The sequence below is a fragment of the Empidonax traillii genome, unplaced genomic scaffold (genome assembly GCF_003031625.1).
Source record: "Empidonax traillii isolate 1590-97213 ecotype Southwest subspecies unplaced genomic scaffold, ASM303162v1 scaffold91:size2966241, whole genome shotgun sequence".
NCBI classification, from domain to species: Eukaryota; Metazoa; Chordata; class Aves; order Passeriformes; family Tyrannidae; genus Empidonax; species Empidonax traillii.
This window is the reverse complement of record NW_020955284.1, coordinates 67418-200325: the sequence shown is the minus strand read 5'-3', so window position 1 is coordinate 200325 and position 132908 is coordinate 67418. Positions and strand designations below refer to the sequence as shown.

Sequence of the window (132908 nt, the reverse complement as noted above, 5' to 3'; positions counted from 1 at the left end):
AGAGTTTATTTCATATAAACTGGCTGTCAAATTCAGGGATTAGAAAAACGTTCACTTCTCCCTTCTCTCCCCTGGCACCTTATATTTGCTTCTTTTATTTCTCTTGACTCCCATGCAGCATCCACTGTAAGTTTTACCAAGAAAACACAACTGGGTTTTCCTTCCCTCATGTCGTTCCCAGGTTTCCTGGTGGTTGTCATCCTCGGGCTGCTCATGGACTCCATGGGCTCCAGCTGCCAATACACCCCGGTGGAAAAGAATATTTGACACTGGGGATTTCAGTCTGGTGGATTAATTAACTTTCCCCACTCAGGATGTTGCTTCAGCTCTCTGCACTCAGCCTGGTAAGCCCAGCTCTGGGAGCCCTTCTCAGACGCATCCTCTGAATCCAGCTGCTGGTTTCCATGGCAAATAGATGGGATCACCGGATTACAAGCTGTCCTTGTGATCTCTATCACCTGATTTACAGCTTTTCAGAGGCCACACGACTGGGTTTCTGTGTCTGTTCCCAGGATCCCACCCAAGGGGGTTTGGCGGGGGGCAGAACCACCTCACATTGCTGAAACGTGTCCTCAGTAGGAAATCCAAACAGAAATATGAGCTGTAGCACTGTTTTTTGGTCAAGGTGAGATGGCTGGAAAACCTCCTCAAAGGGCTTCCAGAAGAAACCTTGGGATGCTGCAAACCTGACGCAGCAGCCGCTCACACACCAATTCCCCCTCGGTACCAGGAAAATGTCATTTTACGCACCAGCATCGACCAGCACGTGACAGACCTCCCAAAACTATCGGCTGTGAATCAGATTTAAGAGGCTTACTCCGAGGACCTCATTCCCACCTCTCCAAGCAGCAGGCAGGGAAGGCAATTCGGCTGAGCCTCATTATCTCTCAGTTCAGGGGGAAACGCGGTTTCCGGATGTCTGTGCTCCTCACAGCCTGGGAGCGAGCTTCACCACGGAGGCTCAGCAGCAAACATTACATTTCAGTGATTCACGCGGTTTCCCTTATTGAAGGCTCATGAACTCATTCTGGAAGGCCGGGAAAAGCGCAAGACCCACCGCCGGGAGAGATGCTTTGTTCTGGCTGAAAAGAAATTCGACGACTATCGCAAAACAAAATCCCGAGTGAGCTTTTTCATTCACTCCCGCACAGTGACCCTTGCTTATCATCTTTAGATGTCTAAATATACAGATAGTACCTACAAGGCCAGGTTAAAAAGCTAATGCAGAGACCAGAGTAAAGTTCCCACATTGTGAACTGCCTTCAAGAGAAGCAAAAGCTCTGCCTCCAGAGCTCTGGAGCTATAAAGCAGGATGTTTCTCCTTTTTTTTTTGTTTTTTTATTCCCATTTCTGTAAAGTTTTGGGCTCCTTAAGTATCTGAAATAAAATTCCTGAAAAAAAAAATATCGCAGCTACATGTGTTGATTTTCAAGATCAAAATCCAGTTTTCTGCCCTCCACCACCACGACTCATACCCAAATGTATTTTTCTATTGTAATCACACTAACTCCCACGAAGACAACAGGAATTAAAACAGGCTAAGTGGTTCTTTATCTTTTCTTAAACTCATTTTGAATTTTAATCTCTGCTAAATAAGCTTTGATGGCTGAAATAATTTAAAACAATGCTTTGACTCAAATGGAAAAAAATCATGCAATTGAACATCAAAAGTATTATTCTCTTCTCTTGGTTTTGACAGGTTTTTAAGCAAGCAACACATTAGCTTACAATGAGGAGGTTCAAGAAGCCCACTCTTTTTTTTATTTCTTTTTTTTGCATACAGAACAGAAAAGGAGAAGGACAAAATCCTCTGCAGAAGTGTTTCATTTGGCACTCCATTAGCAGTCAGTCCTTCTCTTGGCTTTAATGAGCAGAGCTGATGGCTGTGGTGACACACACTGCTAAAAGTCTGTCCAAAGCTGTTCGTGTGTTTACAGTGACACCACTAATGGAGCTGGAACAGACCTGTTGGTCCTTGGGCTGCTGTGGAGGAGGCTTCCACACCTGCTAACAGGCAATAAATATTTCCCTGTCAAAAATCTGTGGTGTGGTGACTCACAGGACTAAAATTAGGTGGGTGCTGCATCTGCCTGGAGGGCAGAGGCAGTTAAAAAAGGCAACATTAACAAGTGCGATTCACAGCAAGAAAAGGGCCACTTGGGATGTATTTTGGTGGATGGCTGGAAGGTGGGAAAGTCACAAAATTGGAACCAGGTGATCTTTATGTCCCTTATAGCCCAAACAATTTTAGGATTCTGTCACGAGTAGGGGGAAGCTCTGCTGAAATGCATCAGTCAGGAAAGTCCAGGCTCCTCTCTCAGGTCTGTGTTGCTCCTGCGAGGCTGGGAAAACACTGAGCTGAAAAGCTGAAGACTGATAATCAACAGAAGCAAAATGGGAGGTGAGGGGAGGAGGAGCAGTGAGCAGGCTGTGGCCCCCCTGGAGCTGTCTCCTGGCACTGCTTCCTTCCCTGTGCCAGGAGTGGTGCAGGTTCCAAGCTGGGAACGCCTCATTAGACCTATTGGCACATTTTTGTTAGTAAAAGGCTCTGCATAATTCACTAACTGCAATCATTTGGGAGTTCAAACCGAGCCTATGGAGAAGCACTTTTGTCGGGTTTCTTAGAGGCTTCTTTCTTTTCGAAAACTGAAAGAAAAGTGCAGCCATTTAAAGATTTAAAGAGAATCCATAATCCACAGTAAATGCTGGAGAGTCTTACAAAATTAGCCCACACATTCCTTAACCTAATCTAAAAGCACAGCTCCCACCTGACAGACTTTGAAATATTTCATAACATTTGCAATATTCTCGGCTTCAGCTTTGAAGCTCTCCCCAAAGACTGGTTTTTCCCTGTCTCTGCATGGATTTATAATCACCTGCCAACATCTGTGCAGATCCTGAACTATTTGGGGAGTTTAGTGCTTTGAAGTGACAACGCATCAAAGCCACAACACAATCAATGCCGCCCCCACATCACCCCCAGTGAAATATTGATGTGCCAGGAGGTCCCATTTCCAGTTTGCTCTAATTTGTTGCACACAGAGAAAGTTTTATCTTCTCCTATGCCTGCCTAGGAGTTGGTGGGACTAAGGATATTGCAAGAGAAATAAAATGTCATTGCCCTTCTTGCTGGGTGTGATGGCTCCATGGGATCTCCTACCTGAATTTGATATAGAAAATGAGTGCTCCCTCATGTGAAACAAAGCTGGCACCATCAGGCACCATCATCTGACAGGGCTGCAATTTGGTGGATTTCAAATCAAAGAAAGGTTTTTAAGGGAAAAAAAAAAAAAAAAAAAGAAAGAAAAGAAAGTCCTTCACTTCTTCAGTCAGTTCACATTATCCTCAGGCTTCTCAGCAAGGACTTTGTGTCCGTGGGGAGAGCATTGTATTTTGTAGGAGGTTAATATGATTTAGTGGACACACACAGGTGGATTAGTGTTTGCTTTTGCAGCTGTAATATATGGCGACTTACAAAGAAGCCTGAGAGAAGAATGATGTTTCTATGCTTCGTGATGAAGGACTTAGTGTTGTTTTCACTCCTATTTGTACAAAAATAATTTAAAGTGGTGCTGGGTTTGAACAGACAAAAGTAAAAGCCAGTGTGAAGATCTAAGCACACAGTTACACACTCCCCTTGGCTCACCCTGGGTGAGGAAATGGGATAAAATTAATTCTCAAATAAAGTGCCATCATTACATTTTTTTCCTACACAGTAAGTACTGTGTAGGAAAATGTACATCTTCACAAATGTACATGACATTTCCTGCTGGATTTTTATCTCCCAATCCCTGCATTAGTTGAACTGTCAGGACTATCCTCCCCCATCGTATTTTAACTAGACTTTTTGGCTTCCCTTGTGCTAGAAGATGAGTTGTGGACATGATGCCAAACACTTTCCAGCCCCAGCAGCTGAGCTGCAGGAATAAATCTGTTTGGTGCAGATGGAAACTATCAGGATTACGGGGGCAAGCTTGTTTATGGGCTGAGTCCACCTCACAGCCTGAAATTGTCTGCTCCTGTTACACTTGGGAGAATATCCTGCAGCATCCTGGCTGGGGGATGAGGTTGGGATGCACTATTCAGAAGCTAAGGTGAGGTGGTGACGTGCTGCTTCATCACCGTGTGCCCTCCATGCTGGACAGGAGGGGCATGAGAAGTTCAGTAAGATTGATCCCAGTTATCTCTGATTCCAGTTATCACCGTGTAAAACCAGCTGCTATTAGAGCATCATCAGTGCCTGTTGCAGGGGACGCCAGCTCCTTCACTATGTGCTAATTAACAATGCAGGGCCCGTGCCAGAATTCATCTCATTTCCCAGAATGCGGAAGGCTCAGCCAAGCAGGGCCAGGCCTCTCAGTAACTCAGGCAAAGGCTATTGCAAAGCTCACCCAAGTGACCTGCTTTGGGACCAGCAGCTGCAGAGGGGCAGGATGCCCAAGGAGGAGGAGGAGGATGTGGTCTGGCAGCAGTCCAGGGGGGACACAGCTCATCCTTGCAGCAGGAGGGATGGGGCATGGCAGGGTTTTTTAGTGCCACCAGGAGCACTCCAGTGATGGATTCCCTAGACAAAACCCCCAGCTCAAGCATGGAAACCCAGAGAAGTCGCCAGCATCGGAGACTCTCAGATGTTTCTAATTGACTCTCACCTCAAGAGTCTCCTCCTCTAACCAAGAAAGTCTGAAATTTAGTAGCAGCTGCATCCAGATTATGGTCTTGCCACCTATGAGGAAAGTCCCCTCCTTGCCTTTGAGGCTGGAGGGCTCATTCCTCCTGGGGCAGCTGCCTTCAGTGTAGCCTGGCAGCCACACAACAGAACTGCTCATCTGCAGAGAGGTCCACACTGGGCACAGCCCATGAGCAGCTGTTTGCCCTGGCAGAGGAAAGGGAGCGAAAAAATTAATGGTTTCTCTTCAATTCAAACAATTGTTCTGACCAATTTTTACGAAGAATGACTATAAATAGCCAGTTCCCTTCCAAAAAGTCCATTCAAAATGACATTTTGCTTGCTAATATCGCAATCAGATGTGATAGGAGAGAAATCTCTTCTTTAAAAAAATAAAAAAAACAAACTATTTTTGTTTGAAACAATCCTGCCTTGCAAAATAGTTGAATGCTGATAGTGAAGGCATTTTCATTAACAAGTTCATCTGTTCCACCTCACTGTGCTGACAAGCCCTTATCAAATGGCATTTACAAGCATTCCCTGGTACAAGTTGTTTGTAGAATCCTCTCCCTGCGCTTTCAAAATCCTTGCAGCTGGAGATGAGGTTTCTGCAACTGTTCTGGTCTATTTGGCTGCTTTTCAAGTTCAGTTCACTACCAGTGTTTAAAATCACTCAGTGATGAGAAGAAGGGTGGGTGGGAGAAAGGAAGGAAAGGTCCGAAATAGAAATTTTGTGAAAAGTATGTCCTGAGTAAAATAAATGAAAACAAGCAAAAATGTAATCCATTGCATCTTCTGTTGGCAGTGTGCTGCTGGCCACTCAGCACATGCTGGTGGACCAGTTTGCATCCCTGCAGCTGGAGAACATCTCCCCCACTGCCCTGTCTTGTCCGGACAGGATGGCCAAGGGGCAGGAAACGGGATCTGGTTTACTGAAATAAGAGAGAACAGATATGAGATAAAGGATACAAACCCGTGGGACATAAGAACTCATTAGCCCTCCTGCTGTAGGAGATGCTGCAGAAAGAACCCCCGGAAAGCAGAGCTGGCCTAATGGGAGCAGGATGCTATAAAACATGAATCACAGCCTCCAAATGAGAGACTGGAAGGCAGGACCACACTCTTCTAATATTTTTTCCTGACAGCAAGAGGAATACTTAGGGGAAAGATTCAAGGAGCTCTTGTACTCGGAGCTCTGAGAAACACTACAGAGCTCTTCAGGGGCAACGTTAAACACAATTGCAGTCATTAAAAAAAAAAACACAATATAAGTACAGCAGTCCTCATCGGAACCGGATCTGAATGCAGAGTGTATGTGCTTGTGAACAAGGAGGACATAGATTCCAGAGGTACATTTCACAAGGCACCTTTCCCTGACCAGAGCCAGGCTCCTCATGGGCAGCTCTGTTTAAGCAGTGCTCTGTCACAGGGGAAAACTGGATGACTCAAAAATTTTGGGTCGATGCATAAAAAGCCATCAGCTCGCCCAAAGGTATGTCTTACAAAACATAAAATATTCCATTTGACCACTTCTGAAATGACACTGAACTCACCTCTGGAGCTCCCCCAACCCATACCAGGTAGGAACCAGGTATTGGAGAGACCTCTCTAGGGGTGAGGACAGTGAAGTCTCCAAGTCCATGAGATTTTCAGAAACAGCAATTTGTAGAAATGATAGATCAGTCACAGGTAGATGGAGGAGAAGATTTCTGTGATGACCTGATGCCCTCTCCCCCATTTTCCATGACTGTGACTGTATTAATATATATCTAAGCGTAAGGGAAATTCAGGTTGAAATCCTGGCCCTGTTAAGTTCAGGGAGTTTTGCAATTAATCCAAATGGCTTAATTTTGATGACATTTTGTCTGGCTCTACTCAGATTCGTCAAGTGGAGCTTCCACTTGCAGGACACCCTCTGTGTCCAACATTCCCTCCAAGGAGCACTGGGTTTGTTAGGAAGAAAAGGGCGGTGGGCTCTGATCCCATATATTGGTGTCTTCACCCTGGCAGTGCTCAGAGAGCTTGGAACCTGGATATTCTCTCTTTTGTTGGCTGTTTAGGTTTGATATCGTAGTCCTACACAGTCCCTTTTGTCTCAAATTACCTGCACTGGATGAAACAAAGGGTAGAATTGCTGCTGTCACCATCCGGGGTCTTTCCTCCACTGTAGACTCAGTGCCAGGAACAGACAAAAGACAAAGGCAGAAGAGATTATGGGAGGATAATCAGGTAGCTTTGAAAATAAATCAAAGGCTGGGACTTGGAAATGAGTGGTTTTTTTCAAGCTCAGTTGTTGAAATCCAGTAATGCACTGTTGTGCCTCAGAAATTCGTGGTAATTTAATTCCACTTACTCTTTTCCTCTCCTGAACTGCCATCTCCTCGTGTCTATTCTTCCCTTTCAGTCCACTGCTCTGTTTTCATAGCTCATCAGGACGTAACTAAGGCTCTATGGCTGAGCAAACAAAGCCTGAAGTAGGACTGATTTAAAAGTACCAAGCATCCAAAGGCTACATCAAGGCCCCACTGGCGTCCACGTACAGCAGCTAATGACAGAAACAGCACCAAGGAACTAATATTTTAAGTAGAAAGGCCTTGGTTTCCTTAAGAACATGCTCAGCTCTAGGTATCGCTGGGGTCTTCTTAAGATCTTGTTAAGTTCCTCAAGCTTCCCCTTCAGCAGCCTGTTCTTACCAAACCAAAGAGAGCCAGCGGGGTTCAAGCAGAGAGTGAGCAGCTGAAGTGGGCAGATCTATTCATGTTGAGACATGGATGAGTCATTGTCGTCCGTGGCACAGGCTCCCTTGACTGCTAAACGAAAGGCGCTCTACCCTAATTGAGAACCACCATCTTCACCAGGCCAGCCCTGAGATTCAAGATTAATTTTACCATCTTCAGCTCTGAAGCGCTCTTTTAGGCTCACACTCACACAGCCCTGCACTGACAGCCAGCCAGAGTCTGCTGGCTTTACAGGACATGAAGTGCTGCTCAGTCTGAGACATCAGCTTCTGGACCTGTCTCTTCAAATGCATCACTGTTTCTTGGGGGCAGAAAACCTCTAAGCCACGTTGTGGGGTTGCATTATGAAAGGAATCTCCACAGGAAGCTGGGAGGCCTGGCTGCATCTCAGCAGTGTTTGTTCAGGGATGCCATCGATGACGATGCTCTGGAGATGCTCCTCCAAGGAGCATGGCACCCTCTCCCCCTCTGTAGCTTCTTCGTCAGGAATGCACAACAACAACACTTACCCTTTGCTTGCTTACCCACCAGAAAATAAAATTCATTTACTGAATTCAACCCTGCCCATTTTGTTCATTAAATTGTCTTTTCTTATTTACAGCGGGGAGGCTGTTAGGATGACACTCATGGATGTGTGCAGATATTTGAAATGTACCCACTTCAAACACTGCTCAGGCGAAGAGTGGGTAGTTAGGCTCAGACACAGTATGAAAAATAATATGCCAGGCCCAAATGTCAAATATAATCACAGGTGATATTAACCTCCCCAGTGAAAGGAATACATCCCTTTGTAAAATAACCTGGCTTTAATGTTCAAGATTGCTACAACAGATTAAAAGGCAGCCCCTGATAAGTTGCCTACACTAAAAGCATCACGGAAATTGAAAACATAATGTACCTCACTTAAGTGATTCACACTATTAATATGTAGAGTTTTCTAAGCTTTGGTTTTATCAACGTTGAACAGTGGGAACAAGTGAGGGTTTGTTTCTTCTTTTTCTTTTTTTTTCTTTTTTTTTTTTTTTCTGAATAACAAAAGAAAACACATGCATTTATGTCCAGGGAAGAAAGAAACAAAATTGTTTCTGAGAAATTGAAGTTGGCACCCTGAGCAAAATCAATTCTATGCTGGGTAGGTCCAAGTGTGGGATGTAAAAGCTGGTCACCTGTAGGCTCTAAGAACTCTTTGTATGAGATAATAAAGAAAATTGTGTTAAAAAACCCAGACCAGACACACATTCATCCTCCACGCAGACAAAAAGAGCAAAGGAGATATAATAAATAATTAATAATTGTACCCTAGATTTTGATGCAATCAAGTGCTAATTCCTGTGGTAATGCCGAACAAGATGCTTACAAGAAAGGTTAAGTGGTTCCTCATTGGATGGAGATACTCACACCAACATATGCACACCATCACCCAGCCCATGTTCACCCACAGCTTCCAAACCTTCTGAGATTTAGAAATATCAGATTTTCTTTCAATTACAGCCTCTCATAACCAATTTCACTGGCAAGCCTCAGGCTGGCTATAAGAGCTAAACTGTACTGTTTAATCTGCTTGTTGACTTTCCACTTTTAGAGCTGCTAGAGCTGCACCTTCAGTCCACAAAAACATCGTGCAGCTGCTCCTGTTCCCTTAAAGGCTGTTTAATATCCAGGGCTGCTAACTCTTCAGAAATGGTACAGTGTGAGTCTGAAAATCCCTTGTCAGTGCCTCTGCAAGCTGAGGATACAGCTGCCTTAAAGCATCTTTCCAAATGGACACGGACAGTGAAGATATTACACCTCGCCCACGTTATCAGATAAGCTCTCATTTTGTTTTCACAGCACTGTGAAACACCTGGGTCCAGCCCCCTCGGGAAACCCTGAAGGACAGAAGAGGCTGAAAGTATTCTCTCAGTGCCATAATGAGAAAGAGAAAAGGCAGCACTCTGTGCCACAGTCTGGTTTCTCACTGCTTTGACAGCATTTACGGGACACCAATTGCCCCAGTGGGTTTGAATCCTGCTGTAGATCATCACTTGTGCAGCCACTGCTGTTTCAAGTCTCCCATGGGACTAGAAAAACAGGGAACTTGAAACTAAATAAGCCCAAAGTTCTGGGAAGGAAATCCCAGTAGCTGTGTTTATATATGTACGAGCTGTGGGGGCAATCATAGAACGGTTTGGGTTGGAAGGGGTTAAAAATCAATGAGGGGTTGCGTGGAGAACTTGCTGGTTTTTTACTGAAAGAAAAGAGGGTTTCAGAAATTATCTCCCTTCATGCCCCTGCAGGCTCCAACCAGCAGGTCGCTGCCTCAGTGACAGATGTGATGGGGTTAATACTGCTGCATGCAAAACTTTACTAGAGCCTTGGGGAGAGGCTGGGCCTTGCTTTGTCACAGGCTCAGATAAATATTTGGCACCTCAGAGAGTCCTTCCCATTTCTCCTGACTGCATTAATGGCTCAGCTACCACCATTTCCAAAGATATATTAGTTACCGAAATCCCTGCTACCCAGAGTCCAATATAATCACAGCAGTAACGAGGAGGTTGCAGGGATGGAGCTACAGAGCTACCCCAGCCTGTCTTCACAAATAATTTCACCCTGGGGAGACTCTTCAGTCTTATATTTTAGAGATTTAAAGATGGGAAGCAGAAGCTTTGCCCAGTATCCAACAAGTCCTCATTTTGGATGGAAAGTGTTGCCTTTTGGGTGTGTGAATTATGGAACAGAGGGAGGAGCCACGCTGTGCATCCCCAACATGCTTGAGGGGAGACAGGACCCTCTCTTTAAGTTGATTCTGAGCCAAAATAAAGGTCACACCACTTCATTTGTCTTTATTCCTCTGCTTTGCAGAAAGTTCTTGATTTACCCAGTGAATGAGAGTCCCAATGCACGAAAGAGATTTTGAGCAGCAATAGCCTGTAAAAAATCTGATGGAGCATTATAGCTCATTAATCACAAGACAGAAAAGGCTGGGGTGGGGGAAAGAGCTGAAACCTCTTTGATTCTTCTTTCTCTGAAGTGGATTGCAGAAGGTGAATCCACAGATGAGCCAGAAAAAAATCTTGTCCTTGTATTTAAGTGGATAAACATAAAGGTCTGTGGGAGGCTACTCCAAGCTGAGGAAGGTTTACCTATCTCATCTCTCTGCCTGTAAATGCATCCAGCACATTTCAAGGAGAATTTCACCAGCTCACTTTCTGCAGGAAAGGCTTTAATTGTATCAAACAACACGAGAGCTCTCAGCACCCTCTTTCCTTTCTATCTGCAGCAAAAATTGTATTTGCATTTTTTCTATGGATAGTTGTTGTCAAATTGAAATCCAGGGATGGAAAATTAAACCCTGATGAGTTCTGATGACTTTTTTTTTTTTTCTCTTGCATCTGAATTTCTGATGGTCAAAGCTATTGAGAAAAACTCACACTAACTTGAGCAGTGAAAACTGGATCCTGCAATGGCATTCTGGGAAGAGCTGCCAGTTCAGCAGCTTACCAAAAACATTATCCCACTTTTCAGCATGGAAAATGAAAAAAAAAAAAACAATTCCCATGTTCAGGCATGTTTCTGCCTGTCATTTTGGAATCCACCCACTTGTCCAGGCTTTTATACTACAGACAGAGCATGTTGAAGCTTAACCTCTAACATATGGGAATCACATGTGGGGTTTTTGACTGTGCAATATTCTTAATAACCAGACATTACAAATTCAAAATGAGCCTACATGGAGGCCTCCCCTTCTATGTTTTTATTCTCTTTAAAAGTTTCTGTCATGTCTGCCCTGGGGATGGCAGAACACAATAAAACATATTCTGTAGCTAATTCATACTACCTGTCATTGTCAGGCACTTAACAGGCAATGTCAAGACAATGTCCGTGCAGCTGGAAGTGCCTCCACTTTCTGTCTTTCTTAATCAAGAATTAGCTCATCTTTCTTCTCACAAGAGAACATGAGGTTTTTCCCTTCCCATTTCCCAGGCCATTTGTCAGCAGAGATTACTCCAGATTTATGACACAGTTTTGCCAGGGCAGCCAGGGTTAGTGGGTTATTTTTCCAAAGGAACAGCACTGGTTCATCCCTATCCTCTCTCAGTTCTCTGGAAATGTCCACCTTATTCTGGGTTTGTATTGCTGGCTCTTGAGTGACCTAATAAATGCAGCTCTCTAAAGCTGTACATACACAAAAAAAAGTGGGTCACAGGCTGCAGCAATTACAGGAAAAAATACAGGGATGACAGTTCCAACTTTCAAATTATTCACCAGAAAACAGGTCGGCTCCTGGCTCTCTCAGCAATGACTTTTCCTCAGAGCACTGACTAAACCAGCACTGTGTATTATATAAACAGGAATTAGTTGAGTTAAAGGCAAGACCACAGTAAGGTGTAAAATCCCTCTACCCAAACAACCCATTAAAGTGACTGATTTCATTTCTCACCCTAAAGGTCCTGCTGGAAAGGCCATGAATACATTCATATTTGCTCCTTCCGCTCTGAGCCAAGAAATACAGAGAGAGCTGCAAATGGAAAAGCAGCACTTCTGCAGAAAGCAAACCCAGCTTCTTCTTGGTTCAGCTCTAGCGAGAACTGGGAAATACGCTGCATAAAAACCCAAAAAGCAAAGAGCAGTTTGCACCTCCCCTGTGGTCTGCAAAAATTACAACAGACATTTTTTAGTGGGTGGTTTGTGGCTAGTTTTGCTGTTTAGTTTCCAGGAGAGGAAGGAATACTCTTGCTTGGATCATTTCCACAGCACAGTGAGGTGCAAAGAAACATGGTCAAGTAATTTGGGGACCAAATTACTTGCAGCGTTCCACATCATGGCAGTGTTTTACTCTTGGACCAAACCACTCTAAGGAACAATATTAAACCTCTGACTTTTGGCCCAGCCTTTTTTTTTTTTTTTTTTTTTTTTTGCTGGAGAGGTCTTCCTATGGCTTTCCTTCACTTTTGGCAACTTATTATGAATTCAGGGTATGTAAAACCTCAGGGAGTCAACAAATGGAACAGGGAATGTCCAACCTGCACAGGGGCAGGTTATCACAGAGGGGAAATCCTCCCCTAAGTGATGGTGTGAGTGCTGGATGGTGTTACCTGCTTCCCTCCCACCCCTGGGAAGCTGAGGGCAAACTAACTCTTCTGATATACAGAAGAGGGATTTGACCCTTCTCCGGCACCATTCCAGTGAGCTTGTTGAACATATAAAAGCAATGATGTTGCTCCTCTGAAGTCAGTGATTTTATCAGTCTTCTCACTTAAGAAACGATCGATTTTCTCATATTACCAGGCTAAAACCTGGTAATATGCAGCCTGTAATATGCAGGTCATGAACTCATCTGTCTCCACCTTCCATGTCTCTGGGCACAGTACAACTTAAATTAATGGTAATAATAATAAACTCCTTTGGAGTTTTAACGATTATTCATTACCAAGAGTACATCAGTTCTGCAGTCTCCTCTTCCCTTGGGTGCCTGACACGCTGGGCTATACTGCTTATATTTAAGAGAAGCAATCAATAAACACCATGCAGTCCTGGCTTTCTGGGATGCTAATCTCTCTGTCAGGGAGTCAGGCACGCAGTCCCCTTGGCTTCAGGTAACGTTCAGCCAAACGAAAGAACCCACCCAACAAAAAGAAAACACGTCCCCAAACTGCATCTCACGAGAAGGGTGATGTCCTGGGACAGCACATACAGGATGTTGACAAGGGGATGCTGGGGCTTTACAAAGAGGGTGAATTGGGGAATGTTCCTCACCAGCCTTCATCTTCTAACGCAGAGATAAGAAGCTGAGAAGCCATGTCCATACCCCAAATGTTTCGTTGGACCCTGGGAGCGTCAGAGTGGGTCAAGAACAGGGTTGAGAAGACACTGCTCCTCTGTACGATCCTTCCTCCACCATCAAGTGACTTGGGCAAGGATGGAAGAGAGGGCTGAGACCTCAGGAGGCAGCGGGAGGAGCTCCAGCAATTTCAGTGGGTTAGTATTCATTTGAGAGGGACTTACTGACCTGTGAACATGTGACTCATGTGCTTCCTCAAGTCCTCCCCTTCTGAGCAGAACGTCACACCTGGTTGCAGAGCTTTCTTTGGTCTGCACACCAAGGCAAGGAGAGCAGCCATCCTGCTGTCAGACGGCTCTCAGCTCTCTCTCTTCTCTCTTTTCGGCCTCTGAATATAATTCATTTAAGCTTTCATGAGGCAATTCATATCCAGATTTTATTAGAAGTGGAAGGGCCTTTTATTTCCTCGGTGTATTCATCACACAGAGAACTGATGCTCTGGTTAATTTTAGTTCTGTACTTTCTGTGTTTTAATAACGATCTCCCCAGTTCCATTCAACTCTGAAAAGATGGGGGAGATGGAGAGATATGAGGTGGAATAATTCAATCATGTACTGCAGACAGAGGAACAGTGACAAAAATGAAGTGCAATGAATATGTGACTGAAGCAGAGATATAAAAGGTTGCTTAAAGTATAAAATCTGATATATTTGCACACCTACCAGGCATGTGTGTGCACTCTTAAAAAAAACACACACAGGTATACTTTCAAGAAAAATGTAAAACAGTACAAAAAATTACTTTTATCAAAAAATATTCCAGAAATGCAAATACAATACACACATATAGTTCTGGGGCCACATCTCTGTGTGCTTTTTTTTTTCCTCTTTCACTGTCTTTTTGAAGCCAAATAGGATAAAGACTTACCAGACCAAAAAAAAAAAAAAAAAATCTAAAATCTACTAGTGACACTGTGGAGAAGTCACACAGCTTCAAGCTCCTACAGGCCAAGGCTTGTTCTTTTGGTATTTCATTGACCCCCCCCCCTCAGCTGCCTGATGGGGGATCTCAAGCCAAGACAAAGACACGAGGACAGGACACTTCCACAGTCCCCTGTTCCATTCATTCTCTGTCAGGTGATTTTTCCAACTGCATCCAGCCAGCTCAGAGCATCAGGCAGACTCAGCAGTGGCTGTCTGGGGCTCATGCAAAGGCAGCCAGGCTTTGTAAGCCTTGATTAAGACCCAAGAAGGGATTTAGTTCCATTTTAACACGATTCCTTTATCTGATACTTGTGGTTTGTGTGTCGTTGAATGGATGTGTTATGGTTTCTAGGGGATGCACCGAGTGCAGACATTGAGAGACTCAGTGGTGAGTGTTTCCTACAAGCCACATAATGGGAAAATTAAAATCTGCCTGTACTGGACATGGAATCCCCCTGGAAGAGTCAAGGAAATTAATTTGAAATAAATGGTGAAGGCTCCATCTTTCCCTGAAAGCCCGTGTTTTGCTGCCAGTGAGTAACACAGCTTCCAGCCAGCTCCTATGGAAACAAAAGATGTGTAACCAGGTGGTGGGTGGCAGTGCCCCATGGCAGTGTTTTGAGGTGCTGGGGACCAAGGGCCCTCAGAGAGCCCCAGAGCCCCGTGTGGTCCCTGCTCAGTTGCTGCACACCCTGGTTGAAAACCCTGAGGACAGAACTGCTGCTCTGGTTCCTGCTGGAGGGAGGGAGGACTGGATGTTCCACGCCTGTCCTGCATTTGCAAAAGTTGGCAAGTCCCATTTCTGCTTCCTTTTAAAATGCAGAATGTCCTTGAAGACCCTCCTGAATTTTCCCTGCCCACATACTCCTGCACCCAGAAGCTGAACAGAGAGCATTGTTTTTAACAAGATGCTGAGGATTCAGCAGAGTAATTAATCTCAACAGAGAGACCTGTACAGTTTTCTCCAGTAATTCACTTAAAGTGGGAGGTTAATGGGATTCAATAGAGCTGCCCTTCATCACTTACAGAGAAATGGGCTTTCAACACCCCCAAGTGAAGTGGTTCCGGCATAAACACTCCTCCTCCTCTATCTGCCCTGACCCCTTCATCCCTGAGGGGATGCCACATCTCAATGCTGCATGATCCCCCCTCTTGAGGCTGATTAGCCGGAGATGGAGAGTTCAGGGAGGTGGGAGCATTGGCATCCTCATGGTGACATTTGATCGCTGATGTCTGTGAGCGCTCCCAATTAGCCTGGAAACGCTGCCTCTGGCTCGCAAATACCTTAAAAATTAAGTTTAACGAAAAGCCGCCTGCGTTGCCTTTCTTCAACCCTCTCTGCCATATCAAAGCCTTTGAGAGTAGCTGAGGACAACTTTTATATCCGAGAAGGGCCCATTTGAGCATCGACTCATTAGTGCTGCGCACAGAGCCGTGGAGCATCCATCAGCCCACTTACCAGCAGCACTTGCTGAATATAAGCAAGTGTTTTAGGCTGTGAAGTCACCTCTGAGGGAGCCACCAAAGGGCCTTTCAAGCAGAAAGGTCACCCAGCTCATCTGCTTCCAAGGGAGCTGATTAGAGATGACTCGTTTTAGGAGCCGTCGAGCCCCACAGCAAGTCCGCTCTCTCGGGCTTTTTGTCCTCCCTCCTCTTGCAGTAATGATCTGCAGCTCCTCAGAGGGGGCTCAGCAGGGGAGGACAGCAGCAGCACTTGTTTTAATAAATAACATTTGTGAGCTGGCTTTCAAAGCCGCAGCTTGGTGAGGGATCTGATGAGGCGTCAGGAGGGAAGACTGAGAGAGACACACTGGCACAGGTTGCCCAGGGAAGCTGTGGCTGCCCCATGCCTGGAAGAGTTCAAGGCCAGGCTGGATGAGACTTGGAGCATCCTGGTCCAGTGGAAGGTGTCCCTGCCCATGGCAGGAGGTTGGAATGAGATGGTCTTTAAGGTTCTGCAGGATAAGGCTGTTTGTGCCTCCTCAATCTCCTCTTGGATAAGTCAACATTAGAAACATCACCTGGGGCGTTTCCCTGAGCAGTGATACCAGCCTAAGGCCTTTCCTGTGGTGGGAAGGTAACAAGCTTCTGGCAAGGCTGCTGGATTTCAGGGTATGTTTCTGCACTGAGGACGTCTGGGGGCAGTTCTGCTCAGTTTGAGTGTCTTTTCAAGGACTGGCTGCACTCTCAGCTCTACTTGATCACAACGGACCTGCTCCAGCTGCTGCTCGAGTCAAGGTCCTTACAAAGGAGAAAGCATCACCAGAATGTTTGCATAACAGAGAGTTAGGAAAAGCATTTGCACTGGGAAAACAGAAGGAATATCTTTAGTTGTTATCTACACCAATTTAACATGACTGTTAGAGACATCTGATGAAAATAGTGCCAGAAACACTGCCAAGCGTATCTCCCTCCAAAATCAAAATGCTTCATAGCATTAGCCCTACTTTAATGATTCTGTTTTTCAACTAGGAAAAAAAGGCAGAGTGGGAAGGAAAATTCTGAAAATAACACATTTCTTTTTTTTCCCCCCTTTCAAAACAGCTCCTTGTTTTTCCAATACATTTATTTTGCATTATTATTTCTCCTGTAACTGTGAAGGAATTAAATACTTGAAAACACCCAAAACATATAAATTAAACCAAATGTTTTGATTAATGCAAAACCACTGACACTTCTTTTCCTGAATAATTTAAAAATTAAGCTTAGAAAACCAATTTCTTGTCTGAGAAGCCTTTGTAAAAGAGAACGTTTGGCATTTTGCAGCAATGTGTTAAGTGGACTGGTGTCAGCATCTTTTTCTTTTAATGTTAAAATCAATTTTAACCCACCCAAACTCCAGCTCGGAGCTATTTAGGAGCAGAAAGACGTGTCTTTCTAGCTCTTCTCTATAGTCTTTCAGCAAACTCTCTGGTTGTACTTGGCATTTCTTAACTAGGATATAAATACTGTGTTTAAATTATGGTGACTGTGTCCATAGCATGTCTGATCTTTGAAGTAAAGGTGTAACTACAGTGGGCCATATTTTGTCCTTCATCCCTCACTCTTGTGTCACGAGAATGTACAGGATTTCTCCATGGAAATAATCTGGTCTTGAAAGGAAAATTAATGCAAAGTAATTTCCATGGGTGACACACAATCCATCCACAGCTGGACTACCTATTCCAGAGCAAACATTTCTCCCTAACCCATTGCAAGGTGAAACAGAGCTGACTTACTAACCCATACTTGGACCCAACAGGAGCCCTCAGCTTTTGAGCACATCATCAAAAAGCCACAGAGACAACAACATGCACCTCCAGTGAGGTTCACACACAGACTGGGTAGGAAGGAACCTGCAGAGTTGCCAGCAAGATGTGCAAAAACCCAGCCGAGCTGGGCAGAATCCCTGCTCAGTTAACGCAGGCAGAGGTTTGGCAGTGAAAGGTTTGAGCTGTGTTTAGCACACGGTTCCCTTGGATTGGCTCCTTGGGGGAAATCAGCTGAACAGCAGCAGATTGGACTCATCTTTTCCTGGGAGGGCGGCTCAGGTGCACACACGAGGATGGCAGGAGGAGACACCAAGTACCCCCCACACGCCCCGTGCCTCAGAGACATTCTGTCTTAAACTTCTGCCTCAGGGCTTTCTGCACATTTTGTATCTTCTCGGTGATCACGGTGTCGCTGAGGTGATCTCCAAACTTCTGCTTCAACAGCACCCTGATGATTTTGATGCAGCGCTCGTCCATCATGGGCTTCGCCTCCCGGAAGGTGTTGCCCCTCCGCCCCGTGATGGAGTGGCTCTGGATGTAGTCGGAGGTGAAGAGCTTGTAGAGCAGTGTCTTGCAGGCTGTGCTGATTTTCTGGTCAAACCTGATGGTTTCCTTGAGCTGTTCCTTGGTGTAGCCGTTGAAGAGCTCCACCACCTCGCACGGCTGCCGGTGGGGCTCCTCCTGGAAGGACAGGGATTCCAGCCTCTGCACCTTCTTCCTCAGAGAGAGGACATCCTGTTGGAGGTCCAACACCATCCTCTCCAGCTGCTCTATCTTCTCCACCCTGAAAAATTAAACTTGCATGTGTAAAGGCAAGAAGATACCGGGGCCTCACCGTGGATATTGCCAAGGGATGCAGCACCTCCACCCAAGCAGTGATTACACACCTCCTGCAAGAAGGGCCAGGACAACTTCTCTGACAGAGTATTAGCTCATCTGACTATGCTTGGGTAAGACAGGAGAGAAGAAGACGTGGTCTGGACTTTTCAGTAACTCCAAAATGTTCAGTTTAACTTTCAGCTCCCCTTTGTCATGCAGACATGGAGATTTTGATGCTCAGTTTTCTTGTCAATCGTAATGAAAAATATAAACCCTATCCTGCAAGTCCCAGGAGACACATATTTGTGGTATTAAACAGCAGACGTGGGAAATGACAATGCAAGAACCGTAACATGAATCTTTTTGGCACCCATTTCTTTGCAAAAAAACTGTCCCCTAGCGTCACTTTATAAGTGGATACTTGTCATTAAAGTAATGAACAATAAAACAAGGAACACACAACCATGTTCAAACATGATAGGTCTAGTTTTGATTATAATAGGCAAGAGCTTTGTGGTTTCTGCACTGTTTTAGAGCCTTCTTGCATCTCTAACTCCAAGCCCTACAATCAGAAACACCTGGCTCTGATTATAAAGAGATTCAGCAACTTTTGGTTCTTAAATTGCACCACTTTGTCACCCAGCTGTGATCTCACTGATCACTCTTGTTGTGAGGAAGAAAACACAGTTAAGAACAAGTGCCTTCTTTTGCTAATTACCTTTCCATCTCACCAGGACCAAAATTTTTTTGAACCCTCTCGAAGTCATCCATCTCGTGCAAAGTGTCAATCTTTTGCTCTTCACGGCTGGAAGAAACAAGCAAGTTAAACAGCACTGCCACAAACATCTTCATGCTCATATTCATATTCATACGTGATGAGAATTATCTGTAATTCAAAGGCTGTAATTTAAAGCAAAGCCAATTCTGTTTTCATTTGCAGCAAGAATTAAACGGATGGAGAGAGAATATCAGAAGTTCTTCCCGTGGACAACCTCCTGTGCAAGCCCCCCCACACAGATATGGGGGACCTCCCATTGACCCCCCCAAGGTATCAGGACTCCAGAGCAAAAGGGCCTCAATTGTTCTGCTGTATTTACCCACACAAACTCCTGTTACCTTTTGTGCTTTGGGTTTGAGCCTCCATTAACACCTGCTCAAAGCGAGCACCACCAGGGAATGGAAACAGAGCGGACAGACCCTGCACTGTGAAATCAGTATATATGTGTGAAACATTCAGGGTCCTCACTGCACCTTCAAGTGTTACCTGTTCAGACAGATGTGCTGCTGGCACTGGGACAAGATGCCATCTGACTTCCTCTTCATTGGCAAGGCAATGTAATCTGCAGCAGGGATAAGAGACAAGCTGAAGAATCAGCTGTTGAGAAGGTCCTAAATCCCCCTGTCTCCAGAACAGAGTATCTAAGCACTCCTGCTGGATTGCATGATGACATCTTATTCCCTTTGCACAAACAGAGTGATCCAGACATGCTTTCCAGGATTAATCAGTTGGGATTTTGTTATCAGAAAAAGGTGGTATCTCAAGGGCTTCTCCTGTTCTCATCACAAAAGAAGCCATGGGCAAGGTAAGCAGAGCCAATGTGTCTCTGGACACTGCTGTTAGTCAGCAGGTAAACAACATGCTAACATATTTTTATAAGCACATTTAAGGTCTGTAGCAGTGAGTGGGAAAGCAGGGAAATAGGTAAATCTGGAAAGGTTTGACTAATTGAGGCACAAGGTTTTTGGGAGTTTCACAAAGGCTACATTGCCTTTTAGCTTGTGGGGACAGAACTGCTATCCCAGGAGACAGAACTGATGGCTGATAGAGCAGATACTACACACTATCACAGTGGCATCTTCATTTAGACAGCCTCCCTTGAGGAGATCTCCCAGGTGAAAAGGACCACAAAATGTCATCTCTAACCTCTGTAGCCCTGAGAAAAAGCACACACAGCCCCAGAGCAAAACAGAGGTCTCCTGGCTGCTCTGCAGGTCCCCATCCCACCCTGCCGCTCAGGACCAGGCAGGAGAGCAAGAACCCAAGGTTACCTCTGGTAGCTGGACCAGCCCTCTCTTCTTCACCCTGGGAAGTCCCTGGCCCCGGCATGGCCACGGTGATGAAGGTGGATGGAGGTCTGAAGGCGCTGGCCGGGTGGGGAGGACCTGCCAGTGAGCAGGGGCTTCCTGCTGCATTGCCCAGGACATGTCTCTCCTTGACGATGGAGGAGCTGCCAACATCATGGGGCAGCCTGTCCTCTCCTGTCCTCAGCAGCTGCTTGGCAGGGTAGGCCCTGTCACTGTGGTATTTCCTGGATGCATTCCCCGGGGTCCATTTTGGGAAGGTTTTCCTGGATTTTTTGGGTGGGGACGGCACCATGCTGTGGACAGCCGGTTCTGCTTCTGAAAGGAAGGTGGATACTCAAGAAGTGCAATGGGGCATCAGTGTTGTGTTGTCTCCCACCTCCCTACCTGTGCTTTTTACCCTGATTGCAGTGACGTGAAATTTGTGATGGGACTTACAACGCGCTCAGCATCCTCCCATCCCAGAAGCCCCATGGGAGTAGAGGGGAGCAATCCCCAAAAGACCTTACTTACTTAACTTCTCCAGGAGCTGTCTGTCTTCCAGCAGCTTCTTCTCTAAAATATCCTTGTGCTCTGCAGGGAGAGAGGGTTTTTCGGCACTCCCTCTCAACGTGTTTGCTCCCGAGCAGCCCCAAATGGCAAAGCCCAGGGCAGAGGGGTGTCACTCACCACTTATGCCTTCCACCATGCCCCAGTAGAGCCCGCTGAAGCCAGGGCAGCGGGCCAGCACCTGCTCACCCACCGTGTAGAGGTGGAAGGGCTTGCGGGGCTCCTTGATGTTCTCCATGCTGATCACCCGGCTGCCATCGGGCCAGCTGATGAGGACGTAGAGCTTGGCTGACATCAGGGCTGCCCACCTGGAGCAAGGGGAGCATCAGGGGGATGTCGTGGCACAGCCTCTCCCGGGGTTGGGAGTGTCGGTAAATGATGCTCTGCCTGGGGCAGTGCAGCCTGCAGGTAAGAAAATACTTCTCCCTGCATCTTCTCTACCGGTTATTTCTCCTTTCCCATCCCTGCCCTTCTGTGCTTGCCTCATCCTAAACCCCTTGGCTGGGAGGCTGTCCTGGCTCTGACTGAGCATGTGCCTTCAGTGCTCAAGTTCAGTTTGAAGTGGAACTGCAGGGACAGCCATGACTTCTCACATGGGGTCAGGCAAGACCAGCTCTCACGTAGGACACCTCGGGCAGATGCTGGATAAGCCACTGAGCAGACACAGGCTGGTTCCTCTGCCCATGTGAACCATCACAGCTCAAATGGCCTCAGTGGTTCTACAGCAATTTGCTACAGTGCAGAGCTGTTATCTATATGATATCATGGCAGTATGGAGAAGAGACTCAAAAAGGCTTGGGAGTATTCCAGGAAATTATCCTTGCTTTGCCTGTGCAGATATTTTCCCCAGTAAATATTGCTTTGATAAGGGGAGCAGCAAATTCCCTTCATTTCACATGTGGGGAAACTAAGGCACAGACTGCAGTGACAGATATATCTAAGGTAGTCAAGTAGCAAAGCTGTAAGGAGCTGGATCCTGGGTCCTGGCCACTTCTCTCCCCAGTGAGGTACCCTCTCTCCCCCCCCCAGATCTGCAGACATAAATCACTGGAGAAAACAGAGTGCTCAGCAAAGGAACAACAGCCAGGCTGATGGTGACTTTCAAAACCTCCTGTGCCAGAGGAGCAGCTAAGGAGACAAAGGCTGCTGAGCTCAGGAAGGGTTTCTTTGCATCTTTCCACCATGCATGGAGACAAAATCAATCTAACACCACCTGCCAGAGCTCCTGAGGGCCCTGGCAGAGCATCACCCCAGTCCTGCCTGCTCTGCTCGGCAGCAGGATTTGGCAGAAGGGTTCTGGGGACAGGGGCTGAGCCTGTGTGCTGGGCACAGCGTGGAGAATGGCCACAGTGTCCACAGCTGATGGGAGGGAGCTGGGGCAGGGAGAGGAGAGGTGGAGCAGGGACAAGGTGGCAGGAAGGGCAGCTAGGAGCCAATTTATTGCAGTTTCTCGCTTCACCTCCACACCCACATTGAAGTCAAGCCTAAAGTGGTTCCCCTCACTTGGAAGGTTCAAATTCACCCTGGAGAACTTTCTCCTTCCCCCCCTCCACCACCATCAACTACAGCAAACCTCCTTGCAGCAACCATAACTCTCCCCAGATCCGCCAGCCTGCCCTGCTGGCACAGTCTCACACCTGGTTCTCTCCAACCCCCTGTTGGCAGAGGCACAGTGACATTTATTTTTATCAGGAAGCACCATATATAAATTTTCCGGGTGGTAACTGCCTGTCTCCCCATATGCCCTTCCCTGCAGCAGGAGCCTGCCCCCAGCCCTCTCCCGAACACAGGGAAGGCTACAGACCAAAAACTGGGATAAATGCATAACTCAGCCTTCTCCCTCCCAGAAACACAGCTCCACATTCCAAACAGCAAAAAATCCCAGCCCAAAAAGCTCTCTAGAGGGGTTTTGCTTTAACGTTTAAAGAAAACACACTGAGATCTTCATAGCCGCTGCTGCTCCCTCCTTCCCCACTAACCAGTTGTTCATTTACCCTAATGAATGCAACAAAACTACAACAAACACACACAGAGAAAGAAAGAGATCAAAATCCTGATAGCAACAGAGCTGCTCCTTGCCTGGTTAGCACTGCTCCAGGTGTTGAGTCTTGCAAGATGTCTCCTGTCTCTCCAGGTCTCAGCTGCCTGTTCCGGGAGAGGTGGTGACCGGACACTTCTTTGCCTTGGGTTTGTCCCTTCACCACAGTTCCTTGTCAGGTCTCCTTTGTCTGGCTTGGAAAGCTCCCACCTGCTGTCCCCACTGCAAAGAAAAAGAGAGCTTTTGCTTTCTTTTTTTCCTGGTTGTTTTATTTCAGCATTGTTGTTCCTGATATTTTTCCATATACATATATTATTATTTTTTTTTCCTTAGCTTGTTTCAGGTCTGTTTCTTACAGGGAGAGAGAGCAGAACAGAAAAGAAGAGAAAAAGCCTTGGGTTTTTTGGAGCATGAATAAACCTTGCATTTCCATGAGTTATTCATGAATAATTCATGAAAATGCATGATTAATTCAGGTTCATGAATTATTCAGGAATAATTCTCGAACATTCCTGGTTAATTCATGCTCACACAGCGAGTGAGTCAGGCTCTAGGGCTTGGTGAATTCCTTTCTCCCTGAGACAGGAGAAGAGAGGCTTAGAGAAGCTGCATTGTGCACTTGCTGTTTACTGCCTCTTAGAACAGAACATATTTTGGGCCCTTTTTTGAAAAAAGGACTTGAAGAAGAGAATTGAAATGCTGGCAGCCTCCTGCCCACGGAGGAATAACACAGCACCAAAAGAAAAAAAAAAGAGAGAGAGAGAAAGAAATTAGACTTGCTCTCTGAGGGAAACCTGGCAGCAAGTTTTACTCTCTTTCAAAGCGTATTTCTTCCCCCCGCCTTCAGATTTCTCCCTGGTTAAGACACATCTCAGCTGCTCCACTTTTTTACCTACTGTGTAACAAAAAGGACCTTCCACAGGAGTTTCTGCACCAGGAATCACAGGGACTTCCCAAGCCATGCGCCCATCTGTCCCTGCATGTGTGTGTGTAAACAGTCAGACAGCCTCTTCTCCCAGGAAACAAGCAACAGGACAAACGAAAATGGCCTCAAGCTGCACCGAGGGAGGCTTTGATTAAATATTAGGAAAAGCTCTTCATCAAAAGGGCCTGTCCCTGGCACAGGCTGCCCACAGCAGTGGTGGAGTCACCATCCCTGGAGGGATTTAAAAGACATGTAGATGTGGCACGTGGGGACATGGATGGGTCAGTGGTAGGCTTGGCAGTGCTGAGGGGAACAGCTGGGCTTGATGATCTTGGAGGGCTGTTCCAAGCTAAATGATTCTGTGGGTCTGTGCAAAGCTCCTTGGCTCAGTGTCCCAGCTGGCACGAGCACCAGGAGTGGCAGTGAGCTCAGCAGGTCAGGCCTGGTGCTCATGTTGGCACAGGCATCAAACTGGCCACGCTCAGCTTTGCTTTCTGTCCGTATTTCTCCAGACCTGTCTGCACAGGCTGCCTGCCCAGTTCACCATCCTACCCCTGCCACTGAATGAGATGGAAATACAGCTAGGGAGTGAATCCAAACAGCACTACCTGCTTTATCTTAGATAAAACCAGCATTGGAAGCTGTTGGAAGAAAGGGAGAATTCAGATGTCCAGTGACATATTAGAAAAGGACCTTGATCAGCTTCGGAGGGTAAGAAAATTTCTGTATGTCTTATGTGCGGTATTTACAGCTTAAAAATACACCTGTCAGCCCAGGTAAAACTAGATGTTAAATAGAGAGTTAGCTGAGATTAGATAACACAGAAGATTTGAATATGAAAGCAGCAGCATGTGACTTCTATGTAGTTTTGAATAATGCTGCTGAAGAATAAAAACTGCATAGGAAGAAGAAATGGAAAAGCAGTGACAAGCAGAAAAATAATAGAGACGAACAACAATGGAGATGAGTTTGAATTCTGGATTGATGCAGGACTTGGTTCAAATAAAATCTGCCTGAGAATTGGGCTGGCTGAAACAAGCATTGTTTGCTTTCCTTTGAAGAACCAACAATATCCAAAGCATAACAGATGAACAGTCCTGAGATAGAGATGGGTAATTCGACTGAAAACCGCAGGAGAGGAAGGATTGCAGGAACCACAAGAGGAAGACAAATTGTAGTCTCATCAAACAACAGAAAAGTCAAGTGCCCATGTATAAATATACAGTGTTTGTGTTGAATTATTCCAGGAAAATGCGAGTCTGAAGTGAATCCCAGGTGTTTGACTTCATGAAAATTAGCAAGTCCTGATTAGATTCCCCTCCCAGTATGTGAATATGAAATCCCTGGCCAGATGCCTCAGTTCCGGCTGTACGTAGAGTTCCTGTTTTCAGGAACCTCTCTTCTGCATTTCCTGATTCTTTGAAAACAAGTCCCCCACTGCAGCCCCGGTGCCAGCACATGTCACTCTCCAAGCTGCACTTGCTGAGATTTAGATTTCAGCCCTGACTAATGAGCAACAACAGCTCCTTTGTGATCTTACCCAGAGATAACACCACATGAACCCCGCTCAGCATCTGTTTGAGTGCTGCCTGGTCTTTATCAGAACAATCTTAATTGATGTTTGAAGGGATTTAACTAGCAAACACAGGTGGTTTTAGTCTCCCTTTTCATTTAACCTCTACAATGTTGCTCTTCCTTTGGCTGAGTTCAGCAGCCTGTAGAATTCTAGAACGGTTTGGATTAGGAAGGACCTTCAAGACCACTTCATTCCACTTCCCTGCAGAGACACCTTCCATTAGACCAGGCTGCTCCAAGTCCCACCCAACGTGGCCTCGAATACCTCCAGGGATGGGGCAGCCACACTTTCCCTGAGCAACCTATGCCAGGGCCTCACCACCCTCACAGGGAAGAATTTCTTCCCAACACCCTGTTGTCTGTCAGACTAAAGCCATTTCCCCCTCATCCTGTCACTCCAGGTCCTTGTCCAAAGTCCCTCTACAGCTCTCCTGGAGCCCGTTTAGGTACTGGAAGGGCTCTTAAGTCTCCTCAGGTTCTTCCCTTCTCCAGGTTGATTAACCCTAGCTTTTTCAGCCTGTCCATGGAGCAGAGATGTTCCAGCCCTCAGAGCATCTTCTTGGCCTCCCCTCTGGGTTCCCTCCAGCAGCTCCATATCCTTCTTATGCACTTCACTACATCAGAATGCAGCCACAGTTCAATATTTGAGCTGCATGGCTCATTCATGTTTATCAACAGGATGAAATGACCCCTCCAGTGCTGTGGCTCAGTGGCAGCGGACACGAGACCAGCTCTGCATTCCTCCCACACTGTGGGGAGAAGGGTCTGGGCATCGCCCAGAGGGATCACCATCACCAGGGCACATGGTGGACAGAGAGACTCAGGCACTCAGTGCTGCTCCTTAGTCACCAGTCCCTTCTGGGAGGGCAGGTTGGTTGATGGAGTCATTAGGATGGATCTGGGTGACAGTTCTGCAGTCAGTGGTGACAAACCTGCAACGTAAGTCACTGTCTGTACCCGAGAGCGACCACCCGGTGGCATTCTGCATTTGTAATGAAACAAGTACAAGTCCCATCTCTGCCTGAGATACTGGGAACAGTGAAATACAACCCAGGCTAATGAGGCTGGAATTAACTGCGTTTTAATTAAAGAATGTTTCTTTTCTAATAAGCTAGAAATTACCTAAATTACTCAGAAACGGGGAGTAAAGCCACAATCAGGGTCAGCAGCCAGCTAGACTGGTACATACAAGTCCTACCTACCACAGCTTGTTAAATGCTTTTCTAGATTGGAGCTTTTCCCTGTTATTCCCTGTGTGACAGAGGCCGGAAAACAATGAGAAAATGAGAGTCTAAATGCACCAGGCAGAGCTTTGCAGGGCTGCAGAGGCTGCGTGGATTCCTGCAGAGTCCACTGGCCAGCAGGGCTTTGCATTTACCTAATGTAAGCTATTATTTCTTCTCTATTATTGCCCTGAATTGATTAAGATTTTTTTTAGAGACTATGGTATTTTATTTCTCTTCAGAAACAGGTTTCCCTTTTGCAATTCCATTCCTAAACCTCTTCCTTTTCACCTAATCAGCTTCCCACTGTTTTGCAAAGCCAGGCTGTCTGTATTTATTTGACCTTTGCACTCTACAACATCTGTTTCTTTATCTGCTTGGCAGGTTGATTTCTTGGGGCTCCTTTGCAATCTTGGCAGTGAGATAGCAGAAGCACAGTTAGCAAAAAAAAAAAAAAAAAAAAAAAAAAAAAAAAAAAAAAAAAAAAAAAAAAAAAAAAAAAAAGGAGGGGTAAAAAAATCACCCCAAAAATGGCAGGAACTTTGAGGGAGGGTAATGCTATAAAACACATTTGCTTTTGAATATCCCCAAACCTTTTTCTGATGCTTTCAAGTATTTAACATTAGCCTCTTTTTAGTATTCAAGAGGACATAAAGGGGACTAGCAGGAATTAACCAAACTAAGGAGGTACCAGGAATGAAAGAATAGATCATTCTCATGAGACTGAAAAGGAAGAAACTATTTTAAATTGCAATTACAGCTGTAGGCACTTGGGAAATAGAAACTTGCTTAACCTCAGGTATATGAGCAGCTCCTGAGAAAGCGACAAGACTGACCGTATTTTTAAATGAAGCACATGCCTGACTAGTCACAAAATCAGGCCCAAAATCCAGGAAAAACCTCAAGGTTCCACACAGTAACAAACCCCACTGAAAGAGATGTACAGGTCAACATAATAAAAAAAAAAACAAAACACACACACACAAAAAAAACCCACAAACAAACAAAAAACCCCCAACCAACCAACAACAACAACAACAAAACATAAAACCCAAAAATGCATTTTTGAGGTTCAGATTTCCAGAGTGCAACAGTGAAAAAGCAGAAAAGAAAAAAACATCCCAGCACATCATCCTACAAGATGAGGAAATAACTCAGCGAGAAAAGGCTGATGCGGAAAATTCATCTCATCAGTCGCCTCTTGGTTCCACATCCCTGGGGACTAGCCACCCTTTTCCACCTCATTCCTGGATGGAAAGGTACTGCAGGGACATGAGATCCATGCTTGGGAGCACCAAATCCGAGCGCTCAGCCTCCATGGAGCCGGCCCTGCGCTGCCAGACGCTCCTGCTCATCCTCTGAGTCACTGCCCCCGTTACCTTGGCGAGCGCAGCCGCAGGTACTGCGAGGAGCCCCAGAGCCAAGAGAACATGTTGTTTCCTGCTACTCCACCAGTACAACTCCGATTCCAGATTCTCATCATGTTGCTAATTAATTAAATACAATCAGGAGCACGTTAGCAGCTGCAGAAGGGTCTGACTGGGTGGCGCACACTGCGTGAGCACCTACGAGCAGGTGCAGGGTACTGCTGCCTCCAGCCCTCTCCACAGCATCCCTATGGAACAGAGCTCCTGCCCTCAGCATTGCCCCATTGGTTCCCCCTCCCAGTTTTTGCCCTGTTTCTGGCAGAAAGCACAAAAAGCAGTTCTTTGGAAAGAATGAGATTTGGGTTGATTTTGGGCAAGAATCTGTGCCAGGTGGGACCAAAGTGCCACAAAGGACATCTCATCCCTCTCCACAATGTCTTAGGGTGCTGCACTCTGGATCAGAGCTTCTGCAGCGGCACCTGATCCCCTGCCAAATAGCATGAGACCCTCAGATTTTACCTCACATTGCCACAGCACTAATTATTTCTCACAGGGCCTTTGATGCTGCTGAATAATTCATTGAATTCCCCTCTTTGAGTGAAAGGGGACAGAAATGGGTGCAGCAAGCAAAGCCACCCTGGTGTCGCCGTGCAGGCAGTAAGCATGTGGCAGGATGGTCTCATCAAGGACACCATCCCCAGGGATGCAAAGGGAATGAAAAACACTGTCAAACAGACTTGTAGCAACATGCTGTAAAATCAGGCAGAGAAATTGTCCTCGACCAGCCTTCTCTCCAGTCCCTGCTTCGGGAGCTGGCATTAGCAAATGGGCTCGTGTGAATAGATCTGTCAAAATCCACGTGAGCGATTCCCACCCCAGTCCTGCCTACTCAAAGTGGCATCATTTTGGCACCTGACTACTTCAAAGGTGAAAGCATATTCTTTCTAATCTGCTAAATTGAAAAATTTACACCTCTCAAGAGACCACCTCGTCTCCACCTTCAACCTCCTCAGCTTTGTACACTCAGTTTCATAACACGAAAAGGTTTCTCCTTAATTTCTTCCCCAGGAAAGAAGGAATTGATCTCTCATTTGTAGCACTTTAAATTGACATGTTGACTACAAAAATCCACTGCTCATCATATCAAAGGCTGATCTAATAGTGCCAATTACTCCAGTAATGGAGATCTTCGAAGGGATGGGTGGATTAGTACAAAGGGAAGCAGGAGTGGGAGAGATGAAGTGATAGGATCAAGATGGATGGGTCCTCTCACATGCAAGGAGGCACAGGAAGAAGTGGAATCTGGGAAGACAGCGCTATTTTAAATCAGGATATCTGCTGTACATGGCAAGATAAGACATGACACGTTCCTCATCTTGTTGACAGATACAGTTCGACCCACTCGTCTCCAGCTGTGGAAGTGTGATGCAGAGTCTGGTCCTCACTAACCTGGTAAATGACAGAGCTGCTCTGAGCTCAGCCTGCAATCCTGTGGATTGACAGCGTGGACTTAGACAAGATGTAACTTGCATGTTTGCAACAAGCCCAACATCCACTGACAGCCAGTGGCAGGGAAGGCTTGTTCGTCCTTCCCACTCCCCAGGTACTGCTCTAGTAAAATGCACTCTCTAGTGTGGGCAAAGCAGTAGAGGTGGAAGGTTCTGTGCTCCCCAAAAAGCCAACAGCCCATTCATTCCACAGCCCTGCTGCTCACAACCATCAGCTCTGCACAGAGCAGGCAGCGAGCTGGTCACCACTGGCATTGCCCGTGGTTTTGAACTGGGAGCTGTGGATCAGCATCCAGCTTCAAGTATTTTCTAGTGTCAAGTGCTTCACATAGTCCCCTCTGGATTCTGGTTCCAAGTCAGTCCAGCAATAGGTTTGGAGAGCGTTGAGATCAACAGAGTCTCACTATCCCACAGTGGAGGCTTGTGGCCTCTTTCCAACCTGTAAAAACAGTTTAAAAAAAAAAATCTGCTATGGTCACAATGAAAAACCCCGTGCTAAGCTTTGTTTAGACTCTCTTACCTCATAATTCTGATTGTGAAATGCTACTTAGGAAAATCAAGACTGATCAAAAGCAGGACATTTTTGTGGATTTTTGAAAAAAGGTGGTTATTTTGAAGGTTAAAGATGGAGAGATTTTCACTGAAGTAATTTTTCTCTTACAATTTTTTCAGCATCCTGTTATTTTGAGTTTCCACTTTTATCTCCTACCAACCTTTACCTGTCCAGAGCAAACAGTTTCCCTGACAGCTTCTGTCTCTGTGTGCCATTTGCTGAGCATCACCTTCACTAAGCCCCGGGTGCTCACTAAAGAAAACTCAATTCTTTATATTCTTTGCAGAACCAGGGAAGGTCCTGCTTGCTCAGTTGGGCGCTGAGATAGTTTGCTACTCAAACCTACTCCTTATGGCACCGCTGATGTATTTTTGTCTCAAAGAAATCTGTTTATTGTCTGCTCTTAAATAAAGAGCGAGCGGCTCTGTGAGCAGCACCGCGCTGCAGGGAACACAAACAGCCTGTTACTCAAACACCATTTCTGAAGGGATTGTGTTCTGCTTTTCAGAGAAGATTAAGAGCTCAATTACAGCAGAGGAAGAGTCTTTCATTAAATCACACATAGAACATAATAAGGACAAATTATAAAGCTCTTCATAAGCAAATCTGTGTCAGACTGCTGGGTAAGGAGGCCCTTCCTGGGGAGCATCAGTTGTTTCTCCCGCCCTTCTGAAGAAGTGAGTCCCACACGCCTCATCTAGCCACATTTTTAAGGAAAGCATATAACCAGATACCTATGGGGCATCCAGCTCTTTCTTCCAGTGACTGAGATGACCAATATAAGCAACCATCCACTCATGTTTGTAATGAGTGGGATGAAGCCTTGGCTTAGTATTGGTGTGCACAGTTTAGAAGTGCAATGGTGTGTTCAGTTAACTCACAAAAAGCCCAGAAGCTCAGTGTTGTCTCAGCTGTGGAGTTTAAAGAATTTTTAGGCCTGATCCAAGGCATGGATCAGCTACCTAAAGCCAGACATCACACCAAGCTTGTTTCATTCCAACAGCCCTGCCGTGCTCTCCTATCTGCAAAGACTTCCACCCATAAACCTTCAGATAATAAATTAAAGCTCCTGTGTGCAAAGCCCAGACAAACAGGGGCAGAAATACCCACTGGCCTCTTTGGCTTTACTGGTGACTGCACACTTGTGAACCTGCAGATGAGGGATTCCATTCTATCCTCTCCCTCCCAAGCATTTCAAGGCACTTCATGGCAGAGCTCAAAGGGGACAGCAAGGAGTTACAGGGCTGTCCAGAATCCTGCACCTGGGAAAGGGTGAGTCCAAGTTTAGTCACAGATTTGTCATTGCTTGATTTCGTTCTGTTGTTACTCTGTTCTCCTGAAATATATTATGGTTAATTAAAGGTGGTTAGCTAATTGGATTGTAAGCAGGTGCTGGTGGAAAAAAAAAAACAACAAACTACTGTTCCCCTCTAAAACCCCAAACAGAGATACATTGGAATTCCCTTTGAAAAGACATCCCAAAAGCCCATCATCTGTTGATGAAAACAGTCACCTGAAAGGGGAAAAAAAAAAAAAAAAGGCAACATTTTTCAGGAAGTTTCCCAACTCAGGCAACAGCAACCCCCATCAAGCATTAGGATTGTCATTACCACCACAAAACCCTTCAAAGGCTCAAAAACCTTTCTTGGGAAGTAGTGACAGAATGCTCAAAGTTGAAAAATGATCCATGAAGGCCTAACATTTCCATCATCAAGGGCAGAATGAAGTGAGAAGGGGAGCATGACTGGGGCTCTTCAAAAGCCAGACCTCAGAGCGGAGAAGTGATTAAATCCTGATATCCCTCTGATTATCCAGAAATGGATCAAACCGTGTGAGAGAGCTCAGAAAGCAAGAGTGCTTGTAACAAAACACGTACACAGAGGGAGGAAGAGAAAATACAGCTGAATACACCCTAGTGCTCTTCTTCAGACTGACCTGATGTCATGATGCAGTGAGTCACACACATCTCCCCCCAGACATGGGTGGTAGAACTGAAAAGTCCACTGATAAGCAACAGAAATAATTAAGAGCATAAAAGAGTGATAGTAGGGATTAGGGAACTGGAGAAGAAAGAACATAAAAAGGCTAGACATCATGTAATACTGTGCATAATGAGAGTAAAATAGATGTTGCTACTCATTATATATCAAAATAATCATAGAATAATTTGGGTTGGAAGGGACCTTTAAAGGTCACCTGGAATGACATTCAAAAGAAACAGAAAAACAATATATTAAGAGAGAAACCTATATTGAGAACAACCTATGATTAGAGGCAAACCAGCAACATCTCATCTTTGATCTGAAGGTTTATCAATAACCAGTGCTGTCTGGCACAGAGGGAAACACTAAAAGAAAATCCCTGCACTCAGATTCTCCCATGCTGTGCTATCAGACATCCCCCTGCTCCTGCAGAAACACTGGATTTGGGGAAGTGATCACAATGTGGCAGCATCACGTGGGAAACACCACCTCAGTGCATCCCCCTTCTCAACAGTAAGGCAGTTTTTATTTGATCACTAAACTTCTCTGGAAAGCACTGGGTGCAGGGTAAACAGGGACAAAAAAGTGATGTCTCTGTGGAGTAGTGGGTTAAATTCTCACTAGGTCGTTAACTGCTGGTTTTATTAGGCTGCCTACAAACAAATCATAATTGCCTAGTGGCTACTGCATGGTGGAAAGCCATGTTGGTTTCTTAATGTTCTCACTTGCCAATGAAATTATTTTTAAAATGCCTTGTAAAGTTTTGCCCTTCTCAAAGAACATGTCAAGTTGATAGACCGATGTGTGAAATTAACTGCCCTATAAAAGCGAGTTTTAGTGCACTTCAATAGCACTTGAAATGTTCTTCTCTGAGAAACTGTCCCCAGAATCCAGGTGGAGCTTTCTCCACTGGAGCTCTTAGAATTTTGTGGAAGTTATAACCTTGACATTTATTTTATAGGAGCATTTTCAGCCAAAGAGTCAAATTCCTGCTCAAGCCCTGAGTTTTCTCAAATCACAGGTAAACTTGGATCTAAAGATCTATCTAGAGCCCAGGACTACTAAGCCCTCCCTAAAGAGGTCTGTTATAAATCATAGCTTGAGATGAAGGTAGATCCTTAGCTTAATTGAGTTAAATATTCCTCCTAAATCAGCATAAATTATAATTGCTCCATTATAACTCATGTCTTGTCCGCTCCTGATTTACTCTTCCTACTTGTACAAGGGCTAGTTATCCTAGCCCTAAGCACCATCCTTACTCCTACAGCAGCTGGATGGCTCCCACTATTACTACTCTGCAGACAAATGTTGGATTAAAGTTAACCTGAGAGCTTTATCCAGTTCCTGCCAGAGCTAATGGAGAGGATATTTCCGTTAATTCAATGCAGCTGTTATCTCAGAAAAAGGATCTCGCTTAAATTAAAAGTTCTGCCAGAATCAGTATTGCTTTTTTCCCCCCCAACCATTCCCTAAAAGCCCTCACTCACTTAAGAGCTTTTTATATAATTTCAAATATTCATTACATGGCCAATTATTAAAAGAACATTATTAAAATGCACCTGCAGTGCATTTAATGACCATCCCCAGCATATTTTTTTTTAGATGTTTTTTCCTTCCACGTTTTCTTCAACAATAGCTAACCAGGTGCCCTCTCTCTCCCTTTTTATCTCCTGCTTAATCCATTTACTATCATCTTCCATGGCACAGCACACGATGTTTCCACAGCACCTCCCATGCCGGAGCCTCCACCAGCCACGATTTCACGATTCGCCCAGAAAATCCAGGCCCCAGCCTTTATATTCCCACCTCATCTTCCCATCCACGGAGGAGAGTCAAGGTCAGCCACATGCAAACGAGGTATTTGAAGCTGAGGCGTGACGAGGCGATGATTGCTTGGTGAGTGCAGGAGGAGCAAAAGGTCTTGGCTCTGCCTCATTTATTAAATCGCCCTCAAATGCGCAAGGAAAATTAAGGACAGAGCAGTGACGCTCCTCTGACCAGCTTCCCCTTGTCATTGTTCCTGTCACAAAGACAAAGACAGGAAGGTTACACATAATCCTTTACTCTGACCTCTGCTGTGATGAAAATGTTGAAAAACAGAAGAAGAAAAAAAAAATACTCCTCAGTGACTTGCATCACAAGAGCTCAGGATTCCCAGCTCTCTTACAAAGGGGGAAGATTTGGCAGGCAAAGAATACGAGAAGGAGCCTCAAATTCTCCAAAATCACAGTAAAAATATTTTTTCCCACGCAAACCTTAGCAAAGCTTGAGTTGCTTCTTTCCCTCTTCCCAGCAAAGCAGAGTTGCTCTAGTTACTACAAGCAATATTTTCTTTCTCCCCCCTGCCAAGGAACAAGCTCCCCTCCCAGTGCTCATCACACCCATGCTTAAGGAGAGTGGAATAGGTTCATTTATCACTTATTACAATGATTAACTCCCCCAGAGTTAATTCCAGAATCAACACAAGCTCTTCAAAAAGGGCTGGCATCTCTTTTCTTATTTTCCCCCCATTTGGTGGAACGTTTTCATTCTGTTGTTGTTGTTTGGACCAGTATATTTATATATATCTGGCTGAGGCTGCTTAAAATAGTACTACAAGATACCAGGATGAGGGGTGGAAAACTCTGCTCTTGCATATCCAGTGTTTCTGTTGTTGGAAGCCTTAAATCAATCCCTCATCTCTGGTGGGATGAAATGAATGTTACTAATCCAATTTCCAAAGTACCACGGAACAGGCTGACGCTATTTTAAGACTAAAAAAAAAAAAACCAAGCCAATTTAACCAAACCATTTTCCATTTTCTCTGTTCCACAATTTATGACAAAAGGCAGGAGAGAAAGATTGTTTTGGAAACCGTGTTTTCAAAACCCTAAAAATAATATAAAAACTGCTCAGCCATGCTCTGGGCTGTTACAACCCCAAAAAGCACTGGCTGCCTTTGCTCACAGAGTCACAGGAGTTGTGATGGCATTTCGACACCAGGTACCAACGCAGTGACCACACCTGATGTCTGTGCATGGGAGGTTACTGTGACAGGTCCCACAGGCCAGTCATTTATTGGTCTCCCTTTGAATAATTACAGCACTTCTGTGTAGCAAAGTAAACATGAGCCTATTTTAATGGCCCTTGAAATTGGATGTGTGAAATGAGGTACACCAAACAGGATGTCAGCTGAACCTGTCATCTCCAAATGAGTCTTTGCATTCCTCCCAGGAAGATGAATTGGATTCACTCCTTTGCCAGTCAAACTGCATCAGCTGGGAATTTGATATAGAAAATGTGCTTTCTGTTCCTTGCCAAGCCAAAATTCCCACACATTTCTTGTATGTCCTTCTTAGATGAGGACCATGTTCAGCTGAGTGACAGTGAAGTAAAATGACAACCCAGGACTGTGTTTTTCAATACACCATATCCTCCATACACATGATTAATGACTCACCAGCACACAGGAGCAAGGAAGGAACCCAAATGCATCACCATACATGAAGTCACATGTGTTGGAGGTCAAAAAAAGTCTTGCAGAGATACTGGAAACCCTCCTGTGAGAGAATCTGAGCTATTTTCTGGTTCTGAGGGTGAAGATGCTCAGGATATTCCACAGATGCTCAGCAGGCAGTAGGACTGGGCCTGAATCCTGCTCTGAAAATGCCAGAGCTCAACAGAGAGCTGAGGGAATGATTTATATTGCATTGACAGGAGTCAAGGTCACGCAAGGGTCTTTCATCAGGAGCCAACAGCAGCCTGGAGGATGGGGTATACTGAATCCATACCACCAAATGCCCATCCCTCACCTTAATGCAAAGCTGCCACAGCTGCCCCCTGAGTTGCCATGTATCACTTTTTATATTTCTCCTGCTGTGTATATTTTTGAGCAGCTGTTACATGTGGCTTTTTGTGGTGATCCTGTGGGAAACAGCCATTTGCCTGCTGTGATATTCACTAATACCAACACCTCATTCCCTTTGGTTTTGTTTGGGGGTGGTTTTTTGCCTATTTGTTTGTTTGGGAGGGGGTTGTTTGAGGTTTTACAGTTTTATTTGGTTTGGGTTTTGTTTGTTTGTTTTTAATAAATGACTGGTGAAGTTTCAACTGCCAAACTCAAAAGAATGCAAACCAGGGCCGACTTACCAGAAATTATTTCTGATTGGGTTAGACCACTTGCAGGTTTTGCTTTACACCATCAGCCTGCCTGGGCTCTGTGTGCTCAACATTTCACAAAGGGAGAAGACAACAGACAATGCACTGAGCTCCCTTTCAAACAGCAAAACCTGCGTCAGCATGACAGAAAAGCAGGAAAAAAATAGAGACAATATTCATCAGTTAGAGCAGAGCAAACATCCCACCATCTGCCCCTCTGCTGTTATTAATTTTAGAGACATTTAGAGACAAACCTGGGTCTAATGGTACCACCTATCCTTTCAGTTCCTGATGTTATTTGCCACCCTCCAGCTTTGATACCAACTGATCTAACATATTGCTGTCCATGTGGAGCAGAGGGGAAAGGCATCACCAGGTTCTACATGGACAGAAATTCCCTTTGGAGACCTCCCCTGCTCTGTCACCAGACTCTGGTACAAGCTTAACATGACTTGATCCTCCTAGTTAAAGGTGTGATATTAATTGGCACAAATTTTTCCCTTGGACTTTTTAGCACAGCAAATGTCAGTGCTTGTAATCTCTGCTCTGCAGTCCCTGCTCAGGCATCAAAATATCTGAACCATCCACCCCAGCACATCTTTAATTGGCAACTACCAGTGGAGAGCTGCGGGGGGAAGAACCTACCCCCAACGACCACACAGAAAAACAAAACACTTGACATTGGTAGTTTAGGTCAGAGCTGAAACAGGAGAGAAAGTATTTTAATGCCAGTGAAAGAGGTTTTTAAATGCTGAGTTCATTCTCCAAGAAAACAAACCTAATGAAAGCTTTTAGTCTCCTCACCTGCCATGGACATGCATTGCTGAATTTGCTCCTGGGTTAAGACTGAGTTTTATTAGTCAGCTGGGACTCTAATATTGCTCCTGGTTAAGGTGCAGAGATGATATTTCAGAGCCAGACAAGCTCAGTACAACTCCTGCAACACACAGAGTTTCCAGATCTGTTGGACTTTCAAGCCATGCAAACATTTTTATCCCAGTGCAAAGATAACTACTAGGACGTCACCAATGTACCACACACTTCTCAGAGCTGTCCCTTCTGCCCAGCCCTCCCGAGTCCCTTCACAGCGGGGTTGTGAAGGGACTTCACAGCAGTGACAGGTTGTAGTGACAGGGAATTTGCAGCAGCCTGAAGTGCCCCAGAAAGCAAGCACCAGTTGCTCTCCAAAATGGGCCTTCAAGAGCTTCACTGTGTGATACCAACAGAAAAAAGAGCTGACTGCAAAATCTGGGATTTAAAAAAAAAAACAAAACAAAACAAAAAATTTATGCCAGAAATGTCAAGTAACTCTTCATCTGCAGAAAAAAAACCCAAACTCACTCTGGAATAACACAGAGGATGAGCTGAAAACAGCCCAAGTATTTTAACCCATTTGGTGTCTAGACATTTCAACTACTTTCCTGAAGGAAGGATGCATTAAAAATGCGTGGGGGCAAGGCAAAGAAAGTGAGAAGTCTTTGAACACCCCTGGCTCAGGAGACGCAGAATTCTCCATGCTGGCAGCGTTTCATCCTCACGCCAGGCTGGGAACATCTGCTCCCGGTCACCTTCGGACACAGGGCAGGGACAGACCGTGTTGTTCATCACGCTCAGTTTACCATCTGGGATAACATATTCGCATCCCACTGCCATTTACGTAGGAATTTCAGGGGACACGCAGGAGGAGCAGCCCATTCACAGCCCAAACTCCACGATGCTGCAGACTGTGGCAACCCAGACTCTGCATTTACACCTCGGCCTGTGTGCCTTATTTTTCCCCTCTGTAAAGTCTCCCCAAGTCCCTCCGTGCTCAAATTCCCAAGATAATTAAAAGCAGCGTTAGAACAGGGATGGGCAATGTGAACAATGCCAAGGCTCAGCAAAATTTCTCTTCTCAGGGCTGACCTTTCCAGCCAAGGTGGGAGGAAAAGCCAGCATGAAAGAGGTGTGAAATCAAAGCAATAATCAAATTTAGTTATAATGAGAGAAGCTGGAGAGGTTTTCAGCGCTCAGAACAAGATTAGCAGCTCCAGGCACAGGAGGAATGCGGCATTTTCCTCCCTGTAACAACTCTGCGATGCAAATTGCATTTCAAATCCTTCTCCCCAGCTCTGGGACCCATTCAGCCGCCAATGTGGTGCTGAATTTTTAAAGCAAAGTGCAGGCTGGTCAGAGAGATGGTTTGTAAACAAAAAGCACAGAGGACAGCTTGGAAGCACCAGCCAGAACAAAGACCAGCAGAGCATGGCCTTGGGGTGCAGCACAGCCACCCAACACATTCCCAAAACTCCAAGAAATTAATGTATTTGGTACTTGTTTTCCTCCCACAGGAGATACAGAAGGTGCTTTGTGGAATCCCTGCCTCCTCCAGGCTGTATCAGCACGCAGGAGAGCACAAAGATGAAGGTTACACGATTTCTGCTTCTGCTTCCAATTCCTACCTCAAATCTCTCCAAAACCTGTCACTACTGAGCCCTCCCAGAGCCCCAGATTCATTTGGTCCTTGAAGGATTTCAGTGCTGAGGAGGGAGATGAAGGAGCTTGGAGGGACCAGAGATGCAATTGCTGCCTCAGGTGCACTTCACTGCCCAAGTTAGTGCCTCTACAACCATTAAAATCAAGCCCTTTGACAGCATTAAGCCAACATCAGAACATCAAAGCCCGTAAATGGTTGGAAAAGTCATTTTTTAATATTTCTCTCCCAGTCTCCCGTTTCATGCTGCTGTTGCAAGGGCTTATCCCATCACTCAGCAGCTGCAGCAAGTCTTGGCAATCAGCTTCAGACAGATTTTTAGCGCTGAGCAAATACAAGGCAATTTTACTCAGTCCCCAGTGAAAGAGATTTCAGCTAAATCAGATAACTTCTGTGTTCTGAGGCTGGCCAGGCACTAACTGCTTCCAGATCCACAAGTCTGGATGTCAAACTGCTGTAATTACGAAGTGGAGCTGATGGTGTCACCCAAGTGCTGGCTCTGGGGTAGAAGTTGTCCATGCCCCAAGGCACAGCTCCTGCAGTGAGGGGGGACTACAGCAGGAACAGCACCAGACCTGCCAGCTCCCCTCATCTCCTGCAAGTAGTTTCTCAGCAAACTGCAAACCCTTCCTTTTCCCCCTGCAAAAGGAGCATTTCAAACATCCAGTCACCCTCAGATTCAGCCCTGCCTCTGAAGGGGATGGAGGCACAGCAGGAAGAGGAATGATTAGTAAGTCCTGAGTGGGATGGGAACAACAAGGATCCGGCTGTGTTCACTGTCCATCAGATCCAGCACATTTACAGCCCAGGGGACTGGGATGGCCCAGCAGAAGGACAGCTGCTGTCAGGACACCTCATCAGGTCGCTGGGGTCCTGGGCAGCCAAACAGGCACTATCTCATTAAAACCAGGCCAGGCATTGCTTCCTCAATCGTTGTCTCCTTCCTCTGCCACCCAATTAGCTCTTTTCTAGAGGATTTGGGAGATAACACACATAACAGAGGATTGAAAACTGAAAAGAGCTCAAAGAAGGATTTGGGTTGGAGGGGACCTTAAAGATCATCTTGTTCCAACCCACTGCCATGGGCAGGGACACCTTTCACCAGACCAGGTTGCCCTGTCCAACCTGGCCTGGAACACTTCCAGAGGTGGAAGCAACAAAAGCAGTGAAAAGCCATTTATTTACATTCCATCTACTCCAGCAGCTGACACAGTAGCAGAGATGAGGTGTGGGCAATCTTCCCATAAATATTATTCCCACCTGGATCCCCTTCTGTAACATGTCTGCTCCTTCCTCTGCCCTCCATCCACGTCTGTTGGGCTAGAAAAGATAGTGGTAGAAGGGAAGAAATGACAACAAACAGCTCAGCTATTGGTCCTACGGTACAACGAGCAGTAAATGAGTTACTTTGCTTCTCTCACACATCACTGCTGCAGGGTGATAATACCATTTATCATACCTGAATAATAAATGCCCACTGAGAAGGGAAAAGCATCCATTTATTCTTAAGCTCTGCAAGTCTCTTACTGAGAAGAAGTTGGAGGATAAAGGTTTACAGCCTCAGCAGGATGATGAGCAATGCCTCATCCTCCATCCCCCTGTGCCAGGGAAAGGTTGCTGGGCATATTGTTTAAATAAATAACATTAAGGCCATGAAGCAGGAATGAAAACTCCATAGAAAAGTTTTAACTGGGCAGACCCAAACATTAAAGGTTTTAAGAGTTTCTCCAAAATATCAGTAGGTTTAATTTCTTTAATTTTATATACAAGGTCATTCTGTCTCAAAATAATTGAGATCTATATAATTGCATTTCCAAGCACTAAATTCAGACCAGCCATGAAGACCACAAGAGGAAGGAGAAGAAAAAAAAACCCAACAGACATTTTTTAAGAAGACAGAAATTGAAGGCTGAGTTTTTCCCATTATAGAGAGTTTCATAAATTATCACCTGCCAGCTCCTTGCCTTCACTTGTGAGGCCATCACTGAATACTGGGGCTAGAAGCAGAAAAAGACTCAGATATCTGAATTAAAGGACAATGTAATGACAAGAGCTGCCTTAGAAAAGCAAGATATGATGGACAGCAGGAACAACTGAAGCCAAGAGAGACAAATCCAGGAACTATTCATGCTACAAAGATTTCTGATAAAACCCCCAGTAATCCAAAAAGCAGCATTTTGTCTGGCAGAGCTGATTGTAGCCATGTGCATGTAATTCAGTCACTGACAGCAAATGAAGATTTGCTTGGAGCTCCTTTGGTCCACTACTGCTTTCTTCTTTCCATCCAGAAAAATGTAATTACATCTACTCTTTGGGGGAAAATTACTTCTTTGAGTGGTTCATGGCAAAGAGTTTGTTCCCATATGCACTTGTAATCAGTAACCAAGAGAAATATTTTCTCAGAAGATCTCTTCAAAATTTTGGAGTTATTTTGAACATAAATAACTTGGTTATTTTGTTCCAAATGATAAGCAATTCAATTTGGCTTTAATAGAAGCATTTCTTCCTAGTCCTTCAGAGAGAGGAACAAAATGCTTTGTTGCAGGAAAATGAAAGGAGGGAGAAGTTTCTTTCCCCCTGAGCTGCACAATACCAAGAAGGCAGCAAAAAACATCCAATTTCCAATTCTTGTAGTTTAAGGGAAAACTCTGAGGATCTGAGCTGTGGGAAAGACAGAGTGGGAGAAGCAGGGGATCTGATGGGGTTTTTTATTTTGGGTGGGGACAGATTAGAGAAATACCCCAGCATCCAAAAAGCTCCACCTTAAAAGCCTTCAGTTTGGGATTTCACTTCTCCATCTGTCTGTTGACACTTGGCAGCTGCTTCACGTCATCACCCTTCTGACAGGCACAAAGTTTCTCCTGATTTCCAGCCTAAACAGAAAGCTTTTTCCATTCATTCTTCTGCCAGTACTCGGAGCTTGTACCTAATTTGCTCTTCCTCTCCCTGATGTGCATTTGTACACATAAAGGTACCACAGCCATGAGTATTTCATTGTTTAAATTATGCCATTTCTCCATATTATCTTCTTCCCAGGTGGCTGCATGGATTTGGTGCAGATTCAGCACTCAGAGCCTTGGCACCACGAAGTCCACAGTTTTCCTGATGACCTCCTAAGGCTTTGTATCAAGCCTGTGAAGGAAATACAGCAAAGAAATTCCAAACAGATGCCCTAGAAGAGGTAATAAAATGCCACATGCCTGTGTTGCTGCAGGGAAGGATCATCTTCCCTATTTAGTGCCGCTTATTAAATCATTACAAACAATTAAAGTAGCAGAGGAGAGGAAGGCAGCGTTATCATTTCCAGCTCTCCAGCCTGCCTCTGCCCCCTGGCAAGAATTTCATAAAGCACAGATCTCCCAGCAGAAGTCCCTCAGCAATAGCTTTTCTACATAAAAAACCAACCAAACAAAAAAACCCAACCAACCAACTAACCAAAAAACAAACAAACAAGGAAAAAAACCAAAACAACAACAAAGAAAACAAACAAACAAATAAAACAACAGCAAAAAAAAAACACATAGCTCACCATTTCCTGCTCAGTTCACCACATTTATCCAACTTACATTTTCTCCATCACACTGACACATCCAACAAGGCTCATGCTCCTAAAGCTGAATTTTGATTCGCACATATTCAGCCACGAGAGTTACAATGACCTCTTTGAGTAGGTCAGGCTGGTATTAATGGCAAAAGGGAGCTGTTATAAGTGATTGCAGTCCAAAAGCCACAGAGTTCAAACCAGGCCTCCTGCTTCTCTTTTTGCCTTATGACAATTGCTGGTATCATAACTCTTGCACTCCACAGTGTTTGCTGGCCTGAAGAGTGTTGGAGAAAGGTGCTGGCTCTGTATAATTGAACTCAAAAATGTGCCAGAAGACAGATTTCATGTGTTTTGTTGGGGTTTTTCTTCTACAATGAACATTGTAGAAAATATTAGAACATTTTTCTAACACATGATATTAAGGTGAAGATGAGTCATTTCACTGTCAAAACACAGGAGGGAGGGGAAAACCAGAGTGAAAAAAAAAGCAGTGAATTTATTCAGCAGCAATTTACACTCCATAACCCTCCACTGATTAGGCTTTTAGGCCAGAGGAGGTCTGCTGCTTAAGCAGAGAGGCAAAACATTAGGCTGTTGCTTAGAGATATTGGAATATATTGCACAGAGCCTACTCCCTGGCCAGCATCCCTGAAGGGCTCGGGGCTGTTTTTCCAAGGATGCATTCAGGCCCTGTTGCAATGCTGCTGTTTGTAAAGACTCAAAGCTTTTCAAAGCAGGCCAAGCAATGACAGAAAGGGTGACTTCTCAGAAGTGACAGTTTGGATGGCTTTAAAGAAGTTGACATGACAGTTCCTATCACCTGGAAGTGGCAGAAACCAAGGGCTCTCAGAAGCTGTGTAACAACCAGATTAATAGCAACTAAATAATGTACATTCCTGCATGGAATGCCGATGGATTGCAGCACTATTTACCTTACACAGCCCTCATCTGCCAAAAGCACAGCACGAGAAAGGACAGGGACCTGGGGAAGAGCAGATCTCTACCTGCTGACTCACATCCATTCCCAATCCACCCAATTTGGGCAACAAACATCCTTTTTTTTTTTTTCTATTTTACTCCCATCCTTTTAAACTAGGATTCCTCCTCATTTCTTGCTTCTTACCTCTGAAATCCAGCAACTGTGGTGAAGAATCCCCTTGCAGACACATCTGATAAAGGCAAACAGCAGGAAAACAGACCCTTTAGTCAGATCCAATGGTCATTGAGAGCTTCTGGAGTTAACAGCGTTCCAAGAGAGCTAAAAAAGAAGCAATTAGCTATACCCTGGAGTACTGCAGCACAAGGTCCCATCACATACAATGCTTTTTCCTGCACAGGCACAGGTCCCACAGTCAGATTACACATAAGCTGTGACTCACATGGGCTGAGGGAAGAAGCCTGAGATGGGGAACAACAAAAGCTTCGAGCCCCGAAGACAAACTGATCCATAGATTGATCCAGCAGATTAGCTTCCCCTACTTCCAGTTTAGGAGGATGAGGCAGCAGCATCTCTGCTTATGACAGCACAGACACAAGGGGAGCCCCACAGACCATGCAAAGGAGATGAACATCACTGAAAAATGGGACAGACCCCTTCCAGAAACCTTCCTCTCCCAAACAGCTCTGCTTTGAACAGGCTCACTTCCAGCCCTGAGAAAAAGCAGGGAAAAAATGCTGGAGAATAAAAGCATCCTGTAAAGGAAGCAGATTTTAATTTCTCTCTCTGTAACAAGGCTGTTTGAAGCCAGACCAATGTGGGGGGCGGGGGAGGAAATGAGGGTGTTGAAAGCAGTGTTCTGCCTGCACTCTAAATTCTCACAGATTCATATTAATTGCAGCAAGACTCGTACTGTGTCCTTGCTCACACGGTCACGGGTACACTGCCAGAGCTCTATTAATTACCACACCTCCGAGTGCATGGGCTCCTGCTGCGAGCCAGGCAGACTCTTGCAATGCCACTCACCCTCTATGGCTGGGTGATACTTCTGTGTGGCCCCAGGCATGCCACAGGGCTGGGAGATACTTGGTAGAAGCGCCAGGGTCTCCAAAAGCTGCTGGGGATGAGAACTGACCCATTGCTGGAGCTTCACAGCCTCCTTCCTGGCTTGCAGGGAGCAATCAGCTTCAGCCACCCACCGCCTCCTGGTGCTGCAGTTTTTATTCCCCATCACATCTGGTCTGAGTAAATTGTTAACATGGCATTTGTCTCGATTGCTCCCCTGCAGAGACAGACAGAGCAGTTATTGATATGTACTTTCCCTGACAAAAACGGGCCATTTATAAGACTCATTACTACGATTTTCCTTAAATCACCTCCAATACCACTTTGCCTTCACTGCAGCTTGTGACGGGTTGGATGTGTCACCAGCCCCTGCTATCACCATAGCAATTATTACCATTCAAAGGCACCTTCTGCCCCACAATTTACCAGTTCACTGACGGAGACATCTGCCCTACACTCATACCCCATAAAAATCAGCACCTACACCCCTAACTGGATCCCGGGGCTGTCCCACAAGGGGAGCACCATCACTTGGCTAAGCCAGCCTGGCTCAATACAGCTGGGAAGGGTTAGGAAGCAGCAGGACATGAGCCAGATTGTGGCAAAGGGAGAAGCACCCAGCATAGGGGTGATGAATGAGCTCAGGTTTCTCCTTTCCAGTTCCCCTCAATACCCACCAACTGCCCCTTTGCTGAGTGAGCACCACACCCAGGAGGAGCAGGTGCTTCCTGGGGATGCAGTGGCCAACTTCTCCACGCCTTCAAGCTTGCATCAGAGCAGCTCAAGGAGAGCCAGTCCCGAGGAAGAGGTTAGAGCACAGTGAATGTTATCCTGTAGCAAGTAACCTGACCAGGCACACGGGCTTTCCTCAGCAGAAGCCACTGCAGACTGTTTAACATAATCGGTTCTGGATATTTTTGCAGGCTCTGTTGTGACAGGATAAGAGGGGGTGGCTTTAAACAGAAGGAGGGTGGGTTTGGGTTACATACAAGACAAGTTTTTGCAATGAGGGTGATGAGGCAGTGGCAGAGGTTGCCAGTAGAGGTGGTTAGATGCCTCATCCCTGGGAACATTCAAGGTCAGGCTGGATGGGGTTCTGAGCCATGTGGTCTAGCTTTGTCCCTGCACACTGCAGGGCAGTTGGACTTTAAAGGTCCCTTTCGACCCAAACTATTCCTTGATTCTATTATTAACCTGCAGTGCTTTTGAAAAGCCTGAACACCTCATACAAATAAATCACCCTAATAACCAGCGACTGCAAGACAGTCAGACGAGAACATTTTGTTTTGGTAAACAGGGTATTGATTGTGTATCTGTGTCCTTGGGATGAACTTGACTCTTCGACAGCAGCAGGAGCCCAACAAAACAGGCTCTCCATAACTCCAGAATGGTGGGTTGTCTTTGTCTGGAGTGAGCAGCATGACAGGTTTATGAAGGCAATAAAGCACCATTGATTTAGCATTGGCAGGGATTTCCCCCTCCCTAAAACACCTTTTCTTTGCACAGTTAACTCGAGCTGCAGAGTGCGAACGTGGCTTTCAAGAGGCAAAGTCCATCTCCATGGCAGGGATTTGGCAGGAATGGAAACTTTGTCCCTGTTACACGAGCTGATAATGGAGCTGCTGACACAAGAGCAGCTCAGAAGGAAAACACTGCTCATGTCCTTCGTAACAGCATCTTCAAACCAGTGCTTGGTCTTTCAGGGTTTCATACCAACATAACATTTATAATCAAGTGGAAGGGATGCCCAGGCAGAGAAAACACAATGAATAAAACATCCTCTCAGCCTTCCCTCCAACACTCCCCATCACACTAATACACATGATGTGCCTCCTTTGTGCACAGCCACTTGCTCTGGTCAGACCCAGAGCCACACGGGACAGATTTTCTCTGTTGGTGGAAGGGAACTTCCTACATGAATTCAGATCTGTTGGCAGTCGTCCTCCTCAGAGCAAGCAAGTTTTACTGAAGAACTATGCAAGAAGCACAGCTCAGAAAGCAGGTGCCAGGAGTTTGTGTGGGGGATATAAGAAGCAAAAGCCCCTCTACCCACACCAGGCAATGAGATTAAATTAGTCTCCATCGCATCTCTGCAGGTTATTTTAATCAAGCACATCCTACCCAAGGCACGGAGAGCGTGTTCCCTACGGATAATGAGGAGTAAGGCACAAGGCAGAGGGAGTGTCACCAGCATCGCAGTCTCTGCATCCTTCCCCAGCTCTGAGCCCATCACAACAGTCCCTAAAACACGCAGCACCTGGGCTCATCACCACTGGACAGGGCAGTGTGATGCCAATTCCAAGATCAGATAGTTTGGTGAGTGAAAGGACGGCTTTTAAGCTATTCCAGAGATGTGCTGAGTGCTGGAAACCAGAAAGCCTCGATGGAAGGACTGTGGATGCAAAATACTTTCAAAACCTTTCGTCCTGGGGAATAGTTACAGAGCAGCAAACGTAACATCACATTCTCCTGAATTTCTCTGCCTTCCTGTACTTTCTTCTCTGAAAAAGACAACAGCGATTCCTGGAAACTGCCTTCTCCCTGCAGACCTATCAATACCTTGTTTCATTTACAACTACTTACAAACTGCACCAGCTTTACCAAAACAGGCAAGAAGGCGGCTCCAGGGGTGTTTCATCTGAAGAAATACCATCTATAGCATTCCTATGCATCTTTTGGGCACTATAATTTCTGTTTCATTTTCCTTAAGCCTAATGTTTGGACAAGATTTCAGCCAAGATAAAGAAAATATCTGGTACACTGGGCATAAAAAAATTTCCATCTGCTGAAAAAAGTCAGTTATACCCATGGTTCTAAGAAATTACCTCCAAGTGCAATGAAGTGTTTCACCCCCCACCCCAGTTACCGATGCACAATAATCTTGCCAGAAGAGTGTAAACATCTACAGGAGAGGAGCAAAGTCAAACACAGTTCTTGGCTACACAGCTGAGATCAAAAAGCTGACCAGTTTGGTTACATGCACACAGCCAGGCATGGCACCGACAGATCGCTGCATTTTCCCTTGCCTCATCTTGAAACGAAGGCCAGGCAATATTTAAAGGACTAAAGGAGAATCAAGAGACCCTCGATTTCCTTCTTCTTCTTTTTCTAGGGACATGAATGTAAAGTGATCTTACACCGTTGCTGGTTTTGCTCTATAGCCTGGGGTGCATTTCTGCCAAGCTTCACGGGACTCCTGCACCTCCTGATGCACATCTGAAGGATTTCACTGCATTTCCAAAGCTGCACCAGAGACCCATCTAGGGAAAAAATCAACCAAACTCCCCCAGAGCAGCTGAAACCAGCACAGATCTGGCAAGGTCTGTTTATTTGTTCATTTTGCGAGCTGTAACGTTGCTTACTCTCCTCCCACTCCCTCTGGGGCATCTTCCTTTGTTAAAACCAGCCACTGTTCCCTATTGAAGCAGTTTAATCCCTCGCTTCCCACCGTTTCACACATCCCTCATCCAGCCAGCCCTGGGTGCTGTCCGTGTCCCTCATTCCTGAAGGGAACAGCCTGGAGCATCAGCCGCTCACCAGCATCTACTTTACTTACTATTTAAATAACCCTGCAGAAAGAAAACCTATTTTTTTTTGCCCCCCCTTCCCCGGTTTGAGCGAGAAGAATTGTTAATTGCTCAGACATGCAAGGCACACACACAGAGGCATCATGTTGATACGAATGCAAAGCCCGGTAACGTCAGCATCCCAGAGACCCTCCTCCGACTCGGATTAGAGAGAAGAGGCTCACCAGCTCAAGCAGCAGGTACTGGAGGAGGCAGCGGAGCCACTCGCCAGGTAAGACACACTTCAGCCCTCCTTCCCCAGCGCTGGCGGTCCCGTCCTGCACTTGATTGCTGTGCAACAACACAATGCAAGAGGAGCGAAGCACTTCTCTTTGCAGAGCTTGGGGCCACTTGCCAAACCTTTGATCTTCATGGGGGGCCAGGGGGTGCTGCTGCTTGCTTGTTCCCAGCAGAGGAATTCTTGGAAGAAGGGGTCAGGCGATAGTGATGGATGTGGCAACTGCTACAGATGTGGCGATTCTTGCTGTGACTCGAAGGTGGATTCACTGTCAGGGTACTTCTCTCCCTCTTCCCTGATTAATCCTGAACTTCTGAGGTTTACAGGTTTACCTGTCCATCTGTGCCAAGTTTGGTGTACTGACAGTTGTTTGCACTGGGGATGGTCTTCGTAGTGAATAAGATCATAGCCCACCCTTGCTTAAAGGGTTAAGTAACCTTAAAAGGTTACTTTGATTGCAGGTTAAGCCCATTTAACCTATGGTTTTGGAAATACTCCCTGAACTGTTTTTCTTCCTCCTTCTTTTGCTAGGGGACCCTGGGACTGGGGGAGCAGCAGTGTCAGAAACTTCTTCGTTGTTTGTGAAATCTCAGTCAATGAAGAGCCTGAACTCCGACACCAAGACAGGCACTAATTAATGACTGCAACGCTTCTGCTCCTGCATGGAAAGCAAGTGCTGTGCCAGTGGAACAGCAGCCATCCCTCGAGTCCTCCAAAGGCTGTGAAGAGCCAGACAGGCACAAAGCTCCCTCTCTGCCTCCTTGTTCCTGCCAGCCCCAGAAGAACACTCACAGCAGATAGCTGAACTGGAGCCACTCGACTTTCCCAGAAGGGAAAAGGCAAAGATCACCAGAATGCTCTCAGAAAGAAGAGTTCCTTGACTTAGAGAGTTATAATTCTCTTCTTTCCTTGGTTCATGGAGCCTCATGTGCCTTTCAAACATTTTTCCTTCTCTCATCGCTTCAAAATCTAACTTCTCCAACATGGGGGGACAGGAGAGATAAGTTAGGTGGCTCGTGTTGCCTCACAACACACCTTTGAAAATAACCTGTGTCTACATGAGATAGTGGCTGCTTCTGCCAGAGGGGAAAAAAATCCACAAAATCAAACCACCAAAAAAACAACAAGAAACCCCCACCCCTTCTTTTATCTGGGCTAGCAGGGCTTTCAGTAGCATCTGAGGGTGGTCTGTGACCAACAGGCATGGGAAACAGCTCTTTTTGGGATGATCTGAACAGTACCTGCAGCAGCGCAGGCAACAGCTGCTACCTGGACAACAGCATGAGGTTCAACTTCTCCTTCCAGGAGCAGGCAGCTGATTTCTATGTTGTCCTCCCCGTGATTTACTCCGTGATCTGTGCTGTGGGGCTCACAGGCAACACTGCTGTCATCTACGTGATCCTCAAGGCCCCCAAGATGAAGACTGTGACCAACATGTTCATCCTGAACCTCGCTATAGCCGACGACTTGTTCACACTTGTCTTGCCCATTAACATTGCGGAGCACCTGCTCCGCTACTGGCCCTTCGGAGAGGTCCTCTGCAAGGTCATCCTGTCCATAGACCACTACAATATCTTCTCCAGCATTTATTTCCTGACAGTGATGAGCATAGACAGGTATCTGGTGGTACTGGCTACAGTCAGGTCCAAGAGGATGCCCCATCGCACCTACCGAGCGGCCAGGATTGTCAGCTTGTGCATCTGGATCCTGGTCACCATCATAGTCCTCCCCTTCATCATCTTCGCCAACGTCTACACCGACGACCTGGAGATAAAGAGTTGCGGTCTCAATTTCCCCAAGCCTGAGAGGTTTTGGTTCAAAGCCAGCAGGATCTATACCCTCATCCTTGGCTTTGCCATTCCTGTATCCACCATCTGCATCCTCTACACCATGATGCTCTACAGGCTAAGGAACATGCACTTGAACTCCAACGCTAGAGCCCTGGACAAAGCCAAGAAGAAGGTCACTGTTATGGTCTTCATAGTCCTGGCTGTGTTCCTCTTCTGTTGGACCCCCTTCCACTTGGCCACCGTCGTGGCTTTGACCACTGACTTGCCCCAGACCTCTGTGGTCATTGGTATATCCTACTTCATCACCAGCCTAAGCTATGCCAACTCCTGCCTGAATCCCTTCTTGTACGCTTTCCTGGACGACAGTTTTCGGAAAAGTTTCCGGAAGTTGCTGGAATGCAGAACTTCTTGAGCAGTGGCGTGGGGGGGGTCACAGATCCTTGCCCTCCCAGGGCTTTGCAGGGGCAGCTTCACAGACTGAAGGGGTGGCCAACGAATGCACAATGTCTGTTCTGTCATTTACACGTGGCATGTTTGTGTGTTTATGATGCTCATCATCCACAGTTTGTCCTGCTCCCTTGCAGCTCTTATCTCCCTTCTTTGCTCCTCCCAGCTCCTCAGAGTTGCATTTCTGTATTTTTATTTTTAATCACACACCCCGAATTATTAAGGACAGAAAACTTCCTTTCAGAGGTGCGTTACTAGCACATAGTGGTCCTTTATTGCCATCTGCTGTACAGCACTGACAGGCTGGAGAGCAGCTTTCAGAGTAATACAATGCTCACTTCTTTATTTCCATGGTATTAGGATTGGTTCATGGGGCAGAGCTAATGAGCACTTTCAATGAAATATAAATAAAAAGGACAGAGGATGAGTATTTGGAAGTAAAAAAAAAAAAAAAAAAAGAAACCATTTTCATGTCCATGTATATGTCTATATGTTATAGCTTTGTTTTTGATTCTGGGGGTTGTTCATCTTCCACCCCACCCCAAATTCCCTCTTTCCTGGACTGTTAACACAGGTTAAATTTAGACCAAAAAGAAGATTTGTGTCTCAAAAATAGAGTTAAACAACACACCATGCAAATATTATGACAACCGTGGGAATTTGTGTTAGAAATTATTTTTAACTAATTGTTCTTGTTAAGTGTCAAATATATATTTATTTAAGAATGATTCATGAAATAAACCTCATGGGGAAAAAGAGTCTGGTCCTTCTTTCACAAGAGAAAATGTACAATACTTGTGCCATACATTGCATTTTACCTACTCCAAAGTAAAATATGGTAGATTTGTAACTAAATTAAAGTGTTTGTAAGCCACAAGAAAAACTCCAGCAAACACTGCAGATAAAGTTCCTTCTTTAGCAGATAAACAGTTAAAATACTTGAACAGAACCAGGACTTGAGAAGAAGAGACTGGAGATCAGAAACACCATATTGAAAGCTTGGAGAGCTCATTCTCACACTCTTTAATCCTGCAAAGTACATAAATTACTGGTTTTAGGAAGGCAGTCTCAGCTAAAACTTTTCTCTCAAGCTTTCCCCAAATATGCAGGTAACAATCTGGGCTCTTACCTGTTGAAATTCCACCAGGAGAGCACAGGACAGGTAAAACAAAAGAGGAAGGGACTGCAGTTCTCAGTTTAAATAGGCTCCTGGGGTAATAGTAGAAGGTGTGGGAGGAGACCCCAGATGAGGCTGCTCAGGGCAATTCTGTTGGGTCAGTGCCCTCAGCACCCCAAACTGACAACCCTCGATACATCATGATGACAATTGCCTGTTTTCCCTTTTAGAAAACTAAAACAGATGTGTTGCCATCTCTGTATTAAAGGTCCTAATTTTGGAAGAACAGTGAACACATTCTCCCAGGTGAAACTTCTCCAGAAATTTTGCTTTAGCATGGTTGCCACCTGCTGGCAATGGGACTTCCTAGGTGGAAAAACCTCTCTGAGTGTAGAAAATTAACTGAGATAGTGCAGCCTCACACATAAGTTGCCTGGTTAGCTGAAAGGTCACTGTTCATTGGCCCTAGGTCTGTAGGAAAGGCAATATAATTTATTAGGTGGAAAACCTAATATATTTCTTTAGATGGAAAGGGCCTTTTGAGTGTGAGTCACCCACTTTCAGATCTGACAGTGTCATTGCTGGAGCTTTCCCCATTAAATCACAAACCATGACTGTCACAGGTTCACAGTGTGGCTCAAGCTGGGTCACCTAGAGCAAAGTTCCCAAAACCATGTCCAATTGGGTTTGAATATCTCCAAGGGTGGAGATGCCACAACTTCTTTGGGCAACCTGTTTCCATACTTCACCGCTATCACAGTAAATTTATTTCCTGTACTGAAACTGAGTTTTCCGTATTTCAGTTTGTGCCTCCTGTCTTGTCACTGGACATCACCAAGGAGAGTCTGGTTCCCTCTTCTCTCCACCCTTTATCAGGCACTTACAGGCATTGCTTATATCCCCTGGGCCTTCTCTCCTGAGGATGAACAGCATCTGCTTACAGCAGCATCCTGCCTTCATCCCTGATTTTCTCCGTGTAAAATACACGAGACACGAGTGTCGGCTCCTCTTTCCTCTTGTGGGGTGTAAGGCTCCAAGGGGAGAAGGATTTGCATGAGCCAAGGTCTCCTGCCGTGCTCAGGAGGGGCTCTGGCTCCCAGGGGAGCCCCGAGGTGTCTGGAGTGTCCAAGGATGCCCTGCATTTCAGAGCAGCGGCACTAAGCGGCACTCTCTGCTTTCAGCTCAGCATCGCTGCATCTCCCGCAGCTGCTCAGCCTCTCACAGCCCCAAATTCTGCTTCTGCGGGGGCAGCGGCAAAGTCAGGGTGCCCACGCCCGGGTAGACCCTCAGAGCACGGCTCCCGAGGCCAGGCTGCTTCGGCTCCTCCTGGGAGAGCAGAAAAAGCCTTCAAGGAGATGCTTTTCCACCCATAGCACGAGTTCCCCTCCACCTCCCGCAGGGAAACTCTGCACGCCAACTCATTCCTTTGAATTTCCTCCCTCTCCTGGGACTGGCTTGCCACACCAACCCACGTTATCTGCATCTTGGAGACTGGAAGGGGTGAAACAAATCCCATCAGCAACTCACTGAATAAATTCCATCCTAAACCAAACATCCTTACGGAGTCCGCAGGGTCACAGGAGGCTCAATTAGGGTTCTCCCATCCTAACCCCTTCCCACTGAGCCGTTCACTGGAGCAGAGAAGTCAGCTCAGCCTCAGAGCTGGGGGAAATTTCCTTCTGGGACAGTCTGGGGTGTCTTGGTGAGTGCAAAGATGAGGGGCAGCCTCGCTGGTCATTGCAGGAGCTGAAGGGTTTCCATTTACTCCAGCCCAGTGCAGCAGGTTCCTGCCTGCCTGGAATTGGCTTCCCTGTTCTGCTGCACCCATGAGCACAGACAGCCCTTTAGGACTCTCCTTCATGATCTCTGGGAGAGGAGGAATAAGTCATTTTCCACCCCAGAACTGGAATTAGGGTTCATACAGGGCTTCTATTCCAACTTCAGGCTTTAAACAGAGGCGTCTGAGATAAGGAGGAGGAGAGGGGGATCGGAAATGACTGTTGCTTTTTAAGTCTTCCTGCTGCAGCAATAATGGCTGTTCTGATCAATTGTCCTCATCCAAGCTGTGCTGCAGCTTGTTCCCCCAGGAAGCTCTAATCCCCCAGGATTTAGGCAGTCTCACACTGTCTCTCTATGACTGGTCACGATTTTGGGTGAGAAAGGAAATAACAGCCTGCTGAGAGATGAAGGCCTGCCTATCAGAAGGATCTTTAAAAAAAAAAAAAAAAAGAAAGAAAAGAAAGATTAAAAATGGATAAGCGAAAACTTGGACTACAAAAGATATGAAACAGAAAAGTCTCCAGAGGATACTGTTAAAATCAATCCAAGAAAGTTAATTTGTCCCTGTAATGCACAGCCTGACTTCTCTTTAACACTCCCCTTGTTTACTGCAAGTTGCTGGGAGGTGCTGATGAGCCACTGGTGCTCCCACCACAAACCCAATGAAATGGAGACCCTCTGGCTTTACTGCTAATTCTGGGAGAAATGAGCCTGGTTTGGTGCCTTCAAAGGGTCTCAGCACCTCAAGGCTTGACATTCTCACCTGCTGCTGAAATGTGGGTGAAACTCCCTCCACACCATCACTGCAGCTGTGGCTGTGCCTGGAACCAGTTTTGGGGAGACAGACCCTTCTTCCACAGCAGCTCTGAGGCCTCCAGAGCAGCTCCAGCCTTGTCGCCACGAAGTGACAGGATGAGACAAAATGGCCTCAAGTGGCACCAGAGAAGATTTAGAGTAGATACTAGGAAATATTTTTTCACAGGAAGGATGGCCAAGCATTGGAACAGGCTGCCCAAGGCAGTGGTGGAGTCACCATCCCTGGAAGTGTTCAAAAAATGTGAGCATGTGACACATCAGGACATAGTTTAGCATCAAACATGGTGGTGGTACTGGGTTGATGGTTGGACCCGATGACCTTTTCCAACCTTAATGATTCTGTTGCTCTGTGATATCAGACACTCTCCAAAACACACACAAAAATATGTTCCAAATAAATCTCTATTGAAAAGCCACATGCCATGTTGCCAAATTTCTCTCCCCCCTCCCCCCTTTGACTGGAAGTGAGGAAGAGGAGTTAATTTAATGGCAAAGGCCAAGAATAGTGACAGTAAATATTGCCAAGAGTTTGTTGTTGGCATTTGTGTATGGTAAGTGAAGATGCAGAGGGAAGGATCAAAGCTCTCTGAATAGCTTTTAATTACAAGCCTCAGTTGCTCTGTTTTCTCTCAGAAAAGTATTACAATTATCTAACAAAGCTCTTCGAGTGGAAATAGACACCAGCCCAAAGCTTGAAGGGCTGTTCAGTGGCTGTTTTCTCTTAATAAAAAAATAATTGATGTCTAGATAAAAACCAGGCAATCCTAGAAGTGCCTCCAGCCAAGCCTGGTGCTCCCTGGATAAACAGAGGATGGGAAGTTTTCCCCAGGAGGAGGTGAATAGTCTGGGGTGCACCGAAGCCTGGTGGTGGCTCTGCTAAAGCCCCACACCTCAGGGGTGGGCAGAGGGTGGGAGCTCTGGGTGCTGCCACCAGCATCCCATCTAGGAAGGGGTTGTTCCTGTCAGGGGGAAAATAAGCATATTTTGGGGTTAAGACCTTTGACAACACACAACTGTTCCCATCTTCAGTTTTCCTGAGAAATGTTTTCTTCCTCTGTCTTTCCCCAGGCCTTGTGTACAACTCCACCATCTCTGCTTGCTCTGATGCTTCTTCTCCTGCACAGCTCATGCCAGAGGAATAAGACACCTTGGGAGTTTCTAAGGTCCAAACCATCCACTGTACAAGACTCAATAAACCAGCTGAATAAGGAAATCAGAGGACTAAGGATTCAGTTTCATAAACTTAACCCTCAAATGAGATCAGAAGCTGGTAATTAATAAAGTCAGATTTCAATGCAGTGAAAAATCTCCCCTGAGACCCAGCCTGCTGCTGCTCAGTATTGATGGAAATCCTACAGATGTAATTACATTTTCCTTATCCATGTGATGGAGTCAGCAGGATCCTCCAAGCCATGGTCACACCCAGCTGAGCTCCTTCATCCAAGCTGGGGACACAAAGCTGACAGCCCCCTTTTCATGGTAGATTGGGCCGGTCGGAGCCAACAACTCATAGAATCATGGAATCACAGTCTGGCTTTGGTTGGAAGGGGCCTTCAAGATCATCAAGTTCCAACACCCTGCCATGGGAAGGGACACCTTCCACTAGACCAGGACACTCAGAGCCCCATCCAACCTGGTCTTGAACTCACCCCACACCATCCTGGGGGATATTCCCCAGGCAGGGGGCAGTGCTGACACACACTCACCAGAAGATGAAGCAATTTTCCAGCCAAGTATATTCAAATTAAACCCCAGTGCAGGTGCCAAAGCAAACTGGTTGGCTTTTCTTTCCCACCTCCCAGTCACCACAGGAATGCAGGGAGAAGGGTAAACACCAGCACCAGGGGTTGGGCTCATTTTCTGCCCTTTTACGCTGGGTCCCTGGAGGCAAGTGATTATCTCCAGGAATTTTAATGACATAGTGTTGGAACTAGGTGATCTTTAGGGTCCCTTTCATTCTGTGATTCTATGATTTTCTCTGTGGTTAAGCAAAGCAAGAGCAGTGCAAGGCTGAGATGAGGGAAACTCCAAAATATACGAGCAAATGGCCTGTGCACACAGAGAAGTGCTATTAATGACTAACATTGAGCAAATATTAAATAGCCAAATCACAATATGGGATTATTTTCACACAGAGCTGAAAAGCCATTAATCTTAATTTCATATTGACTAGAGAGCTTGTGTTTTTATTCCTCGTCACTGAATGAATCAGCATGAAATGACCTTTTTTTTTTTTTTTGTAGCACTTATTGCACACGGCAGACTGAAAACACACAGAGAAATTGATGTTTATAGAGTGGGCAGAACCAGCTCAGGTTTTGCCTGTGCTCCTCTCTGTGGCCAGGAGAAAGGTGACCTGATGCAGCCAAAACCAGCCTGCAGGAAGATGCTGATTTTGTCAATGGTTTCCTTGGAAAAAATCAAGTTTTCTGCTTGGTTTCTGTCGGATTCATCCTTCATCTCGATATGCTGAAAATCCTCTCTTTGGCAGGGCTGGTTCTGCAAGGCTCCAGGCTCCAGCCCATCCTGCCTGGCTTCATGCCCAAAGGGGAGGGAAGCAGTGATGCTCTCCCTGACCGCTGCAGGGAGGCAGGAGACTCCATCAGCACCAGAGCTCCATCATCTCCCAGCAATAACACAGTCTGGATTAAAAACACCTCTTGCTGCAGGAGTGGGCTGACTGCACAGGATATGAGACCTCCCACTAACAGCTGCCTGCATGGGCTCTGCAGGTGGGATTTCCCACCTGGCAACCATACACTGCAACAGGAACTAGGATTTGAGAGCAAAGCAGGAGGAAGCAGCAAGGACACGTATACGACATGTAATCCGCAAATGATCCAGCCTGTTCATTACTCAGGGAGATCCCAAGTGATGCCACATGACATGGGGAGCTGATGTTTCCTCCCAGAGGCCCTTCCAGCAGTTTAATCACAGGAAGACCAAATTCCCAAGAATCCTGCACATGGAGAGGTCAGAACTAGGTGATCTTTGAGGTCCCTCCCAACCCAAACCATTCTAGGACTGGGTGATTCTATGAATCCAAACATGAGAGATATTGTCTGGAGGGCTGAAGGTGATCCCAGCTCATTTTGGATATTACTGTGCACTTTCTACCCCAGGGGGTATTTAGGGAGTTTTGGGGCTTCTGAAGCAGAAACCTTGATTTGGAGGAGGGAAGACATCAGGTGGGGGAAGGATCTGCCCGTGTGCTCCAGCACTGCAGGCATCAATCCTTCACTGCAGACAGGCAGGATTTCTCTGCATTAAGGCAGAGAGAGCAAAGTCAGTTTACATGGTTGATTAGCATCATCGTTGCCAAGATACGAAACATGTTGCTCTATTTATTGATTATTTCATTCTGTGATGCAATCTATCCAGGCTCCAGGGTACTGAAAACAGAAACAAGTGGAGTTTGTGAGACGTGGCACCCACTCCAGTAGAAGTCCCTTTGCTTAGAAAAATCCTAAAACTCCTTTCAAAATGAGCTATGACCTTAGTACATCTGTTAGCATGTGTTTTGAGCAAAGGTGACATGGATCCCCTATCTGAATGGGCAAGAGGGCAAGTGCATGGAGCCAGCATGGGCCACTCAAAATAGGTGTGCATCAGCTCAGACATGGCAAGGAGGGGCTGCAGACCCTTTAACATCACATCCCAATCCAAATAAAAACCTTGTACCAAACACCCATTAGCATCACAGAGCACATGCTCTACTTTCTTATGGTCTATCTCTGCTCCTCATGCGACACCACAGCTCTTGGGTTATGGGGCTGATGCTGCCACTTCATAGAATCCAGAATCATGGAATGGTTTCAGTGAGAAGGAACCTTAAAAACCATTTCATTCCAGCTCCCTGCCATGGGCATGGACACCTTCCACTAGATCAGGTTCCACCCTCCCCACGTCACAGGCCATTCCCCCCACTGAGCTGGGACAGCTTTCCCTCCTACAGCCACTGCTGCAGGATTCTACCCTCCAACCCTCCCATCTCAGCATAGAAGAAGGTGGGGAAGTAAGGTCTGGTCAGCCCTGGTGAGTGCTTGGGAGGTGAGGATCAGGGACATGATTTGCCACCAGATTCTGCAAAGTCACAGCAAAGAAGCTCCGCTGCCACAGAGATTCCCACGGAAACACGGCGTGAAGCCGTGAATGCACAATCAGGGCTGAGACTCGGGAGGTGTCCGAGGGAGATTCTCCTGTTGAGGGAAGGAGAAATTTGCTTATGCATAAATATCCACAAAAATAGCTGAGGGGAAGCACAGGGAAATGAGTGGGAAAGCAAACTGGAGTTTTTTTGGCAGGGCCTGCTTTGCTGCCAGTCTGAGATTCTCTTCTGAGCACACAGCAAAGGCTGCACCCACACCAGCTGCTGCTGGAGATCCTTTTCATTTAAAATAGAGGCTCTAACTATAGAGAGCAGCCACTTGCCCTATAAAGCATTGCAAGGTGAGAGGCACACACTGTCCTATCCAGAATTGAAATCCCAAAGTACCCAGAGAGAGATCAGAGCCCAGTGACAGCTCTTTAAAGAGTTAACAAATCTTCCTCTGGGAGAAGGAAAAAAAAAAAAGGGAAAAAAAGAAGAGACATTTACAGTCCAGCTCCTCATGAAAACACCTCGGAAAAACAGACATGGCAACTGCTCAGCATCAGGGAGCATCTTCGTCAGGGCAAGTCCTGAGCTGTGGAGTTGTTATCACAAGGGGCCAACACAGCTTTGGTCTTTCTGCAGTCGGGGTTTCTCCCACCTGCAAAAGTTGTCTTCAGGCCTGAGGGCCAGGCTTTTTGGAGGGCAGAGGCATTTGGTGCAGGGCAAAGGCTTCGTGGTTCCAGTGGGCAGTGGGCACGAGGAGGGGCATTTCAACTGAAAACTCACCCAAACCAACTAACCCCTGTCTGACCTGCAGCTCAGTAAAGGGTAACTCAACACCCCCCTGGTTAAGTTTTTCCCGTGGCATAAAACCATAAATCATGGAATATCCAGAGTTGGAAGGGACCCACAAGGATCACCGAGTCCAACTCCTGACCCTGCACAGGGTAACTTCAAGAATCCCACCATGAGCCTGAGGGCACTGCCCATCCAAACTTCAGTGGAAGTGTAAATTCTGCTCCTTATTTCTACTGCTAGAAACTGCAATTCACAGGGATGGAAGTTGTTGGCTGAGGAAGAAGCAGAGGAATGTGGCATTTCTGCCCAGATTCGCTGCAAACCAAGTGGTTCCTCAGGAGAGAGCGCAGTCACTGGCTCATCCATTCCTCAGCCTTTTCCAGCACTTAACTTCAGCCAGCAGCAGCAGAGAGAACACTTAGTACATTAATAAATCCCATAATACTGAATAAAGCACTTTGGTTTATGGCTTTGCTATGAGAACTCACCCCTGGATACTTATAATTAACTGAACTAGAACAGAAATAAAGATTTCCATTTTCTTTCTCACCAATTTTTTTTTTAAGAAGAAAATCACCCCTGTTAATAAAATCCCCTCTCCTGATATTTACCTGCTTGTGTAGGAATATTGATCTCCATGTAGAAAGCGCTTCCCTGATCACCCCTCTCACTGGCTGATCCATCTTTCTTAGAGAAGGGGGCCTTGGCTTTATTTTCAGAGCAGCTCTGTAATTTATTGTTCTCCCTGATCATGCCTAACCCCAGAACTCCTTGGAAGTGTGGGGAGAGCATGTGGGAAGAGCTGCCTGTTCCAAAACTCAGGGAGTCTGTGGAGGCTGGCAGGGTCCAGGCAGCTCACACTCATCTCCAACCACCAGTTTTCCAGCATTTCCACATCCTCTGTTCCTGTGTTAACTACACACAAATTTGCCCGTGAAACAAAAGTCCCCACTGATCCCACTAAAAAGGGATCAGGCTGAAACATCCCTGACCCACACAGTGAAATCTTTCAGATCATCATTCAGTGCACAGGAGGTTTTATTTTCCTTTATTAAAGCACACAAGTAGCCACCTAGGAAATTGTCATTTACATTGCAGCAGTTGTAAAATCACACCAACACATCCATTTCCAAAGAGAATTACAGAGCCAGTGCTGCAGCCATCCCGCTGACCACGAGCCTGTAACTCCATAGGCACAGTACAATGAAGTTCTGCTTTCAGGTTTTTGTTGCTCTTCTTATAACAAACTCCACTGAGCATTGAACAGCATGTCTAAACACAGTCACTGCAAGGGCCGTGGAAATATCCAAAAGCTTAGTAAACACATATTTATTGGTACTGGATTATGCAAGATCATTGCAGCATATCATTATAACAAAATCCGTATTAAAAAAAAAAAAATCGCCAAACACAGGTATATTTTTTTCAGAGGACATAAATCTATTTAAAAACTCAACCAAGGACGACAAAGGGAGAGTGGCTGTTCCCTAGCCAGCCACTAAGGAATGCCCTCCTGCTCCCTAACAGCAAGAACAGCAGTCAGTTCCCAGCTTCAGGCCCAACCATACCCAGACCCCATCAGATAATCTGACAGCTGAGGGGCTGAGCAAACCCAAGGTCACTCACTGCCCAACGCTGTTACTGCATCCATGAACACAATATCCCATCAAACTCAGCTTTTCCAAGGGCATGGATGCAGCTTGCCAGCAGCATAGTTCTCAGGGACTTGTTCTTCCCATGCCTGGGGGCTGTGTGGGATTTCCTGGTGAGTGCTTGGGGATAAACATCCCTCGCAAAGTGCTTAAAGTGCCCAGATTTCCTCCTCCCTCCAGATTAGTCAGGGGAAGTGATAATTGCAAAGTTTGCTCTGGTATCCCTCCAGACTCCCAATCAAATGCTAATCACAGCATCAAAATCCTCTCAGCTTGAGCAGTTTACAAGGGATCTGGGTCCTATACGTGGGACACTGGAATTTCATCTATATTTTAAGCCCAACCATAAGGGAAACACCCTACACAGAAATATAACATTCGATTCTTTTATACAGCGTATATAAAGAACATGACAGCATTAAAATATTGGCAAATCAATACATTAAAAATACAGAATCTCCTAGACCAGAGCACAAGAAATATATTCACATGAAATCTGTACAGTCCGGACGACGCTGCCGGTTCTCGGGTTGAAGTTGACCTCCCATCTCCACATGGGGGTCTTTGCTTTGCTTCCCCATCAGCACCACTGGCCACCACTGCCTGGATTTCCCAGGGCTGTTGTGCTACAGGAAGAATACCAGTCTGCTGTCCCCTCCAGCACAGAGAGCACTCAGTGGTGAAATTCTTTGGGGAAGCTTTCATTATTGAATGAAATGACACGACATTTCATTCTCCACAAAGCTCTGACCCACTGGGAGAGGAAAAAAAAAGAAAAAAAAAAATCAATCCACAGTTGGCAGGAGGGGTGGTGCTCTCAGCATGGTGGATCTTATCTCAGTTAAAATAAAAAAAAAACCAACAAAACAAACAACAAACAAACAAACTCCAAGCCCCCACCTTTTGTATGGTTTGTGCCCCGCTTATCCCACGCAGAGCAGATGGGACTGTTTTAGGCTGCCCCCTCCTACCAGGAATGTCCGTGTCTTCTGGAGGAGCTGCCATTCTGACTTCTCCAAAATGGCTTTCCCCTATACATAAACACATTTATATATAGGCCACTTCATTCCTTCCCCCTCTCACTGAGGAAGATCCCCAAGGCATGCTTGGCAAGGTGAAATCCTGCCTTTTATCTGTACCTAGAGCACTACAGATATGTATTTACAGACACATTCTGTCCACTGTCACACTGGAAACACAGAGTTTTTCTTTTAAAAAACCATCAGTAGCAGCATGTAAACGAGGAATTGTGATCATTTCCTCCTCTTGGAGCTACGATCATCAGTTTTTACAGTCCTCCTCGTCCCCCTGCTCCTCTCCAAGAGGAGGGTTTTACTGCAGACCCCATCTGCAGGAGCTGGCGTTGTCCTCCAAGGCAGTTTGAATTTCCCTTTCCGCCAGCTCCCTCCTCTCCCTCCCCGCATCCTTCCCTGCACGATGACTCATCCTGGAGATGATCTCGGGTTTTGTCTGATGGCTCCTGCCCACTTTGGCTGCAGCAAAGTCTAATTTCAGAGCGACGGCACAGGAATAAAACCCGCACGCGAGTGCCCGCTGAGCCACACGAGCTGTTAACATCTCAACTCGGGGAGGCAAAAAGCAGGGGAAGAGTTCACATTCTGTCTGTCTCCCAGCAGCAAAAGTGTAAGCCCCAGGAGCGATGCCTGTTTTAAATCCTTAATTCCTGAACTCGCAGTAATGTTGCAAACCCCCAGGGTTTTGCAGGAATCAAGGGGCTGATTTTGCACATGTTCCTTAGTGCAGGATGCACTAGAATTAAAAATGCATCGAATGGGCTCACTTCTTCTGCATGCTCCTGCAGTAGCCAGTTTTCCCAACCCCCAAAATTGTTTCTCGCCTCTCAGCTTTGAGGTCCTGCTAAAGAGCTGTTATCTGAGTTAGTTCTGACGTGGGGGTGGTTGGACTCTGCTGGGCGACAGCCACCATGGGAATTTCCATGCCTAGTCAGGCCGGATTGTTAGTCCCCTCCGAGTTCTTGCAGGCATAGGCCACATCCTTGGCGATGCTGCACATCCTGTTGGACATCTGGAGCTCGGTCCTGAAGGCGGTGGGGAAGCAGAACTTCTTGAAGCACGCCTTGAAGTTCTCATCCAAGAAGGCGTAGAGCACGGGGTTCAGGCTGCTGTTGGCGTACCCCAGCGCGGTGCAGAAGCAGGAGATGGCCAGCTCGAGCTCGCTTTCCGCCTTGGCACCCAAGCACTGGACCAGCACAAAAATCTGGATGGGAGTCCAGCAAACAATGAAGACTGCCACCACCACCAGGACCATCCGGGTGATGCGCCTCAGGTTTCGGTCCTTCTCCTTGGAGCCCGAGAGGACACGGACGTTCTTGAGCCGCCTGATCATGAGACTGTAGCAAATGGTGATGATCAGCACGGGGATCATAAAGGAGAAGAGAAAGACGCAGATGCCGAACACCGGATCCCAGTAGTCCACTGGCGAAGGGAGTTTAATTAGACAGTCAATTTCTGCAAGTGAAAAAATAAATTGGAAAGGAAGATCAGCAAACACAGAGCAAGCAAAAAGGCATCTGCACACTGAGATTAGTTTAGACTAGTTAGAGAAGTGGTTGGAGTTGATGTTCTTTGAAGTCTCTCCCAACCTTAATGATTCTGTGATTCTATGTCTAATACTGGGAAGGCAGCAGCAGTGATACAGGGAAGCAAGGGCAGAAAGGAAAGAGTTAAGACAATTTTACAGCAGAGGTCTCTGTTGCTGATGAAAATGGCACTCTGAGCCCATGGGTTCTCCTGGCCACCACCCCCTCCCACCCACGAGGTGCAGTTTTACTGACCGTTGTTCTCGTTCTCGGCGGATCCCATCACCATCGCCGGGATACCGAAGACAGAAGCCAGTGCCCAGATGCAGACATTCACCACCTTGGCCTTGTGGGGAGTGCGGATGTCCAGGGCTTTGATGGGGTGGCAGATGGCGATGTAGCGGTCCACGCTCATCATCGTCAGCGTGAAGGTGCTGGTGAACATGTTGTAGTAGTCTATGGAGATGGCGATCTTGCAGAGGACGTTGCCGAAGGGCCAGAAGCCCAGGAACGTGTCTGTACCCTGGAAGGGTAAGGTCATCAGGCACAGGGTGTCAGCCAGAGCGAGGTTAAAGATGTAAATGTTGGTCGCTGTCTTCATCTTGGTGAACCTGAAATGCATTAACGAGCAGCTGTTAAAGCTCCACCTGATGATGGGTAAGACATTAAACTCTACTGAAGAGGCCGTTCTGCCACTTTGGGAAGGATATGCAGTATTTTCTTATGTAATGAGACTGACCACCCTTCACCTTTCTACCTCCCACAGTTCAACCCAGCTCCTAAAAGATCACGCATGGTATCTTCATAATCACTTCCACGGGCAGGAGAAGTTTATTCCTTCAGACTGCAAGGAATGACCATGAAAGCCTGAGCCTGTCAACTCACACAGCGTTTCTTGAAAAATTACTTCAATAAGGCTAACCTAGGATTTCACCACGTATGGCTTCATTATTATAAATACTGGTGAAAGCTTTGCCCAACAAGATGATTTGAAAGATCCAGGCTAAGCTGATTAGCCATTTTGTGAGGGCTCACAGTCAAAAGGTATGGCTAATGTGAGCTGTCAGGTCACAACAGGTGAGATGGCCAGCCCTGGCCAGCTAAAAACTGGCGAGGAAGGAGGTTTGAATCAGAAATCAAACATCACAATGGATCTTCCTCAAGAAAGAGGTAAAGTCACAAGTCAGCTCCACTTCAAAGAATTTTTGTCATTTCGATATTACTTTCATCACATGAACTGACTGCCAAAAAGAGAGATTCACCTTGCTCTAATGGCAATCATCTCCTTTTCACACTTGGGAAATGATGCAGAGCAAACTGTAATCACCTACCCATGAGACATGCAGAGTCTGCAGAAATGGAAGCTCAACAGTGACTCTGGGACTGAATCTAACATTTCAACTCCAGGATGTTCCTCTCATGGGCAAAATAGGAGCTCAAATAGGTATAATTTTAAAACTACAGCTCATCCATCATTTACTGTACTAATGGCCTTTGCAGAAATGTGGCCAAAAATGGCAGACAGGGATGTATCTGTTATTAACAGAGTGCAAGATCGTTTGAGGGTAACATTTCTACTCATAAACTGCTGCACTATTTTCACCCTATGTTAGAATATTATAGGGTCTGATTTGACCTAAAAAGCTCTTTTTGTCAATTTGATTCAGAACAGCAAACCCATAACTGCCCTTCTCAGCTTTATGCCCTCCCCTCAGGGTCTGAACTTCAGTTCTTGAGAGCTGATTTGAATGCTTGGCAGAACATTATCAGTGGCACACTCTGAACTCTGCTGAGACACACGGTGACGTGGCCAGCTTTGCAAGAATAGGAGCCAGGGGAGCCACAATCCAGGCTATAAAGTCTATTTTTTCACCTGCCTTGGAGCTTTGAGCTGGGCTCGTATTAGAAATCTGAAAGTGGCTTCAGAAAGCAAGACCAAATGTTCCATTTGACCTGCAAAGGCAAGGAGAGCTTTTGGAGGTGAGCACTGATGGTTGGAAACACTGAAGTCCTTACAAAAGCCTGTGTCAGGTTCCTCTTGCCCCAGAAATCACAGGTTCTTAGAAAGCCAGCCCAGATAAACTTACGTAACCAGAACTCGTAGAAGAGAAATGCCAGTGCCTTTCCTTTTGTGGTGGGATGAACAAGCAAAACACTTTGCAAATCCAGCTCAACCAGGCAGCTGCCAGGGCTTTAAGCTTTGGGATTCCATCAGGCTCCAGTGCCCTGAACCCCAGAGCAGCATCTCAGGGTAGGCAGCTTTTCTTTGTGTGTTTGAATTCTTGCAGTTGGCCCAAGCATGGCAAAGTACTCAGGAGGGTGAGGTGGGTCTGTAAGTGGGTTCAGTCACCTTCCCCTCTAGGTCAGCAGAGGGGAATTAAAATGAAGAAAATTAAATCACTGCTTTTTATCAGCCCCCACAAAAATAAATATTGTCAGCTCAGGTTTTAGGAAATGATTCAGTCACCTAAGACCGTGTTAGCAAAGGTCTCCTGGGAGCTGTAGCCTTCTCTGCATAGCACAGACTGGCTGGGCTGGCTCAAGCTTCCCGAAGGTCAAAGCTTGTTGCAGTCCATCCTTTCAAGAGGACTGGAGCTGGAGGCAATTCATCAACATGCCTCTAACACTGACTGCTCTTACTGACGTTATAACTCAAGGGAATAACGATTTTGAGCATTGATGAGCAACTGGACAGCAAAACAGAAAAAAATAAAGGTTGTTTGGGTTTGGTTTTCTAATTGACCAGTGGGAGAAACAAGGAGAATTCACTTATTTCCAGCCCCCTTCCAACATCCATGGGGGACAAAGCTGCCTCCCTGCACACTCCCATTTCCTCAGCACTGTGAGAAGTTTGGGGCATCTCAGCCAACCTTGAGCTCAGGGTGTGCAGATCACAAACCTTCAGCTCCCTCCCGCACCCCTCCACCCCCACCAGCCCCTCTCTTCCCAGATACTGCTCAGCAAGAACTCAAAATCCATCTGCAATTGCTCAGCTTGGCCCTGCAAAATCTGCTCTCCCTCAATGCACAGATTCCTCTCTGCTGCTTCCTTCCTCACCACCTCCTCAAGGTGATGGCAGAGCCACCTTCCCTCACTCCCTCCAGCACGGGGACATGCTGAGGTGACTGGCCCACCACTTACCTCCTTCACCCCACCTTCTAGTGGATTTTAAAGCTGATTTTGTGCTCTTGAAAGGTGGGGAAATTAATTTACACCTAATTAATTACTTCTACTCCACTTTCTCTGCACGCTGAGAGCCAACAGCCATTACCCCAACCAAACAATGTTCCCAAACACTTCCAGAATGTTCAGTACACAAAAAAAATCAATTAATCGCTTCTCTGCGGATTAACCTCTTTTTCTTTTCCTCCAGGAACTGAGAGTGTTCTTTTTCTTAATCTGCACAAAAAAATAAAACAAATTAAACTCTCGGGCTTTAGGAGGCACCTCAGTTTCCTCCCCCCATGGCACAGCTCTGCTGCAGATAAGCCTGTGGCCTCCATGGAGGACATTAGTTCCCTGCTGAGCCACTTTCTTGCACTCTGCCATGGAGGTAATTTCCTAATGGAGCATCTCCCACAGGGTGGTTCTCAGCTCTTCATCCAGCTCTACCTCTGTCACAACAGTAACTGCTTTGCAATCCTGTTCTCTCGGATGCTGAAGAGAAAAAATGGCTTGATAACACATCAGCACTTGTCTTTCCTCTCCTTTTTTGATAAGTGGACCTCAAGCAACATTACCTGGAACAAAGCTGGACTTCAGCAAGGGGAAGATGTGATCTGGGAGTGAGAATGGGTGGGACACAACTCTCTGGGCTTTAGGGCCCTGTTTGTCACAAGGATGGATTCTGCCCCTGGCTGAGACTAAGGGGAGTTGCAGATCTGTTTTACCTACCTTCCCTCTTTTTCACCCAGCCATGGCCAGGCTGCAGGACAGTGAGCCACTCTGGATGCCCCCAGGCTAAGGACCAGCTGGCTGCAGCAATCCTGCCACCCGAAATGGGGCAGCAGACACTGGGGCAGAGGCACCAGAGCAAAGCCTGCAGCCATGGGGAACCCTGAGCATTATCTCCAGGAGCTCTCTGCCTCCAGGAGTCTCTCGATTTTCATATTCATAGCTCCAGCTAATTGGGATGCAGACAGTGCTGTTCACCTTGAGCAGCTCCCTCCATCCCCACCTCTCACCCTGGCAGCAGTGAAAGTCTTTGCCCCGGTCCCTGAACATGCACCTGGGAGCAAAACAGAGCAGAAAAGGCTCAGGGAGAATTTTTACTGAGCTACTCCCACCCTGTGATGGTAGAAAACAGCTCTGGTTCTCTCACCTTTCTGCTCCCAGCCTGCTCATAGCCTACAGGTCGTGTGAAGCTGCTATTTGATCTGGCACACAGCAGATTTGTGTCCCCACAGCCCTACACCCACGCTGTGCTCTCCACATCCCTGCTGTTCTGATCACCATTTCAGAGTCCCCTGAGCCTGAAACTTTTAACCAGTTCAAGATGATATATTCTTAATGGTTTGACAGGCCCTTGAAAAATCCAAAGAGTTTGAGAAGGGACAAATTTAAATTACTTTGAACTCTGAGGGCAGACACTACGGCAAAAGCAGCCACCAACACAGCACCTAAAAGCCTATAAATTATCCAGCAGGACAGGGACTGACTAGCAGGGGTTAGTTAAGGAGTCTGCTGCCAGCCAGGGTGAGCACACACTTTGGGACAGATGATTTCCTTGCCCTTGAGTCTCACCACTGTGTCCAGGTGACAACTATGAAAAACAAGCACTGCCCTCCTCCTCTGGGTGCTCTCTGGAGAGTGTGGATGGGGACATCACATCCTCCTTCCCCTTTGCTTTCCTTCCTAAAAACAAGGGGCAAGCAGCCTTGCAGAATTCAGTCAACAGCTAAGAGGGATCTCAGCAGCCTTGTTTCCTTCGCTCTCCCCCCAAACCCTCTGCTCAGCTCCTTGTTTCACATTCATTAGAGAGAAGAACAGGAAATATATGCAGAAGAGAGCAAACAGCAGAAGGAGAAGGGAGGTGAGGCATCATCTCTGCTGGCAAGGAGCGCCACGATGAGCCAGCAGAACAAATCCACAGATGAGGCAGGTTCCCACAGCAGGCCCTTTACTGTCCAGGAAATCGTGTTCCTGATGAGAGCCCTTCTCCATCTTACCCAATTAGTGCTGCTCAGCACTGGAAGGGACTGACAGCCACACGATGACTGTCTCTAAATTAATCATTCCAAATTTTAAATCACTCCAAATATAATAGAGGTGTAGGCTGGGTTCTATAACACAGGGGAAAACCTAGAGGAGGCTTTGAATTTTCACTTTCGTGTGAAGTACTGGGAGATTTTAAAACTTTTCCCTCAGTGCTGCAGAAGACTCGTTCAAAAGGAACAAAAAATGAGCCTGATGCCTCCAATTTCCTCGAGTGCTGGTATTAGAGTCTTTTTATTTCCCAGCTCCCTCAAAAACAGGAAACAATTACTGTTTATGACATTGTACCATTCTTTTTCTGGAAGATAATGCACCATTTTCTGATGGGCTGTGTAGTATGTTGAAGCATGGAAAGAAAAAAACCCAGTTTTTATAGGATGCATCATATCTACAGGTGACAGGGGTGCAGCACAGAGGGTTTGCCAATCATTTTTCCATTAATGGAAGAGATAGATCATTAAAAGTTCCAAATCCCCATGTTGACTTATCAGCAACCAGTTTTCAACCTACTCAAAAACAGATGCTACTCAAGGCATGAAGCATCAATGCCCCAATCTGGGGAGAAAAACCTGTGTTTGAGAAGTTCATCAGCATCTTCTTTGTGTGGTCACTAATTTGGTAGCTCTGCATCAGTCCACATACACAGCAAGGGTGAGAATCTGGGATACTGAGCTCAGTTTGTCATCACACCTGCTCCTGACCTCAACATACAGAACAAGGAGAGAAGAATCCCGAGCAGAGATAACCAGAAGCTGTAGTTACTCATTTCCTTGGGTACAACTTAGTGTTGGTCTCAGCTCAGTACTGAGCTCCCAGGGGACACAGACGGGGGAAACCAGTGGGAGCAGCAGCTTCTACACGTGCCCCAGCAAAAGGAGTACCCAAATAATCAAAATGTCTGTTGGTGCTTTTCTGTACATATAGGGGTTTCTGGATAAAGGGAAATAAAGAAATGGAAAATGGCTGGGGGAGAAGTGGCACCTGTTGAGTGCACCAGGTGGCACCTGGGGGTGGCTTCAGTTTTCAATTGCTTAAACCCAGTAAAATCAGAGTACACACAAACAAGTTAAGTTCCAGGGGAAATTTGGGTGCTTAAATCCCGCTTTCTTTTCCTGAGTGCCATTTACCCAACTGGAAGGTATCAAAGTCAAAAAGACGTGGAACAGAAGGCACCATTCTGCATGCATGGCCACGGCACAGGTCCACCCTGACCAGGATGCTGGCTTGGGACACTGATGCTATTTATGATACCCAGTCACAGCCCTGGGCAGGGGCCAGCAGGATCCAGCTGCTCACAACCCACAAGACCTTTGCAGACGGGGAGATTATTGCCAAGACTTCTTCTCCTCACACACATCTAAGGTTCATGCATGGGGTAAGGACTCCCTTCCTCTGCACGCACACTGGTTGGCATTCCCATGGAGCTGCATCACTGTCAGACAAGGACTTCTAACTCCCAGAGCCTCACTACTCACCACACTTAGACACACCCACAAACTCCTCAGATGACTGCCACTACACTGAACAGGAACACGAGCTCTTCAGACATGGCATGAGGTTACTGCAAACCTGGTCTCTGCATCTGCAGGCTCCCCAGGGCTAATGGGATCCCTTCTCTCTGCCATAAGCTCCTCTGCAAAGAGAGCACAGATAGGCAGCCTGATGAACAGTCACCTCACTCTGCCCTTGTAGCAGACATTTAGATACCCTTCACCGACCTCTGATATCAGAGACTTAATTTTGCAGCATCTCCTGCAAACAAGTTGTGTTTATTCAGGGGAAAGATGCTTTGGAAGCAGTTGGGCTACTGGCAGGGGCAAGACAATCTCATCAGTGTCTGAATACCTGCTAAATATTTGCATTTTCTGTTGAAGGATTCAACCTGTCTTTTCTGTGCTGGCAGTATCCACCTGCAGCAGGAAACTGCTCCAAGACATGGATAAAATGGAAGATCCCTCCTTACCATGAAAGGTGCAGAGATCAGAAGGGGAGTGCTGGGATTTACCACAATCACAGCCCTAACAGCTGCATAAACTTATTCTGTACTTAGAAGGGGAACAAGGTTTCTGATTCCCAGAAATAAGGGTGTTTGAACCACAGCAAAACCAGACAGGGACACTTAAAATGCCAGCCAGGGAGGCTGGAGTGGTTCATGATCCATCATGCTCTGTCCCTCTGCAAAGGTCCCCCCACTCTCCTGACTTCAGCACGAGGAGTCAGAGAAGTTGCCCTCAGTTCTGCAACATCCTGTCACACCTGCAGCTTCCAAAGGGTTGGAAGAGTTACATTCCTGATTCTTCCCCAACTAAGAGCCTCCCCACACGCTCTTTGGAAAGAGCCAGCTCCCAGATGGAGCAGCACCTGCAAACACAGCTGGGGTGCCGGACACAGCACAGGAAGGAGAGGTCCCATTAAGGAGCCAGCACACTCTGGCAGCAGAATGCTCCCAGCTCATTGTCCTCTTTAGGGACATCCAGCTCCCTACAAAAAAACCCCAACCAACCAAAAAACACCCCCAAAACATTTTTTTTTTTTTGAGCCCCTCTGCTCTCTCCATTCCATTCTCTGGGTTAAACTTTAGGAGGCACCAGAGGGCAGCTGAAAACTGGCGGAAACCTTCATCGCAGCCTAGGAAGGGTTAAAAAAAACAAATAAAACCAAAACAATAAAACAAACGCTACATCATTACCACTAAAGCACATCACGAACACCAGGGAAGCACCTGCTGGCTTCACCTGAGGCAGGGAAGGTCTGCCCAGCTCCCAGCCTTGCCCGGAGCCTCCCTGCGTGTCCTACCTGACGATCACATACATGACGGAGCAGTTGCCCACCAGCCCCACAATGCACACGATGGAATAGACAACCACGATGGTGATCTTGATGCTGAGAGGCAGGAAGCTGTCCCCCGTGCTGTTGTTAAACCAGTTGCTGGGGAGAAAGCTCAGGTTGAGCATGGAGGAGTCATTCAGCAGCTTTCTCAGGTCAGGGTCTTCAAAAATATGGGCGGGGAAGAGCGGGTCCATCCTGAAGCACCAGCCTGCGCCAAGGACCTGGGGCACCAAGAGACAGTTTTAAGATCTGCTGATCAAACGGGTAGCAGGGGACTGTGGCAAAGCATGTGCACGAGAAGCGCTGGGGAAGGATGATTTATTACCAGGGAGAAGGATGATTTATTGCTGGGAAACGCAGCCCACCCCCCCCATCCCCCCGAACCTTCCCAGGAGCATTTTGATGGTCTTGCAACCCTGAGAGCCCGGCGCATCCCGGGCACACCGAGATCACGCATATCTCCACACCGCCGGCGCAGGGGACGCGCGGGCTGCACACGCCATCCTTTCCAAGGGCTGGATGCTCCCACCTGCCTCTCCCAACCCTGCGGGCCGGTGAGTCCCCCCACACGCGGCTTTGTGCCCCCAGACCTTCCACTGCCCCCCGTGTCCCCTGAGAGCCACCGCAGCCCCCCACTGGGGCTGAGGCACAACCTCCCCAGCCCCCAGTCCCGGTCCATATCCTAATAAAACGGCAGAAAAAGCCCAAAGTTGGAAATAAACCCCAGTTGGCTCCGTACCTGCGGCGGGTCCCCTCTAGCGCAGCTCCGGACCAGGCTCCGCTCCCCGCGGCCGCATCCAGCACCCCCGGGCCGGGGGATGAGGGGGGACACGGGACAAAGCCGGGGGCTCCGCAGGTGGAGGAGGGGAAGGGGCTGCTCTCGCGGGCAGGGATGCTGCCAGAGCAAGGGGCTGCACCCCGGATCCCACGTTTTTAAGGAAAAGGGAGGGATGAGAGAGAAGGAGGGAGGGAGGACGGAGGGCGGCTGGGCAGAGCCGGGCTGCTCCCACTGCGTAAGAGAAAAGCGGGAGGGGGGAAGGTGGAAAAGAAGCGCGGGGAGGGGGAAAGAAATAATAAATTACCAAACGCAGCAAAGGGAAGGCGAGCCCACACCTGCCAGACACGGGCAGCGTCCTCCCCCCGCCCCGCAGGCGCCGGGAGCTGCGGTGGCCTCCCCGTCCCACCCCCGACATGGGGAGGGGGGGCCAGCACACCACAAGCTCCCCAAACCCTTCCTCTGCCGCAGCCCTCGACCCCCAGCCTACCTGGGATGGGCTCCTAGCCGGAGACGCCGGGAAGAATCGTGGAAGGGTGCTGAGGAGACAGGGATTCGGGCAGCAGATTCCTCCCTCCTCTGCAATTGTGCAACCTGATAGCTGTGCTAGCGCAGGAGCAGCGGAATGGGGAATCTGACCTAGAAATCGGCAAAAAAAATACAAGGAGGAATGAGAATTAGGGGGAGAAAATTGCTATTATTTAGTGATCTTCTAGCAGCATTAACTAAAAGTCATTTTTTTGCAACCCAGACCATCCTGCACTTCACATCAGAGTTAGAGTAACACACATATTCCAAGAGGCTGCAGTGGTAAATTCATTACCTCAAGGTGGGGTGAGCCACAGAGACCCCACAGGTACCTGCAGTTCCCAGTCTGGCTGTGAGATATTGACCCTCATGAACTCGGTGCCCAAGAGCTGCAGAGTCCCCCCAGGTGTGCCACCCCTCAAACAGGTTGCACAGAGGGCATTTGGGGTCCACCAAATTGGATTGACTACCAAGAACTAGAGCCTCCTGGTCTGGTGCCTGTGGCCATCTCCAGCATTTCCCCAAAGAAGCCATTTCACAGCAATCTGGGGAAATCTCTCAGTGTTGGGGACATAAGCAGAGACACATAGATCAGATTCAACCTGGGGCACACTGTTACTGCCCAGGAGATGGGGAATAGGAACATGAGCTCTTGTAGCAAATGCTTTTTGTCTTCCCAAGCCTACAGCCAGCCCAACACAGAGCTCCTGGGGCCCAGCAGGCAGTCGGGGCTATCCCTTTCTGCCCCAGTTCTGTTTCAGTGAATGTTTGGGGATATTTAGCACAAAAGCTCCATCTTCTTCGCAAGGAACACAATGCCAAGGTGTGGTGTTGCATGGTAATTTTCCTGAATGCTTCCACAAGAGCAGATCACAGCTCTAATGGGGAACAAGGGAAAAAGTACGACCCAGAGATACAGCCCCCCTGTGGAACAGAGCAATCCTACTGCTTGAAAAAGTGAGGGGTTTGTCAGCCCGCTAATGAGAGTGTGAAATAAACACTAGACTAGACATTACCTTAATTGTTAATGGATTGATTTTCAAAGGCTGAAGGAAGGACAGCAGTAAATCAGTGCAAGAGCTCCCAGCTGGACAGCCCAGGAGCTGACGGGAAGAGTGTTTGCAAATTCAGCTCTGCTCCTCTCTGCTGGCTCCCACCCCATAAATGCTCTCAACCCTTCTCACACTCCCTTTTATGTTAATTCAATGCAGCAAATGCGTCAGGTTCACCTATTTGTCTTGTTGTGGTGCTCATTTTCACCTGACAGATGTGCTTTCAGAATGGCTGCTGTAAAAGGGATCAGGACTGTCACCTTGAACTACTGACAGCCAAGATGTGCCTTGTGTATGGGACAAACCCCCTTCCAAAAATTCTTCTCATCCATCCAGTATCTTCTCAGTGTTCATCCCTGCCCTTTTTGCATGGGGGAAAAAAAGCAGGATATTCCTGCTGCACCTTCAGTCCAAGTCAGCAGCGGAGAGATCTGTCCTTCCAGAACATCTCATGGTATCTTAACAACCACTCTTCTCTGAATCTCTGGGATGAGCAGAAAACAGTCATCTCAAGAGCAGGACTTGCCAGATTTCTTCCTCATCAGAAGTCTTCGCCCTGTCCTTTAGGGTCTATGCACCAAGGCTGGGAAGGAAGGCCACCAAAATTTTATTTGCATGACCCAAAAGGATTTCTCCCAGCCTATTTTTTGAAAATCCACTCTTCAGCCTGAAGGTTTCTCGGCAGACAGGATGCTACCAGAAGCCAAATAAAATAAATTAAAAAAAAAAAAAAGAACAAGCCATAAAAGGCCACCCTTCTTCCAGGCAGTGGTTGCCCAGAAAGCACACATGGAAGCAGTGGGTCACACCATGAACAGAGGCTGGGTTTACAAGAGTCCAGAGCATCAACATGCAAGTGAAAAAACACATTCACAGTACAAATTCTTTTTCTTTTTTTTTTTCTCCAGCCCACTTTCCACTGAATATCTGCAAAATAAGATTCAAACCAGGAGTATATAAAAGGGTTTTGATGCCTTTGGTAAATAATTACAGTGCCCATTAACAAGCTAAAAAGTGTCTGAAAATGAGCTTTGTGCATATTTGGAGTATATTTGCAGGTTTTCAGAGGCTTATATTATAAAGAGCCACAGCTGGGTCCCAAGCAGGCTTGTTCTCTGCTCAGTTAATGGATATATGTTGGCAGAGGAAAGAGTCTGGGCTTTCCCCACATAGAATCGTGGAATGGTTTGGGTTGGAAGGGACCTTAAAGCTCATCTTGTTGCAAACCCCTGTCATTAGCGGGGACACCTTCTACTTCCATTAGACTAGGTTGCTCCAAGCCCCATCCAACCTGGCCTTGAACACTTCCATGGATGGGGCAGCCACACATATCCATACCATTTGTACCTCCAAACTCCTGGAGCATCAGTACAGTCTCCTCAGTTGTGGATGAAAACTCCTCAGTTTCTTCGGGATAATCTAGTTCAAGTGCCAACAGTTACATCTTCTGCTGTTTCAACCAGTTTAACTTTACAGACACTGCTCCTAAATGTGGAGTATTTTTGCTGATCCTGCAGAAAGCAGCCCACAGCCACCTGCACATCTCATAATAGCAACAGCCCACACAGGGTTTGGGGGTTTTTTGCCTTTTCCTTTCAGGAGGAGAAGACGTCTGCGTGTCAGAACTGTTTTGTCACCTTTAGCACGGTTTGGCAATCTCTTTAATCAAGGCCCTCACGAGCAGGGAATTAATCTTGCAAGGTATGAAATCATTTCTCTTGCAGGAAAAAAGTGTCTGGGCTGGAGAGGAGAGGGAGAAAGGCTGGGAGGGGAAGTGGAACATGCTTGAAAGGCTGGAAAGCAAAGCTTAGAAAATGCAACTGTCACTCCTGGGGTGGTGGGCACCTGGCTAATTACTTGCCAAATGCTAATTAGCTAAATTTGTACCATAGCCACTGGTGGTGGGCGGAATTTTTTCTTAGGACATTAATGACCACAGAAATTCAGCAACCACCTGCCCCAGTCCATGGCAGAGGGGATTGGAACTAGATGATCTTTACACATCTATGGTCATCTGCTAGAACATCAGAGAATCTGGCAGGAAGAAATGAAAAGTCATAAGAAAATAAAAATGCTGTCTCTGGATCCCCAAAAGCCACTTTCCCAGAGCCACCCCTACAAGGGGACTCAATGGTACTTCTCAGAGACAGCACTGACAAGTTCTGTTCCTTGCATGATGTTATAAATCACATAGCACAAGGCAAAAAGATCCCACAAGTGGATTATCTGGCCTCTATCACCAACAGGCTCATTCAAAAAAATGAGAAATAACATCTCTTAGGAAGGGGACATTGGCTTCTTCAATATTTGCAATAATACATATTCATTGTGGCTTCTCTCTTTGGCTCCATCAGGCTCCTTTTAGAGATGGCAGAAATCTCTGCAGATGCTTTTCTGCACTGCTGAGCATTGGAACAGAAAGAAAAAGAGAATAATCCTTCCCAAGGAGCAAAGAGGGTCCTGGGAACAAACACACGCTGGGAAAAAGAATCCTGCTGACTTCAGCTTGCACTGGGATGCTCCATAAAACCCAGACCCTCTGGGGGGAGTTTGGTCAGCAGGATGTCACAGACCATGTCCCATCTCCATCAAGGTCCCTATTCCCTTTCCATGATCAACCTTCTCAGGAAAAGTAGGTTTGAGGTAAGATCTCAAGGTGCACACGGGCAGGGTGATGGTGAGGGTCCAGACCATATCAAAGGTGACTGATCCCACCACGCTTGTTGTGCCAGAGATGCGGGGTCAGTACCTGTTTTCCTCTGTACCTTGAAACCCCACCTTGCTGCTGGCTGGGGACCTCCCTGCCCATTTCCAAGACTGCAAGAAGCTGATCCATAGGAGCAGGCACATTATAAAATAAAATTATTTCCTGCAAGAAAGAGCTGATCCTCAGAGCCACCGACCTAACAAAGCTGGAGTCAATGGATTCCTCTTTCTAAAACAACAGGACAGCAGAACAAGTCTAATTCATGCCTATTGCAAGCACAAATACAAAGAAAATCTCTCCATTTCTCTTCTACCCATCTACAAGGTGCACAGTAAGAAGGATAACCAGGATTAGTGCCAGCAGCATTTTGAAGAATAATATGTGTGGTGCTGTGCCTGACCCTCACTACTTACAAATAATTACAGTTGATCCTGCTTTCACCAAAAATTCATTTAGAGCAAAATCCCTCAAACTCTAATAAGAAAAAGATAGCACACGATGCTACCCTACTTCACTGAAATTTTAATGTTTGCCATCATTATTTGCAATTTCCAGAGGACTGATCTTTTCAGGTGACTGTGGATGAGGCCATTAATCTTCACTGCAACATTAAATTATGTTTTACAGTTTTATTCCTCTTTGCATCTCAAACCCAAGCAAGTCCCTTTTCTCTTACAGGATGGAAATCCCTCCTTCCCCCCTGGTTATTCCTCCCCCTGGTCACTGGGTTTTTTTCCCATTCTGGGAATGGCCCCCCAGCATCCAAGACTCACTATTTGGGCATCCCAGATGCTGAGAGAGGAAATAGCTCTGATTTAGGGAAAGGCAACAACAGTTACAGGATTTACACTGGTACTCAGTAAGAAACAGCAGCAGATGATGAAATCAGATCCTCTGAGCTCCATCCCAGCACTTTAACCTCTTATCCCTTAGGGAGGGAAACATCTCTGTGCTCAGATGGTGATTTTCACAGAAGCCTTTCAAAGTAAAGATCTGTTTATCACCTCTGTGCTGCAGTCATTTTACATAGCCAGCAGCTCAGAGAGCAACAAAATCACTGCAAAAAAACCAGTCTGACACCAAGATATCCAGCGCCCCGTTTGCTGTTTGCTTCCCTCTGAACTTGCTTTCCCCAAAGAGGTGTTTCTCAGGATCTCACTGTTATGTGGATCAATAGCAGCTGATGCCTGATAAACCACCACAAAGCAAGCTGTTTTCACAGCTTTAACCCACCTGAACTCAGCCTCAGAAGCCTTCCCTTGCTCCATTTTCTAGCAAGAGGAAACAATGGATGTTTACTGAAAATTTCAAGTAACTGTAGAGGGAAATGTACTCCCATCAGTTTGTCAAAGGCTTGAATATCTACCTTGAAAAGACTCCAGTCTAGCAAATCTATAACTAGGAATAACCAGCAGTTAGGTAGAGGATATGTATGTAAATAATATGCAACAAGCAGCAGATATGTACTGTCTCCTCACATATGCTATTTATGTGGCTGTCACACTCACTCTGGAGATGTCACACAAGGAGCCATTCCAGCAGCACCACACATGCACTCCCAGCTCCCTATAATTTTATGTGGGATGGAGAGTCAACAGCCCTGCTGGGATAAGCTGGTTCCAGCAAATCTGTGCTGAGTCACAGAAGCCAAAAACCAGTGCCTGAAGGTTTGACAGGGTAGAAAAAAAACACTTCTAAGTGTGTGTCACAGAATGTCAGTGGCTGCATCCAGCCATGCCTGCCCCCAGGACCACAAGCACACGTGCATTGAGCATGCAGAGGTGCACTAGTGACCATGAGAGGGGCTTTCCAGCCCCCTTGGGTCCTCAGAAACATAACAGGAACACATTTGGGGCTGTCATTTCCATGGTTTCCAGCCAGGAGGCATAAAGCAGGATACAGCTGCCCTTTGGCACCTCATCCTCTCCTTCAGGCACAGGGAGATGCTCCTCCAGGCCTGACCCCAGCTCTGTCCCAGTTTCTGAAGCTCATTACTTCCCTCAAATTGCCCTCAAGACTGTTTTGCTTCATTTCTTCTGCTTTTTTTCCAGGCTTGCAGCCTTCCTCACCTTGGCTGAGCCGGTGTTGGGCTGAGTCCTGTCCGGAGCAGCGTGAGCTCAGTGCCAGAGGCAGGATCTGCCAGCCATGCTCATCACAGGAACAAGGATTGACTTCTTGCACCGTGCTTCTCCTGCAGACACTCAGACAGTGCTGCAAACTCTTCAAAATCATTTAGGAGATGGATGGAGGGGGGGAGATACCAGGAGCCTGGGGCTGAAATGCAGGAGCTGAGAGTAAAGGAGCGTCCTGGTGAGGTGAAGATCCATGCCAGAGGAGCTGCAGGTGTCAGAGATATCCAGACTGAGGGCACCATCATCTGAAAGCAACATCCCACCAGCAAGCCAGGGCAGGGGCACTGATGGCTTTCCCACCCATCCCAGCACCAGCACAACCATGCTGTCCCTTCTCCTTGATCACATCCCTGCTCACTTCACATCACAACCTCTCCCGGCACTTTTATTTGCTCTGCTCCAAATAATCCATCTCCAGTGCAAACCACACCAGATTTCCCTTGGAAACCATCTCAGATTGCTGAGAAACTCTTGACTGCATCTGCAAGTGCTACAGCTTTTGGAGACCCCGGACATGCCCAGGGATCCCATTGCTCAGATCTCAGCAGCATCAAAGGGTGATGTGACACCTGAAACTGGGAAATTTCATGTGCTTTTGGGAAACCTTACTATTAATTTGGGGAACTTTGCACTAGAAATGTCTTAGATCCAACCCAGTAACTACGGAAGGTTTTTTTAATCGTTCAGCGCACTATGTAGGACAGGAAACTTATTCCTTCCCCAGGCCTCATTTTGTCATCCAAGCACCAAACCTCCACATTTTGAAGTGATAAAGTAGTGACAGAAATGCCTTGGAGAATGCAGAAACAGTCTTAGACATCTAATTCCTTTAGGATTTCACTGAATTAATTTCTGAGGGAACTTTGGGAGACCATTGTCACATAGTTTTACTTTTTATTATTATTATATATGCTGAATGTTTCCAGTTACCATCCCTGATGTGTGACTGAAGCTTTCTAGTTCTAACATAATAAAATGCTGCAAAGGTCAGGGAAAATTCCAGGAACAATTTTTCCCCCCTGTCCTGACACCCTCTGTCTCATGATCTCTGGATGAGGCAACACGTGCTGTTCCACAGACTTGCTTTTACTAACTTTAAACTAGATATTAAAGCAGTTCAGTGCCATAACCACCATGGCTGGTTGTTAAATTTTGCCCAGGGATGCCTTTTATTGCCGCCTCATTGTGAATCTCAGGGCATGACAGTAAAATTTAAATGATTTAACCAGCTGCCTTACTACTGTCCTCTTTGCCCTTATTTTCTTCATTTAAGCCTCTATTCCAGACAAGCACCCACACATCCCATTACAAATCCCAAAGCCAGCAAAATGGGCTGGTTGGAACCTCCTGCTCAACACTTCTTGAGCTCTTCCATGGGTTTGCAAATCCCGCTGGAACCAGCAGGTGATGCTGAAGCAGAAAACATGGACTTCATTCTGCCTTCTATTAGGCTTTTATTTTCCTCCAATAAAATCCACAAGTGAGGAAAATACTGCAATCTTGGTGGGGGAATTAGAAAGCGTAGGATAGAAATGATGACATGTAACATATGGCTTTGTTCTCACTGTCTAGTCAGCTCTTTAATCCCAGGGAATACTCATGGGCTTTTTCACACCTAGGACCGACCACTGAACTCGTGGCAACTTCTCTCTAGTGGAAAGGTTAGTGGGGTCTGAGCTTTCTTTCCTTGAGCTGACCTTCCTGCAGCGCTTGCAAAGCCCCAAACCTGCAGCTCCACTGACCTCACTGTGACATTCCCAGTATGTGGCAGACACCACGTGTCCCCTTGCAGATCTGCAGGTGTTGGAGTGAACACTGTGGGAATAAGCTGTGTGGGGAGAGGAGACTCATGCTCAGCATCTTGTTAACTTCTAGTGTGCTTCCTCTGCAAAAGTGGTAAATGACCCTGTCCGAAGTGAGGAGGTGCTTTTCCTTTTCCAAGGCATCATCAGCAGGTTGTGGGAGTCACATCCTTTTCAAGTCTTCCTGAAAAAACATCTTGATAGTCTTCCCTTGAAGCTGGAACATTGCAAGAGTTAGCAGCACTACAGATGTGCCTCTCTGGGCTGTTTTCTGTGTTTAGTCCTTGAACTAATTCTGCATCTAAATGTTTTGGCTGAGATCTCTGCCTGTGAGAGAGATCACATTTATTAAATAAAAAGAAGAAGGAGAAATGGGCATGTCACCACTCAATACCAGCAGAATAGAATCCCTTTCTGTTGCCAGTGTTCCCTGAGAGATATAAATTCCCCCTCAGCCTTCTCCAGCACCACCATGGCTGGGGGGCACCAGGTGACTGCACGAGCCCCTGCTCACCTCCCATCTCCAGCCAGCCATGGAACACGGCTGGGTAGTTCCAGCCCCAGCCAGACATGCAGCCAGTACCTCATCTATTCCATTTCCACAACAGCTGATGCTCCCCAGCTGCCACCAAGGGCAGGGACAGCCCAGCCCATGCAGTGGCACCCTGCAAACATTCCCTCCTAATTGGGGCAGAACCCATCCCAATGCCCTGCTTGTCATCACCTTCTGTCACTGTCATCCCTGTGATGTGCAAAGTAGGATCACGTGGACTTTTGCCATCTGGGCTTTGTGTGCTGATGCAGCCCCAGGAGGGACAACTTGTTTCATTCCCCTGATCATTCCTTGGCTTTTCCCTTGACTGGCAGCCACAATGTGTGATTTGTGCTAATTCTGTTCAGACAAAATCTAAAAATCAAATCGGTAGTTTTACCAGAAACATTAAACTATGTAAAAGACACACTTGATAGGCAGCCTCCACTCCAGGGGATGGGGAATGCAAAAGATCTTCCTGACAGGCACTGACATGCGCAAGTGTTGCCAAACTTTGGCAGCCGAAGGGGAAACAATAATCTTCAGTATGTCGAGGGAAAAGTTTGATGCCTTCAGTCCTTCCTCACTCATCACAGGGACCAAGGCTCAGACATCCTGTTTGGATCACTGGGCCTGCTGGAAAGAGTCAAAAGGAGGTCACAAAGATGCTCTGAGGTCTGGAGCACCTCTGCTATGGAGACAGGCTGGGAGAGCTGGGGGTGTTCAGCCTGGAGAAGGGAAAGCTCCAGGGAGACCTGAGAGCCCCTTCCAGTGCCTAAAGGGGTTCCAAGAGAGCTGGAGAGGGACTCTGGACAAGGGCATGGAGTGATAAAACAAGGAAGGAATGGCTTCAGCTTGACAGAGAAAAGGACTGAATTGGATATGAGGAAGAAATTCTTCCCTGTGAGGGTGCTGAGACACTGGCAGAGGTTTTCTCTGCCCAAATCCCATACATCTCTTCTAAGGAACTTCACCATCGTACACATAAAACTGCGGTAAACTCTGGTGGTTTGGGGGACTGTAGGAGGCATTTATTTCCAGAATGGAAATGTACCAGGCTTAAAAGTTTTGCTTGATGAATATTTTTGTAAAAAAGCTTTTAGTTTCTTTTATTTGCCTTCCCCTGAGGATTTAGTTCAGTCGATGTGCAGTGATCTCCCTGAAGGCACACACAGCACGAGGATCCAAACAGAACAAACAAAGATCACAAGTTCAAAGCAAACTTTCATTCCCTTTTTAATTTCTGGCTCAATCCTAGATGAATTTCATTCAAATTTTCAGGCATTTCAGTCCACCTTGTACAATGTTTTTTCCCAGAAAGAAATGATGCTACTTACATTTTCTTGAAAGCTCCAGCTGAAGTAAGAGCCAGGCCCTGGGTAAGAGGTTGTGGATTGGTGCCAGGAGAAGGGGTTGTGTCCTTCCCAGCTCTGAGCATCTCCAGAAGGGTGCAGCTCTCTGCAGATGCCAAATGAAGCCTGTTCCTTGCTGTGGCACTTTGTGTTGGGATGAGACACAACAGTTGCAGAACCCTGCAGGAACAGAAAAAGTCTCAGGGTCATCAGGGTCTCTTCCCACCCAAACTGTGCTGTGATCCTGTGATTGCCTCAGATCCAGTTTGGGATGACCCCAGTGATGGCTCTGGCCCCATCCCGAGCTCCGCTGTCCTGGAGCCCACTTACCCCTGGAGAAGAGCAGGGCTGTTGCACTGATTTACCTGGGACTCTCCCAGGGGATTCAGACAGGGAGGGAGATGCCCAAGGTCATTTCTCCTGGGATCAGACATTACTTACAGCCCCTCTGAGGGACATCTCTGAGCTTTTCCCAGCCCAGCTGAGCAGCGGCTGCTCCTGCTCCATTTGTTGTCCATCCCCTCAAGGGCACCACGCGCTTGAAATGTGCTACATGGCTTTTTTTTTTTCCTGGTTCACTCCTGATTTTGTCTTCTGTGTGTGAAGTGAACCTTGCTCAGCTCTGAATCACAGACTCATGCTCCTTTTCCCAAGTTCCTGTCTCTCAGCAAGGCCAGTGCACACTTCTCAAGGTTGCTCTGCAAATCCTGCATTTACGTGGCTTTGGGCTGAATATTTAAATGGGCTATTTGGTGATTTCACCCTTAGATGTTAAGATGCAGCTGCATAAATACAGCTTCTAAATTTCCTTTTTTTTTTTTTTTAATGTGAAAACACTAATGTCTGAGGGCAGCTGCTCTCCCTGTGACTGACCCATTTTTTGAGAGTATAGCTGGATTTTTCTGGTCCATCTTCTTTTTGCCTCCTCCTGCAGTATTTGTTTCCTGAGAGAAAACAACAGATCAATTTTGCTTCATTATGTTCACTGCACATTTTTAGAGATTCCTCATAAAATTCACTGTATTGTTCCACCCTGTTTATCTGAAGGGTTGTAGGAACTTGAAGCATCATTAGATCCTTGACAGGAGTTATTTCTGCCTACAACTTACAATCCCTGCTTGGAGAAAAGCCTCAAATCAAAGGCAGGAGAGCTCCCCTGGAGCTTGTTAGCCGTGTGAGGCTGTGCCCTTTGTGCAGATCACATCAACAGCTCACCCAGGGCTTCTGAAACCTCCTAATGCTTTGTGGAAGAGACCCCCACTCCCACACAGGGCAGTCCTCACTTTGCTTCCCACGTTCTGCTCCCAGATCACAATTCACAGCTCACATGCAGCAACTTTTTTCAACATCAAAATCCTAGTGGAAAAAAAAAGTCATTCACCTCTTAATCTGTGTTTATTCCATGTTCTACATAAAAGCTTCCCAAACCCAGTGGGACACAAGCATGTTCAATACCACTTATGACAATAATGGCTCCTATTTGGCCCCTGATTCCTCCTGTTCTCTCATTACTCTCCCTTTAATAGCAAACTCTTCAAAGCACATCCTGCTCTTCAGTTTATGTCTGTGCAGCATCTACCACGGTGTGGTTTGGGACTGGGCTTCTGGATGATGCTGCTTTCCAACACATGCTGGGAGCTGTATCCCAACACTGCTGCACCCCTCCAATGTCAGAAGTGAGGGCAAACAGCCTGAAAGCATGATGGTTTGTAATTTTTCCAACTTGGCCAGAGAAATCCACTAAAACAAGTTTTCTTTTACTTTGTAACATGTTCTTAAGAGATAACACTCGAGCATTAAAAACATTGGTGACCCTGGACCAACATATCTCTTGTTTGTCCTCTTGGAAGAAGTGACCTTAAAAGACTTGTTCATCAATTCACCCCTTCTATCATTGGGCCACTGCCAAAACAGCTTTTAACCTGAAATCACATCTTACATGTGAAACCAGAGGGAAGATAAGGAGAACAACTTTATGTTAGCCTGTAATTGTCCTTAACTTGGGGAATTAATCAAAAACCTTGGAAGTTCACAGAAATGTCACAAGCATTTGCTTGCATAGCTGGAGGGGTCAATGCCTGCATCCCAGTCCTGGTGGCACCTGGAACAGGTCATGTCACCTTCCTCCCCTCATATCCTGCTCTCCCCATCTCTTCAGTTGGGATCTCTACAGCTTGGATCCCTCTAGGGACAGCCAAAAAAAATCCAGACAAGGTCTTTGATTGTCACCAAAGCATGTTGGCCAACAGGCACACTCTTTTGTTGCTGTTGCCACTCTTGTGTGCCATGAGCAGCTTTTTGCCATGGGACTGTGGATAACAATCACTGTTTGGTGATTGGGATGTCCCCTGGGGCCAAACCAAGAGGCCCTGTCTGTGCTCAGCCACTCTCCTGGCTGATTCTCACAGCAGTTGGGTCCTTTCAAGTAAATGTTAGAAACCAAATAGAAGCAGGAGAAGAATGGGTAGCTTGGGTCCTCTTTTGGGATGTATTTGTGTTTCTCCCTGGGTTTCACAACTTCCTGGTGGGTCATTCCACGTGCATCGTGGAGGCTGAGCCCTCGTCACTGCCAGTCCCCCAGCAAAGCTCCCACCAAGGAGTGATGGATCCCCCATCCCTTCATCTCCCTGCTCCCACCACAGCTTTGCTGTGCCCCCTTGGGTGGTTTAATCCAAATTCCATGCAAAAGGATGTCAAACACTTTGCAAAACCTCAGGAATATTAGAGCTACCTAATAACCATGACTAAGCTAATGAATTCAGACTTCATAAATCCATTAGTTTTATTCCCAGCCTTTAATTCTTCATCATTTGAATTCCCTTTCACCTATACCATTATTTTGCCCAGGATTACTGGATTTTAGTTTTCTGGGACATACTGACAGACTTTTTAAAATCCAAACTAGCTTTCCCAACTTTCCTGTTGTTGATTAAAAGCAAACATCTGCAGACCTCAATTTTCTGAGACACTCAAATACAAGTTATATGGACACTGATTTCTAAGTGTACCCCCTGACAACAGAGACATAATTTACTACACTGTTGATTAGAGATGGAATAGGAACAATTTTATCTCACATTAGAGAGATAAAGCACATCATTTTGTCTTTCTAAATGCCACAAAGAAATACTGGCCAGATATTATTGTGCTGATTGAACCATGTCATCCAGTGATGAACCCACCAGCTGGCACTATTTTTTTTCTGCTTAATGATATCTAAAGTTTTTCTTCTTATTCTTGATAGTCACGGATTTCAAGCTCTTTTAATAATTGTCCCTCATCAGCAGGCTCAGCTTCATATTTCTGGTATGTGTCATTTGTTATCCAACTTTTTTTACAAACTCCTGGGTTTTGTTTTTTTTTTTAAATATCTTCTCTTACCTGAACCTGGAAGATCCTCCAGGCAAATCCAACCATCTCTTTAAAATGAATTCCAGGCTCTTGTCCACATGACGGTCTCTACCCAAAACTTTCCAAAATCCATTCACCCTCTTGTGTTTAAATTTTGGCTTTCAGAAAATTCCAAGCACAGTTTTCCCTCACGCTGGAGAGTCAGTCCTTTGGAGGATGCCATAGGACCATATGGCCATAAACAATGATGATACTGGTGAAAATGCCCTTTGTCAGCCCATATTGGATGTAATCAGGCTCTGATCACTGGTTCCTAGGCAACCACAAAATTCCTGTCCAGCAATTGAGTCTGGAATAGGCTTTGGGTTTGTTTTGGCCAAAATATCTTGTATGTTAGAAGATTATTAGCTGTCATTATGAGAAACCCTTAGTGTTTTAATTATTGGCTGCACAGGACTGCCAGCAGAAGTCACCCTTAGTAATGACAGTGGTTTTCTTCCTGCAGGTCATCAGGTGGAGCAGCAGAACCCACTCAGCCTGTTCTAGGATGCAGCATCTCCTCAGGCAAAGGATCCCTCTTCCACCCCCCCAGGATTCTTTAGGTAATGTGTTCATCCACACTCATTCTTCTCTCCTCCAGCAGGAAGCAAAAGGTCTCACAGAGCTACAGGCAAAAGCAATCCCTGCTCCTGGAGATGGCAATTTCCCTTCCCAGACAGTGATTCCTGAATTTTTATCTTCCCAGCATTTACAATCACATTTCTGAGCAAGCAGTTACTTGTTGGAGCTGAATCTCTCCAGGTTTCTGCTCCTATCTGCTTGTCTTAAGCCACTTCTCATTTCACCCTGGACAGAAATTAAATCTGGATAAGGAAATTCTTCAAGGAAAATAACATTCTCTCTCCAAAGGATATATTATTTTTTCTTCAGTTAATTAAAAAAGTGAACTAGACTTATCCTTTTCCACACTTTCTTGAGGTCCTAATTAGTCTGGAGGCCATGGGCAACTGAAAAGCAGGAAAGAAGACTGAAAAGAGCATGAAACAACCCTCTGCAGCAAGAGATGAAAGAGTCAACACACACACAAAAAAAAAAACTCCAACCAACCTCTTGGCACATTTCAAAGGACCTGAGTGTCGGCAGCCAACCGTCAGGAGAGCAACGCTGAGATGGAGATCACAGGGGGAGTTTGTCATCTGGATCTGCTCTCAGATCCCAGCAGGGCCCCAGGAGAGTGGTGTCCTGGAATCGAATTGCTCCAGACACTGAAAAACTGCTGAGAGCCATTGTGCCAGGTCTCCTCTGTGACCTCTGTAGAGGGCACGTGGCCACCACAATGCAGGTCACCGGCAGGCAGAGTCCACAGCCACCCACAACAATCAAACACCAAACCAACCTCCCTGTCCCTCCATCCTCAAACTTCTCCAGGCTCAGTTTTAGGGCAGCCATCCATGCTGCATTCTGAGCTCCCTCCTGGCTTTTTTTTTTACACCCCTCTTCATAAAAAACTCAGCTTTTGCTGTGGTGTTCCAGGTAGGTGACAACTCCTGGAGTCATTCTCGCCAAAAGAACCAAGTGGCTTTTCTTACAAATAAATGGTTCAGCTTCAAAAGATTTTCAAAAGATTTTTCTGCAGCACCTCCGAGGTCTTCCCACCTGTTAGAGCTGTGCTTCCCCAGAGTGGTGCATCTGGAAGGAAAAAAAACAGGATGCAGTACCCTGAATTCAGCACAACGTTGCTTATCCAAGTGGAGAGCAACAATAGCACAGCAGAGATTTCATTTCCTTTCAGCACGTAAGAAATGCAGTGAGGGAAGGTGAGATTAAATAGTACAACAGACAGAAAGAGAGCAAGGCAAAGGAACATTTTCAAGTCCTTTTGCTTTGCCAGGAGGTATGAAAACCTTAGAGCAGCCTTCTCATCTGCATCTTCCTGGTTATCTTCAGTCCCTTAACAAAGGTGGCCCAAATACTCCCCATACAGACTCACTGCACACCTTCCCAGCTGGCTCCAAAAGGACCCAACCTCCCAGCTAACAGGATTTAATATGGACTGATTTGGGTTTTGCTACTCAAACCATTGACCCAGTTCCTTCATTACATTCCAGGGAAAAGGCACTGCTTATTTCTGGAGGACAATGAGCAGTATAAAGGAATCTAAGTTCCTGATACTTTTGTTCTCAGCAAAACATAACAGGTGTGTTGGTGTGGGCTTTGCAGACACAGCCCAGGGCCCTGGGGCCTCAGTTCAATGAAACACCTGGATATGTCTTGAAGTCCATCCTTATTCAGGAAAAAAAAAGTATTTATAATTATATATATTTATATATATTTGAGATTTAAGCAGGGGCTTAAGCACGTACAGTTAAACACTGACAGAAAGGGTGGGCAGCTGAGCCCACCCAGAGCTGACAAACTGTGAAGCAACTGATGCTCACAGAAGTGGAAGGAATATACAAACAAGATGCACAGAAGGAGGAGTGACATCTTGGCACTTAATTGTAATCAGAAACCCGGGTTTTGGCAGTGCCTCATGGCTTTACTTTCAGCCAATACAACAGAAAATGTTGTGCCTCCTGTGCAAGTGATTGCAAGAATTCATCGGTCTCATTTGAAGCCAAAAGACTCCTTTATCACCAAAGACTTCTCAAGATCTGAATGTGAGCCAAGGACTGCAATGAAACGTAGGACTTAATTATGTTTGACAAAAGCAAGTCAATTAAAGACTGTTTCACATCTGTGCCATTTGATTGGAGCTCCTGCTTTATCATCTCTGCTCCCTTACAGAAATTTAATATTTATGGCAAAGGAATGAGGGCAAAGCCCAGGAATGAAGAAATGTTTGCAGCTCTGTGCAGGAGACCAGGAAAATTTTAGATTGCTGAACATGAAGCAAAAACCACTTTAATACCCCAAATGGTCAGATAAAGCCTCCATCAGTAAGAAAGGAGCTTCACCTGAGCATCTGCCTTGTCTGGGACACGTGAGCACTGCCCTCAGGGTAGGGCTGGACCAGAGGATGCACAGAGCCATTGCCCAGCTTCAGGTATTTCATTTCTCTGGCATCCATTAGATTTGCTTTTAAAATTGATGGCAGAAATAACCCTTTTAGAAGGGCTCAGGTACTCTGCACTTCACTGATTTTTAAGTGCCCGGCTTCAGACTTCAGGGATCCGAGTCTGGAGTGCTTCTTTGGGAAATGATGTTCCCACAGTGAAGCTCTTCCCTTCTGTAGGGCTTGCATGCAACAAAATCCCTTGGCTGCCACCCCTCCACCCCCTTCCTAAGACCTTCTACTTTCACTTCAAGATCCTTGAACCCCATCAGCTGCTCAAAGGAACAGGAAACTGCACAATTTAATTATTTACCAGGCAGGGCTACGTGCTCCAAAACAGCCAGACCAAGTTTGAACGCCCGGGGAGGGTAGAACTCGTGTGCTTGGTGCAGCAGCACAGCACTGACAGAATTGCTACACCTTCAAACACACCTTCTAATCCCCTGTGTTCAGCATCCAGTAGAGCAAAATGGATAAAAGTTACTGGTTGCTTGTAAAAACTCAGAAGCAAAAAGTGGGAAAACAACAGTTTCCTTTATGATGATTGGTAGCAATTATTTCCCCATATACTGAAATGTAAGGTCTGAATTAAACTTGGCAGAATCCTTTTAAGTGAATTTACTGAAATGCAATGTTTACCTGTTCCTCCTTATACCATTCAGGGATTGTTTCTCTTATATACTTCCCCCTGACAGTTTAATATTTATACCTATATTAAACTACTCACTCTGCTTTCAACACATCTTCTGCCATCATTCAATCGTTGATAACTCGACTGCAACAAAATCCAGTATACTTTTTAATCCTCCAGCAATACCTGTGGTGCAAGGCTGACACTAATGGTTGAAGGTTTGGACCCAGAAATCGAGCAGAAAGTTTTATCAGGAGCTCCAGAGGAACTCAAAGACACAACATAAATATGGATCAAAAACCCCAAATCACCTTCTGGGTTTTACCTTCTGTGAGGAGATGATGAAGCAAAACTTGTAGGCTGCGTTGCTTCCAAATAACTCTCTGAGTTCAGGGCTTGGATTCCCAGCATTTTGGAGGACAAAGCGTTGAACCATGGTGGTTACACCAAAGGGGAGAAGAGCAGCCTCTTGCAAAGCCTCAGCCCACACAGGAACTGAAAGATAAGAGATTTAAATTAGATAGTAGGAAGAAATTCGTCCCTGTGAGAGTGGTGAGGCCCTGGCACAAGTTGGCCAGAGAGGCTGTGGCTGCCCCATCCCTGGAAGTGTCCAAGGCCAGGTTGGGCAGGGCCTGGAGGAACCTGGTTTAGTGGAAGGTGTCCCTGCCCATGGCAGGGGGTTGGAACATCATGAGCTTTCCCTTCCTACCTCATCCATTCTAGAATCCTAAGAACTGTCCATTAAAGTACCCTATTTTTACAATAAAACAACACACTCACAGCAAGTGTCCCAAACACTCTACCAAAATTTCAGCATTGGTAGGGTTTATAATGGGCACAGGATTTTTGAAACCATCACTTTACTGATGCTATTCTTTCATATTACAGCAGGAAAAAATGGCCTAAACTTAAGAAAAAAAATCTTTATAAATTAAGCCTAAATGAAATTAGCACTTGATTCTCCTAGATCCACCCACAAAGGCAGGAAAACAATCCATTATTCGCCTGGCTGTAATTCCGACTTCTCTGGAGCTGAGGTCACCCTCTATTAATCACAAGTGCTCTCTGTATTACACAATGGGCAAAGAGGTAAAAGCTTTGCTGCCTGGTATTTATTCTGTCTTCCTTATGAAATGGCAAATCCAAAGATAAACAGAAACCATTTACCCTCCCCTCCAGCACTAACCACAGCTGTGTCCTGAGGAGCTGGGAGGCCGCAGCAACCGGGAGCTGCTCTGGAGGGAAACGTGCTTCAGGCACTCGGGGACAGGCACTTCAGAGCTGCCTCTCACATTTCCCACTGAGTGCTTTACAGCACATCCATTCTGCTGAGTTTTTAAGCATTGTATTTATTTTCTCAGTAAACAGCTCGGCTCACAGCAGAAGAAAGGAACAAAGTGCTGGGGGGGGTTAAAATAGAAATGCCCCCGGTGCTGGAGGCACTGGGGTGACCCAGAGCATCCTCCCGGGCTGCACTGGGAGCTGGTAGATGGTGACTGATGGCCCGTTGCTGGGGTTAGCTTGTATTAATTGATTGGTTAAGAGCTTTCTTTTCCCACCCCGTTTTTTGTTCCTGATGCTCCTGGAGAAAAGGGTCCTTAAGGGACACATTGTCCCTGAGTATCCCATCTCCACTGAGGTTTTGTGCCCCAAGAGAGGGAATCACCAGCCCCCAGGGACATCTTCTGATGGAGACGGTGGAAATGGCACAGCAGGGCATGAACCACAACTGTGCATTTCCTGCAAGAAAGAACAGAATGGACCCATTTTTGCAATGCTTCTTTCTTTCCATGCAAGAAAAGCCCTGCAAAACCTTTCCAGGCCTGCAATGTGAACACTGGCACAGTCAGATTAGACATGGACCAGGGTTTTAACTGCATTCCAGATAATTCAACAGTAAAACAAGGCATTGAGAGAGATGGCACATTCATGAATATTTTATGTTTCTAAGACCACTTTAGATGTCTTACAAAACAAAAAGCCCAGTTCTCCTAAAGTGGGTGAATGTTTTGTTAGTGATGTCCAAGCTGCATCCACTCCCTTTCAACACATTCCCCCAACCCACCCCAAACCATAATCCAAGGATGGCAAAAGGCTGGGAATAGTCTCACCTGGAAATGGGGCAGGAAAGGCTTCAGAGTACCAAGTGCTGCCTCCACTCCCACAGCATCCCAAGCCTGGGAAGTTATTTCTGCTGCAGAAAGTTCCCAGTTGTCTGTCTTTCCAGCTGGGCTTCCATCAAGGGCTATTCATGGGCGAAAAGCCATCAGAATACATCAGGCCAGCCCAGCTGGAAAGCTGAACTCTTCCCTCAGTGTTGTGAGGCTCATTAATATTACGGGCTGTCCATCACCTTCCCACTCCTGTCACTTCCCCTCTCCCCACAGTCTTTGCATTGGGGAAATTTCAGCCTCGTGGAAGTGATCATCCTGCTGGAATAATTATATCTGTGTTGAGCTAATTCCTCTCCTAAAGAGCCTGGCAAGCATTAAGCAAAGGCAACTCAGCGTGCTTTGTCACCCAAGTGCATCGGGCTGGGCTCGCACTAACACAAACCAGTGCTGACAGCATCATTCTCTGTTTCACAGGTGTTTCTCTTTCCATTTGTGTTTTAAAATGCCAAATGGAGCCGGATTTTATTTGCAGGCAGGAGTGTTTCTGACACCCTGCCAGCGAGAGTGAGCCAGGCTGTACTTGGGGAGGCGCAGAGACACGAGCGAGCAGTGGCTCGTTTCCAAGCCACTGGCCCCAGGTACAAAGGCAGTTTCCTGATCCAGCCATGGGGACAGGGCCACCTCCCCAGCTAATCCCACAGAGAAGTCGGGGAAACCAGTTACACCAGGAAGGAACTGGAAGGGTGAAAATAAAGGCAGATGGGTTATTCTTCTCCTTTGTCAGGTGCATATCAGTAATAAGCAATGTCTACTTTGTTTGTGACAACAGTAAGAGAACCCTCTAGAAATTCAAGATAGTTGGTCCTTCCTTAGCTCAGAACTATTTCATACCAAGAAACATTTCAAGGAAAGAAAACTTTTTTTTTCCCTCTACTGATCTCTCTATTGTGGCGTTTTCCACCCTTTGTAATTCACAGCTTTCTCCATCCCAGAGGGGTGGAAAATTAGCTCTGCCACCTTGGCCATCCAAAAGCACTGTACAGCCAGCAGCACCACCAATTGCCCAATTTTCTTCAACAGTTAACTCCTCTGCCAGGAGGAGCAAAACAATTTGTAGCCATGTTGCCTGTGTATCTCTTTGTTTTATGAGGTTTTCTGTCCTTGCCTTACACTATCCGAAACAAAGAGGAGCTGGTTCATAACCAGCAGTGCTGTGTCCTGCAAGAAGTGCTTCAGTCCTGCAGTGACACTGGGAAAAAATATGGTGTGAAAAGGGACAGTCTATGAGAAGGACACATTCCCTCTGGGGAGAGAAGCATAGTATTGTTAAGGTTGAAAAAGTCCTCTAAGATCATCGGGAAGATTCACTCCTTCACAGCCATCTGGGAGCCCTGAGGATGAGCTGGGATCATTCACCCCACAGTAAGATATCTAGGGGGGAAAAAATTGTCCAAGTGGGCTCAGATAACCACTGGTACCAGACTCCCTCCTGCTCCCAAAGCCATCAGACACCCCCCTGGAGCCAGAAGCACTGCACCCAGAAGGCTGTCATCAACTCTCATACATTCAGCTAATGAATCCCCTCTAGAATCTGAATTAGCATCTCTCAGTAATAACAAATCACTTCTGATTTCTGATTGCTTATAAATAACCTACCAGTGACCTCAGGAGCTTTCAGACAAGATTCAGGAGTGATACAGCCCCAACAAGCTGCTGAATTCGTCTCCATCCCATGGGACTTGCTGGTCCCTGGACACCATCCAGTCAGGCTGGATCCTCAGCCACAGGAAAATCTATTCAGCCTCTTATCTTGTTGCTGGCGAGAGAGAAAACAAGACCTTTTTAATCCCCAGGAGGCTAGCAGAAATATTTATGGCACTACCTAATAATTAAACTATTTATGATTTATCCCAGCTTCCTCTTCCATACTTTTGACAGTTCTTTATAGACTGACGAGTTAAATGGATGTAACAGATCTAGTGCTCTGGTACATTTACATTGTGGCACTTCCTGGCTGGGCAGACAGCAAAGGGCACCCAGCATCATCCAAGGACTGACCTCCCACACTGCTTTCCTCCCCCTTCACAGAAAATGAGGCTTTTTGTTTAAACCTTTTAATTTCTCTCTCCTGCTGCCTTAATTTAATTCCTTTATTCTTATTTTATTCTAAAAACTGCTTTTTGAAGTCTCCACGTGTAAAAAGTTAAATTCTCTTCTGATCAGTGAGATATACAAAAATATACATATATATTTATATATATATACACACACAAAAATAATTCATCCTTTTATATTTAAAGGGACTGAGGGGCATTGCCTCAAGATGAGCTGGGGAGCAAGGAGATGACAAGGGTGTCAGAAAAATCAATTTTTAATGCTTGTATTCAGTAGTCCTGGGCACTGTACCACAATCTGTCCCCTAAAGGTATAGAATTGTTTCATCAGTGCGCATTAATGAGGCTCCACATCCTTCTGGGACCCCCAGTTTCTACACCATAACACAGGGTTGGCCTTCACTTGGGTCTTCTCTGCTTGCCCATCATCACCAATGGGGTTTTTTTTAAGTAAACCAGTGTCTGCAACTGGATTCCTTTTGTTTTATAAAAGGCAGTAAACTGAAGCACAAAACCTAGCTCTGTAATTACAGAAGCACTCAACTGTTAATCACGGCTTAATTGTTTTGTACCTTTTGTCAAGTCCTGAACTGCTCAGACTGTGATAATTCTTGTCATTAGTGTATGAACCTTTGGGGCAACATTATTCTAACATCTTAACATTTGCACTCTCTTGCTAGAGAATGGCATCAAATATGCAGAACAGCAGCCAGGGTGGAAATGAAAGGCCTTGTTGGAATCGCAAGTGTTCTAATCAGAGTTAACGACCTCCCTCCCACCGCACTGGAGGAGAACTTCAGAGCTGGGATTGGCACCTCTGCTCACACGGGTGCTTATCTGAGTAGCATCTGTGCCTCCTCTCCCCCAAAATGTTGTGTCCTCCACCCTCCAGCACCAACCCATCCACAGGAGTAGAAAAAAGGGTACCTCACACCCAGCTGCAGCACTGAGGGAGAATTACCACCCTGAAATAACAGCAATTACACTGACCTGGGGTACGTCCAGACCAAGGTATGGCACTGGATCAGCACTGAGGCAGAGCAGGTGAGCTGGTACCCGGGACATGCAGATGCCTCATGAGTTTGGAGAGCCACAGAGTCAAATGCCAAGTAGTTTCAGCTCCCCAGGAAGGCCTGTTATCTATCTGATTCCACTTGGTTTGATGTAGTGTCTTTCATAAGCTGTCGCTCAGAACAATTTACAGCCAGAGAGGAAAATAACAACTTCAGGCTTTGGTGAATCGCATCCAGCAGCCCTCTGGAAAAGCAGCAGAGCTTTTTATCCAGCTCTTGTTACATGTTTGTAATGATAGGGTAACACATCTCAGCCCGTGTGGTTGCACAGATCACTCCATCCACACAAACTCAGCAGCTGGATGAGGCACGATTTCTCCCTGTTAAAATGTGCAAGAGCTAATACCCTTGAACTAAAGCTGGCAGCAGCTTGTTTTAAATGCATGGGCTAAACAACCAGCTCTGGGCTGACTAGGGCTCTGCATCTGATTAGAAAATGTACTGGTGGTGTTCACAACGTGTTGTGAGCTCCATCCGCAGAGCTCTGGGACACAGAGAGGGCATCTGTGCACAGACAGTCAGCAGGTCCATGTTACAGAGGTTGGGAGGTGTGATGCCAGCCTGTCTCGTGTTCATCAGTGGTCCAGCATCTCCTTGCAGGGTAGGAAAGCATCCAGTAGTTAGTTATTTGGCTGCCCATCAGCATCACAAAGTTTGGGTTGGGAAGGTTCAAAGAGGAAAGACAAGCTGCCCAAGAGCCAGCAGGGAGGTGGGGAGGGGACAGCACTGCAGACTCCTTCTTCCCAGGCCACCACACTGTGCCTTCTCTCCTTTTAAGATGACAAAATGAAATATCCAGGTGAGGGTTAGCTACTCTTTTTCCCCTAGTCCAGCCACATCTTCATCCCCCTCGCCCTGCTGACCTCTGCCTCAACACCCTCCTCTGGAGCAGCTCTCCCATTTCTCACCCTTTTCCCAGGGCAAACCTGACACGAGCCCTCCACACACCATCTCACAGCTCAGCGCGTGTGTTGAGTTATTCAGGAAGCTTTAAGGTCACACTGTTCTCATCTAATTCCACTTTCTGTAGACAAGAGCCTTCTGTGAATCCACAGCTCTCCACAGGAGCCTGGTGTCCTCATAGACCTCGAGGCCTGTCAGTGACAAAGGATGTCACTGACGTCTGAAGGTGCTTTTGCAACTTCACCCACTCTTCCCGGGAATAATTTTGCACTTGGCCTGTATTTAATCTTCGTTTCTCTCAAGCAATAGGCTTTTATCAGAAAAATCTGCAGGGCATGTGTGGTCAATGGCTTCTTAATAACATTTTTAGCATTATGTTCCCAAAGGCTCATGTAACAGAAAAAAAAAATTAAACAAAATAAAAAGAGTGGAAAAAAACAGAGCAAAACAAATGGCTTGTGCATGGTCTCCTGGAATTGTTTAATAAGCCACCCAGTGAAGAGCACTGCAGGGGAGAGGCAGGAGCATCACTCTCAATTACACCCCCTCTAGTCGAATAAACCAGAGAAATCATGGTTGCTGGTAGTTGCCAAACCCTAATGCTTCTTAACTACCTGCATTTACTCTATCTGGTAATTACTGTGGTTTGAAGGCAGGACCCTCTCTCACAAAGGTCACCTGGGAAAGCAAATCCCTCCCATACCATAATTCCATTTGGCCTTTCTGTTCCTGGCGGGAGCTTTCACAAAAATAGAAGGCTGAACTCAAGCTCCTGAGATTTTACCAAAGGAAAATGTGAATATTTCACCTACTGGTGAAATTTGGAGCTCGTCCTGTGCTGAGTGAGCTCACAAACACATCAAGTGAGGACAGAGCTATGGCAGGCTATGTTCCCAGCAAATCCCAAAAAACTGAACTTGCTCAAAACTGGAGGAAGACTTCTGGGACACACGTGAATCCCACCACAGGGACTCCAACCCAGTGTCAAAACGCCCCAAACTTTGTGGCAGGAACATTGCTACAGCCACAATAGCTCACCAAGAGTGAGGCACTTTGCAGCCTGGGATATAGTAAGACCCAAGGAGTTTGTTGTCATTTTACAGGACCTGGAGGGGACATTGAAATTTTCATTGTTCTTCTGATTCATAGCACGGCTTCCATAGGGAGGCCACGTAGCAATGCACCAATAAAGTTTATTTCAGCTGATTTCTCCCCTGATTACCATAAAACTCCTGCAGGCACACACAACTGGCCACACCCCATGCGCTGGGACCACTTCTGCCTGTGTCTTGAAAGTTTTAATGTTTCAAATATTTCAAGTTTAGCATCTCTTAGCCTGGAATTGAAGAGTCTAAGGAATAATGAAGAAAAAAGTCAATTTGTTGGAAAACATCTTTAAGCTTGCCTTGGCTAGGAGTTATCTGTTATTCATACTGTACTGAGAGAACCAGGCATTGTGTTACATGGACCTTTTAGGAAAATTAAAATGCTATTGCTACTCCAACTCCACTGAAAGCCAACACCATTACTCACTAATAAGCTTAAAAGATTTCACAAATTCATTGCAATTCCCTCAGTATCTGGACATTACCCTTGTCTCAGTCACAGGTACATGCCAGAGTCACTTCATGCAACTCAGAACAGTAAAATTAATTTCCAAATTGAACGAAAGCCCAGAAAGATGTCAGGAATATCTCCCCCAGGCCAGGCTGCTGGTGCCATTCAGCAGAGGAGCCTTCTCCACGCCTGCTTCCCACTCTGCCCATTTTCCCAGCTCTTCACCTCCGTGTGCAAACAGGGACATATCACAAAAAATGGTATATTTTTGTTACAGTCTGCTCTAGCATTGCACCTCTCTCCACGTGGGGCCATCAGGATGATGTTTTGCTTTCCTCCCCAGAGCCACTGTAGATGGGAGAAGGACATAGGAGAACTGATTTTCCACAGAACATAACTTGTTTTTACAGCTACTCATGGTGTTTCATATTATAGTCACCCTGGAGAGGGAGGAAACCACTTTCTTCGGTGACAAGGAATTGGAAAAAAAGCCTCTATATTAAAGCCAGAAAATTTTGTTCTATACAGGCAGGAGCAGCAGAAATTCCCCATCACCAGCTGGGTTCAGGGAAAAGGACAGCACAGAAGAGCACAGACCCATTTTTACCAGAAACCTCCCAACTGTCCCATGGTCCAGCATGATGCCATGGGATGCAGGAGGTCCAGGAGGCTCTGCCACACTCATCCCTCCATACCATGCTGGGCAGCTCTGCCTCCCTCTGCACAGAAACCACACGTATGGATCAGGATTCATGCACAGAGCAGGACTCAGGGCAGCCTCGTGCTCACAGCCAGGAACTTGACACCTCAGCTCTCACAATTTCTCTGCTTCTGGCAATTTGCCTGCGAGGTGCAAGACGAGTTATCAGCACTCCCAGATAACCAGGCAGTTTTGCTTTCGCCACGGTAATTGCTCATAGAGATCAGAACCTTAATTGAATCTCTGCTCTCCTCCGTGCAGCTGTAAGCCAGGGGAGGGGTTGGTTGTTTTGCCTTTTTTAAATAAGAACTCCTCATGAGCTGACAGATATTAACATCTGCTGAGCATCTCTCATCACTTCTAAGACGCCTCCGGACTCAGAGCAGGACAGATCCTGCAGGATGCTCTCAACCATCCGAGCCTGGGGCTGCTAATTGCAGGACAGAGCAGAGAGCTTGCCTAATTAGTTAATTCTGTTAATTTAAAACATCTCAGCAAGGCACACGATAACATGTAATTTGACCTGCCCTCGCTGCAGTGATTCATTTTGCAGATTCATTGATTTGTTTTTCGGGACAATATGAAATAAGAGCTATTGGAGAAAAACAAGAGGCACATTCCCTTTGGAGAGGGGATTCCCTCATAGGGCAGCAGCCCAAGCTCGAGGTGAGAGGCATCCCAGGACCATCTCAGGGGTTCCTGCTAGTTCCAACAAAATACACTTGGCCACTGCCCTAAATGCTGGTGAGGTCTGAGACGTTAGAAAAACAGGCAAAACTCGAGAAAAATCACTTTTTGGTGTCTCTGTACCATTTTGTGACATCCTTATTTCCACCTCAGGTACACGGTTCTGGCATTGCTTTAAAGGGCAATTGTTTCACATTGTTGTATCCCTGCAGCATGCAGGTATCTCAGCAGGGGGAATTCCACAGGTACATCAAGCAGTAATGGGAGATATTAATGCTGGCCAGACTGGCTGGACTTCAGACAGAACTTCTACATATCACCCACAAGAGGTTTTTTCTATTGTTATCCATCTCCTCTATCTCCAGTTTTCATAAGAACAGCATGGATAAGCTCTAGTTATTTATTTACTGAAAGCAGCAATAAATAAATATATTCACTCAGCAGCAGCAGCTGAGATGCTGAAGGTTTCCAGAAGCACATCTGTTCCTGCCTGGAGCTGAGTCCCTGTTGCAGCAGCTGGAGGAGGAAGGTTGGGGAGCACACACAGAGCTGGTGTGCACAGCTGGAGTGTGGGCAAATCACCCAACTTGCTTAAGGACCTTTTAAAAAGATGAAGGATGAAACAAGCAGGAAAAGCCAAACAGAAGGCGATAATCAGTCTATCATTTATTTATCCACAAATCATGTTTCAACCATAAGTTATTTCCTCCAGAATAGGCATGGAGGTAATTGTCCACCAAACATCCCCTGATGAGACTCTTCCTTTAAGCTTCAGAGTAGAACTAACCAGCCTCATACCCTATCCATCTTCTGGGCTTTCTGCTGCCCTTAGGTAACTCAGGAAGTGACCTCCATGTAGCTTTGCTAGCTGGCACAATTGACACTTGCCCAAGAGCAAAACAACACCCATTTCATCAACCTGTCTGTCCCTCACTCAGCGACAGCACTCGATGCTTTTCAACTGCAGCGAAGTCGCAGGAAGACTAAAAAAAAATCCCACGAAGAAACCCCACGAGGCCGCTGGGAGCGCGGTGATATCATCCAGCCAAGGAGCAAATGTAAGATCCTGCACTGATAGCAGAGAAAAAACTCGGAGCCGGCAGCTATCCAAGTGACTACTTTCATCTGTCTCGCAGTAGGCTTGGAATTTAAATCAGGTATCCCAGCCCGCTCCTGCTCCGGAGCTGTAATTGCATCAAAGAGCATCTCACGCCTGCTGCATCAAACACCGAGCGTGAAAAATTGCCAGAGGAAAATTAAGGTAGAATTAGAGCTGTAAACCAACGCACACAAAAATGGCTCAGGCAAAGGCAGCGTTTCCACACTCACATTTCTCACCCCGGAGCCACATCGTACCTGCGTGGTGAGCAGTGTCTCGAGGGATGGAACGTTCCCTCGGGCCACCCAGCCCATCTCCTTCCCAGCACCAGCTTTTCACATTTATTGTAATTGTTTCCAGGTTCATCAATTCAGAAGAGCAGTAAGAACTTGGCGCAGGTGGGACTGACCGAGCCTTTCTCCCTCTTGTTTTGCCAGCTGGTTCCACACATCTGACCCTTTTTTTCCTTAACATTTCAAGTGTTTCAGATTCTGCTCAAGAAACAGCCAGTGACTTTCTTGCTGGCTGAATAGGAATGTGAGATTCAGGTTGGGCTGTTATTTATTTCTGTAGCTTTACAGAAATGTTATTTAATTCACAGGCCCATGCTAAGAAAAACCTCTCAGAGGATCAGACCTTGCTCAAATGTGTGAAAATATTCATGTTACAGGCTCTTTATCAGCCCTTGTAAAGAAAACACTTTTCTTGTGATGAATCCATCCCTGCCATATCAGCCAGAACCACTTGGTGCCATTTCACTAAAATTCCGAGTGGCTTCAGAATAAAACCCTTTCTAAAGTAAATTTCATTAATTAATTCATCTTTCAATTTGAAGGAAGAAACAACTGAAAGCTGAGAAAATAGCCACATCATCTCCTCGGGGTCCCACATGACAAACAGGATCTGATTTATCCCATTGATTTATCCCACTGGAAGCTCCCTGCCTGGGAGCACCACTAGTCCAAAACAACATTTCCACACAGCAGTCAGGGAGAAGATAAAGCATTAATGACAGTCAACAAATTCCATCATTTTAAAGTGCTTTCCCTTCCCAACTGCTGCTTCTGGCAGAGGGGAGCATTTGGGGGTGTTTCCAGCTCGTTCATAGTAAATAAAAACCTCTTCTCTCCATCTGCTGTGCTGGAGGCAGCATGGCAGGTCCCCCCTCTTTGCTGGAGAGCTGGAAACCCCTGCAACACCATCGAAGGACATGATGCAGGCTGGCTGTGGGTTATAAATATTCCTGCCCATGGATCAAACACATCTGGGGAAATCACGGCCACGTCCCCCTCAGTGGGGGCACAAATCTGCCCTTCATCCCAAAAGCGGTGCCAAAAGCAATGCCACACTCTCAGAAATGAGAATAGGCAAAAAAATAATTAGAGAAACTAAAACTAAGGCCCTTAAATAGCTCCTGGGTAGGTGCATTGCTCTCCCTCCCCTTCCCCTCCACTCCCAGCCTACGCTGCAGCAACAAAATACTCTTCCCAGACCACTTGAAAATAGAAGAGCAGAAAGCAGTTTTCCACCTTAAGTGGATAAAGGCATGATTGGAAGAGGCCAGGATGTGATCATCACGCCACACACACACAGCATTTCCCCACCACCTCTATTTCCTCTGGTGTTTTCTCTTGGTTCCAACACCAGACACCAACACTGTGTCCCTGTGCCCCCTGGGAAGCCAGGGAGAGCACAGTGATTTCCATCTCCCTGAGGGAAGACCTTGGGAATCCTGGAGAAAAGAAGCCTAAGAATAGACCTTAGAGTACCTAAAGGGGCTCCCACCTGGAGAGGGACTTTCTACAAGGGCTGTGCCACTGGCAGAAGTAGCTTTGACACTCCCAATCACATGGATCCAGCTGTACTTGCCTCTGGGCAGGCTCAAGCCTGCAGGTTGAGTTGAAGCACCACCATTTCCACAAGGCTCTTCCTTCAGAAGAGCCCATCTCTGTTTCCACACCACTCTTCTGATGCAAAGGGCACTGCTGGGCTCCACGTGGCCCTTGGCATTTGATCTGAGCAGCGTGTGGGTTGGGGCAATTAGCTGTCCCCATATGAGAGCAATTCTCATTACTAAGTGCTCTTGGAGAAGAATAATTTCAGCAAAAATTCGGATCTGAGAGGATTCAAGCACAATGTCTTTGAAGAACAAGGCAGGAGACCTTTATCCACCAAGATACACAATGTTTGTTCAGCATCCCTAGGAACCGTTGCATGGAAATTAAATGTCATTCTTTTTTATCGTTTCTTACAGAGATGCAGCAGAAATATAAGATTTTGAGGACATAGGAGTGATTAAAAACAATGAAATATGGGAGCTGAGAAGTTCAAAACACATTTTGTTCCTTGCTATCCTTCGTGCAATAAAACAAGAAGGCAGCAGAGCTTGTGCAAGGGATGGAAAGACCTTCATCTCGACAGCCCTGGGGACCACAAAGTCTTTCTGACAGTGAACAGAGAGAAGGGTTTTCCTCCCCAGACCTCTTATAAGGGGTAGCAGAGGGGCAGGACCACAAATCTTCCATGCCAGACACACAGCCCAGGGCAGCAGCCAGGAGTCCAGCAGCGGGACAAACGTGGCAATGCTGTCACAGCTGTGCTTTGCCAAGGCACTGCTCCATCACACAGTGCTTAAACCAACATTTTTTCTTTCCAGCGAGCCTGCACAGCCCCACCTGGGCCATCTACTTCCTCCTCTCCACAATCCCTCCAAAGTGTTCCAAGGAAAAGCAGCAGAGAGGCACCAAGGGTTTTCCAAGGTGTGGGAGGGCACAGGGCTGTCCCAGCCCCAGCCTGGTGCCCGTGTCCCATCACTGCCCCACCACCTGCTCACACGTACCCGTCCCATCTCCCTCCCTCCTCCACCAGCTCCCACCTGCGACGCGTTTGCGGGGGACTATTTTCTGCAATCTGTCTGCCACTCCAGAGCCATTAACATCCTCCCACAATTTGGGCTGTCATTTTCCCCTAATGATATATTTAAAGAAAATGATACCACAGGCAAAGCATTTCTCGGTGATTATAACACATGGCAAGTAACACCACCAGGCGTGACTCAGCCCGCCGTGCCTGTGTTTGTGCTCGGCGCTCCAGCTGCCGTCTGCTCCTCCCTGCAGGCACTGCCAAGAGCTGCAGGAGCCTTGTGGGGCTCCAGTCCCACATCCCAACACGATGTCCAGCACGTGGGACAGCCCACAGACAGGTGTTCCCCCCAAAACCCCACCAAGCTGGGAGTTTCCGTCCCGTGCAGGGCTTCTCCACGCTCCCACGGGTGTGACCAGACTGTATCTCTGAAGGGGTGATGAGACAAGATGGAGCTCAAGGCCAGGTGGGACAGGGGCTTGCCCTGTGTGTTTAAACTAGGGCAGGACTTATGTAGGGTTTTTTATAAATAGAACTACAACTGATGCTCTTACTGGTTAGACATGGGTTAGTGGACACAGCGATATTCAGCCACAGGCTGGACTTGATGACCTTGGAGGTCTTTTCCAAACTTAATGATTCTATTCTATGATTCTACTTTTTTTTTTTTCCCCTCCCATGCAGCACTCCTGACCCATCCAGCCACAGAGCTCCAGGGCAAACAGGCTATTTTAAAAGTCTGATCACCAAAAATAAAGAAAATTAGAGATAAATACGGCTACCCAAGCAGCTCCCAAGCACAGGGACATCCCAAAGACACTGTTAAGACCACCTGGGAGTTCATTTACTGCCATTAAGTTGATAAGCAGCTGTATAAAACCCGGAGACAGGCAGCTGTCATGCGCACATCTTGTTCCAAACCGGGTTTTCTCAATGGCAGGTCCCCTCAAGAGAGTTGGCAGCAGTTCCAGATTTGGCTTGTGCGTCTCAAATAAAACTACAGGAAGTGAGAGAAATGCTAGATCTCATTTTAACAGCAATGACTGAGCCCACCAGGGCACACAGCTCCATGTGGAAAGCCCAGCATATCCCCTGACTGACCATCCAGCTTTTTGGCTTGGTTCACCATCTCACATACCTGCAGCTCCTCTCTAGCAGCACGTTCCTTTCTCTTGCAAGTCTCTCCTGGTGCAGCTCCTGCTGAAATCAATGACACTGGGCTTGTCCAGCCAAGCTTTTTCGTTGCAATGCCACAAGCAGACTTCCAACCTCTGACTGTTTGCCTATCAATGGCTCTGAGCTGACTAATTCAGAAAGTGATCTTCATGAAAATAAGGGTGACATCCCAGTGCAAACAAATAAGTTAAACAGAGGAAATTTATTTTTCTTGGCCCGTTTTCAGTTGATCTTGTGACGTTTCAGCATTACCAGCAAGGTGGATCACTGCACCAAGGCCTCCCCAGCATCTGCTGAGCACCAAGTTATTCTGTATTTCCTCAAAATTCCAGATGACAGGCACATGTTTGGGTGAAAAACCCCCAACTTTGATTAGAAAAGAGGAAAAAAATTTCAATTTACTCCTGGAATTTCTCACTGAAAGGCATGTTTTAGCTCCTGTGCATGTGAGGAGCAGCATGAGGAGGTGACAAAGCAGGTCAGGAGCAAACCTGGCTGCCCCCAGCCTGGACTGGAGCCATCACAGGGTACAGGGAGCTGCCTCTCAGGCCTTGGGAGCTGCCAGCTGGCAATATCCCCACATGCAGTTTTCCAAATGGGAACAGTAAAAGGAGAGAGAACTTCCTTTGGACCCCAAAACCCACCACTAATTCAGGCTGCCATGTCTTCCACCACGGCTGCTCTTGGAAAAGCGTAGATGAAGACACATTCACTGTTACCCATCATCAGGGATTTTTCCCTCTGTATCTGATGCTTCCTGGCCAGAAAGGCAGCTGGGGAGATCCAGGGGGACACACAAGTGCCTGGAAGCAAATGGACATAAGCAGGGTACAAAGGCAAATGTCCCTTTGCAAATACCCCCAGCAGCGATGTGGATGGCCAGGATGGGAGGGCTGATTGTACAGAAACCAGCAGCTAAAGAGGGGGAAAGATGGGAATTAGAAACTTCCAGTTGCTTCCAGGAAGGTGAGCTTCCTGCTCAGCAGAGGTGAGGACACAGGGATGGGCTGCCATCCCTGCCTCAGGATAGATCTACTTCTAGAGACAAAAAAAAAAAAAAGAGATGGAAGTGGTTAAAATTCGATTTAGGAAATTGTACTGATGAACCCAACACACAGCGAGTCACTTGTGCCTGTTTTCCAGCACAGCTCCAAGCAGCCTTCCCCGTGATTAATTTTCCCTTCTGTTGCCTTGGCAAGTTTGGGGAGACACATTGTCAGCGAAATCTGGGAAGAGACCCCCCCGGTTTCCCGTCCAGCACAGATGGAGGAGGGCTCTGGGCTGCCCCTGTGCCCACTGCCAGCCCCGTGCCCACCAGCCACCACCTCCCCACCATCAAAGAAATGTTTCTTCTCTGTGCACGCTCCCCTGGGGCCTCCCAGCAGCAGGGAGGGCAAGGCATCGCTCAAGGCTTTCCTGCACTCCCCTTCCCACGATTCCACCAAATTCTTAATTACTGAAGGGGGTGGCAGCGAACCCTCAGTCTGTCAGCACGCTGAGTGTTTGCCCTTCTTTAGTATTAATTTCCAATAAGTAAGTAATTTAGAAATATCAAAAGTACGAGCTGTGCAATTTGGAGCAGTGTGTCACTAAATAACAAGCTCGTCACCAGGTGGATTTCAATCAGAGCGGAGCAATTTAACTTGCAAAATACAGGTTGTGGTTTTAGAAGGAAAGGAAATGTCTCCTTTTGTCTGAAACACCACGTTTGTCTCTCTCAGCGGGAGGTGCTGTTGTCAGTCACTCCCATTGCAGAAGGAACTATTATTGCTAAACACTGTCTTCTGCTATTTTGGGAAGAAAAGGCAGAATTTTCATAGGACACTGCAGTTGCACGGTAGCTCTGCTTTGTTTTGTTTAGGAATATCAGCAGAGCAGGGCTGGACTGCACACTGTGAATAGGATTTGCACCAGGCAACGGAGGCAACACTGCTCAGGATCTCCAAAAATCAGAATGTAGGGTCCCCAGGGGCTTGGAAGGGGAAGCAGTAGAAAGGGAGCTGCAGATCCCCCAAAATGGGATCAAAACACACAAATTCCATGAGGACAGCAGAGAGCTTGGGAGGGTATTTTCCTCCTTCTTTTCCATATTATTTTCAGCAACTAAAATGCCATGACAAGGAAAACGTAGAAGCAAGCATGGGGGAGCACAGCACTAAAGGGGTCAGCCCTCCCCTCCAAGCAGATCCATCTCAGGGCATCACCAGAGACACAAGCAGTGTCCCAAATGCACAGTAACACCATAACTCACTTCACACCCACCTCAACTCCATTGCAAAGTAAAATCCCAACCATAATTTAAGAATTCATCCCAAAACAAGCCTTGAGGCCTCATCTCCTGCCAGGACCAAAGCCCCACAAATATCCCCCATGGGATCCAGTGGGGGTGCTGCTGCCCCTGAGAGCAGCACAGGCAGGTTTGAAGAATGCTGATGAGGTATGAGACAGCTGATCTGCATCTCTATGGCCTTGTTGGGATTAACATAAATTACACAGACCGAGTTTACGCTGAGAAGCGTGTGCCTGCACCCATGCGTGACTCTGTAACAACCTGTCTCCCCTCGGATTCCCTCAATCAAGCTGACTGAGAGACAAAGCCAAGCTCCAAGTACTCCCAATGATCTCCAGAAACTGCTCTGAGTCCAGTTTGTTGGGGCCTAAGGAAGGCAGCCACCACAGAGATGAATGGCAGAAGTCAAGGACTCTGTTGCAGATCATCTTCAAAGCTAATAGCTGCCTTCTACCCTCGAGCCCACCGTGAATATTTTACTGCCACTTAAATCCATTCTTAGCCCTGATTTTGTTGCTGGCACAGGATTTAGGTTGCTCTGGATAATCACCAGGCAAGTGACACGTTCTGTTCTCATTTTTGTTTGCGAGGTTGACTGCAGAAGCAAAACCATGTCACTGTCATGCCTAATGCAGACAGGTTTCATACAAGTGCTTCCCCACAGAGCTCTGCCAGTGCAACTCATTTCTAATCCTTCCCATCCTCGCTGCTCCCTGGGGATGCAGGGCAGCTTTCAGAGACAGCGCGGCCAGCAGGGCAGAATTAAATCCCTGCCTCCAGGAGACCCTTCCCTGCTATGCCAGAATCGGGTGGAATAATATCTTTTGACTTTGATATCCTTGCCTTTGAGGATACCCATTACCAGAGCCATCTGCCTGCTGAATTCTCTGTTGCTGTGCAGAACGGGGGCACCTTGACCTCACCTCCAGCACCCACCTCCTGGCCTCTGAGCTCCTGCTCCAGTGCCAGAGCCACGTTTTTTACTCAAATACGCTGTTATAGATGCGAGGGAGATCAGATGGCAAGGAGGAAAAAAAAAAAAAATTCAATTCCCTTGAAGATTTAATATTAATTGAGGAAGTGAATGGGAAAGTCGGGTACACTCTGCGCAAACACTTAATATGCCAGATGGGTTGGAGTAATTGTAAGCAGTAGTTTAGTAAATGTCTTAAGAAGAAAATGAACGCAGGCACAGAGCTGCATAAGTGGCACCCAATAAATACTTCAATCAATGCGCATTAAAGACCAGAATAAAGGCTATTTACAAAATTTCAGGAGGTAAAAAAAACCACTATGATTTTAACGAGATACGAGGGCTAATTAGTAACTGGTACTTCACAAGACAGCAACAGCTGATGAAAAAAAAAGTAGAAAGCACCCATTTGAAAGCATCAGTTCTGTGCAACTGCCTTTTTTTTTTTCTTTTTACAGCATTGTTCCTGAACAGTTTTCACCAGAAAAACTGGCAGGCAGATGGTGTTTACTCACTGCAGTGGTGACAAGGAAAATGGCAAAACTGAGGCCTTACATCCATGCCCAACCTCAGCATCCTCCTGCCCAGCGAGGACAGTCAGACAGGGAGGGATATTCCCACAGCCCAGTGGGCAAACTCATCCTTTCCACTGTACAAAGCAAATGTGGACTGACATCTCTAATCTAGAGACACATTTCTTCCTCCCATGGTAGATAACCTGCTTTTTTGCAGCCTTCACTCCCCCTGAAAGTCAGAGGAAGAGATGTCATGTGTCAGAGGGCTTAAGTGGGTGCTAAGAACTGAGTGTTTCCAGACAAATGGGTTTCTTGCCGTTTCACATCATTTTCTGCATTCATCTGTGCAAACAACAGTTGTATCCTTATTAAGATTTTGAACCATATGTTGCCATGCTAAAACATTACTGCATGGCAGTGCTCCTTGCTAAAGAGGAGCCACCCATGGCACCAGGAGCTGATGCTTAGCCTGCTCTTACTAGTTATAAAAAGGTCCTGCAGGGAAAAGTAATTCCAAAAGTCTACAAGCCATCAGCATCTCTTGCCTCCGTATTTCTCCAAGCAAAAATTTGTGCATCTTCTCTTCAGGGAGTCCTGTCCTCACCATACTGAACACTGGGAAAACCTCATGCTCTGCCTCACCAAGGGTTCTCCAGTGTAACAGGAGAAGGACACCATGGTAGCACTGAAAAAAACCTCTCAGAGAAATAACAAAGGCAAAACCCCAGAAAAAAAATTCCCCTGGGAAACAAACGAGTCATCTACATTACAAGAACAAAACCTGCAAGAGCTGTCGCTTAGGCAAACCTGTTATCCAACCCCCTGAGTCACAGCAGCAGAGCCTGGAAAGCAGCACAAGTTCTGCCTTGGCAGCTCTTCCCTTCTGTCCCACTGACTTCCCAAAATCCTGGCAAAGCCCTAGGAGATTCATCCCTCCTACCCTTCTCCCCAGAAATGGGTACTGGCAGCAGGCAAGGCATGTTTTCACAGGGGTGAATCACTACCTGCATCCTTCCTACACACACCCTGATACCCAGCACATCACCCAGCTTTCCCCCAGTGATGTGACATGATGCTACAGGAGAGATGTTCCACCAGCAGTAGCAGCTGCCCACCCACATTATCCCTCTTTGAATTATACAGTTTCCAGCTGATAGATGCCTACTATTAATTATTAATTCCAGCACATAGAAAAGTTATTCAGCCAGCACCAGGATTTAAGTTGGCACCATTAGAAAGGAGTAACACGACGGAACTACAAAAACACAGGAAAGCCTGAAGAGAGGAAAACGTTCGGGCCCAGGGAATGCCCACGGGGTGTCAGCGTTTCTGGGAGTTAAGCAGGGTGGAACATAATCCTTCAAGAAAAGGTTAAAATTAACATCCTGATTAAGTTGCAGCTCACAGAAATCAGCTTATAGAAACAGGGCAAAAAGGAGGATTTGAGTACGAAGGAGCCTTAGGGAAGGTTTGAGTGTAAAGGTTACACGTCTCTAATCTTCAGCCACTTCCATGAGGGAAACTACGGCAGCATCCAGCTGAGAGCAGTCCTGGATCCCCAGACAGTTGGCTGGGTGAGTATCCTCCAAGCTGGGAAACACAGAGGGAAAAATGCTCTTGAGCAGATGGAAGCAGAGGAACATACAACATGACGTTACTCCACTTCTGTAGGCTTTGCTCTTCGGAGGCCTTTTATATTTATTTATAATGCGACGATTTTGAGTCAGGTTATACAGCAAACCTGTCCTGCATGGTGGCAGAGACACAGGACTGGTATCAGATTTTAGGACTGAAAATTCCCTAAAAGAGGGATGGTCCTGGCTTTGGTCTGTGTCCATGTGGAGCAGAGCATCTCACCTTGCCCAAGCTACGAGCAGGGCTCCGAGGGGCTGCTCCAAGTCATCACCATCATCAACCCGTGCATCACCCTGCCTCACACGTGGGGATGAGCTCAACACGGGATGATACATCAGTGCCATTAAAGTCTCAGCCCTTTGGAGTAATTGGCCTCATGAACTTTGGGAGATTTGTAGAAAACAAATATGACTTCAGCAGAATTAAATCACCTCCTTCGGTGGGACATCAATTACGGAAAATCACATCTCAGAGTCTGCAGAAATCCCTCAGCAGAGATCTCAGTGAGGGAAGATTACAAATTTAGAGCAGGGATCGTTCTGGGATGTGTAAGATGGAGGTTTGCTTTACAAATAACTTAGGATATTCTAGCAAGGAGCAATTCTTCAGTGGCATTCATGATCAGAACACAGAAGAGGGATGCTGCCCAGGAGGGAGGAGGAACTGTGGAAAACAGAAAGGAATAAAGAGAAGGAGGAATGATTTAAAACCGAGCACAGTTATCTGTGATGGAAATAATTAGCACAGTGTTATGATTGTCACAGTGAACACATCATACAGTGGGTTCCTTCCACAAAAGCACTAAAGGGCACACAGTGAAATTTAATAGAAAATTGCAGTGTGGGAAAAAAAAAAAAACAACAGCTAAACATACAGGCCAAGGAAGAATTGCCAGAGGCCCTAGATATTAAATAAGCCTGTGGAAACAGTGTGAAGGGCTCTGAGTAGTAAATCCTGGAGCAAAGCATACATGGTAAGAATGAAAAATAAGAATAACAAAGAAAAAAGCTCCTTCAGCCTGCTTCTCGAGCACAAGGACAAGCACTTACACTTGGCTTTTTTTTTTTTTTTTTTTTTGCATCATCTCAGAGCCTCTGCCACCTTTCCCCTTGTCTAGGCACCTGCACTCTGCATGCAAAGTAGGAGCAGTGCTTATGGCAGAGAGACCTGACTTGCATTTCCCACCCCAGTTTGCAGAGACAGAAGTGATGACGCAGCCAGGGAGGAGGCTCAGGGCTTGCTTCACCTTCTGCTGCATGGACACGCTCTGAAACCACTCCAGGGGTTATAGGGACATTTGCAGGTCCACAGGCAAAGCCTTGCTTGTCAGTGAGAAGTCCTGAGCCCATGGTCCCACATCCTCAGCTCTGCTGTGACACACAGGGAGAGGAACCAGTACCATACCTGGGGGATAACATAAGACATCCCCCAAGGATACATCTTACCCTTGCCAGTTGGTCTACAAAGGTGGAGGGTGCCAATAAGAAATCTGGGAGGTTAATGGGTCACTGGTGACCCCCAAAGTTGGCTTGTCCCAAACCACACATCCTCTGAGCTCCAAGTTTTCCTCTTCAGGACTAAAAGCAGCCAGAGCAGATTCATCACCTCCTCTCAGGACAGTGTAAGTGCATGTCCAGCTCCCTTTTCCTCATTTATCCTATTCTAAGCAGTCAGAATTAATTGACTCTATCCAGCAGCCTCCACTAGGGAGGTTCCCTCTTCCACTCACCTCTTTTAAGAGCAATGCAAGTTGCCATTTATTCGATGGGAAAATAACTTGGTTTAGTTTCTTCCCCTGTCATTAGTGGGCATCACATTAAAGACCCAGCAAATCACTGAAGAGAAGAAGAAACACTTGTGCTAATCAGATTTAAAGAGCTGACAGCACAGTGCATCAAACCGAGTTACAGCGGCGAGTAACGGATGGCACTCCCTGCCCGGTGGAAAACCCCAGCATCCCTATGGGTGCACAGTTTTCTCACCACCCAAATGCAAGTTCCTCTCTACAGCAGCACAAGTTCCTACCCTCGTCCGTGAGAGTTTGGGTTAAATAAGAATTAATTACAAAGTGCCAGCAGGTCATCCTTGAGTGGCAGGAGGGGACCGCAGGGCTCCATCCTGCTGAGGCCGGTGCTTGTGCCCTGAAAGCACAGCAGGGGGAAACACCTAATGAGGGTCCCCCATGGGTTCAGATTTTCCCACAGTTTTAGCACAGTGCCCTTCCCACACCCCAGGCACCTCCCTGGGGACAAGAAGTCTCTGCTCCTCACGGCTACTACTGTCCTTGTAATCAGCTGGTGAGAGAAAGCAGAGCATCACCTCTGATCTCAGTAATCCCCCATCCTCAAGCCTGCCCGGCATCCCAGCATTGCTCATCTGCCCCAGGAAGCAAACAGGTGGGTGGCAAAGGACCATGCTGGGCTGTGACAGACACCAGCAGCCTCAGTACGTTTGTAGTAGCCCTGCCAAAGACCAGAGATCAATCAAGGCACTAGCACGGCCATGTAACAGTTCTAACGAGGTGAGGGAAATGCAGATAGAAAAGCAACGCAGATTTAAGTGAGCAAGAGCTGGCTGAGCCTTTGCACAAATCCAGGGCATTTGCAAAGTCCAGCATCATCAACTTGACGAAGTGAGATCCATGAAATAAAAAAGCTCCTGCCTCCAGCCTCAGTTATTTCACACACTCCCTCAGCATCCATTTCTACCTGTTCCCTTCCTAAAGCAGCCTGTGAATCCCAATTACTTGCCCATACCACCCAGCCATCTCTCTGAGGCAGCCCTGCCTGGTGCTCCCCCGATAACATCTCTCTTTTAATGCAGCAGGGAAAGCCGTAATGAACTCCTGGCACTGGAAACTGAAGTGAAGTAAAATAGCTGCGAGAAATAAGACAGTTTTTAATTGCAAGGGTAATTTCCAAACTTAACAAGGTCTTCCAGGGTTTTCTATCACACATCACTCAGTCTTAAAGTTAAGATGCAGCACATGCAAGAGCTCAGGCAGAACCGTGGGCTTGTGAAATGAGGGAAAGCTTTTACACCTCGCTGGAGGTCAGAGTAAATAATCAAAGTGATCCCTTCCAGCTCCAAAAGCAGTGAGCTCCCCATAGCAACCAAGTTTCATGGAGCACAGAACCCCCTGAAATTAAACCAGAGCGAGGGGTTCCAAAAAGAAATGTTTTAACCTGGTGCAGTTGGACACAAACTGTTCTTCTGTGCATATCTGCAGTCTGCACGTAGGACCCCCAGTGCTGATTTACCACTTTTGGAAGATAGAGCACAGCAGACGAAGCACTAAGCCCCACACAACCTACCTGGACTCGCAGACTGCATGTAGCAAATGTTAGAAGACATAGCCAGATGCATCAGGCATCCTGAAAAATGGCAGGAACGCAGTATGGGATTTGCTTTCCAACAGAAAGGTTTCCAGGAATATAAAAAAGCATACAAGTACTCCCAGGCCAGCTACTGGGGAGGACAGTGTACAGATATTTTAGCTGATGAAGCCCCAGCCCTGCAGTATCAGAACTGCCAGACCCTGCAGCACCTTCCAGTGGCTAAAGGAGTTCCAAGAGAGTTGGAGAGGGACACTGGACAATGGTATGGAGTGACAGGACAAGGGGTTCCAGAGTCAAGCTGCCAGAGGGCAGGGCTAGGTTAGATATAAGGAAGAAATTCTTCCCTGTGAGTGGGGAGGCCCTGGCACAGATTGCCCGGAGAAGCTGTGGTTGCCCCATCCCTGAAGGTGTTCAAGGATGGATTGGACAGGACTTGGAGCAACCTGGGATAGTGGAAGGTGTCCTTGCCCAAGGCAGGGAGGGTGGAATGAGATGACCAGCCTAGGCATTTTCCCCATGGTTTTACAAACAATTTTTCCAGTTAATTCATTGCGTATCTTCCTGGTCACTTGGGGACGCAAGATTTGCCCAGCTCAGCTCAGTAATATAATTTCCTTTGTTTCCTTTATTCAGGGCCTGCAAGTACATTTTATACATTAACCTGAGACTTTCAACAGCACGATTAATTCGGCAGGCGAGGCTATTCATAGGGTCATCGTTACTGAAAGATTTGCAATGGGAGCTAATAAAATAAACAACAACATATGGGATTGCAGGGTGGATCAGCAGAATGTAATTGAGTGAACTGGAAACTGGCCAGGACAGTAAAATGAATTATTTTATTTGGATTTTTTTTTTTTTTTGATGACCAGAGGTGGTCTGGGCTTTGCATCCCACACAGCTCTGGGAATGAGCTGCGGGGATAACCCCTGTTTTGTTGTGAGAGGACTGCAAGCACAGCTGACAAGGGGGAACAGAGGGCATGGATGGATTGGATATTGGGGAGAAATTCTTCCCTGTGAGGGTGATGAGGCCCTGGCACAGGCTGCCCAGAGAAGCTGTGGCTGCCCCATCCCTGGAAGTGTTCAAGATGAGATTGGACAGGACTCTGAGCAACCTGAGATAGCAGAAGGTGTTTAGGTCACTTCCAACACAAACCATTCTGTGATTATAACTCAGCACAAGCAATGGGACCCCACTGACCACCATTCCACACATGAACTGGGGTGTCCTTGGTTAACTGCCCGCACGAAGAAAAAAAATCTCACCTGGATTCCCATCCTTGCCCAGAGGTGTATATCACCTCTGACACCCCTGCACTGGGCAGAGCACCAACTTTTTACCCCTTCCGCCTTGGAAGATCACAAGCAGAGGACTCCAACAGTTTGAACATACAGCAGGCAGTGCAGCTGGAGGCAGGTGTCAGCTGGGGTCTCTGGAAGAGCAGAGGATGGGATCTGTAACTGCTGGTTCAGGTGCTGGCACTTCCATTTTTGCTAATTCTTGCAGCCTCAGGCTCCTGTAGGACACCTCCACAGCTTCAGCACATCCCCACCATGAACTCTGACCTCAGAACTGTACCTGGGCTGGCTCCTTTTGAGCTGCTCCACTGAAGCCTCCGTTAACTGTGGAAAAAGCATCTCAGGAGCTCCTACAGCATCTCCTGGGTTTAGCACTAGGTTGATGCAAAAACCCCTCTGGTGATCAGGGCTCCCAGTCTCTTCTTCACGCCCCAAAAATATATCCTAGGAGAGCCAGTGTCAAAGCTGTTGCCTGCTCTGCCCAAAAAAGGTCCACACCAACTGTTCCCACATCTCCATCCTGACCCAAAATACTCCCCATCCTGACTCAAATATCTTCTATTCTGATCCAAAATGCTTCCTGTCCTGATCTAAAATACTCCCCACTTCTCTCAGCCCCCTTCAGAGCATCTGCAATAGTTACCTCTGGTTGTCCTACGAGGGGAGAGGGGAAAGCAAACTACACGAGCTACACGAGCCTCTCAGGAGGCCAAAATGCCCAGAAACTGCTATTTCTGTGGGAAATAAACAGCTGGAAAGAGCAGTGAGGTCATAATGAAAGGCAGAGCCAGGGAAAGCAAAGCTCTCCTTGACTTCTTCTGCCTCTAGAGAGCATTGTTGCATTTTCTTCCCAGTAAGAGACGGGAACAGAGGCATCTCCCGACACTCCAAGCAGAGGACTTGAAACGCTGCAGTGGTACATGGCAATCTTACATCAGCCCCCCCAAACATCCCTTCTGTGAGCTCTGAGGGTGAACAAAGCCTCGCAGAGGAGGGCACTGGAGCTTTGGATCCAGCTCACCTTCCATCGAGTGCTTTTTGCTGGCTCACAGCAGAACACTTCTGAGGAAGGGGCCACTGTTCTTTCTTGAAGACACAAAATGGCTCCACACCACCCCAGAGTGTGGGCAAAGAACCCAGGGGAAGCTGGCAAAAAGGCTGGCAGAGGGAGGATGAAAGCCCTGACACGCACATGCAATGCTCACCAAAGATGTCTGTGGACACAGCCCTTGCACAGGCTCATAAAAACTGCCCCTGGCAATTCTTTTCAAGACTGACAGTGAGCCCAGCACTGTTGCTCTCCCTCTGCTCATGTCCCAGCCTGTGCCCTGTCTGCAGCTTTAGGCCTCCTGTACCCTCCCTATGGGACACAACAGCCACTTCCACTTGCTATTCCCTATCCACCCATTCCTCATCCCTCCGCTACGCACTCCCTGATAAGCCAAATTCATTACCCAAAATCAATTAAAACATATTTTTGAAGGAGCATCGCTGCTGTAGCGGAGAGAAAGGTTATTATGGCTCCAATTTGCCGCGGCTGGAACAATTACCTTCTCCCACACAGTGTGAGTCAGGCTGCAGCTCCCAAGGCTCGGACTGCGGAGGTGCAGCGGGGTCTGGTGGGAGCTGAAGGGTGATCTGGTTCAGCTGATGGGCTGATAACAGGGCAGCAGAAATTGGTGAGAACGCTCTGTAATGAGCTGGATGCACCGCTCTGGCAGAGCGTTTCTTCCATCATTATCTCCACCAGGGGCAGGTCAGCTTCCCCTGCAGGGCAGGAGGAGAGGAGTGATGGCGCAGGAGCAGCACAGGGAATGGAACTGCAGAATGGAACTGGAGGCACAAAAACAAGGGGAAGGCATGTGGAGAGCAAAGTAAAAACACTGTTCTGTATTAGCTCATCTCCTGCAAAAGCATTTAGAAAACTCCATCTGCACATCCAGCATGTCTTGGGGGAGGACAAGAGTTTCAGCTTCTCCAGGTCACAGCCACCAGGACAGATTGGAGGCGAGTTGGGCTGAGCAAGGTTTTGCACTCACAGCTGGATAACTGTGCAGCTGAGGGCTGAACACAAACTGCTTGACTATGCACTCTTCCTACAGACTCTGACCCTTCCTACAGCAGAGGAAAGGAAACCTACAGCAGCTCTGCTGGACAGTGAATGTGTTAAGCTTCAAAGCTGCTCCTCAAATTGTCCCTCTGCACACTGGATGCTTTCCTGATGTGCCTCAAAGAGCAAGCCCCACCCTCACTCAGTGGTTGTAACTTCAGGGCAGTGTTTGAGGTTGGCTCTCCCCCAGCCTCTGTCCCTGCCACCTTGCAGGAGAAGAGAGCTGAGATCCTTTGGGAACAGTGTGCTGACTTGAAGAGCAGCTCCCCTGGACTTCACTAATCCAGTCAAGATGCTGAGGCCATCCTCACACCAGTTCTATTGCAGTGGGAGCAACTTCTTCCCCTGTAAGGGTTAAGCATCTTCCAAAAACCCTGTGGAGTTCCAGGAGTGGAAATTACTCGGAGCATGGCTGAGTGACCCCTCCACTGCAGTTAAATTTCAGAGAGCATCTTCCCAGCCTCTGGAGAGGAGGGACCTGCAGCGAGCAGGTAATGAAAACAAACTCCCCAGAACACTTGGATACTTGGAAAACATTCAGCTCAAATTGAGAGCCGCTGTCTCTCACGCACGGCCATCCAGCAGGACACAGAGCTCGCAGGTGTCACACAGCAGCTCCTAAGTGCCTCTCCCTGCTTTTCCCCCTGCAATCTGCTGAGCAGATTTCTTTGCCAGCTGAGATCTCAATCACTGTGCAAACCCTGACCTCGAGTGAGGAAGCCACTGTCCTCCTGCCACCGTGCGAGTGTGTCCCTCCAGATGACTGAATGTTTGCTTCAGGGGCTCTGGGCCTGGAAGAAAGGGATGCTCTGGGTTTTGGCTACTGGTTTGCCCTTTTTGGGGGGTTTTATGTGGTTTCACTCCTCCCCAGAGCCCTGCTGTCTCCCTCTACCTCACTGTTGAAGCAGAAGACCAGTTACCCTGATCCTAAAGATGGGGATCCTGACAGTACTCATATCATAGCTTCTCCTTCCACGGATGCAGCACACATTTATGAGCACTCTGCTCATTGCATCACTTCACTCTTCCCATCACAATCCAATTATAAGGTGGTAAAGGAGTAAACACTTTTTTTTCCCCCGCTTTCCCAGCTCCACATTTTTTTCCCCACTAAAAAAGCCACAGCAAGAGCTCTGACATGAGCAAAACCATCCAGCCTCACCCCAGCAGAGCTGGAAACACAAGCAAGCCCCTCCAGTTCCCTCCAGGAATGGCATCAGAGCATTCCCATGCTTTTCCATGTTGCATCAGGAGTGGGGATGCAGGACACACGGTGGTCTTGCACAAGCCAGCCTGGCTCATTCAATCCTGCAGGCATTCACTATTCCTTGTTTCTCCCTCAAAATGAAAGGCATTGCCTCGGTAGCACTGGAAAGGCTCTGGAAAACCAATAAACTTGTCAGAAGGAGACAGGCTCTGAGTCAGAGACCTCGCAGGAGGGAGGCAGGGGAACAGGGCAATGCCAACAGTAACAGGGATCCCTCAAGCCGAGGTCCGTGATGGCAGAAGGTTGAAAACCTCCAGACACAAATCGGTGGGGATTCTCCCTGCAGGAAATCACCATTTCCCAAAACCCATGCTCACAGTGGGCAATCGTGCAGGGGCATTTTACCCTGTAGAAAAGCATTAAAAAGTCACCCTTGTCTGGGGGGAGCCCCTCACTGCAGCCCGTGGGCACAGGCAGCCCCAGGGCCAGCGGTTATTGCTGCCAGCAGCTCTCCCTGGGCACTGCTGGAAACCACCACCCCGTGCCAAAACACGGGCAGAGAGAGGGAAATTCAGAGGTTGTTTTTGTGACTTTTGTTCTGTTATTTTTTTACCGTGGCTGTTCTCCAAGAATGAAACCATCAGCCGAGGGACACCACCGCGAGGTCAGGAGTTGCACTGATGTTTCAGTTTTCCCAGCAAGGCTGGGATTCACCGCGCAAGCGGGAAGGATTAGACACCTCTTTCCCAGAGGAGTCCATGGGGAGCAGAAATGTTCCCTATTTCACAGCCAGGCCAAATACACCCAGTGAAGCTGTGTCTGTGCAGAAATCAATGCACAGCCCAAGTGCTGCAGCAGAGCGTTTGGGATGCTTTATGAATAAAGGAAGCCAGAAAATCATCCTAGACCACAAATCACCTGGCCACGCACTAGAAAATGCTTCTTTTCAGCCAGAGAATGGAAGACATTTCCCTTGTTAAATTGCTGTCTGGTCAGTATTCAAAGCCCTGTGACCCCTGCGAGCAGAACAGAAGTCTGAGAGCGAAGCCTTTGTCCCGTGGCTCCTTTGGATACTGGGCTCAGCGGGACAGCCTTCCTCGGCACTCACAGGGTTTTGGCAAGAGCTCAGTTTTCACACCCACTCAAGCAAAAGTGTATTTTCTAGCAAAGGAAAGTATGTCAGGGCATTGATTTCTTGGGCAACTGCACCACAGAATAGATGGAGCTAGACTCAGTGATGCATTAGGCTGTTGGCTGCAAACCAAACATCTTGTAAAAATGCTTTAAAAACAAATTTTTTGGTTTTATTTTTTTCTGGTGCATTTGGAAAATAGCCTGACTGCTCTTAGGCCTTCCCTTCTGTTCTTGGCCACCCCCATGCCAAATAGGAGGAAGGTGTCACTCGGGCTCCCTCAGCATTAGTTCATGGGGGGGGGGGAGGGGGTGTATGATTCCGTTGAAAATTAGGCAAATAGGAGAGAAAAAACAAAACTATGTGACCCTTTGGGAAATGCTGTTCACAGCCAGTGGGAAGGGAGAAATGATCCCCCAGAGGTACAGCCTGGCTTGCCCGACATCAACACCACTGCTGGGAGAACAGCAACAACCCACCGGTGCTGAGCCGGGGGGAGCCTGAGCCTCATCCAGAATGGGTGGATGTACCAGGATGTGTCCTCCTCCTCACCACTCACCATCACCACCTGCGTGGGCTCAAGCCATGGTCTTTCACAGGCTGATGAGCAGAAGCCCTTGTCCCCCTGTGCCGAGGAGCTCAGTTCAGGATTCTGGCAGCCGAAAGCGCTGCAGAAGGCGGCAGACGGCTGCTGACACCTTTGTCCGGAAGGATTTCCGAGCTGGCTCTCAGCAGCAGCTCTATGAATATCCAAAGAGGATAACGTCAGCCCTGGCTCTGGGAAGCAGGAGGATCAATAGAGAGGCATGGCATTTAATCACCTGCCTTAATAGCTTTGCATCTGACAGAGGCACACCATGAAAAGCACATCCCTGAACACCGGCAGCCGCTACGAGCCTCCGAGCAAAGAGCCAGCTCCCCCTCTTAGGGAGGGCAGAGTCCTGCCAGCAGGCTAAGGAGAGCAGCTCACCCTTCCATAGGGACAAAAAGGGCTGAACAACACCCCACCTTTCATTTTACATGGTATTTAACTGGCAGGTGTCTGCAGTGTAGGGCTGTGCCTTGACTCCGAGGGAGAAGGAGGCTTGGCTGCGTTCCGAGCAGGAGCAGCAGGCACAGCAAATGCCTGAAGCCTCCCCAAAATTTTTCTCTCTTGTGTTCCCTGTAGCTCAGGATGTTCTGGGACTTCAGATGCCTTGATGATGAGTGTGGTGAGTTTTTCCTTCTGGCCTCCAAGCCCTCTCAGCAGGTTTGGCCAGATGGAAACACGAGAGCAAGCGTTGGCACCGCTTCTGCATCCATCCCGCTTTGGTTTGCAAATGCTGAATAACACAAAGCTGTTGGCTGGAAAGATTTGGCCGTCATGGGCTCCATCTGCAAACAGAGGCACCTGTCATGCACCCATCCACCCAAAGAAGGCAGGAAAGTCCCCCCTGCAGCCCCCACCCTCAGATCTCATGCTCAATAAAACCAATCAACTGCAGCCACCAGATTGACTTCAGTTGAGAGAAGGTTTAGATTGAATATTAGGGAAAATTTCTTCACAGAAAGGGTTGTCCATCATCAGAACAGGTTGCCCAGGACAGTGGTGGGGTCACCTCCAGGAAATTAAAAGGCATGTAGATGTGGCAGCTGGGGGACATGGGTTAGCGGTGATCTTGACTGTCCTGGGGGAATGGTTGGACTCAGAGATCTTACATGGTTTTTTCCAACCTGAACCTGTGATTCTGTGGTCTAGCAGGTCCTCAAGGATTAGCCCAGCTCTGAACTGTATCCCTGCACCACTTAGCCACCCTCTGACTTCACAGTTAGATGATGGTCCACACACCCTGCCCATGCCCATTTCCAGCTTCTGATACTCCCCAGATCCTCTCCCAAAATACCAGTCCATCCCAACACCACTGGCTTGCACACAGAGGGGAAATCACTTCACTGAAAGGGCTAAAGGAAGGTTCTCCAGCACCAGCAGGCAGCACTGCTATATATGTTTTAAAACAGCCGTAATTTCTTTAGGGAACGTTTCCAGGCATGCCTGGATAAATAATTCACAAAGAATAAGAGATGAACCCATCTGGATAAAAGGAGAAAAGGCCATTGGGATCAGGCCAGCAGTCTTTTCCTGTAATGCTACTGCCACTTGCAACATTCCTGTTCCCTCTGTGAAAGAATATAGCAATTATTTATATTGGTTTAATGGAAAGAGGTTTCATCACATGAAATAACACACAAGCAAGTCCTGAAGCAGAGAATAATGTGGTACCTCTGGATAAGCAGGGCAGGGGGAAACCCACCCACCATGGCAATAATAAAGAAATCACCAGCACAGAACCAACCCAGCTAATTTTTGCTCCATTTCCATGTCAGCACTAAGAGCATTAAAATTCTGTTACCATTTTTAGAGAGGAAAATGTATTCCAGTAATGTTTGTTGGAAATATCATTAGGATAACAGTCACCCCCACAATGTTTTATTGCAAGCAGTTACTTGCATGCTGCCATTCGCAGCGATTACTCCCCAAATTACTTCTAAACATCCAAATTGCGAAGGGAAGGAGTTAGGCTAGCACTGGGATTGATTGCTGTAGTTTCTCTTGCAAGACTAATAAGAATATATCTATCTCTTCTGCAGTATTTTGCTTGAAGTGGTTGTGGATGAAGGGGGAGTAAAGGCTTCTCTGAGGCAACAGAGCTGCCTGCAAAGACATGACCCATCACCTGTCCAGTGAATCCAAGCAAATCAAAGCAAATCAGAAGGATGACCCCCTAATCAGCTCTTAAAAACCCATTTTCCTGGTGTGGATGTACTTGGAAGCTGGGAAAAACTCCTGAAAACCAGAATCTAAGAAGACAGTTTGAGAGTACATCTCACAGCAGTGTTAGAAAACAAACACCTGGGATTAAGGCTTCTTTAATCAACATTTAGTGCAGGTTTAATAACACGTATTAAAAGCAGGCAGGCAAATGGCTTTTGGGAAGCGACAGGAAAATAAAGTAGATAAATGCACTAATTGCAGCTTATCTGACAGCTCTGTGTTCTCCACCACAGCCGAGACTCCAGATTCTAATATTTATACATTAGGCAGGATTGATTTCCTGGGATCAAGCAAGATTCAGGGTAGGGTGACAGCAGCTGATGGACGGGCACAGTGTCTCACCAAATCCGGGCAGATTGCTTAGTCCAGGTATTGCAAATTGAAAAAGAAAGTGTTTTGCAGCTGACACCATCTGTTTACAGCAGGGAAGATTTTTACAACACATTTGTGCAGGGCTGCTTTACTCTCCGAAGCAGCAACAAGTTTTATATGTATTTGTGTGCTTAGTAGGGGACAGGTGGGCTCCATCCTTTCGGGAAGCTCCCACCCAAACAACCTGGATATAGAAAAGAGGACCCTGAAAATCTCTATCTTGACCACATGCCATGAAGAAGAAAAGAGATCAAGATGGAGAAGCTCCATGGGGCTGGTGGATGCAGCCCACCCAGCTCATCCCAGGAGCTACCATTGCCCCAGGGTCTGGAGGGCACATACCCTGAGGTTTAAAACATTCAGCATCACAACTTTACTCATCCAGAGTTCCCCTTATCGAGGATCTGGAGATCACCATCTCTGGAGCTCTTTTTTTTTTTTTTTTTTTTTTATGGCTCCATCAATTCCAACACTACTGAACCAGGAGAGGGCTGACCAAAGCCTGTCTCCCTGCATGTAGCAGCCAACGTGCATTTTGGCTTTCCTGCCCAGTTTCCCACTGAGCAGATTGTCTGAAGGGGCTTGCTAAAATCCTTGCTTCCATTTAGTGTTTATGCAAAGAAACAGCCAAATCTGGGGTGGCCTCAACTGGTTTTGCAACTTGAAGGGAAGGCTTGGGGGGGTGGTGGGGGGGGAGGCTTTTCCTGAGGCAAATCCCAGGCAGATAGCATCTCCCTCGACCGCAGAAACCAGCTCCCTGTTGTTATGTGCAACCACAGCATCTGCAGCCCCTTTCTCACAGTAATCAATCACAGCAGATGTGGTGGCAGGGCCCTGGCGGGGACGAGGGTGTCAGAGTTCCTGAGCTCACGCATTTCCGCACAGGGCAGGATTTAACGAGGGGAAAAGCACCAATTGAAATAACCAGCAGCAGCCAAAGCGCTGACCCAGCAAATTCAAAGAGAAGCTTTTTTTGTTTGTTTTGGTTTTTTTTGTTTTTTTCTTGGGGGGGAAGGGGGAAGTGTGCAGAAATAATTGTTCCCAAAGCTCATCACTGACAAGTTCTTCATGGGTGCTTCCATGGACACTGATAGAAAGGAGATGGAAATGCAGGAGTGAAATGTCTTTGCTCCTCCGAGTTTTGGGCTGTGCTTGACAGCGGATTTCTTCCCCTTGAGAGCCATTGAGGAGGACACTCCCACTCTGCTCCTCACAGAGCGCAGTTGTTACAAACAGGCTCTCCCTGGTGGCTGCCAATAAACCTGAGCTACCTAAAACCAGGAGAAACCCAGGAATAAGCCAGCCTCTCCTCTCTGAGTGATTTCCCCTGCAACTTGTGCCAGCATTTCAGAAAGAAATCCTCCCAGCCAGCTCCGGAGCCAGCTTTGGAGAGAGCAGCATCCTTCTGCGCTCCTGCTTTCCTTCCTCTGCCTGGAGCACAGTTCCACCCACTCCCCCGGGAACAGCAACCAGATGCCCACAGTGGGCTGAGCACAGCGGGTATGCTGGGCACTGCCAAAAGCACTGAGCACATCAGCTCCAGCTTTTTGATATCTCCACTCTCTGAATTAACCCAGAGGCTTGCTGTGCTCCCAGCTGACGCTCTTTCTCCTCCTAAAGCCACAGGGAGACTCTTGCTGGGAGGCTGCGGAGCCTGGTGGGGCAGAGGGATGTGTCCCACGGCAGAGCTGACTGAGGTCATGTGGCAGCCTGTGCACTGGTGGGACTGACTGGAGGCCAGGCATATCCCTCAGAGCCGGCACAACCTGGTTATAGCCTCCTCACTAAACTGGAGCATGGAGCATTTCAGCCCTGCCAACTCCACTGTGCTGCCTCCACCAAACCAAGCAGAGGAGGCCAGGTTCTGCCAGGACAAGATTCAGCTCTTCCCCAGCAGAACTGCCTCTCATTTTCAGGAGCATTAATTTCACAGTGTGTGCAAAGCAACGTGAAATGTGCTTACAGTCCTGTGTCCACCCATGCCTGCAATGCCGCAGAGACAGGGATGCTCCTGATGGAGATGCCCAGCTGGACCCCAGGAGGCTCTGCTGCCCTCCCAAGGGTGGACAGTGCCACTTCAGAATGGGGATTTTTGCTGGTTTTCCTGCCAATAAACCCCCTTCTTAGTGAGCCTGCTGCCACATTGGGGCAAGTGAGGGATGGGGATGTGTCAGTGCAAGGGTGGGTCATTAGCAGGCTGTATGTTCCAGGACCGATGGGCTGCGTGTGTGCCACACATGGATCAAGGCTTCCCAGGAATGTCCCAGGTCTGCCTAAAATCCCTGCATATAACTGAGATGCGTTAGGACCCCCAAGTTCATACCTTGTGCAACAGTTTGCCCCAGGCAGAGGGTTCACTTGGTAATCCTGAAGCAGCCTGCTCTGGTGCGAAGGGGACTTCAAACCTTTGTTGCACCCGGGCCTCTCTAGCTGGTTTTCCCAGCCCACACTCGTGGTTTGCATAAAAGCAAAGCTCAGGCATTGCATGGCTTTGCAGGGGATCTGCCTTTCCCAGATCCCAGCACCCAGCCCTGCTCTGCATCCCTGCCTGGTCCCCAAAACCAGTTTCCTCCGCTCAGCCGCCTGGGCTCTCCAGCCAGGTTCCTGGTGAGAAGAGGAGAAACCCGTTCTCCCAGGCTGTGATTTTCAACCCAGAATGATTTTCATTATATCTGTCCCCAAGGCACAGAGGGGGACAGGCCACACAGGCGCTGAGCAGCCCGGAGCTTGTCGGAGTCAGAAGAAAACGAGGCAGAGCTTTGCTCACAAACTTAATTTGAACCAACCGGCGGCTGGCGGAGCAGCCAGGAGAGCCTGTCCCACAACGAGAGCCAGCATTTTCCAGGGATACCGCAGAGCTGGGATGCTAGCAGGGAGGGGAGAGCAAAGGGCTTAGTCAAAATGTTTGGGCACAATTATTTCAAGAGTGCTCCAGACTCACGAAGTCGGGCTCTGGCACACGCGCCAGGGACGTGCCCTCGCCCGCGTGTGCAGCTCAGTGCCAGGCAGGAACACAAGGAGGGCTGGAGGGGCACCAGGAGAGCCCCAGGGGTGCTTTGTGGGAAGCTTGACCCTTCCTGTGGGCAGTGCTGGTGGCGGCAGAACGTGGCATCCGACACGGGATGTTGCATTTGTTCAATGTGCATCCTCTCTGCAGTCTCCACTGCTCTCATTTTATGCCTAATTAATGGAGTTTTATTATTCTGCGTAGCACAATAGCTGCAATGAAGATGCAGTTACTCTGGGTGGAACAAAAATTGTGTTCAGGACTAGTGAGACACAGAGTGGATGGACATGGAGCATCGAGGTCTGCAGAGAAACCAGGTGAAGTAGGAGGTGGCCGGACTCACATCCAGGCAGGGTTGGGACAGGCTGGGCTCCCAGCTCTGTCAGCCAGGGCAGGGGTGGAACAGCACCCAAAGTATCCTCCCAGCCGGGTTAGACAGCCAGGAAAGGAGCTCCAAAACCCCCTCACATGGGGCTGGAAAATGAGAGCAGGTCCCCTGGCCAGAGCATCAAAATAGGTTTGATACCATCTCCAGCACAGGAGAGGGATGGAGGGTTTGGGTTTGGCAGGGCAGAGCCAAGATGCTGGATACACAGGGGAGGGGAGTGATGTCTGGGGATGTATCTGGCTGCTATCAGGACCCACATGGTAAAATGCATCTTTCTAGCATCTCTCCTCTTTCTTTAGCTCTGTTTTCCTTGTCTCTCCACTTTGGACAGGGATCCATCCTCGCCCCAGGCAGGTAAAAAACATAGACAATGCTCACTGCACATGGTGGAGACTTCATTACAGGGCAAGGGAAAGCAGAGCCTCCCACCAGCAAGCCCCTGCTTGCAACACCACCAGGACACGGCCCAAATTACCTGGTTCATTCCAGCCTCTCCCCACAGGCAGCTCCAGCACGCCAAGGAAATCCCAGGGGCTGCTGCAACTGGCTCGAAACCGCTTGCCCTGTCAGCTGTTTTGAATTTTCCTTGTGTTTGCAAAGGAAAAAAAAAAATAGATTAAATGGCCTTTTAATCCTTATTCAGCATCGCTCTGAAGGCTTTTCCAGCTAAACTAAAATGTATCACCGGTGCCTTGCTGTTCGCATTAATAACCCGAGGGGAGCTAAAGCTGGCTCAGATTGTGTGACAAATGCCCCAGAGAGCTCAGCAAGGGCGGCCAGGCACTGCGCATGGCTGGGAGCTCCCACAGCCCTCCCCTGGTTTATCTCCAGCTCACTGATTCTGCAGCCAGCTGCTGAGCCTGTGCCGTCCGCCCGGCACCACTCCTGGCCTGGGGATGCTGCCCACGCTGACCCTGGAGCTGGGGAGGGCTTTTGACAAGAGCACAGAGTGAGAGGATGAGGGGGCTGTGGTGTCAAACTGGCACAGGGCAGGGTTAGGTTAGCCTGAGCTGGGTACACAGCAAAGGGCAGAGGGTCTCAAAAGGTGCCTGGCAGCACCTGGTATCAACTGGAGGCTGCAGCTGGTGGATCAACCCCATCTGCATCATAAAGAAGGGGCATGAAATCCCACAGCAGTACAGTCCATCAATCCAACAGTGTTTCCCTTCACACCCACCACCTCGTTGCTGCCAGAAACAGGGCAGAGCATCCAGTGGGAATTTACTTCCAAGGACGGTTTGGTTTGATGTATTTGTACAAAGCCCAGCACAATCAGAGCTCAGTTTGCACCTCTCCTGACCCAGCACCATGGAAGGACCTGTGTCGTTGGCCCCTGCACCCAGAGACATGAACATCCTCCTAAACTGCAGCAGGTCAGAGGTAATCACCAAGCTCAGCTTATTCAGCATCTTTGTGCCAGTTGGCCTCTCCCCTTTTCCTCTCAGGATTTGTCAGGTTTAATTAAAATTCCTATACACTGTTAGTTCTCTCACTCAGGCTATTATCTGCAGTGTGCTCTGCTGCCTGCCTCGTCGAGCTCATCTTATTAGGAATCCACTTCTTGGCAAATGGAGCCGTATTTAGGAGGCAATATGTGGCCTGGTTTTGAGTCTGAATAGTTCTATTCACCCAAACCCTTGACAAGACAGCTGCCCCAAGGACCTGCTCTCGGTGTGCCTGCCACACATCTATTTCCAGCGAAGCAATGGTTTGCTTCAGTGCAGAAATTACAGCCAGGAAGGAGGAGGAGGTGGAGGTGAGGCCACCCTGCCTCTGCACTTCTTGCTGTCTGGGTTGCAGGTCACACTGCCCAGCACACAGCAAAGACCCATCTGTGCCCACCCTGAGCACAGCAAGAGCGTGGGTCTGTGTTTTAACCATCCTGAAACCAAAAATCACCTTCAGAGCTTCTCTCTTCCTCCCTCCCTGGGAAATCAGATCTCACGCGGAGGTGACATTTGACTCTGCCTTCTCTGCTTCTCTAGGGCTGGTCCCAAGTCCCTAGGACACCAGCCCTCTCCTGCTGCAGGCAGGGGACCAGTGCAAGCAGGAACCTCAGGCAAAGCACTTTGGGCATGAAGCAGTTTTTGGGCCCTAAGTGAAGCTCGAGGATTCACATATGCTGCAGATACGGAGGAGTGAAGCAACACAGCAGCCTTCCTCCTCTTCCTCCTCCACCTCACAATCCCCATTGTCACTTGGAGGACACGTGGCCCTGTAGGCTCCTTTGGTCCCCATCCCACACGCTGAGACACCCCCAGCCCCCCAGCAGCCCCCTCCCCTGCCCCTCCACTGCTCACAGCAGTAGCTGCTTTGCTCCTCTTGGCCACTCGCTGTCGGTTCCCATCCCGTACATTCCCTTCCATTTAGAGATATTGTCAGTCGAGAGTCAGAGCTCAGATGTTTATTATTTCTAATGTAATTCCAAGCCAAAATACGAGGCAGCGTGTTTAGTCTTTCCCTCCGCTCTCATCGCTGAGGAGCGGCAGCTGAGTCAGCACCGCGCACTCCCCATCGCGGCGCGTTCCCCACGGACAGATGGCAGGCTCGGAACTCTTCGAGCAGCTCCCAGATATTTTTACTGCCTGTTTCTTTTTCGCCTCTGTTTGTTTTTCGGGCTGAAATAAGCAGAGCGGTGGGAAAAAGAAATCTCCCGCTGGGCGTTGCATCAGAGACCAGATTCCCGTAAGGATTAATTTCAGTGGAAGCAGCAAGGCCTTCTCTTTTTTTGGCAGGGTGAACTCAGCACAGCAGAGCTGGCTTTTCATGCTGAGCACCTGTGGACCCTCCTTCGGTCTGGTCTCCCTGATAGCCCCTTCCTGATGTCTCTTATCCCCTCCTGGGCCTGGTTTCTTTTTCAAGTGCTGTGATCCCACACTGTCTGTGGTGTTGGCTGGAAGGTGAGTGGATGGATGAACCCTGCTTTTGTTCTCACTGCTGGACAGCATTTGCCATCCTTACTGCACATGGAGGGCTGTTTCCCAGCCCTTGTTCACGCCTGGTGAGGCTCCTCATTTTGTACAATCTTCCTTGTTTCCTCAAGTGCCCAACAACAAGGAGCTTTTCATATCCAGCCCTGCACTGCCATATGAACCTGCTCTGGCCACCACAGAGCGCCCTACAAGCAGCAGGAACCAGCAGGAGCCGTTCTGAAGCAAGCTGGTTTCTTTCTTCCCTCGTGATGCTTCATGTAAAGCACGAGAGAGCCACTTTTTGCTGTCTGCAGGACACTTTTCTGGAAGATAATGTGATGCTTAACAAGGAACCTGAGTTTTTTTATCATTATTACATGTGTTATATGGCAGAAGAGCCAGCTCCTCTTGCACTCACTCTAATGCCCTGAGCAGCAGAACTGGTTCTTGTGACTGATGAATATTGCTTATTTAGTGCTTCCCATCTGTGAATGAGGTGCTAATGCCTCATAATATCCTGCAGCAAATTGTGCATTAGGAAGTTAGAGAACATTAGAGAAACTTTCCCACTGTTTTTCTCAGGAAAGGGAAGAGCATTGAGAGTCCAGGGCTCACATGAGAGCCCATTAGCCTATTTCTCCTTTACCTCAGAGAGTCAAGATGAGCTCTGGGGCTTTTTTAGTAGAGAAGAGGTAAATGTGTCAGGATACAACCAGAAAACCTTGTTGGTTCGGTTAATCACTAAAGATGCTTCAAGCACAGACCATCAGAGAGCCAAGAAAGCTCCATCCTGTTTTGGGCTTGTTTGAGTCAGTCTGTCTCTGCTCAGCCAGGGCATCCCGGGGGTGTGGGTGACTCCAGGCAGGCAGAACTGACCCCAGGATCCCACTGGTGCCTGCCCATGCTGTGGTACCCTTCCCTGCCCAGAGGTGAGCAGACCCACAGCATCCCTCCAGGCTGGCACTGCAGGAATGTTGTGGGGATTTGGGAACATTAAGGGGGTTTCCCATCCAGCACTTTTACTGGCTTCTGGGGTGGCGTCACGTGGCCCAAAGTTCTCTGAAATTGGGATTGCATCACTGACTCAGGTCTCCCAGCAACTGTGCTGTGGGCTGCAAAGCAAACTGTCCAGGGCCCAGCAGTTATTTTTAACCCCAGGCAGGCCATGGCCACAGGACAAACACCTGATGATGGTTTTGCTGTGCCATTGTTGAAACCCACTGAAGACAAAGGAAAAGTGAAGAAATCCCAGCTGGCAGGATCTGGGGAACAAAGAAAGAGCACAGCTAGGCAGCGGTGAGGTTCTGTTGCTGTTTCCATCCTTAAATCTCGGAGAAATCAATAAGCTCTTCCTGAACAGAACCTTTCCCCATAAGAAAAGGGACCGCAGCGAGACATGTAGATGTGCCTCTTCTGCAGCCTTCTTCATCTGGGTGGCTCACCTGGGAAGGCCAGCTCTTGTGAGAGCTGCAGTGAGGCACAGGGCACAGCCCAGGGGCTCAGAGAGCTGCCGTGGGTGGCACTGCACAGGGATGCACATCAGCACCAGCACGAGGATTCCAGGAATGAGCTGCTTTGGAAATAAGCTCCTCACATGTCAACATAAAACTCCTGTTGACACACACACCTGCCTCGCTCCTGCCAGAAGAGAACAGGTAGCTGCTTTCATCCTTCTGTGGGAGCAGAGATGAGGCGGGAGCCCAGCATCAATAAATTAATGGAAAAGAACAGCCTTTGCTTTCAAACAGAGGCACTGCGGATCTCAGCAGGCAAATCACAGCTTTCAGCTCCTGCCTAAATGAATATTCAGCTGGCAGGAGAACTGCAAGGTTGGGCTGTACTGACACCTTTCTGGGACTCCACGGCAGCTCTGTCCTGATTCTGAGATCCTCATTTTACAACAAGCTGGTCCAGAGCTGTTCTGCAGCACATGTCATGTTTGTGGAAACAAAATTCCTCATTTCCCACAAAGGGGACAAGACCTGGGAGTCCAGCTAGCTCCTGGTATTCCTTCATTTCACCCATGCCGGTCAGTGCAGCTGACAGCTCGGACCTGGGGCAGAATTCACCCTCACAGACTCGCTCTATTCACAGGTGAAGGGTTTACCCCCTGCTCACTGCCCTGAAGAAGTCCATCATTCCCAGTCCTCATTTAGTGGCTTATTTAGGCTTAGTTATCCTCTGGGGTAGCTGCACCCCTGCAGCTGCATGAAAAAGCCAAGTCCCCTGTGCCCAGGGCCGGGGCTGTTTATTTGCACTTGAAATCCCATCCATTTGCTGGTCCACCCCACCCTGGGCACAGTGGTGTGCTGGCAGGGATGCAGCTGCTGGCAGCAGCCTGTGACAGCTCTGTGTACCCCAGCCTGCTGACCCAGTACCAATGGGCACAGCTGGGCATCCTTCGAGCCCCATCTCAGACAAAACCCTGAGGAAATACTTTTCCCTGTCCCTCCATTGGCCTCCTCCCTAGCCACTGGTGAGATGTTTTCCCATCTGTGCCAGTTAACAGGCTGAAGTGCAGCAGCTTGATTATCTAGCAATGGTGAGGAGTAAAGAAAGCTGCCTCTGACCTGAAAGTTTACATTTAAGAAATAAAATGAGTAACCAAGAGGAGGACACAGCGCTGGCAGCCAGCGAAGTCGGTGAGCACGGGTGGGGAGCCAGGGGAGGCAGTGGGTGGCTGCAGGCATGAGGGCAGCCCAGAGGCAGGAGAGGCAGGAGATGTGGGAAGCAATGCCTGAAGCAGCATCCCCGTGGATGCAAGCTGGCCCACAGTGAGTTTGCTCAGGTCAAAAAGGGATATTGCAGCAAGTGGAGGGGGATGTGATGAAAGAGAAGGTGAGAGTTTTAGCTTTAGGAAAGGCTTATGCAAGTCTTTGAGGTGTCCAGGATATGAAGACATGGGAGGAGACAGGAGATGAAGACAGGTCTCAGATTCTGGCAGCACCCTGGCATTGCTGAGCTCGGGAATCACCGAGCTAAGCAGGAGAGGTTAAATGCTCTGATTTGGGCGTGCTGTGCTCGAGCGGGTGATGAGACATTCACAGGATGTCAGAGAGCTCCTCTGAGATATGAATTTGGACAGGGAGAGGAGAGCCCAGAGTAGGGATGCATGCCTCTGAGTCATCACCATAGAGATGGTATTTGAGTGTAGCTGAAATGAGATTACCCAGAGACACAGTGCAGAGAAGGGACACAGCTCTGTGAACTCCTGGGGCAAAGGAGGTTCTGACAGCAGCCCAGCTGTTGGTCACCAGGAGGGACAACAGGTGGCCAAAACTGGGACACACTCCAGGCAAGGCTCAGAGCCAGCCACATCCTGGCCTCGCCTCCAGAGCATGACTTGGGCCCTCCTCAGCTGTCCCTCCCTTCTCCGTTGGTTCTGTGTTCTCCATACAGGAAATCCAGGTCCTAACACCATGGGACACCAAACTCCAGCACTTCAAAGGGGGCAGAGCTGAGCTTCAGTCTTAGCTCTGCAAAACAGAGGGAACTGCACACTCACACTGCTCAGAGGAACCACAAGGACAAATCCCAAGGCAGTGAAGAGATGTCTGGGGTCAGGTTGAGAGGGCAAAAGGGATTTCAGAGCAGTGCCAAAATGAGCTGCTGTGAAGCGACAGAGCAGTTCAATCACCACTTTGCTGGGAACAGAACTCCTACATGGAGCAGAGGTGACAGAGACTGAGACCTCTCAGCCTCCCCCTCCAGCACATCCCTGATCTCCAGGACTCGGAAAAGCCATGTGTTCGTGGTGCTCAGGGCACACAAGCACCCAAGTCTTTTACCCCCCCAGCTTCATGTTCCGAGCTGTGGTTAGTCCTGGAGACTGTGACCAGGAGGTGGCAGGCTCAACTCATCCATGGATGGTGGCTCTTCTTCAGAAGGGTCTGGCCTGGGGACAAAATCGCTCGTAATATGTCTCTAACCCATCAAAAGGAAGTCAGAGCACTGAAGCGCTGGAGGAAGGGGAGAAAAAAGGGACTGTTTGAGCTTCTCTGAAAAGCAACCACAGCTTAGGAGAGACATTTCTGTGACCAAGGCTGGTGCCTGTCAGGGACAAAATTCGTGCTCAGCATCGAGACTAGCATGGGGAGAACAACCAGGCTGGTACTGTTGGGGACTGTTTCTCTCTGCTCCCGTTGCAGATAACTAACATGAATCAATGAAGAGGAGGAACATGTCTGCATTTCCAGCTGTCCCTCCCCACCCCCGGCATCCTGGTCCCTGGGAGAGCATTTGAAAAATTGCAATCGCTATAATTAGAAGTAACACTCACTTTCCAAGAGGAAACTGTGCAAAAGGTTGACTTCCTCCTTAGTGCCCTTTCAACTTACAGATCTGCAGCCCCAGTGGTGAGGGGATTTGCTGAGCAGCAGCCTGGATCTCTAAGAAGAATTAAGAGTTCCCTCCCACTTCCATGGGGATTACTCACTCCAGGTGCAAGATATTGGGTCCTAAGAGGCAGAGGGGACTGCAGGATTTTGTACTCTCCCTCTGCAAAGAACAGAGGCCAGAGGCATTATCTCACCACCATTATTCATTACCCCCATGGCTAATTAACACTGCTGCATACAGCACCGACTTGGGAATGCCAAAGACATTGGGAATGCCAAAGACATTGGGAACTTCGTTGCTGGAGCTTTCAACAGAGCTACAAGTCACAAGCGAGCTCCTTGTGATTCCATACAAGGAAGTATTCGCAACATACAACAAAAATAGCCTCCATCACCACACGTTATAATCACATCAGGGAGTCTCCAATCTCTGCAGTAATAAATGATGCCCTCCCTCCTCACCCAGAGCACTCTGCAAACACCCATTAACCCTCCCAACACCCAAGGATGGGCTGTGGAGATTATGGCACAGACCTCAGCCAGCAGAAAAGCGTGGCAGGGAGTCAGCAGCGACGCCTGGACTGTAACAACCATTTTATCTTCTCTGATAACACAAGACAAGTTTACAGTGTGCCTCGTCCTTTCCAACCTTTCTGAGAACTTACAGCCAAAAGAAGCTGCTGCATTTTCTCCCCCTTCCGAGCTGTTTTTGTGCTGAGCCCAGGAACTTGTGATGGATAAAAGCACCTGCAGAAAGGGCATCAGCCATAACTCAAAATTATTCAGAGGTAAAGAAGCTCTCTATTCCCCTCAGCAGGGTGCTCTGGTGGTTCAATCTCACACTATTCAAAATGTTTGCCTGGTTTTTAATTTGAACTCATCTGCATTTTTCATCCAGATGTTGGTCCTTACTAAGCCCCATCGAGCTGCCTACTGCTGCGCAGGATTACTCAAGCACCACAATCAAATCCTTTTGATAAGCTAAAGGCAAAGGGCATTTTCATCTCTCATTGCAGAAAGGCACCAGACCAGTTTCTGGAAATGTTCCTTTGTCCATGGCAGCTTGAGATGATGGAGCCTTGGGAATTTCTGCAGTGAACTTTCCTGCTCAGGCCCTCCAGCCCCTCAATAAATTCACCATATAAGCTCAGGTTCTCTTTCTAACCACCACTGACACAAGGGGAATTTCATCAGCCACCCCTGAGATGGTTTTCTGAAGACAGAATTAGGCTCAGTTCTTTTATCGGCAAAAATACCATAAAAATAATTTTCCCAAACTTTTTCAGTTAAGTAACCAGACCA

The 132908-nt window shown here is 47.2% G+C and overlaps 3 protein-coding genes and 1 long non-coding RNA gene across 6 annotated transcripts; 1 reads left to right on the top strand and 3 right to left on the bottom strand.

Moving 5' to 3' along the window:
- Window positions 1-17279: 17279 nt before the first annotated feature.
- LOC114056450 lies at window positions 17280-29069 on the bottom strand. Of its 3 annotated transcripts, none has more exons than XM_027881660.1 (8): window positions 28948-29069; window positions 22929-23109; window positions 20970-21157; window positions 20814-20873; window positions 20268-20618; window positions 19483-19558; window positions 18937-19023; window positions 17280-18183 (listed from the first exon to the last, which is right to left on the bottom strand). In XM_027881660.1, the coding sequence occupies exons 3-8, from the start codon at window positions 21142-21144 to the stop codon at window positions 17736-17738; spliced, it is 1197 nt and encodes a 398-aa protein (XP_027737461.1). In that variant the 5' UTR covers window positions 21145-21157; window positions 22929-23109; window positions 28948-29069; the 3' UTR covers window positions 17280-17735. The 3 variants fall into 3 exon arrangements, with proteins under 3 accessions (XP_027737461.1, XP_027737460.1, XP_027737462.1); XM_027881659.1 differs by lacking the exon at window positions 28948-29069 and adding an exon at window positions 23780-23899; XM_027881661.1 differs by lacking the exon at window positions 28948-29069 and adding an exon at window positions 23784-23899.
- Window positions 29070-36971: 7902 nt separating this feature from the next.
- On the bottom strand, window positions 36972-43607 carry LOC114056405. Its single transcript, XR_003570995.1, has 3 exons — window positions 43298-43607; window positions 39816-39950; window positions 36972-37094 (listed from the first exon to the last, which is right to left on the bottom strand). It is a non-coding gene; the product is annotated as an uncharacterized LOC114056405 (long non-coding RNA).
- Window positions 43608-47149: 3542 nt separating this feature from the next.
- On the top strand, window positions 47150-50685 carry NPBWR2 (neuropeptides B and W receptor 2). The gene is made up of 2 exons (XM_027881575.1): window positions 47150-47974; window positions 48512-50685. The coding sequence occupies exon 2, from the start codon at window positions 49184-49186 to the stop codon at window positions 50180-50182; it is 999 nt and encodes a 332-aa protein (XP_027737376.1). The 5' UTR covers window positions 47150-47974; window positions 48512-49183; the 3' UTR covers window positions 50183-50685.
- Window positions 50686-61289: 10604 nt separating this feature from the next.
- OPRL1 (opioid related nociceptin receptor 1) lies at window positions 61290-72432 on the bottom strand. The gene is made up of 5 exons (XM_027881574.1): window positions 72341-72432; window positions 71815-72084; window positions 71043-71296; window positions 63288-63643; window positions 61290-62961 (listed from the first exon to the last, which is right to left on the bottom strand). Exons 3-5 carry the CDS (start codon window positions 71267-71269, stop codon window positions 62438-62440), a joined length of 1107 nt encoding a protein of 368 aa, XP_027737375.1. The 5' UTR covers window positions 71270-71296; window positions 71815-72084; window positions 72341-72432; the 3' UTR covers window positions 61290-62437.
- Between the last annotated feature and the right edge of the window lie 60476 nt (window positions 72433-132908).

Excerpts from the sequence above, each read along its gene's own strand:
- LOC114056450 (XM_027881660.1), bottom strand. The coding sequence starts at position 21,144 with ATGTCAGCCAAGCTCTACGTCCTCATCAGCTGGCCCGATGGCAGCCGG. Across the intron at positions 20,619-20,813 it reads ACAGCTCCTGGAGAAGTTAA|AAGCAGAACCGGCTGTCCAC; the intron begins GTAAGTAAGGTC and ends CCTTCCTTTCAG. Across the intron at positions 19,024-19,482 it reads CAGCACATCTGTCTGAACAG|CCGTGAAGAGCAAAAGATTG; the intron begins GTAACACTTGAA and ends TGTTTCTTCCAG.
- OPRL1 (XM_027881574.1), bottom strand. The coding sequence starts at position 71,269 with ATGGACCCGCTCTTCCCCGCCCATATTTTTGAAGACCCTGACCTGAGA. Across the intron at positions 63,644-71,042 it reads GTCATGTATGTGATCGTCAG|GTTCACCAAGATGAAGACAG; the intron begins GTAGGACACGCA and ends AATGCATTTCAG. Across the intron at positions 62,962-63,287 it reads CGCCGAGAACGAGAACAACG|AAATTGACTGTCTAATTAAA; the intron begins GTCAGTAAAACT and ends TTTCACTTGCAG.
- NPBWR2 (XM_027881575.1), top strand. The coding sequence starts at position 49,184 with ATGGGAAACAGCTCTTTTTGGGATGATCTGAACAGTACCTGCAGCAGC.